We start from the raw sequence: 121,896 nt of genomic DNA on the forward strand, positions 1-121,896 counted from the left end.
AGACTAAGTCTTTAGTATAAAGACTAAGTCTTTAGTATAAAGACTCTCAGTCTTTAGTATAAAGACTCTCAGTCTTTAGTATAAAGACTCTTAGTCTTTAGTATAAAGACTTTCAGTCTTTAGTATAAAGACTTTCAGTCTTTAGTATAAAGACTTTCAGTCTTTAGTATAAAGACTCTCAGTCTTTAGTATAAAGACTCTCAGTCTTTAGTATAAAGACTCTTAGTCTTTAGTATAAAGACTTTCAGTCTTTAGTATAAAGACTCTCAGTCTTTAGTATAAAGACTAAGTCTTTAGTATAAAGACTCTCAGTCTTTAGTATAAAGACTCTCAGTCTTTAGTATAAAGACTCTTAGTCTTTAGTATAAAGACTTTCAGTCTTTAGTATAAAGACTCTCAGTCTTTAGTATAAAGACTCTCAGTCTTTAGTATAAAGACTCTCAGTCTTTAGTATAAAGACTCTCAGTCTTTAGTCTAAAGACTCTCAGTCTTTAGTATAAAGACTCTCAGTCTTTAGTATAAAGACTCTCAGTCTTTAGTATAAAGACTCTCAGTCTTTAGTATAAAGACTCTCAGTCTTTAGTATAAAGACTCTCAGTCTTTAGTATAAAGACTCTCAGTCTTTAGTATAACGACTCTCAGTTTTTAGTATAAAGACTCTCAGTCTTTAGTATAAAGACTTTCAGTCTTTAGTATAAAGACTCTCAATATTTAGTATAAAGACTCTCAGCCTTTAGTATAAAGACTCTTAGTCTTTAGTATAAACACTCTCAGTCTTTAGTATAAAGACTCTCAGTCTTTAGTATAAATACTCTCAGTCTTTAGTATAAAGACTAGGGTATTCGAATTATTCGATTTTTCTCTTGTTCGAATAAAACGAATAATTCGAATATGAGATTTTAACTTGTTCGAATAATTCGATCACACGTTTAAAATTAATCGAATTATTCGAATAATAAAATTTTTTTTAAAAAGTAAAGGAAAACAAAAAATAACGTTAAAGTTTAAAATTCAAGTACTGATAATGTTAAAAAAACATTCAAAAACAATGTCCATTATTAAATTTTCATCAGAAATATTTTGATCAGATTCCCTCCCGAAAAATCTAGAAAACAATTGACTAGCAAACATTTTAGTTTCCGTTTTGTAGCTATGCTTTAAAAAATTTGAGCCAATTGGACATGATCCTGAATTCAAATACAATATAAACGTATTAAGAACTTTTTTGTGTCGTTCATTAATTCGGGTTTTAAATTGAGTAACTAATTCTTTAGTAAATTAATCATTCACTATTTCTAAATTATTTATAACAAATTGTATTATACATAGAGATGCTAATCGGGACTGGTTTTTGAAAATCCAGGGGATCGGGATTTGGTAAAGAATCCCGAAATCCCGACTTGGGGTTTCGGGATTTTCGAAAAATCTAAAATCCCGAAAATTATAAGAAAGAAACGTACATAATTATGTCTTTACAATTGAAAGTAAATTTTTTATTTAGCAATTAATTTTTATTAGGCACTAAAAAGCATTAAATACTTGCATAAGTACATTATATAAGAATAAATAATAATAAAGTATGTACATTAGGCATATAACTAATTTTGGCGAAACTTTTGGCATAACACCACGTGATGGCCAATGTTGTATAAGTAATGAAAATCATTTTTTTAGATCATTTGTAATCAAAAACATCACGCTCCAACACCGATTTCTAAAATAAAACAATTTTTTTTTCTCTGAAAAATTATATAAATAATTTTATATTTTTTTTTGCAAGTGTGAGGAATAATTCCCTTATTTAAAAATTATCTTTTGAAGTATCTCCGCGGTTATTATTAGAATAAAATATATTGTGTTTCAAAATAATTGAAAATATTCCATGAAAAACTTTATTGCGTTTGGTGCGTGAACTTTTTTAACAACCGCGAAAAAATAATACCGTGCTTTTTTATATTTTTTAATGCTCTATTCTATTAATTTCAAAAATTTTATTTGCGGGTATCATAATTTTTCTGAAGGTTTTTGCGTAAATAAAAATAATGGCGTTCTTTTTTTTGAAAATTTTCACTCCTTGTGTTGGCTCAACATTTTCCTGTAGACCAAAAACAGTTGAATATATTGCAAACATGATTTCACCAGTCGATTCTGCATTAAAAATTAATACAATTGATGTTTTCCGAATCCTTAAAAATAGTTCCAAAAACCCACACATCTTATAAAAAAAATTTTAGTTTTTTGAAAATTTTCAAAAAAAAATGGACGCTTTAATTTTATTTACACAAAAACCTTCAGAAAAATTATGATGCCAGAAAAACAAATGAAATGACCTGGTCACAAATGAACTACTAATGTAAAATTACAATTTCTCCTTTATATTTATGAAAAACGGGATTTGGAAAATCCCGAAAACCCCAGGATTTAGGAAATCCCAAAAACCCCGGGATTTTCAGGAACGGGATTTCCCGTTTAGCATCTCTAATTATACATCAAGCTCTATCAACGTTGCCGAATCTTTCCTTAATAAAGTGGTCTTGGGGAATTACATAATAAAGGGAATCTGTCCTAAGTTTGATATCATTGTCAGTGAACGTGGCAAATTTGATGTCAGGCAGAGCGTGATTGACGCATTTAGAAATACGCAAAAAGTTTATTACCATGTTAGACAAAGATGTTCAACGATCGTCAAAATCATGTATAAGACGAACTCCATGCTTTTCTTGCAACAAAACGTTAGTTTGCAATATATGTGTTTATCATTCGATTTATGAAATATTTTGCAACACTTACGTACGCGGTTAATAACATCACTTATATACATATATTTTAAGATCATGGCCTTCATCTATGTCAATGTAATCATTATAAATGTCAGAAGAATCTAATATTTCGCCAGCTAAATAACAAAAATTTTATTCCGTACCTTTTATTTTCATTGCTTCAAGTCCTAAGTTAAAAATGTTTAAAGATTTGTTTTTAGAATTGTAACTTCTTGCAGTAATATTTATATATTTATAGAAGGAGCTATCAGAACTCTCATCTACAGTGATCGAAAGTCCCTTTGTCTTTAGTTACTTGTCGAATTTCAGAAACAATATAATTTTTGTGAGTCATTATTACTCATTTAAATTTGAAATTATGAAAAATGTTAAGCAATTTAATAAAATTAAGTATATGTGAACATTTATTCGTTTTATTCGATTATTCTACATAAAATTGTTCGAATTATTCGTTATTCGAAAATAGCCATTTTTAAATTGTTCGAATAATTATTCGTAAGAAATTATTCGATTAATCGAACGATCATTAGTCGAATGAATACCCTAATAAAGACTCTCAGCCTTTAGTATAAAGACTCTTAGTCTTTAGTATAAACACTCTCAGTCTTTAGTATAAACACTCTCAGTCTTTAGTATAAATACTCTCAGTCTTTAGTATAAAGACTTTCAGTCTTTAGTATAAAGACTCTCAGTTTTTAGTATAAAGACTCTCAGTCTTTAGTATAAAGACTTTCAGTCTTTAGTATAAAGACTCTCAATATTTAGTATAAAGACTCTCAGCCTTTAGTATAAAGACTCTTAGTCTTTAGTATAAACACTCTCAGTCTTTAGTATAAAGACTCTCAGTCTTTAGTATAAAGACTCTCAGTCTTTAGTATAAAGACTCTCAGTCTTTAGTATAAAGACTCTCAGTCTTTAGTATAAAGACTCTCAGTCTTTAGTATAAAGACTTTCAGTCTTTAGTATAAAGACTCTCAATATTTAGTATAAAGACTCTCAGCCTTTAGTATAAAGACTCTTAGTCTTTAGTATAAAGACTTTCAGTCTTTAGTATAAAGACTCTCAATATTTAGTATAAAGACTCTCAGCCTTTAGTATAAAGACTCTTAGTCTTTAGTATAAACACTCTCAGTCTTTAGTATAAAGACTCTCAGTCTTTAGTATAAAGACTCTCAGTCTTTAGTATAAAGACTCTCAGTCTTTAGTATAAAGACTCTCAGTCTTTAGTATAAAGACTCTCAGTCTTTAGTATAAAGACTCTCAGTCTTTAGTATAAAGACTCTCAGTCTTTAGTATAAAGACTCTCAGTCTTTAGTATAAAGACTCTCAGTCTTTAGTATAAAGACTCTCAATCTTTAGTATAAAGACTCTCAGACTTTAGTATAAAGACTCTCTGCCTTCAGTATAAACAGGAAACGTATTTTCTATAATAAAATGGATTGATCAACCAATATTAATAAGTTTAATCATTCAAGTTAAAACAAAACGTTGTAGATTTGTATGTTCTTACTTCTTATTTCATTTACTCAAAAATTATCATTAAAAATTTACATTTTAACTTGAGAATGAGATCCCGGAAACATCGTTCAATACAAAAAGTAATTACAAACTGTTAAATGACACCCATTACAATATAAAAATTAACAGGTAATAGACAGTTATAAAGTGTCGGATTTCAATTGTATAATTAAAATGAAACAAAAGAAGAAGAAGAAGTTGTCTGTCTATAAACTTACATGTGTATTACAGCAAATGACCTTCAAAATATTTTTGAAAATTATAAAGAAACGTATTTTTTGTTTTTGAAGCTGTCATCACTATAATTTTGTAAATAATTTACAAAATAATAATGATGATCGAACAAAAATCTAGCAAACATCTTTAAAATCAGATTTGATTTAAGTTAAGATTTTGAAATATTTAATGGTGATAGTGGTGGTGGTGGTGGTGGTACGAACTAACTATTAGAGGCAAAATGTACATACGTACCACCACCATTCACTTGTATCTAGTAGAACAACTACAAATATATTTATGGTTGGGGTTATAACTTATAAGTATTATTAATAACATTCCAAAATCATACCAAAAATATTATTACAAATAACATGCCACCACCATCCTCACCACTCACTAACTCAGTCGTCTAATACTGAACCGAACATCATTACAATAATTTCAATACTTTGCTGCTTTTGCCGCCATGCCAGCCATTCCATTTAATCTCAACGAAAAACCCAACAAAAAAAAACCAATAATGCAATCAATACTTTTTAAAGATGATGATCTTCTTTTTGTTGTTCGTAAGACAACAAAAAAAAAAAAAACTTTGTTAAATTATTTTCATAAAAAATAGTTAATAAGAAATAGTCACACTTAAATTTTACTTTTGTAGTTTTTTTCCCTCCATAAACTAATGACAATTGGTTGTTTTTAAATTCCATTTGATTTTCTTAGGGATTTTTTTTTGGTTTTTCTTAATGAATTGAAACAATTTTTGTGACTTTTTTTTCTTTCGTACAATTTAATGATTATTTTAGGCTTCCGTTTATTGTAATACAAAAGCCGATTTTGGTTTTAATTTTGGGTTTTTTTTTGTCGAAGCGTTCAATAGTTGTTTTTGGTTTTAAACGTTAACTTTATTTAGATGTGGTACAGTTGAGAGGAACTAATGAGCAGAGTAGAAAATATGGGACTTCCAACTTAGTCATAGTTAGACTTTAATCATGGTTCTATTTACAGTTCAAGTTTGGCTTCAATCAAAGTCAATCGTGGTAATTTATACAGTCCAAGTTTGGCTTCAATCAAAGTCAATCGTAGTACTTTATACAGTCCAAGTTTGGCTTCAATTAAAGTCAATCGTAGTCATTTATACAGTCCAAGTTTGGCTTGAATCGTAGTCCTTTATATAGTCCAAATTTGGCTTCAATCAAAGTCAATCGTAGTCCATTACACAGTCCAAGTTTGGCTTGAATCGTAATCCTTTATATTGTCCAAATTTGGCTTCAATCAAAGTCAATCGTAGTCATTTATACAGTCCAAGTTTGGCTTGAATCGTAGTCCTTTATATAGTCCAAGTTTGGCTTCAATCAAAGTCAATCGTAGTCATTTATACAGTCCAAGTTTGGATTCAATCAAAGTCAATCGTGGTACTTTATACAGTCCAAATTTGGCTTCAATCAAAGTCATTTATACAGTCCAAGTTTGGATTCAATCAAAGTCAATCGTGGTACTTTATACAGTCCAAATTTGGCTTCAATCAAAGTCATTTATACAGTCCAAGTTTGGCTTCAATCGTAGTCCTTTATACAGGCCAAGTTTGGCTTCAATCAAAGTTAATCATAGTCCTTTATACAGTCCAAGTTTGGCTTCAATCAAAGTCAATAGTTGTCATTTATACAGTCCAAGTTTGGCTTGAATCGTAGTCATTTATACAGTCCAAGTTTGGCTTCAATCGTAGTCCTTTATACAGTTCAAGTTTGGCTTCAATCAAAGTCATTTATGCAGTCCAAGTTTGGCTTCAATCAAAGTCAATCGTGGTACTTTATACAGTCCAAGTTTGGCTTCAATCAAAGTCAATCGTGGTACTTTATACAGTCCAAGTTTGGCTTCAATCAAAGTCAATAGTTGTCATTTATACAGTCCAAGATTGGCTTGAATCGTAGTCATTTATACAGTCCAAGTTTGGCTTCAATCGTAGTCCTTTATACAGTCCAAGTTTGGCTTCAATCAAAGTCATTTATGCAGTCCAAGTTTGGCTTCAATCAAAGTCAATCGTAGTCCTTTATACAGTCCAAGTTTGGCTTCAATCAAAGTCAATAGTTGTCCTTTATACAGCCCAAGTTTGGCTTCAATCAAAGTTAATCGTAGTCATTTATACAGTCCATGTTTGGCTTGAGTCGTAGTCCTTTATATAGTCCAAGTTTGGCTTCAATTAAAGTCAATCGTAGTAATTTATACTGTCCAAATTTGGCTTCAATCAAAGTCAATCGTAGTCCTTTATACAGTCCATGTTTGGTTTCAATCATAGTCAATCGTAGTCCTTTATACAGTCCAAATTTGGCGTCAATCGTACTTCTTTTTACACTCCAAGTTCGCCTTTAGTCATTTATAAAGTCCAAGTTTGGCTTCAATCGTAGTCCTTTTTACAGTCCAAGTTTGGTTCAATCAAAGTCCCTTTTACAGTCCAAGTTTGGCTTCAATCAAAGTCAATCGTAGTCCTTTATACAGTCCAAATTTGGCTCCAATCAAAGTCAATCGTTCTTCTTTTTACAGTCCGAGTTTGGATTTACTCAAAGTCAATCGTAGTCCTTTATGCAGTCCAAGTTTGGCTTCAATCAAAGTCAATCCTTTATACAGTCCAAATTTGGTGTCAATCAAAGTCAATCGAACTTCTTTTTACAGTCCAAGTTTGCCTTTAGTCATTTATACAGTCCAAGTTTGGCTTCAATCGTAGTCCTTTACACGTTTGGCTTCAATCCTTTACACGTTTGGCTTCAATCAAAGTCAATCGTAGTCATTTATACTGTCCATATTTGGCGTCAATCAAAGTCAATCGTACTTCTTTTTACAGTCCATGTTTGCCTTTAGTCATTTATACAGTCCACGTTTGGCTTCAATCAAAGTCAATCGGAGTCATTTATACAGTCCAAGTTTGGCTTCAATCGTAGTCCTTTATACAGTCCAAGTTTGGCTTTAATCGAAGTCAATCGTTGTCCTATATACAGTCCAAATTTGGCTTCAATCAAAGTAAATCGTAGTCCTTTATACAGTCAAAATTTGGCAATCGAAGTCAATCGTGAACCTTTATACAGTCCAAGTTTGGCTTCAATAGAAGTCAATCGTAGTCCTTTCTACAGTCCAAGTTTAGCTTCAATCGTAGTCCTTTATACAGTCCAAGTTTGGCTTCAATCAAAGTTAATCGTAGTCCTTTTTACAGTCCAAGTTTAACTTCAATCATAGTTATTTTTACAGTCCAAGTTTGTCTTCAATCGCAGTTCTTTTGACAATCCAAGTTTGGCTTCAATTGCAATTTCTTTACAGTCCAAGTTTAACTTCAATCTTAATTCTTTTAACAGTACATTATTGGCTTCAATCGTAGGTTTATTTACAGTATAAATAATATTCTTTACAGTACACTTTTGGTGACATTTGTAGTTTTTTTTACAGTCAAAGGTTTGCTTCTCTTTTTAGAGTCCAAGTTTCACAGAAAATATCAACGTTTCTAAAAATGTAAAACTGACGCTTATAAAAGAAAATCCTTGTACTGTTTCACCTTAATGTCAGCTGTTTAATGTCATTTCAATTTAACCAAATAACATTAAAATTTATAGGTCGACATCAAAAACTCATTGACAACTGTCAAATTAATTTTATTTGTGGAAATGTCAACAAATTACTTTGACAAATATGTATAAACTTAACGATTTAAATTGACATTGAATTATTAAAAAAGTTCATGAATAATCCCCATCTGTCCTACAATACGAAAGCATTCGCAGAGCGGTTTTGGGAGTATAATTGTGTTAAACATAACATGTCCCATTTCCCTACTTTTATGCCCTTCCCTGTATGATTGGTATTTTCCCAATATTATTTGTACTACATGTAGTACGTGTACCACCTATAGGAACGAATATTTTACAATTGTAACCAATTTTCTGTAAATATTTTCAAAGAATGATGCAACTTGTTATTTTTTTTTTGTGGTGGATCTGGAGGGTATGTAAACAAAATTAAATAGAAACAATAATCAATGGATTTTTTATGATAATTTATATGGTTAAAATACACATATGTGTATTTTCCATATACAATATGGGAAAAGTATAGAAAAACTTAATAGAGGAAAAGTAGAGATTTAACAGTAACTGAAAGTTTAGAAAACAAAAATTCATAAAATAAATCAAACTTGGACTGTAAAAATAACTGAAATTAAAGACAAACTTGGAGTGTAAAAAGAGCTAAGCTTAAAGAGAAACTTGGACTGCAAGAAGAACCACTACTACACATTGATGCTAAACTTTACATATAACTAAAATTGGAAAACCACATTGAACATTGTAAAATTGACTTTAAAGAGAGCTAAACTTAGAGTGTAACAAGAACTAAGTTTGAAGAGATACTTGTACTAAGATTAAGAGCAGACTTGGTATGGATTACCATTGAAAACAAAATTGGACTGTAAAAAGAACTGAGATTGATGAGAAACTAGGACTTCAAGAAAAGCAGGATTGAAGAGAAAATCGGGCTGTGAAATAAACTACAACAAAGATCAATCTTAGACTGTAATCTAAGAATGAAGAGAACCATAATCTTCAAATAGAACTTGAGACGGACATGGACTATAAAAATGACACCAATTAAAATCAAACTAAAATTTAAGACAAACTTGGACTGTAAAAATAGCTAAGATTGAAGAAAAACATGGACAAACATATATACATATATTGGTGACAGCCAGTAGACATTCTCATAAGAAAACTGAAGGACATAAAGGGCAATTACTTGTTTAAAGACCCGATAGGAGGAACGCGTCGTCCTGGGAGCGGCAACTGGCAATATGGTCCGACTATTATGCCGGCATACTGTCAATTCCGCAACCCACAACTGTCTGGCAATGTCACTGTACTTTACATCAAATAAGATCCAACCGAGATCGCCAAAGCACTGAAGAATGGCTAGACACCAGGCGTAGAAAACATCAATCCTGAACTGCTTAAGGCATATCCGACTCTTAGCGCTGAAATAATCAGACCTATTATCAAAGACTCCCCACTCTCTTCCTGCTGAACTGAGTAAAGTAGTGATAATTAAACTACCCAAGAATGGAGGCTTAACAGAATGCAAAAACCGGCGGGGTATAACTCTTTTAACCATGATTAATAAAGTTTTAGCGAATATAATCCATGCTAGACTGTCATCATCAATTTCAGCTGATCTTTGAAATGAGCAAGCTGGTTTCAGACCACATCGATCTTGCACCGATCATATAAAAAGCCTACAGATCATAGTGGAGCAGGAATGGCAATATCCACTATATCTGATATTTATCGACTTCGCCAAAGCATTTGATACTATCCCTAATCAGGCAATTTGGAATGCACTTCCATGCAAGGCAATTTCTCCTGAGCTCTGCATGACAACTCATCAAGCCGAGTACAGCATGGTCGCATGTTAAGCAATACGATTGGTGTAAACACTGGAGTACGGGGGATGTATCCTGTCTTCGCTGTAGCAATCAACCAGCACTAGAAGCGGCATTACATGGGGTATGAATTTTCGACCGGAAGATCTTGCCCGCTCGCGCATAAATTTACCGACATATCAGCTAAATTGGATCAGATCCAGCAGCTGGCCTTTGATGTTGTTCTTCATATTAACTTCGGCAAAACTACAGAGAGAAAACTGATTCGTTATAGCAACCGAATTTGTTGCCAATCGAATGATTGTATCTTAGTGACAGAATTTTACAGTTGCGTCTACAAAAGTTTGGTTGCTTCAAACGAAATTATTCTTTATCAACTGACTTTCTGTTGATAGAACCGAAAAATTCTATGTGTACAACCGAATCATGCGATTGGCAACAAATTCGGTTGCTTCTACGAATCTGTTTTTTCTGAGTAATGTTCTACGTATCAATACAACTAATCTCTCCAAGTTCAAAGGATGTGCTCGAGAATGTGCAATCGTTTTTCTACTTAGGAAGTATCTTAGGAAATATCCACCACAGACGGCTCTCGTGAAGATATTGCATATCGCATAGAAAAAGCAAATCCCTGCAATATTGCGAATATCCCATAGAAATTGCGAAGAGGAAATGCAGCTGGGTTGGTCATATTTTGAGAAGATCACATGATTATATGGATGTGTCAGAGGCTAAAAGGCCTAACTGCACAAAATAAAAATTTGAGTAAATTAGTGATGCTTGAAAAATTGATTTCCAAAATTTATGAAAATAATAAAACGTTAATTAATATTAAATAATAGAAGAACAAAATAATTTTCAAAGAGTTCACAACTAATTAGATAGTAATATAACAAAATTAAGAAATTTTCGAATAGTGGAGTTAGGCCTTTTAGCTCTTGACACATAAATGCATATGTATATCAAAGATGGAAAATGACTGAAACCCTTAAGGCAGCAGAAGAAGATGTAGACCCGCTAACACTTGGAGAAGCTAACTAGAATCCGAAATTAGCGAAACAGGAATAACTAGGTCTGAGATAAGACTAATGGCACAAGACAGATCGCAACTTGGAACCATAGGAATCAGTATATATCATATGTCAGAAGCTAAAAGGCCTAACTCCACAAAATAAAAATTAGAGTAAATTAGTGATGTTTGAATAATGATAAAACGGAATAAATGGTTGTAGTCACTCTTCATAAATTAAATAATAGAAGAACAAAATAATTTTCAAAGAGTTCACAACTAATTAGATAGTAATATAACAAAATTGAGAAATTTTCGAAAAGTGGAGTTAGGCCTTTTAGCTTTTGACACATACATATATCAAAGATGGCAAATGACTGGAACCCTTAAGGAAGCAGAAGAAGATGTAGACCCGCTAACACTTGGAGAAGCTAACTAGAATCCGAAATTAGCGAAACAGGAATAACTAGGTCTGAGATAAGACTAATGGCATAGGAGAGATCCCAACTTGGAGCAATAGGAATCAATATACATATATAAACAACTAGTTGACCGCCCCGGCTTCGCCCGGTAGCATTTACTAATGTTAGTTCTTCAAGTTTCTCCAACCCACATACACCTGCCTGTTCTTATTTATTTGCAAATAAAATATCTAAATTTGTACTGCATACTTTTGGGAGCTTTTTTATTACAGCTGATTGGACTCAAAAAAACAAATTTCCGAGTTTTACCCGGAATTTTTTTCTTTGCAAACCATCTTTCGAATCGAATTAAAAAAAATCAGCCAAATCGCTCCAGCCGTTCTCACGTGATGCCATTACATATATGGACCATTTCATTTTTATATATATAGATTACTGGCATGATTTTGTGGGATACTAACTGAATTGCTAGACAGTCTAGTCTTCGTTTTACATTTACTCTACAAACACTTTTCAATTACACCACGCATTTGAATGTACCTACATAACGTGCGTAATGTAATGAATTTCCATTATATTGTTGGTACAAAATTTCTCATGTACTTTGTGTTGTAATATTTTGTAATTGAAACCTATTGGTAATTAATTACAGTGTAAAGGCATTTACTGATGATTTTCGGATATGGAGAAGGGATTGTGACATCGTGTAAAAAAAGGAGAAAACAAACAAAACATTAACAAAATTGGAAATAATTAAAACTTGAATTAACTAAAAAAGAGAAACTAAACAGAAAAAGATCTACAAAAATTTGTGTTTCTAAAATACTTTTTTTTTGTCTCGGAAAATACATATTAACACATCGATCTATAAACGAAGAGAGTCAAGGACTGGATTTGAACTGTGAATCACTTTTTTTTAATTTTTAAACATATTTTTTTAAATCATTTATTCACCTTTACTTTTAGCTTACTTATGAAAGTACGAATATCATTTATTACCTTCAAACTCTTCAATAATATATTTATTTATAGTTTTTCCAAGTTTCAAAATATATTTGTTTCAATATTAGCATAATTTAAAATTGTATAAACACTTGAATTTTAAAGAATTGCAATTTAGTTATTTTTTTGCTGGATAAACAAAAACCAAGTATTTTGTTTTTATTATGATTTTTAGCAAATGACTTTGAATGTTTTAAACGTGTATAATGTAAAGCAGAAAAAAATCCAACAAAAAAAAACTGTCACGATTAAAAAAGTTTTAAAGAAACCCACCAATGATACTATAACATTTAAAAATCAAAAGAAGTCGAGAAAAAAAAGTAGTTTTTTTTAAAGATAGAGAATCTTAAAAATAAGCAAACTGAAACTGATCTTAATTTAAAACAAATGGTTAAATGTTTACATGAAAAACTGATACGAGTAAAACTTTTAAATTACAGGTTAATGATGATTTTAAGGTTTTTTTTTTAGTTTAATGCTCTGCTTTTAGTTTAAACCACAAAAAAAATAGTAATTTATTAAATCAAATCAAATAATAATAATAGTAATAACTATTATTATAAATTAAAGACATTTCAAAAGCTAAACATTAAGCAAAAACCAAAAAATTTTAAACACAACTTATGATGTGAAGATGAGTTGCTGAATTTTAAGATAAAGTAAAGATTTTTCTTAAACAAAAAAAATTGAAAATAAACTTAATGAAATATGGGTTGTAAGTGCTCGCTCATGCCAATGAGTTAGAGGTGTATTCGTTTAAATGCATGTTTAATTAATTTGCTTATTTATTAATCTATTTTACTTAAGTCATGTTGTGTATTATTTATTATTTGTAACTAATTTAGAATTTTTTTATTAGTTTTAGACACGTAAGCAGTGTAGAGAACTTATGTATTTATAATCATGCTTGATATTTTATAAAATAATCAAATCTTTTCGAGCAAAAAATACATAATAATTAAAATATATAACCAAACAAATAACTAAGGATTAAGAAAGACATGTTGAAACATGTTTTATCTCAATTTTTTGGAACAAAATGAATAATTTTGTTATAATTAATTTCTCATTCTAAAAAAAAAACAAGTAAGAGTGCTATATTCGGCTGTGCCGAATCTTATATACCCTTCACCAAATTATACTTCAAAATTTTAAATATTTTTAGGTAAACAAAATTTAGTTTTTTTTCCAGTTTTTTAATTTTTTGGAAAAAAAATTTTTCGATTGTTATTTTAATTTTTTTTTTTTTAAATTTAAAATTTTTTTTTTTAAATTTTAAAAATTTTTTTTTTTAAATTTAAAATTTTTTTTTTAAATTTTAAAATTTTTTTTTTTGTTTTTTAAATTTTTTTTTTAAAAAAAAAAAAATTCGGGTTAAAATTTTTTTCCCGATTTTGACCCATTGTGGGTCCAACTTACTATGGTCTTATATACGTCGTTGCAAATGTCTTTGAAATATCTATTATTAGATATCCATATTGTCTATATTAATGTCTTAGTAATCCAGATATAGGTAAAAAAATAGGTAAAAAATCGAGGTTGTCTTGGTTTTTTACTCATATCTCAGCCATTTGTGGACCGATTTTGCTGATTTTAAATAGCAAAATTCTCGAAAGCATGTCTGACAGAATTATTGAAGATTTGGATCCCGAAGATATCTGGGGTCTTCAGAAAACTGATTTCAACAGACAGACAGACAGACGGACAGACAGACAGACAGACAGACAGACAGACAGACAGACAGACAGACAGACAGACAGACAGACAGACAGACAGACAGACAGACAGACAGACAGACAGACAGACAGACAGACAGACAGACAGACAGACAGACAGACAGACAGACAGACAGACAGACAGACAGACAGACAGACAGACAGACAGACAGACAGACAGACAGACAGACAGACAGACAGACAGACAGACAGACAGACAGACAGACAGACAGACAGACAGACAGACAGACAGACAGACAGACAGACAGACAGACGGACATGGCTTAATCGACTCCGCTATCTATAAGGATCCAGAATATATATACTTTATAGGGTCGGAAATGAAAAATGTAGAAATTACAAACGGAATGACAAACTTATATATACCCTTCTCACGAAGCTGAAGGGTATAACAAGTAAGAGAGCTATATTCAGTTGTGCCGAATCGTATATACCAAATTACCAAATTATATTTAAAAATATAATTTTTTTTAATAATAATGGTGGCGAAGACACGATACCCAGCCCTTTAATTGTAATAAAGCATATGGAATTGAAAGTAGCAACAAGTAGTTTTGAAGTCGTGTACAAATCAAATATAATCAAAAATAAATTTTCGAAGTTAAATATCAATTAGAATAAGATTTTTAACTCGTTGAATATTGGTGTCTATAATCTATTAAATTATTAAAAAAAAAATTTTTTCCAAATTGTTTTTTAATTTTTTTTTTAAAAAAGTTTTTTCAAATTTTTTTAAAAGAATTTATGAAAAAAAAATTTTTTGGTGAAAAAAAAAATCGGATTAAAAAATATTTTTCCCGATTTTGACCCATTGTAGGTCCAACTTACTATGGTCTTATTACGTCATTGCTAAGGTCTTTGAAATATCTATCATTAGATATATTGTCTATATTAATAACTTAATAATCCAGATATAGATCAAAAATAGGTCAAAAATCTAGGTTGTCCTGGGTTTTTCCTTATATCTCAGCCATTTGTGGACCGATAGCAACCGAGCCGGTAGAATTCCAGATATATTGATGTATAATCATGTATGTAAGTTATTTGGGGGCTACGGAAAGTTGATTTCAACATACAGACGGACAGAAGGACATGGCTATATCGACTTCGCTATCTATAACGATCCAGAATATATATACTTTGTTTTTTTTCCAAATTATTCTTTAATTTTTTTTTTAAAAGTTTTTTCAAATTTTTGGAAAAGAATTTATGACAAAAAAATTTTTTTTGGTGAAAAAATATTAGGGTTAAAAAATATTTTTCCCAACTTTGACCCATTGTAGGTCCAACTTATACATCGTTGCAATGGACTTCGAAATATCTATCATTATATATCCATATATAACCTCGATTTTTGGCGTATTTTTTTTATTTTATCATTCCGTTTGTAATTTCCACAATATAATTTTCCAATATAATATATATATTCTGGATCCTTATAGATAGCGAAGTCGATTAAGCCATGTCCGACTGTCTGTTGAAATCAATTTGCTGAAGACCCCAGATAGCTTTGGGATCCCAATATTCAATAATTCTGTCAGACATGCTTTCTAGAAATTTCCTATTTAAAATCAGCAAAATCGGTCCACGAGCTGAGATATGAGGAAAAAACCAGGACAACCTCGATGTTTGACCACTTTTTGACCTATATCTGGATTAATAAGTCATTAATATAGACAATATGGATATCTAATGATAGATATTTCAAAGACATTTACAACGAAGTATATAAGACCATAGTAAGTTGGACCTACAATGGGTCAAAATCGGAAAAAATATTTTTTAACCCGAATTTTTTTTTCACCAAAAAAAAAAATTTAAAAAACAAAAATTTTTTTTTAAAATTTAAAAAAAAAAATTGAGAAAACAAAATTTTTTTTTAAATTTAAAAAAAAAATTAAATTTAAAAATACAATTCGTTAAAAAAATTTTACAAAAAATAAAAAAAAAAATGTTACCGAATAATATTTATTTTGAAGTATAATTTGGTGAAGGGTATATAAGATTCGGCACAGTCGAATATAGCTCTCTTACATGTTTTTTAACCATTTAAATTAAAATCACTTTTTTATTTTCAGTGATTTATTTGTATCACAAAAATATAAATCACAATTTGGGTTTTTTGGTATATGGACGAGTTATATTCGATCTCTGGTTTTTATATCTTTTCTCCCCTAAAAGACTCGAATTTCAAAAAAGTATCAAACACCAGTCTTCTAATTTTTCAAGCAGAGAAAGATGCATTTTAAATATTAGTTCAGAAGTTCAAAAATCCTTTTTAGTTTTATAGTTTTATATGAACAAAATATTCTTGATCAATCACATTTGAAATGTCTGATTTATTTCCCAAAATATTTTGATTATGTCCCACTTTATAGTGCAAAAAATAACCCTTTAAATTGTTAACAGTTTTGGTTTAATTTTGAAATTTTATTTTTAATTAATTTTATTTTAAAATGCATTTTAAATTTTACAAAATACGGTGTTTATTTATGCAATTTGTTCAACTTTAATTAACTACCGAAAACCTAAATTTGTTTGTTTTATTTATGTGTGAAACTTTCATGCATTATTTTTTTAATGATTATAATTGTAGTTTGGTATTTTTACACATAATTTAAAAATAAAAAAACAAATAGCTACAAAAAACAGATTATTTTATTTTTATAATTAGTTTTAATTATTGACAACCATACCGAAAAGTAAAAAACACACGCATTCAATATTTTTTAACAAAGTTTTAAACATAGAGAAATACACATAGAGAGGAAACTGGAAAAAAGTAACTCAAAATAGGCACTAGTGTTTGGTTTTCACATAGTTTGTTTTCCCTTACAATTGTTTTTCCTTTGACAATTGAGTTAGGTTTTTGATAGGAGAGTTTCCGCTCTATGTGTATTTATCTATGATTTCAATATTTATTTATGAAGCTCATTTTGTGAAAATTATTAATAATATTATTGAAACCCCTAAAAATAACTTTGACATTAAAGTGATTAATTGAAAATATAACATAAATTAATAAGCAAACATCACATTTTTTGGCAAATCATGTGTGTTAAAGGTTTTCAATTTTGTATACCAGGTTAATTTAAAAAAAATGTTTAATAAAATTTAAATTTGTTAAACATGGTTAATCAGCCTTGAAATATTTATTTATTGCAGAGTAAACAGCAAAATATTTGTTTGCAGTTATTAAGAATTTGAAGAGAGTGAGTAAATGATGAAAAGCGTGGGTCCTAGTTAAATGTCAGCTGGAGTTTTGTAAAGATTGACAAGGCTTGTGACACTCAAAGAAATTTAAGATTAGAAAAATGTATAAATTATTGAATAAAATAACAAAATTAAGTATAATCTAGATCGTTATAGATAGTAGAGTCGATATAGCCATATCTGGATTACTAAGTCATTAATATAGACAATATGAATATCTAATGATAGATATTTCAGAGACCTTTGCAACGACGTATATAAGACCATAGTAAGTTGGACCTACAATGGGTCAAAATCGGAAAAAATATTTTTTAACCCGAATTTTTTTTCACTAAAAAAATTAAAAAACCAAACATTTTTTTTAAATTTAAAAAAAATAAAAAAATTTTAAAATTGAAACAAAAAGTTTTAAAATTTAAAAAAAAAAATTTTAAATTTGAAAAAAAAAAATTAAAAAAAACAATTCGAAAAAAATTAAAAAAAAAAATAAATTTTGTGTACTTAAAAATATTTAAAATTTGTATTTTGAATTATAATTTGGTGAAGAGTATATAATAAGCTCTATTACTTATTTTATTATAAAATTATGGTTCGAAACTAAATTTTAGCAAATTCGAAATTATTTTTATAATTTTTAAAACAATATTTTATGTTCAATAGTCATTTTGTGATATCGCTAAATATTAAAAAAAAAAATTAAAAAAAACAATCTATATATATAAAAGAGTAACGTTACTGACTGACTGACTGACTGAATGACTGACTGACTGATTCATCATCGCACAGCCCAAACGGCTGAAGCTAGAACCACGAAATTTTAACTGTGGGTTCCTCCCTCCCTAAAACGATCCGATAAGAAGGGATTTTTGGAAATTCGAACGTTTAGGGGGTAAAAAAGGGTAAAAACGGGTAAATTCGGTAACCTTATATCTTCAAAACTAATAAAGATACAAAAAAACTTAAAATAGCTGTTATTCCATTTAAAAAATAAGCTGACAGGTGTTTCGTACTTTTTGGAAATTCGAAACTTTTAGGGGAGAAAACGGGTAAAAACTGTATTTTGGTACTTTTTTTGCACCCTATGTATCTTTTAAACCAATAAACATAGAAACAAATTTTAAATTGTATTCATTAATTAACAAAAAATATAAGTTTGGTACTTTTTGGAAATTCGAACCCTTAAGGGATAAAAATTGTGTTTATTTTTGGAACTTTTTCATAAAATATGTTTTTCTATAATTTGACATAGACATTCCAATATTTTATTATGAGCTCCCACCACGATACAGAAATTTATTTGAATTAAATTTTACCAAAGCAATGGGGATAAAAAAGGTACCAAAAAGGGGATAAAATCGGGAAAATACATTTTATTTGAAATTATTAAGCCAATTTTTATAATTTTTTAACATTGGTTCCTGGATTCGTACAAAAATTAACTAACAGGGTGTTATTTGGAACTCGAGTGCCAAGGTGTATATTGGGCCAAATCCGGGTAAAAAGTTTGGTACTTTTTTTAAAGCATATTTTTTCTTGGGCACATTAACACAATTTTTAATATTTTGAGACATGTCTGTAGCATAAACAATTTTGGCAAAATGGAATATTTTTAAAGTTCGAACTTGATTGTTTCAAGGAAGAAAAGGGAAATTGGTACTTTTCTCCTAATGGTACTTTTTTTAATATTTTAAATTATTTCACTTATCGACATTAAAGTTAGCTGATATGTATCTGAGTGAAGTTTGTGTTAGGAATAGGGTACAATATTTAGGTACCAAAATGTGAGAACTCAACTATAGGTACTTTTTTATTCATCTAATGGTACTTTTTTGAATTTTCTATAACAATGAACTTAGAAACATGATATTTAGCATATATGGTCCTAAGTGAGTGAGAATTCTAGGGGGAGACTTTTTGGTACTTTTTCTTTATTCGACTTTTTGTAATTTCTTCACCAATTAACCTAAAACCATGAAATTAAGCTTATATGGGAGTTAGTGGGAAACCACAACCACAACTTTTTGAATTTTCTGCAATGAAATTAGGCGTCTATGGTCCCAAGTGAGTGAAAATTCAAGGCCATACTTCTTGGAACTTTTTCATTGTTCTCATAGGTACTTTTTTGAATTTACTATAATAACGGACCAAAAAACCGAAGAATTTCAAAACCGCGGTTTCATTTTTTTCGGTTTTGTGATAATTTTTAAATATTAATTGTTATAGAAACAAAATTAGTTGATAATATAGGAAAGGCTACTTTAGTGGTAACTTTCTTTTGCATTTTCTATAATAATGGACCCAGAAATATGAAATTAGACATTTACAATCAGATTCACAAAGGGAGACTTAATAGTACTATTTCACTCTTCTAATTGGGGTGGCGAAGCGCACCGGGTCAGCTAGTTTTATTATAAAATTATGGTTCGAAACTAAATTGTATGACTACGACTTTTCGCAGATTCGAAATTATTTTTATAATTTTTTAAACAATATTTTATGTTCAATAGTCATTTTGTGATATCAACATAGATTTAATTGAAATCCCCTTAGCACTTAGCACATAGTAAGTTGGACCTACAATGTGTCAAAATCGGAAACAAAAATTATTTAACCCGAATTTTTTTTTTCACCAAAAGTTTTTTTTTCGCTAAATATTAAAAAAAAAAAATTTTAAAAACAATTCGATATAATTTTATTTCCAAAAAATTTAAAAAATCACTTTGGAATAAAAAAATATATTGTTTTTATCTTAAAGAACACTTTGGTGAAGGCTATATTAGATCTATCTCTTTTACGGCCATTTTCACAATGTACGATTATTTCATTTTAACCGGAAAATTAACTAACTGTCGGTTTGTTTAACGGGGACCATTTAACCAACGGTTGCCGATTTGCGTTTCACCATCATTTGATTACTTAACCAAAGCATTCAGTAGAAAGTATGGCAATAATGCATACATTTGTTTACGAAAAATAGTGTAATGAAAGATTGAAATATAAAAAAATGTCTAAAAGACGGCATAAAAAATAATAGTTTGTGTTTTCTTAGTGGTATAATAAAAAAAACGTATAAAACTCAAAAATATGAAGGTACCTAACTATAAAATTTACAGAACAAACTGAACAACAATTACTGAAAACCAACAAGCAAAAGTGCACATTTGTTGTTTGGTTTGTAAGTGCAATATCCGGGTGGTATATGGATCACCTCGTGCAAAATTTGCTTTTCTTCGCTTTACACTTTTAAAAATTATAAATATTACAAAAATATAAATGTTTTTCCATGTTCTTTTATTATATTTCTTACAATTAAGATGCTAACCGGCGAAATTTGTTCGGTTATATTTAACAGCAACTTTGTTGTTAAATAGTGTCAATTAAGAATTAATCGTACATTGTGAAATTCAAATTAGCCTAACTTGCGGTTAAAGTTCACGTTAACTTTTAATCGTACATTGTGAGAATGGCTGTTATTTGTTTAAAATAAAATTGTATTTTTGATTCCACAATTTTTCTTATTTTAATAAACCATATTTTCCAAGTGTAGCTACCTTTATGTCTAAAATTACTCTTCAAAAGCCTACTACACTTTATTGTTTTAACACTTGAAAAATCATAGATTTTTCTAAACTCAAGTAGCTATTCACATGTTAAAGAACTTAACAATTATTGTTAATACTAAAAACTAACTGTGCAACTTTGTTGCTAAAACAAAGGTACTTGCTGTTAAGACATCATCATCATTTTGAATAAAAAAAGTTTAAATTAAATTTTAAGATTTAAACAAATAACAACAAAACACCGGAAATAAATATTAAATATGAAGTGTATAAAGTACTATAAAAATCCTCTTTAAAAGCTACTAAACATTTCAAATTAAAATCAAAAATTAAATTAATAAAAAGTAATTTAAATACCAAAATTAATTATATTTATAATAACGAAAAACTTAATAAGCGTTACTGATACCTAAACAAACATCATTTAGTAGAAACTAATAATTTTTCTTAACAAAACCATTTAATTACTTTGTTTGCTACCCTCCAAACTGACACCTCTATGTATAAGGTTTTGAAAAAATTTTAATTTTTCAAATTTTTTTGCTAATTCAATTAATTTTTCAGTGTTATCATCACTCATTATTAATATTCGCCCGTAATGTAAATTGTTGCGCTGTTTTAACCACAATTTGTTCAGGGTCATTTAAGATGTCTTATAAAGTTGTGATTTTTGTTACAATTTTAATGGTACCATGATGACTATGATGATCATGATCATACTAACCATTATATCTAAGCGCCTTTTAAAATAAATGATACGAAAGTGTGGTAAATTGAATTAAATTAAATTGTTGATATTTAAAAAATATAATTTGTAGTAATTGTTAATAAAATATATTTATTTTAATATAAAATCAAGTAAGAGAGCTATATTCGGCTATGCCGAATCTTATATATCCTTCACCAAATTATACTTCAAAATTCAAATTTTGAATATTTTTAGGTAAACAAAATTTATGTTTTTTTTCCAGTTGTTTTTTCATTTTTTTGAAAAATTTTTTTTCGATTGTTATTTAAAATTTTTTTTTTTTAAATTTAAAATTTTTTTTTGATTTTGCAATTTTTTTTTTTGTGAAAAAAAAAAATTCGGGTTAAAATTTTTTTTTTCCGATTTTGACCCATTGTAGGTCCATCTTACTATGGTCTTATATACGTCGTTGCAAATGTCTTTGAAATATCTATCATTAGATATCCATATTGTCTATATTAATGTCTTAGTAATCCAGATATAGGTTAAAAATAGGTCAAAAATCGAGGTTGTCTTGGTTTTTTCCTCATATCTCAGCAATTTGTGGACCGATTTTGCTGATTTTAAATAGCAAAATTCTCGAAAGCATGTCTGACAGAATTATTGAAGATTTGGATCCCGAAGGTATCTGGGGTCTTCAGAAAATTGATTTCAACAGACAGACAGACGGACATGGCTTTAATCGACTCCGCTATCTATAAGGATCCAGAATATATATACTTTATAGGGTCGGAAATGAAAAATGTAGAAATTACAAACGGAATGTCAAACTTATATATACCCTTCTCACGAAGGTGAAGGGTATAAAAACTCAATCGAAAAAATTACTCGAAAGCGTCACTCATACGATTTTCAACTTTACGTAGCCCCCAAATAACTTACATACATGATTCATACATCATTATATCGGGAGATGTTCCTGCTCGGTTGCTATTTAAAATCGAATGTTTGCGAGCAACAGGATCCATCCACAAGCAGGGACATTGGTTACCATACGAATTGAAGCCTAGAGTCCCTTGAATGACGATTTTGCATGTCCGAAATGATGTTTGAAGGCTATAAATGAAAATCATTTTTGCGCGAAATCATTACTTGTGATGGATCCATTACGATAACCCGAAGCGAAAGAGATCGTAGGAGAAACCCGGCCGATCAGGTGAATCCGCACCAAAGCCAAATATCCGTGGCGCTAAAGTATTGCTATGTATTTGGTGGCACCAAAATTAACCTATCTGTTATGAGCTTCTGAAATCTGGCCAGACCATCAGAGCGAACCTATACCGATTGCAACTGATTCGTTTGAAGCGATCTTTTGCCGAAAAACTTCCAGAATATGAGGCCAGACTTGAAACCGTAACATTGTATCCCATCATGAAAACACTCGGCCACATATTGCAATACCTTTTAAAAACTATTTATAATGAAGTGGTTGGGAAGGTTCACCTCCCCCTATAGACCAGACCTTGCCCAGTCCAACTATTATTTGTTTCGATCGATGCACAATGCTCTCTCTGCAATACGCTTCACCTTAGAACAGAGTATCCGAAATTGACTTGATTCGCTAGGGCTAGATTCACTATCAGCCCAATTATGAATAACAAATTCGGCGGGAGTTTGTTCCCCGGGAGTTTTTTTCCCAATGAATTTGAATAGGAAAAATGAGAAAAGAGAAAAAACTCCCGGGGATTTTTTGTTCATAATTGGGCTGAATATTTATTTTTAAAAGAATTAAAAACTTTTAGGGCAGATTTTCTAATCTGCTCAATTTAAAAAAAATTTTATTTTGTTATTTTTTTTATGTTTAAAAATTTTCTTAGCAAATTTACAAAATATCATCATTTTTAAATGTTAAAATGTTTCGTGTTTTTTTTTCTCAACTTTTCAGTTCTTCTTTAATAACTCATCTAAAAGTTAACTTTAATTACTTAATTTCATCGCAAAACTACAAAATGACTTTTTCAAAAATATTTTCCGATTTGAGGCTTTTTTTTTTGGTGAAGAATTCCTAACATATAAATCATACAATACAAAAAGAAAACAACCAAAACAACAGCACGAAATAAAATATGTATGTTACAACAACTTAAAATGTAATCTTTAAGATAAAAATGTTTGTTAAGTTGGATGGTTGGTTGATTGGTGGGTAATCTCTTTAGACATCAAACAAACTTGTCAATTGCAGAACGCATCTAACATTTGGGCTACAATCTTCGCAAGTAGAGATGAGTTTACAGACAACGCAGCCAGCCAGCTTTCAATATAAATAAAATAAAAATGATTTTTAAAGAAAACGAAACGAAAATATCTTATTTTTTTTTTGAAAACATAGTTAAAATGCCTTTAAATGCTGTAATAGTAAGTGAAGGTTAAAAAGCACGCAAAAATGTATTCATTAATAAAAGATACATACAGTCAGGCTTTTTAGCAAACTTGTGCTATAAAAAATTGTTCTATAATTTTAGTTTATTTCGCAGATGCTTTGAGGTTGGTATTTTATGGAATATTTTTATGTCTAACATGAGTGAATAGTTGGTAATATGGATGAATTACAATTGATGTTTTGTGTTAATTTTTTGCTTAATAAATTTTAAACGTTTAGACTTTAAGCCTTAAACTGTATAAATCTATTTTCAGTTTCATTTCATTAAATGTCTCAAGTATGTGGTTGAACGTTTATATTTAATATTTATGACATTTTTAGTGCTTTTTGGTTTATAAAAATAATTTTTTTTATAATTAGTCAAAAAACGGATGATATTAAAGCAAGAAATCAAGCCAAAGACGAGCAGCAAATTTAAAGATTGCAATTAGAGATTGTCTGTTGAAGTACGATCAGCAAGAAAAAAAAAACGATCACCTTGCTCTTCATCTAAATTAGTTTTTGTATGTAAATAATGAACATTTATGCTGTTCAAACATACAAAGATTGTTCTTGATGTAATCGTTAAAATTGAATGCAAGGTTACAACAAATTATGGATTTCAAATACAAAAAAAAAAAATCATTTAAAATTTATGTATTGAGTTGTTTCAGTTTTTGTTTCAGACATTCTAGAGTAAGTTTTTTTTACTTGAAATTCTTTGTTTTACGAGTTATTCAAAAATTAATTTTAATAATTTAAGAAACCAAGTAACAGAGTTCTATATTCAGTTCTTAAATATTACAGCTTATACTGCGATTTTAGGGAACATAAGATCAATTTGTGATTACTACTTTTTATTATAAAAAACTCAATATCCTTAAATCGTTAATAACTATGTAAATACTGTGATTTTAGAGAAAATAAGCTAAATCTCATATTTTATACCAAAAATCGATTTTTAATATAAACAGGTAAGAGTGCTATATTCGGCTGTGCCGAATCTTATATACCCTTCACCAAATTATACTTTAAAATAAATTTTTTTAAATATTTTTAGGTAAACAAAATTTAATTTTTTTTTTAATTGTTTTTCAAAAATTTTTTTTTTTTTAAATTGTTTTTTAATTTTTTTTAAAAAAAAGTTTTTTCCAATTTTAAAAATTTTTTTTTTTTTTTGGAAAAAAATTTTTTGATGAAAAAAAAATTCGGGTTAAAAAATATTTTTTTCCGATTTTGACCCATTGTAGATCCAACTTACTATAGCCTTATCTAAATCGTTGCAATGGACTTTGAAATATCTATCATTAGATAACCACATTGTCTATATTAATGACTTAGTAATCCAGATATAGATCAAAAATAGGTCAAAAATCAGGGTTGTCCCGGTTTTTTGCTCATATCTCCGTTATTTATGGACGGATTTTGCTGATTTTAAATAGCAAACTTGTCGAAAGCATGTCTGACAGAATTATTGAAGATTTGGATCCCGAAGATATCTGGGGTCTTCAGAAAATTGATTTCAACAGACAGACAGACGAACATGGCTTAACCGACTCCGCTATCTATAAGGATCCAGAATATATATACTTTATAGGGTCGGAAATGAAAACTGTAGAAATTACAAACGGAATGACAAACTTATATATACCCTTCTCACGAAGGTGAAGGGTATAAAAACAATCGTTAATATATCCTTAAATATTGCGAATTTAGGAGAAATAAGCTCAATCACTCATATTTCATACCAAAAATCGATTTAGTGAAAATAAGATCAATCTGCGATCACTAATCGTTAATAACTTTGTAAATACTGCGCTTTTAGAGAAAATAGCTCAATCACTCCAGTTGTTTTTTTAATTTTTTGGAATTTTTTTTTTAAATTTTTTGGTGAAAAAAAAAATTCGGGTTTCCGATTTTATCCATTGTAGGTCCAACTATGGTCTTATATACGTTGTTGCAAAAGTCTTTGAAATATCTATCATTAGATATCCATATTGTCTTTGTCTATATTAATGACTTAGTAATCCAGATATTGGTCAAAAATCGAGGTTGTCCTGGTTTTTCCTTATATCTCAGTCCTGGTTTTTTCCTCATATTTGTGGTCCAATTTTCTCGATTTTAAATAGCAACCGAGCCTGAAGAATTCCGAAGATATTGATGTATGAATCGTAAGTTGGGGGTTTCGGAAAGTTGATTTCAACCGACAGACAGACGGACATGGCTTTTTTTATTATTATATTGTGGAAATTACAAACGGAATGACAAACTTATATATTCCAAATATCCTAAATCGTTCATAACTTTGTAAATACTGTGATTTTATGGAAAATGAACTCAATTTGTGATCGCTCATATTTTATATCAAAAATCGAATTTTTAGTATAAAAACCTAAAATATCTTAAATCGTTAATAACTTTTTTAATACTAACATTTTAGAGTAAATAAGCTCAATTTCTAAAATCGTTAATAACTCTGTAAATACTGCGACTTTATGAAAAATAAGCACAATCCATGATCAATCCGAGTCATATAACCGAATATCAGATCGATCATTTTGTGATAAGCAGGATGAGGAGAGGGTCACTGCAGAATGTGATCAACAGAATTAGTGGGTAGTGATCCCCACCTGATGATAGCTGAAGTCCGACTAAAGTTAAAAGCTGTAGAACGTAAACCAGACCTCTGCAGAGGAAGATTTGACCTTCAAAAATTAAATAACCATGAGGTCTCTGTTCAGTTTTCTAACGCTTTGAGGATCAGAGTAGATCTTCTATCAACTTTTCTCCTCTCTATAGATTCGCCCGTTAGCTATTTACTGATGTTAGTTCTTCGAGTTTCTCCAACCCTGTTCTTATTTATTTGCAAATAAAATATCTAAATTTGTACTGCATACTTTAGGGGGCTTTTTTTATTACAGTTGACTGGACTCAAAAAAATAAGTTCCGAGTTCTACCCGGAATTTTTTATTTTTTTCTTTACAAACCATTTGCTGAAAATTTCGAATCGAATAAAAAAAAATCAGATGTAAATCATTGAATGAAACAGATGAAAGTGATAGGATATGCTAAAAAAACAATAAGCCATAGATTTCCAAAAATACATGGCAAAACAATAGAATCCAGGAAGTAAGCTAAAACCAAAGTAAATAATGCTAAAACATCATAATATAAACAAAATGAACAATGTAAATACCAAGAGGAAACCCGGCAAGTTAAACGTAGTAGAGAAAGTAAGCGGAAGTGGGCTGATAATTTAGCCAGAGATGCCCAAATAGCCAGTGAAATGGGTCGATCCAAAGACCCATAACGTATCATGATGAGATTTCCGACTATAGCCAACACACTACACAACCTCTGAGGAATGATCAGGGTGAATTGATATATGCCAAAGATCAAACAGCTAGAGTTGTAGAAGAATTATAACTCTCAACTGTTTGTCGATCAATCCTACAAAATCTACAAAAATATGTTATTGCGACCCATAAATAATGTAAACATCGTAACACCGTCATCTAGAGAAATAACGGTTGTAATTAAGCGTCTGAAAATCGGTAAATCTGCAGGACCTGATGGAATACCTCCTGAGATTCTGAAAGCAGACATCAGCCTAACTACAACGTTACTAAAACCCTTAATTTCGAGTTTCTGTTTAAATGAGAAAATTCCTGACGATTTAAGAGAATCAAATTTCCAAAAAAAAGGGAAGAGTGCTGTAGGGGAATAACTTTTTTTAAACAAGCCAAACAAAATCATAGCTCATATGCTACATATTTCAACCATCATTGAACCGCATCTAAGACGAGAACAAGCGGGTCTTTAGGCCAAGGAAGTCAAGTATTGATCACATCAATTACTTGAGGGTAATTGTTGAAAATGGAGCTCACTACTTTACTTAGTGTTTAGTGTTGCAATGTATCAAACGTGCTTTTGATATATTACAACACAATAAGATCTGGGAAACTCTAAAAGCAAAGGAGTTCCCTAGAAGATAATTAAGCTAATTAAGGAGCTTTACAACAGCGCACAGTGGTATGAGAATAAAAAAAGAGGGAAATAAATCTGTAACTTCTAAACCCTTACGCCGATTTGAATGAAATTTCACATGCGCAAAGAGGAAGTGTAGTCGAGTTTAAGTTTTGAATGTGGACCTCATGAACACACCAGGAGCAGGACCAGGGGTTCCCAAAGTATGACACCTCGGGTATGTTCAATTTTTAAAATGATCCTATTTCTTCGTTTGTGTTCCGATTTAAAAAAAAATTACACATACAGAATCTCCTCGTCGTAGCTATCAATTATCTCTTATAGCTTAGGAGATATTCGCATTTGAAAATTAAATTTTCAACATTTTTACCCACCCTACAACAGTTTTTTGGTGAACGCGATTCCAAGTATTCTCCGATTTTATCCATTTTTCTTTTATAGGATTAACAATAGATGTATATATCAAATGAAGAAAGAAGTGTTTAAAAATGATGACTGAGTCCAAAGTTACATGCATTTGAATATAAAAAAATTAAAAAAATCGATTTTTCGCAATTTTTTTTGGGAAAAAAGTACTTTTATTCTTTTTAAGTTATCTAAAAAAATTTCTAAGACAATGTATAATGAGTTTACACTTTTTGAAAAGCTAACTTTACGATAAATATTTTAAATGAAAAAAACAATTTTACTTTTTGATACCGAGGGGACCAGATCCATTCAAAAAATGCCAATTTTTTATGTAAAATTCAAATTTAGGGCAAAAATTCTCAAATCGCATACTCGATATCAAAATATGGTAACCGATTTTAGATGGCCCAATAAGTTTTTTATTATTTTGTAAAGGGTTCCGATAACCCCGCCCCTATTATGGATATTATAGCCAAAAAACGAAAAATCCCATTTTTGAGAATTTTCAAGATTTTTTTGGGAATTGCGGGATATTTGATTACAAATTTCAAAATTTGTTTTTATTTTTCCATTTTAAATAGAAAAATCTACATAACTGTGAAATTTCATTAAAAAATATTCATAAATAAAAATTGTATTTCAATTTGCAAAATTCAATAAAAAGCATTTTTTGTCATATTTTTCAAAAAAGTATTCCATGAATTTTTTAATAGTCAAAAGTTGTATACATTTTTGAAAAGTAGACAAAATCCTCTATCCATTGATATATAACATGTCTACCTTATGTTTTTTACGTGTCAAATAAATTAGGGAAAACTAAACAACTCGCTGAGAATTTACCTAACATAGAAATTCATAAAAAAGCATGTTGCCTACATAATAACATTTTTATGAATGTAAATAACAGTGCTAGGTAAATTCTCAGCGAGTTGTTAAGTTTTCCCTAATTTATTTGACACGTAAAAAACATAAGGTAGACATGTTATACATCAATCAAATTTTTTATTCTCATAACCTGTGCAGCGCCTATTGTTCTATACTTCATGAGGACTCATCGAACATAATCATTAAAGTTAACGTCGGAGTTCGTCAATGCTGTGTTGTGGGGCCTCCACGATTGGTTAGATGATATCGACTATGCAGATGACGTCTGTCTTCTATTCCACCGACTATCTAGCATACAATTCAAGATCCAAGCATTGGCAGCTAAAGTTGGCTTACAAATTAATATCAACAAAACCAAATCAATGCGCATAAATTCATCATGCTACACGAACTTTCAGGTTTCGGGGCAACCCATTGCTGATGTTGAAAGAATTTGCTTTCTGGGGAGTATAGTTTCAAAAAATGGGGACATCAAAAAAGATATTCAGATAATACTTTGTAAGGCAAGACAAGCTTATGGTACGCTCAACATATTCTGGAGATCGCAAAATATCTCAACTCACAGCAAAGTCAAGGTTTTTACAGCATGATTGGTAATGCAGTAGTCGGTAATGCAGTGACTAAAAATATATTACAAAACGTCAAGATTCAGCCAATTTTCTGTATGTTGTTGATTTTAAATCCATTAATTTGACTAGTGGAACAGAAAAGTTAGACAGACGTGCGAGTATTATATATAACAGTGTCTTCTTTTCAATAATGTATACAATTTTTAAGAATTAAAAAACTTTAATGCTCTCCCTTTCTAATAATAACAATATTTTCCCATTAACATTAAACCCAACTTAATAATTTCAAATATTGTATATAACAAAATTTATAACGGTAGCCTATTTATTTGTTTTGTTAACATTAAAATTCGATTAAATAATAAAATTCGTTGAAAATCATAAAATTCCTTTATTCACAATTTACTATGATATATTTCAAACTATTAAAAAGGTTTTTAATGTTAGTTTCTTTTATTTTTAATAACTACCCGCAAATAACCACAATATTTATATATTTTTATGAAAGCAATCATCATATCATCTATACTATAATAGTAATGATAATAAAACATTATTTTTCATTTAAAAATTAAATGAATTTATAGAAAATATTTTTATATTTATGCTGCGTTTGTTACCTTCATATTGATCGTTTAATAGAAGGCAAATCGTAATATTAGCTTTTTTTTAAAAAAAATAATGAGTTTGAAGTTTCTTTGAAAACAAAAACTATGTCAATGAAATAACAGAAAAAAATATGGGCTGGTAATAAATTTGAAAATAATGAAAAGAATTGAACTGGGTTAAATTTAGTGATCATTTTGATGGATAGATTTATATTCAAGATAAATGTTAATGAAAATAATTTAATTCTAGGTCCAATAAGCATTTTTTGCTGGAATTCAAGTTGAAGACAAGTGTAATTCCAGCCTTGAATCCAGTGTCCAGCAATTGAAATTATATTAAACATTATTCCGAAGGGATTAGGTGAAATCATGGATCTATATTGCCCCTTTTTCAAAACCAAAAAAAAAAAACTTAGCAACAGACAGTATTTGTGGAAAATTTCAGCCATCTAGCTTCTTTCGTTTGGGCTCTATCGTGTTTTCAACAGACAGACACACGGACGGACATTGCTAAATCGTCATAGAATCTTATAAGGACTCAGGCTATATATGTTTTTTGGTTCTACAACCAATATTTTGATATCGCAATGATAAAATTAACATCTTTTTTGATGGTGGTTAAAAAAATCACTCTAAAAACAAACTCAAATTTCAAATAAACAAAAGATTTAAAACTCAAACATTATTGCGATTGCAAAAACAAACAATGAAACCAAAAAAACATCATTAAAATTTATAATATCTAACAAATTTGTTATGCAGGTATTAATATATTTTACATTACAAAAATTCAAAACAAAATTTTGATTAAAACCCAACAATTTCATTAGTCGTTAATATAAAAAATACTTTCATTAAACCATAAACAAAAGACTTTAAATAAAAACCTTTTTATAAACAAAACAAAAATGTTAAGTATTGAATTTAAATTTTCTATTGTTTTAAACAAAAATAAAGACAAATACAATAAAATTGCAATAGAAGTTTAAACAAATTCTCATAATATTCAAAAAACAAAAACCAAAAAAAAAAATCTAAAACAGGGGCCACCTGTTAGCAGACAATATGCGTGCAGCAAGTTGCAATAACAGTTGCCAAGATTTGTTTCTAATTAAACGCATAACAAATGTTGTTTTTGCTGCCAAAAGCTGGTGCGGCATTGTTGCTAAGTATATAAAATTATGTTGCACAAGAAGGCAAAAAAACAAAAATTCAATTAAATTTTGTAGACATACTCCAAATGACATTCTTTACGTTGTTGTTTTTGTTGTTTATATTTTGAGTTATTTGTTGTATGCTCAAGAAGAAGCTTTTCAAAATATTTTTTTTGAAAATCAAAAAAAAATCTAACGACTTGTTGTAGTAGTCAGAATGTCTATTGGAAATGATTGTTAAAAATTTAATTTTTTATTTTATTTTGCTTTTATTAACCTCCGGCTTATGAAGCTTATAAACATTTTATACGCCTTAAGGCTTTAAATACTTGTTGTACTCACTCACTTGTAAACTGAAAAAGTAATTGTAAGATTTTGTTGTGATTCTTTTTTTTTTCTAATTCTAAAAATGCATTTATGGCTACTGTTGTAAGTTAACTTTTAAAAAAACATAAATTACTTGAAAAAATAACAAACCCAATTGGAAATTTGTGACTGACATATTTGCACGTGACTAATTAAAAACAGGTTTTAGAGAAATAGATACGAAATTAGAATATATTTCGGTTAAAATATTGTTACGTTTTTACCATTTAAAAATGGTGGTTTACCTATTTCCGGATTCTTTTAAAACAAATAAAAGGAATATACTGACTCATTGACAATTCGCGCCATCTTCCAGAAGTCTCATGAATAATCTAAAGGAAAAACTTGAATGTTCTATTTCCACTATGATCACCTAGAGCTTTTAAAGCTGTTCCATAGTCAGTTAACTCTTAACTATGATTTTTGAGGTATGACCTTCTTGTCGCAATCGAGCGATATGTTATTCTAAACAGAATATAATAACAGATAAGGGGGATAGGAAAAGAACATGAAAATTGTACAAGAAACAAGTAAGAGAGCTATATTCGGCTCTGCCGAATCTTATATACCCTTCACCAAATAAATTATACTTCAAAATACAAATTTTAAATATTTTTAGGTAAACAAAATTTATTTTTTTTTTCCAAAGTTGTTTTTTTTTTGTAAATTTTTTTCAATTTGTTATTTTAAAATCGACTTAGAATCACTTTCTGAGTCGATTAAACGATGTCCGTCGTTTTAATTTTTGTGCTATTATTATAAATACTAGACATCATGTTATACTTTTCTTGAGTTTCATCAAAATCGGACTAAAAATATATAACATTTCGCTATTTTTCCATGAGAAATTCCAAATATTGAAAAATTTGACCTTTGACCTTCTCGATTTAAGGGTTGACGTTTTCCGATTTTAGTAAAACTTTCAGACTATATTTAAAATTACATGGACTATAATATTCTGAATAGCTTTTACTTAAAAATTGTAACAGTAAGCAAATTCGGCTCATTCGCCAAAATATGGCCAAAAACTTAGTTTTTCTCGAAAATCGCAAAATTTAAATCGAAGGTACAGAACAACTATAGGAGGTATTGACATAATTTTTTCACATTTTTATTCCCTATTATGTTGACAATAAATCCCCAAGTGATGATCAAAAAATTCTGAAATTTGTTTAACAAAATTTTTAAAAATTTGAAAATGGAGATTCGAAACGGCCGTTAAATAAAATATTTTTTTTGGTTATACCTGCGAATAGGTTAACGGTATCCAACGAAGACAAAAACTCATATACAAGTAAATATGTATATATTTTAAGTAAAAATAAGCTCTTATTTTAATATTTCTCAAAATATGTTTATTTTGTTCCTACGTTTCTTGTTCTAGTGGCCTGAGACACGTTAATGGCCTGGCGATTTTTCAATAACTTTAACATTTTTTAACCAATTTTTGTGTTTTATATCTTATTAGAACGACAATTACGTACACATATCGATTCTTTTAAATTAAATTGCAAAAGTAATTATTTAATAGCAAAATTTTTACAAAAACTGAAAAAATTAAATTTTTTCCACTTGTAAATGCACCACAAAACTAAATCGCAAGTCGGCACGGGTTGCAATCATGATAGAAAGACAAAATTTCATATTTAACTATAGTTGTATATATATAAAAAAAATTAGAGGGTATGCGTTCCGAAATTCCAAAAAAAAAAATTTTTGGGACACTCTAATGTCCATGTAAACTTTGTGCGCGAGTTCAGGTCGCAATTTTGAAGATATTTCTATGAAATTTGGTACATATTATTTGTTCGGCCTAAGGACGAAGCCTATTGAAACTGGCTGAAAACGGTAAATTATTTCACCAAGTCCCCATACAAATATCCTCCCGAAATTGGACTTTATCGGTCATAAATGTTTAATTTATATATGTATCTCCACAAATTCCGCTCTAAATAAGTTTTATATACACAAAATTCATGTCACCAAATTTTGTTACGATCGGTCTATAATTAGTCATAGCTCCCATACAGACCCGCTTCCGAAAATTACTTTAACGTGCTTAAATCACTTAAAAATGTTGGTATATACACAAAATTCAACATAAATAACTTTCATAAGACATAAATCACACGACCTAATTTTATGGTGATCGGTCCATAATTGGTCATAGCTCCCATATAAGGCCCACTTCCAAAAATCATTTAAAAATATAAATTATTGAAATTTAAAAAGAAAAATATTTTTACTCATTTACTTGGTGTAGGGTATAATATGGTCGGGCTTGACCGACCATACTTTCTTACTTGTTTTTTTTTTAAATTTAAAATTTGTATTTGGAAATTTAAAAAAAAATTGTATTTTACTTTTATTTTTTGTGAAAAAATAAATCGGGTTAAAAAATATTTTTTCCGATTTTGGCCCAGGTCCAACTTACTATGGTCTATCATTAGATATCCATATTGTCTATATTAATGACTTAGTAATCCAGATATAGGATAAAAATCGAGGTTGTCCTGGTTTTTTCCTCATATCTCAGCCATTTGTGGACCGATTTTGCTGATTTTAAATAGGAAACTTCTCGAAAGCATGTCTGACAGAATTATAGAATATTTGGATCCCGAAGATATCTGGGGTCTTCAGAAAATTGATTTCAACAGACATACGGACATTGCTTAATCGACTCCGCTATCATAAATACATGATTAATACATCAATATATCCGCTAAAGACCCGGTTCGGTTGCTATTTAAAATCGAAAAAAATCGGCCACACAAATGGCTGAGATACACTAATACCCCGGTTTGCGTCGCAAATTGGGCCTGCAGAAACGAGACGAAAAACTAAGCACGATTTTCCATACATTTGTATTGATTTTCATTTAATTGGTTTCTAGATTCATAATTTTTTGCTGAAAAAATAGATTTTTCAATACAAACATTTTCATATTAAAAAAACTGAAACAAAACGACTTAAACTGAAACAAAAACGAAGCAAATCGAAGCACTAACGACGCAACTTCGAAGCCATGCAACGCGAACTGGAACAAAATCGACACAACTTCGAAATCACAGAAATTTTAAAAGACGCAACTCGAAACGGACGGACAACGAAGCGACGCAAACCGGGGTATTAGTGTATAAGGAACAGGACAACATCGATTTTTGACCTATTTTTGATCTACATATATCTGGAATACAAAGTCATTAATATAGACAATATGGATATCTAATGATAGATATTTAAAAGTCCTTTGCAATGACGTATATAACGCCATAGTAAGTCGGACCTATAATGGGTCAAAATCGGGAAAAATATTTTTGAAGCCGAATTTTTTTTCAATAAACAATTAAAAAATATTTTTTTTTAAAAAATTGAAAAAAAAAATAATTTTGAAAAAAATTAAAAATTAAATTTTGAAAAAAAAAATGTTGCACTAAAAAAATTATAAATTTAAATTAAAAGAAAATGTTGAAAACTATTTTTTTTTTTAAATTTTGTTTAAGTAAAAATATTTTAAATAATATAAGACCAAATTCCCTATTGGGATGCCAAATCAAAACGACATATATGAATGAACATAAGTATGTATGGATGAATTGGGTTTTATACTTATGTTCATCTGACTGACTTCTAGCATCCATCTTCATACATTTAAGAAGAGCATATTTTCTGTTGTTATGTTTCTGCTGTGTTCATATAAATAAATGTAAAACATTGTGCAATATTTTGCTTGAAAAAAATCTATATTTCTAAAATAAAAATAAAAAAACAAAAACGAAAAACCTAACAAAAATATTATAAAGATGACTACTGCAAACTCTTCTTTGTTCGAGTGTTTGTGTGTAAATGTGCAATAGTAAAATGTATGCAGTATTATTTCTATAACAAAAGTAATACCCAGCAGAAAATGTTATTTAAATAAAAAATATTGAATTATTTTACATTGATTTCGGAGCAACTATAAACTGTAAAGAAAGCTATATTAATGGGTAAAGCTTTTTGAAAGCTTAAAATCTCTGTTTGTCGAACAAAAACCAAGGGCTGAACTAACTCATTCGTGTACGAATAATTATTTTCATTATGAAAGAAAATAATTTCGATAAAGAAATTATAATAAAATTTATCTTGATATCGATTATCAAAATCACATATAAGAAAATTGCGATAAATTTGACTTGATCAAAAACTCGATAATTCGTCCCCAAGACTTTTTAAGCATAATAGTAAATCTAAGATTCATGCCAGCAATGAATTTGTTATAAACCCCTGAATTTTGCTTCAAATTCCTCACCTAATAACTCAGATTTGCAGCTAATTTGCCTTACTTTACTGCTTCTTCAATGCTATTCTAGAAGCTCTTCCAACCTTTAAAAGAATTTGGATGATTTGCTTTCAAATCATCTACATTTTTCACTGGTATTATAATAGCATCTTTGTTTTTATGCTCAATCATATAACAAACACATATTTGTGGTGAATTGCAAGTTGCTTTACAAATTCATGTTTAACTTGAGATACTAAACATACAAGTGTGTAGATATAAGATGTTACTCCATTACATGTCATGGCTTGAATCATATTAAAATAAAAACTTAAAAAAAAAACAAAAAAAAAACATTCGTGTTTCATATTTGTTGATGTGATGAGGCAGAACAGAAAAGATTTTGGTTTCTTTCCTGAAAAACTATATTAGATTGTAGACAAATATGCAGCATTCTGTGTGCAGCAACTAAGACAGACAGACAGACGTTGCATGTAGGAATTAATTTTGTTATTATCAGTGAGCGTTAAAGTAAACAATTTGTGAGGGCAATAGTGTAGCAAAGGCAGCATAACTTAATTAAAACGTATTTTGTGTACAACATAAATTATCCAAGAGGTTGGAAAACAAAAGCCCAACTTAATAGAATGGAAGCATAATTTATTACATAGTTATTAAAGATGTAACATCACAAAAAACATGTGTAACATAATTCTGTCTCTTACAAAAGGCTCCAAAATATATTAAACAAAAATCAAGCGTGAGATATTTTTTATCATTATCAGTCTCTATATCTCAAAAACTATATAGTCTTTATTCTATACTTGTTTAGACTCAATCCTTATCTTATATAACCTTCACCAAATTATACTTTAAAAAAAATTTTAAATATTTTAGAAATACAAAATTAAAAAAAAAATATTTATTATATTTGGAATTTTATTTTTTAAATTTTTTATAAAATTTTTTTTTTATTTTTTATACAATTTTTTTTTTAAATTTTGTTTTCAAAATTTTTTTTGGTGAAAAAAAAATTCGGATTTGAAAATATTTTTCCCGATTTTGATCCATTGTAGGTCAGACTTTGGCTTAATTATCCGCCATAGCAAAGGTCTTTGAAATATCTATTATTGGATATCCATATTGTCTATATTACTGACTTAGTAATCCAGATATAGATAAAAACAATTAAGAAATTATGGTCGGTCAAGCCCTCCCTACCTATTATATGGTAATTTCAATAATTTATTTTCGTGAATGATTTTAGGAAGTTGACCTATGACTAATTATGAACCGATCGCCATGAAATTCGGTCCTGTGATTTATGTCTATATGGAAGTTATTTCTGTTGAATTTGATGTGGATATACCAAAGGTTTATGCTCGTTAAAATGATTTTCGGAAGCGGGCCTTATATGGGAGCTATGACTAATTATGGACCTATCATCATAAAATTTCGTGACATGACTTTCGTATTTCTAAAACTTATGTGCAGCGAAATTTGTGTAGATATCTATTTAAATTAAACAATTATGACCGATAAAGTCCAATTTCGGTAGGAAAATTTTATGGGGGCTAGAAGAAATAATGGACCGATTTCAGCCAGTTTCAATTGGCTTGGGCTGAAACAAATGTATGTACCAAATTTGATCGAAATATCTTTAAAATTGCGAGCTCTACTTTGCGCACAAAGTTTACATGGACAGCCAGTCAGACGGACGGACTGACATCTTTTAGTCGTCTCAGAAAGCTATTCTGGGTCGATCGGTATACAATGTATGAAATTTAACAAAAATATAACACAAAGCCTAGTATTTACAAAAGCAGCAGAAAAATTAAAATTAACCCTATATAGCACTTGGTGTTAAAATGACCCCAAACTTCTAAAACCATAAAAAATTATGATTTTAAAAGTTTGGTGTCATTTTAACCCCAAGTGCCATTAAGCGTTAATTTCCATTCTTGTGCTGTTATTATAAACCCTAGAGTTTATGTTATATTTTTGTTAAATTTCATCAAAATCGGCCCAAAAATATACAACATTTCGATCATTTCGAAATCTTTCCAAGAGAAATTCCAAATATTGAAAAATTTTACCTTTGACCTTCACGATTTAATGGTTAACGTCTTCCGATTTTAGTAGAAGTTTCAGAGTATATTTTTAATTATCTGGACTATAATATTCTGAATAGGTTTTACTTAAAATTCATAAGAGTAAGGAAATAGATCTCATTGGCCTAAAAATTGCCAAATAATTGGTTTTTCTCGAAAATTTCAAAATTTAAATCGCAGGTACGGAAAAACTATAAGAGATATTTTCATAATTTTTTCACATTTTTATTCCCTATTATACTCTTAATAAATCCCAATGAGATGATCAAAAAATTCTGAAATTTGTTTAACAAAATTTTTAAAAATTTGAAAATGGAGTTTTGAAACTGCCGTTAAAAAAATTAAATTTTTTTGTTCATACCTAAGAATAGGTTAACGGTATCCTACGAAGACAAAAACTCATATACAAGTAAATATGTAAAATATTTTAAGTAAAAATAAGCTCTTATTTTAATATTTCTCAAAATATGTTAATTTTGTTCCTACATTTCATGTTCTAGTGGCCTGAGACACGTTAATGGCCTGGCGAATTTTTAATAACTTTAACATTTTTTGACCGATTTCTGTTTTTTATGTCTCATTAGAACGACAATTACGTACACATTTCGATTATTTTAAATTAAATTACAAAAGTAATTTTTTAATGGCAAAATTTTTACAAAAACTGAAAAAAATGCATTTTTTTCCCCTTGTAAATGCATCTCAAAACTTCAGAGGGCTTGCGGCACGTCTTAACCCCAACCGATTTACCTAAAATTTTTTCAGGATGATTTTTTTGCTAATGTTCACCAAACTGGAGGGTGAGAATGGCCAAAATCCAACTTTAAGGTGGGTGTTAGACTAATATTTTTGGGCGTTGCAAACATCTGCACAAACGCATTATACTTTACCTACTATGGTGGTGTAGGGTATAAATGGGTCAAAAATCGAGGTTGTCCTGGTTATATCCTAATATCTCAGCCCACAGATTGTCTTGATTTTAAATAGCAACCGAGCCGGGAGAATTCCCAATATAAAAATGTTTGAATCATGTATATAATTTATTTGAGGGCTACGGAAAGTTGATTTTAACATACAGACGGACATGGCTATATCGACTTCGCTATCGAGAAATCGGCCTATAAATGGCTGAGATATAAGGAAAAACCCGGGACAACTTCGATTTTTGGCCTATTTTTTATCTATATCTGGATTACTAAGTCATTAATACAGACAATATGGATATCTAATGATAGATATTTCAAAGTCCATTACAGCGATGTATATAAGGTTATAGTAAGTTGGACCTACAATGGGTCAAAATCGGGAAAACTATTTTTTAACCAGAATTTTTTTTGTCATAAATTTTTTCAAAAAATAAAAATTTGGAACTTTTTTTAAAAAAATGAAAAAAATTAAAAAAAAATTAAATTTTTTTAATAAAAATATTTAAAAAAAATTTATTTTAAAGTATAATTTGGTGAAGAGTATATAAGATTCGGCACAGCTGAATATAGTTTTCTTACTTATTATACCCTTCACCTTCGTGAGAAGGCTATACATATATAAGTTTGTCATTCCATTTGTAATTTCTACATTTTTCATTTCCGACCCTATAAAGTATATATATTATGGATCCTTATAGATAGCGGAGTCGATTAAGCCATGTCCGTCTGTCTGTCTATCTGTCTGTCTGTTGAAATCAATTTTCTGACGACCCCAGATATCTTCGGGATCCAAATCTTCAATAATTCTGTCAGACATGCTTTCGAGAAGTTTGCTATTTAAAATCAGCAAAATCGATCTATAAATAACGAAGATATGAGCAAAAAACCGGGACAACCTCGATTTTTTACCTATTTTTGATCTATATCTGGATTACTAAGTCATTAATATAGACAATATGGATATCTAATGATAGATATTTCAAAGTCCATTGCAACGATGTAGATAAGGCTATAGTAAGTTGGACCTACAATGGGTAAAAATCGGGAAAACTATTTTTTAACCCGAATTTTTTTTCATCAAAAATTTTTTTGTCATAAATTTTTTTTCCAAAAAAAAAATTGGGAACTTTTTAAAAAAATAAATGAAAACCAATTTGAAAAAAAAAAATTAAAATTTGTTTAATAAAAATATTTAAAAAAATGTATTTTAAAGTATAATTTGGTGAAGAGTATATAAGATTCGGCGCAGCCGAATATAGTTCTCTTACTTATTTTTTATCTAAGTATATCTGGATTACTAAGCCATTAATATAGATAATATGTATATCAAAGATCATTGCAACGATGTATATATGGATATATGTATGTAGTAAGTTGGACCTACAATGGGATCGGGAAAAATATTTTTTATCCCGAATTTTTTTTCACCAAAAAAGTTTTTTGTCATATTTTTTTACTAAAAATTTTTTTTTAAAAAAATTTGAAAAAAAAAATATTTTGAAAAAAAAATTTTAATTTTATTTACCTAAAAATATTTAAAATTTGTGTTTTAATGTATAAGATTTGGCACAGACGAATATAGATCTCTTACTGGTTTTCCCCCAAAATCGTTAATTTTTGTGTGAAATCATAAATTTCCATTTTTCCCTAGTATAATTAATAAAACGCCATTGAATTACCCTAATTCGAACAACTTATTTTAATGAATCGTTAAATAGAAATACATATTTTGTTAATTTATCTTAATATTACAACAAAAACCTTTTTGGTGCATAATTTATTAATTCTGTGTTGATTTTATACAATTACCAGTGGCATAAATTATATTCTTTATATTTAAGTTAACAAATGATTCTAATGAATAAATTTAAAGCAAACTGATGCTATAATTTATTTGTTTAAACAATATAATCATAGTACTCGTCGTAGTAGTTCTTATGAATGCTAATAGCATTCATATGCATTAAGCAATTCAAATCTTAAATTTCAAAATTAATAACTCTGATGAATATAATGCAAATGATGATTTGTTAAATTTATTTAATCTGATTAAAATTGTGTTAATTTAAAATGATTAAAGCAATACATTATTAATATAAATAATGAAATCGACAGTCAGTTTTAAGGAAAAAATTTAAATATTTTGTAAATAAAATTTAGATGTATGTAGATTGTAGATAAGTTATATTTATTAGCTGAGAGCAATTGTAATGGCTTCTGTTTGGATAAGTACTTAAACATTAAATTTATTTATGATTTTATGAAATGAAATTAAGTTAATTATACATTGAACATTAAATAACTAAAAATCATTTAAAATTTATTGTATAATTTAGTGGAAATAGCTATAAATCTCAGACCCTGACCTCATTATGCAATGTGGCAATGATTATCCTTAAAAATCCAAATAAGTTTTCCTTTTGTATCATACTTTTTTTTTTAGCTTGTAACTGAAACTGTGCCAATTTTCCATCCTCGTTATAATAATGGTGAATGTTGTTTCAATAGTTTTTTACGTCATCTTGACAACCAACCATTTAATTCAAATTGATAACTAACTACGGTAATTCGTCATTGGATGTTGTTGCTTAAATAATTTGAAAGTATTTTGTTTTATTTATACAGATGAATTACATAAATATAAATATTTTATTTATGACATTTGTTATATGACATAAAGAGGTAAGTCATAATAATCGTCACTAGTCATGCGGAAACATAAAATGTTTAAAGAAATCATAAGGAGTTGATGGTTTTTCTGACAGAAATTAAAAAGTCCTGTAGGAGTTTTAAAAGGCACACAACTTTAGGGAGAATCTATTCCAAAACGAACAGGAAGGATTTGTCATCTGCAATTTCAATGAGATTTACCACATATACTCAAACTGTTCTTCACATCAATATATTTGTCGCAGACCCAAAATAAGATTATAAGACAATCTAACTATGTCCGTCCGTCTGTCACTGTCTGTCTCTGTATGTCTCTGGCTGTCTCTGTCTGTCTCTGTCTGTCTGTTTGTTGAGCCCAAATGGAAGGAGCTAGCTGGATGAAACAAATACTCTCTGTTGAGAAGGTTTACTTGGTATTGAAAATGGACAATATCGGTCCATGACTCCACCTAACTCTCATACAAATGTCCCGACGTAATACTGTTTTAGCAGTCATAAATCAATCCTGATAAAATTTTGAACAAAAAAGCTTTGTGTTTAAATCATAGAGAATAGACATAAGCGGAAACTCTCCTGTCAAAGACCTAACTCAGTTTTCAATAACCTAAGTGGTGATAATGTATTAACAGAAAAAACCATAGAGAAATATACATAGGGCGAAAACTCTCCTGTCAAATACCTAACTCATTTATCAATTGTTATTGAAAATGGGCAATATCGGTCCATGACGGAATACTGTTTTAGCAGTATTCCGTCTGAACAAAAAAGCTTTGTGTTTAAATCATAGAGAATAGACATAGAGCAGAAACTCTCCTGTCAAAGGCCTAACTCAGTTGTCAGAAACCTAAGTGGTGATAATGTATTAGTAGAAAAAACCATAGAGAAATAAACATAGAGCGAAAACTCTCCTGTCAAAGACCTAATTCAGTTGTCAATAACCTAAGTGGTGAGAATGTTTTAGTAGAAAAAACTATGTGTAAACCAAAAAAGCCTAGTGTGATTATTTTGAGTAAAATTTTAGTTTGAGTTTTTTTCTAGTTTCCGCTCTTATTGTTTCTCTATGGTTTTGAATACCACAATTTCCTAAAAACCTAAATCTTTATCTATTGGCATACAAACATTTTAGAGCATTTGCTTAGAGTGAATCACAGTGATCTGCACTAATTAAGGAATTCGTAGGAAAATAGCTGCAGGTTTACACAAAATTAAACAAAAAAAGGTGTTACACTGCTGACAAGATAGTGAATAAAGCCACTGTTAAGTCAAATGGAAAAGAAAACAGCAAAGTAGTCAAGAGATTAATTAATCAAACTTATTTGTATGATCATTTTTAATTGAAAAAAAAAAAACTGAAAGAAATTAATCACAAAATTGTGTTCAACATATTTCTGATGGTCATTTATCACTGCTGTTTGTGTTTAAGGTTCCGTAGAAAACAATTTCAAAAACATTGGTGTCTTAAATCGCACATGAATTCACATAGTTTTGATTTCATTAGCAAATTGATTGTTTTATTCTGATGTTTTTTGCAAATTAAGAAATTCAAATAAATTTGTTGGGAATTCTCTTCTATTTGGATGATGTTAAGATAAAAATATGTTCATTAAGAAGGTCAAAGGTTGAATTTTAAAAGACGGACTTACGGATGGACAAAATTTACCCTTTGTGGATTTTGTTAATGACCCAGAAAATAACATTATTTGTTCGCTATTTATTAGATTATAAGACTAAATCATTTTCCTTACTAATTCAGAAACATTGGATTGGAAAGCAATTTTAAAAATTGTATATGAAAAACACTCAAAACACTAAGATATAGATTAATGCTCGTAGATAGGAAACTCTCCTGTCAAAGACCTAACTCAGTTGTCAAAAACCTAAGTGGTGAGAATGTATTCGTAAAAAAAGTATGTGAAAACCAAAACAACACTCGTATGTGTAGCTTTTTTGATTAATTATTATTCTAGTTTCCGCTCTATGTATATTTTCTCTATGCCTTAAGATATTATGTATGAAATTAACACCAAATTAAAGCAGTTTCAGTTTTTCTGATAGAAATTAAATTTAATTCGAACATTTTTTAGTTATCATCACGTTTTTAGTTATAACTGAGAAACCAGCTGTACTATCATAATAATAAAGATTTCAAGGGCATATGGGGGAGATGATAAAGCAGAGCATATATTCATCTGGAATTGTTTGAAACTCTCACCCAGAGAAAAAGTATAGTTGTACATGTTTACTGTAACCATATTAACATTTTTAAAAGTTTTTTTAACTGTAATTATTTATATGATTGTGGTAACCATAATATGGTTAATTTACGATGTACATGATTGTGTCAATCATATATATGGTTGCAGTAAATAAGTATATGTTTGTGACAAACATTTTTATAATGAATCATTATATCATAATATGTTGTTCTCAGATTATAATAACCATAATGTAAACATTCATAGATTTAATGAATTTAATGAATAACAGCTTCTTGTTAAAATAATGAGTTAAACTGACAATGTTGGATTATAAGTAGTAAAGCGTAATTACATTATTGTATAATTTTAACTAATTACTTTGTAAAGTAAATTTTTCCGGAGATAGCGAGGATTTAACAAATATTGTATTCAAACTTGTTATTAATATGAGTTAAAAATTCCGCTGAAATAATGAGTTCAAGAATATTTCATAAACATAGACATAAAAGGAGAGTAGTTTTCTCATCATCAATCATACTGCAGATAAAAATATGTTTGTCTTTATTTTTCTTCTTAAATTTGTACAATAACGAACATTTTTTTCTTAATTAAAATTGTGTTTTGTAAAAAATTTTAAATGAAAACAAATTCGAAAGTATTTCAGAAATTTACATAAAAAGTTTATCAAAGAGTTGTTAATGAAAACTACTTTTTAACACCTTGTAACTGACAAACATTTGCTGCTTAATTTCTATGTTGATTTTCAGTATTATCTAATATTGGAAAACAAATAGACTGTTGTGAGGTGTCATATATGTTAAAAAATGTACTTAAAAAATCTGAAAATATTACAGGTTTGTTTTTATTAAATTCAAAATAAAATCTTCTCAAAGATTTGATTTGAATACAAAACAAAAACAGGCAGTTAACACTGGTTTACCTTTAAGTATTGGCGTGATGCAGAAACAAAATCAGAAAACAATTTTAATATTTTTGTATGAAAATCACTCAGTTTTCAAAAGGTTTTGAGTGATTTTCATACAATAAATTTGAAAATTGTTTTCCAGTCGGGTTTCTGAATTACAAAATTTTCGAAACGAATTTTGGGACTGATTCTGAAACACGTCCGAAAAACTATTTAAAATTTTTTTATGAAAAACATTCAAAAATTATTTAAAATCTTAGTGATTTTCATACAAAAATTTTAACATTGTTTTCCGGTTGTGTTTCTAAAACTTTCAAAACTTTTTAGAAAACTGAGTGATTTTCATACAAAAATATTAAAATTTTTTTTGCTGATTGTGTTTTAATTTTCTAGAAACAGACAGTTAATATTTTTAGTTTTGAAAAGTGTGTTTTTTCTAAAAACTCTTTAAACTATTATTTTATGTAAATTTTGTCAGCCTTTTTCACAAATTATTTAAATTTCAAAAAATCAATTTCTTTGTTTAACAAAAACACTCTTAAATTTTATTAAAGCACATTAAGGAAAACAAAAGATTTAAGACACGAATTTTACATTTATAAGAAAACAGAAAACACAAACTGAAACTTTAACCATATTTAGCCAGAAAAAAACAGCAAATTCCTTAAAATCCTTATTAATTTTATTCCCTTTGTATTAAACAACAAAAAAAAAACTAAAATAAACCGCTTCATTTTAGCCGTTTAAAATTTTACAAATGAATGAAGATGCTTGCCTCAATAGAGTGTTTTAGAAGCTACGAAAAAACACAAACAATACTAGCAAACGTAATTTATCTTAAACAGTCAAAGAAAAAAAAAAACTAAACTCACAAAACTTGAACAGGGCTGGAAAATTAAATTTTTAGTAGGTATCAAAACAGTACTTTTTTCAACCTCAGAGTATTTTAGTTATAACTGTTATACAGACAGTTTTTAATAGCAAAAACTGTTATACAAAAAATTATAAATAGAAAAAACTGTTATAAAGAACATTTTCTATGTAGGAAACTATTAAACCTGCTATTATTCATACATGAAACTAATATACAGAGAATTTTCTGTAAAAACAAAGTGTTATACAAGCAAATTTTCCATACAAGAAACTGTTATAAAGAAAATTTGCTCTAGAAAATTGTTATACATGCAGTTTTCCACAGAAGAAACTATTATACAGATAATTTCCTATTGAAAAAACTGTTATACACAAAATGCTATTTTTCATAGAAGAAACTGTTATACAGACAATTTTCTGTAAAAAAAACTAACTGTTATACAAAAAATTTTACAACAAAAAACTGTTAAAAAGACAATTTTCTATAGAAAAATTTTTATACGTGGAGTTTTCTACAGCAGAAACTGTTATACAGATAATTTCCTATAGAAAAAACTGTAATATGTATATAAAATAGTTGTTGACGAAACAAAATTATAAATAGAAAAAACTGTTATATATGAAGGAAACTATTAAATATTGTTTTTCATAAATGAAACTGTTATACAGAAAATTTTCTTTAATAAAAACTGTTACACAAGCAATTTTTCATACAATAAACTGTTATAAAGACAATTTTCTATAGAAGAATTCTTATACATGCAGTTTTCCATAAATGAAACTGTTATACAGATAATTTCCTATAGAAAAAAACTGTAATATACAAAATGTTTATAAGAAAAACTGTTATAAACAAAATTATAAATAGAAAAATCTGTTATATATGGAGGTAACTATTAAACATGCTATTTTTCATACAAGAAACTGTTATACAGACAATTTTCTGTAAAAAAACAAACTGTTATACAAGAAATTTTTGAACAAGAAACAGTTATAAAAACAATTCTCTATAAAAAAATTGTTATACATGTAATTTTTCATACAAGAAACTGTTATACACACAATTTTCCGTGAAAATAAACTGTCATACAAGCAATTTTTCATACAAGAAACTGTTATACAAAATATTTTACGATAAATTTTTAACCCGAAACTGTTATACAGATAACTTCCTATAGAAAAAACTGTAATATACTAAATGTTTGTTGAAAAAACTGTTATACACAACATTATACTATTAAAATTGTTATTTTTCATGCAAGAAACTGTTATACAGAAAATTGTCTGTAAAAATACTGTTATACAAGCAATTTTTCATACAATAAACTGTTATAAAGACAATTTTATATAGAAGAATTGTTATACATGCAGTTTTCCATAAAAGAAACTGTTATACAGATAATTTCCTATAGAAAAAAACAGTAATATACAAAATGTTTATAAGAAAAACTGTTATACACAAAATTATAAATAGAAAAATCTGTTATATATGAAGGAAACTATTAAACATTCTATTTTTCATACAAGAAACTTTTATACAGACAATTTTCTGTAAAAAACAAACTGTTATACAAAAAAATTTTCAACAAGAAACTGTTATAAAGACATTTTTCTATTAAAAAAATGTTCTACATGTAATTTTTCATACAAGAAACTGTTATACACACAATTTTCCGTGAAAATAAACTGTCATACAAGCAATTTCTCATACAAGAAACTGTTATACAAAATATTTTACGATAAATTTTTTACCGAAACTGTTATACAGATAACTTCCTATAGAAAAAACTGTAATATACACAATGTTTGTTGAAAAAACTGTTTTTCACAAAATTAGAAATAAATAAAACTGTTATACTCGAAATTGTCTATAGAAAAACTGATATACACGCAATTCTTTACCGAAAAAAACTGTCATACAGACATTTTCTATACAAAGGTCGTTTTTAAATCCAGGATTTAAGCCGAAAGCCTTAGCTGCTGGAGCTTTTTTTTAATTATAACTTTAATTGTAATTAAAATAGAAAAAATAAAAAAAATTAAAAAATAAAAATAAATCCAGGATTATCACACATTTGAAACACGGCGAACTTAAACAAAAGCGAAACAAAATAGGATTTAGACGACATGAACGGGCATGATTATGTCACACTAGAAATTATTCCTAGTTTATTAGTTGAAAGCCTGAAATGAGTATCGGCAATACTAAGGTATTTTTGAATATGAATATCAAAAAAAAACTACAATTCTATCAACTTCTCCATTCCTGCTATACAATAATACTTCAAGAGCAATTTGAAATTGAAAATCTGTATTTGTTTTTACGTCATCGTTTGAACATCTCCGGTAATTGCAAGAGAAGATGCCAACCAAACATCTACTACGCCAACTAAAAGTGTGAATGGATGATGGCAAAAAAAAAACAATGTTAAAGACAAAAATGTTTGTGAACCAATTCCGCTCATCAAGCGAGAAGCAGTTGTTTTTTTTTAATTTAGAGAAGAGTTTAAAATGAAATCAACTCAAGTGGCGATGATTAATTTCATTAAACAAAAAATTTATTTAGAAACTGAAGAACTCTTGGTTTTGTTTTTCGAAAGGTACAAAAAGCAAAAATAAATTTTTATAAAAAAAGAAAAACAGACAAGAGTTGATTATAATATTATGCACACTGGGGGTATTGTAATTGTTTGTTGTATGTATAATGTTTAACAACAATAGTTACAAGTATGAAACCAAGACAATGGCTCAAAAAGATTTTAATAAAGGAAGAAAATAAATTCTAATGTAAGAAATAACAGCTTTGGTTTAAAACTATTAAGGGCCTGATTTAGAAATATAACTGGAAAATTATTTTAAAATTTTTGTAGGAAAAATACTCAAAATTTGATCGGCAAACTGAGTAATTTTCAAAAAAAAATTTTAAAATGTTTCAAATCGGACTCTAAATTCTAATTGAAAAAAGAAATGCAGCTTTTGTTTCAGTTCATTTTGTTTTAAATATATTAAGGGACTGATTCAGAAACACGATTGGAAAAGAATGAAAAACACTCAAAAATTATTTTACAAACTGAGTAATTTTCAATTTCAGAATCTGGCTCAAAATTCTAAAAATAAGTGCAGCTTTTGTTTCAGTTAGTTTTATTGAGAAACACGATTTTCAAATTTTTGTATGAAAAACACTTCAAATTATTTGAAAACTTATACAAAATTTTTAAAATTGCAGTATTTCAGAATCTGGCGCTAAATTCTAATTGAAGAAATAAATGCAGCTTTTGTTTCTGTTAGTTTTTTTTTTAAATATATTAAGGGTCGGATTTAAAATTTTTTTTTTGAAAATCACTCAGTTTGAAAATAATTTTTGAGTGTTTTTCATACAAAAATTTTAAAATTTTATTACGATCGCGTTTCTGATTCAGGCCCTAAACAAACATTTTTTTTAATTTTTGCTTGAAAATCTCTCAGTTTTCCAAATTTTTTTTGAGTGTTTTTCTAAATTAGGCCCTTAAATTTACGGTTTATACTCAATTAAAACTACATTATTTTCAAAATTATTACATCATTGTTTTTAATTTAATAAATGCATTTTTATAAGGTTGTCAAAGTAAATCTTACTCTGGTAGAGTCAATTTAACACAAAATATGTGTGAAATGTCCATGAATTTTTAATTTGTATAATACTTGTACAATATTTTAGGTGACAATTTTAATATATTTTTTAACACTCCCCTTTTAATACCTACCGCCACCAGCATTTGTTTTACCATATAAATTGTTATTTTATGGAGCTTTATTACAAACAGTTTTAAATGCGACAACTTTAGCTGGTACTATTGCATGCATTTCTAACATTCCAGTTTATTTAATGAAAATTATTAATGTAAAAATACCAAAATTTCAAACATTAATAATTTACATATTTTGAAAAAATAAAACAATACAACTTTAATTAGAAAAAGTAAATTTGTAACATTGTTTGAAGTTTTACAAAACGATTCTGATTCTGTAAAATTAATGAAACCATCGGATAGAGAATCAAATAATCAACAATCAAATCAAAGAAAAATTTAGTAATTTTAGTAATTTAATAAAAAATATTTCTTATATTTTTTAGATTTTTTATTCTGTTGATGGTACAAAGGATTGGCCTATAAATTCCCTTTGCAAAATATTTAGAAACATTCAAAATCCACAACAAATAGAAAATTTACAGAATCTTGCCGTATTGTAATATATTTTTTTGCACTGCATAACCGACGACTGCATTACCAAACGTCTGAGAACATTACAAGATGAATCTAATTACTACGAGTTATGTATTTTGAAGCCATTAATGAGACTTGTGGAAAATATAAGATATACACATTATATTTATAAATGTAGGAAATTGTGTTTTCTTTTCAAAAATGTATAAAATTTTTAAGAATTAAAAAATTTATAGAATACTTTTTTTTTCAAAAATATGGAAATAAAAAATCTTAGCTTATTTTTTTAAAATGGAATAAAAGTTTTGTTTATAGAAATTTTTGATCAAAATTCAAAAATTAACAATTAAGAGAGCTATATTCGGCTGTGCCCTTATATACCCTTCACCAAATTATACTTTAAAATAAAAATTTTAAATATTTTTAGGTAAACAAAATTTAAATTTTTTCTCCAGTTAATTTTTTTTTTAATTTAAAAAATTTTTTTTTTTAGTTAATAAATTTTTTTTTTAATATTTAGTGAAATTTTGACCCATTGTAGGTCCAACTTACTATGGTCTTATATACGTCATTGCTCAGGTCTTTGAAATATCTATCATTAGATATCCATATTGTCTATATTAATGATTTAGTAATCCAGATATGGGTCAAAAATAGGTCAAAAATAGAGGTTGTCCTGGTTTTGTCCTTATATCTCAGCCATTTGTGGACCGATTTTCAATAGCATCGATTTTAAATAGCAACCGAGCCGGAAGAATGTAAGTTATTTGGGGGCTTCAGAAAGTTGTTTTCAACACACAGACGGACATGGCTATATCGACTTCGCTATCTATAACGATCAAGAATATATATACTTTGTGGGGTCGCAAATGAAAAATGTAGAAATTACAAACGGAATGACAAACTTATATATACCCTTGCCACTCATGGTGAAGGGTATAAAAAGAAATTTGTGAATTATTTTTGACAATCCCACAATTCCCAAAAATGATATTTTTTAAATTTTGGAATCTGTTGACGGTTTGCAAAATATTTAAAAATTATTTGAAAGCAGCTATGCGATTGGAGAAAATTTGACATAAAGTTGGAATTTACATAAAAAATAGGTCTCATTCAGAAGGCTCTGGAAATCTTTCAAATTGGATCGAGAACAAACATTTGGCAGACAACCCAATTTGGGGACTTGAGGCTCCTCCCCACATTAGTGTTTAAAGTCCAAATTCAAAACATAAACTCAGCAACACCTCCTCTATAGTCGTGGGCTTTTTTCATTTCCCCCACTGTGACCCAAAAGCTCGGTTTTTGGTTCTAACACAACCACGATATGAGATTCATTAACCATCCTCTGGTGAAGTTTTTTGTTTATTTATTTTCTCCATTTGCAAAGATTCATATTTTATGTCTATCTTTCCTTTCGAACAAGTCCAAACATAATCACTTTTGTCAAGTTTCTTAGAAGTCTCAATAAAATTGTATCATATTTAAAAAAAAAATAGAAAATACATATAGAAAAAAATAAAAAATATTTTTGATTTTTTTTTGCAAAATCAAAAACTTTGTGGACTTTTTTTTAAAAACAAATTTTATATGGAAATTCGGAGCAAAGGCTCTAAGTCCATATTTTAAAATTTTACAAGAGAGACCAAAAACATTCAAAAATTTTTTTGCGTAAATATTTTTGAATTCTGTAAACGCAATTTTTTGGTATTTTTATTTGTTTTCGATGTGCGTAAAAGCAAAATGATAACATAAGTATTGCCGAGATAAAAGGTTTTTTTTGGACTTATAGTTTTTCTATTGCTTAGTTTGTATTTTTTCAATGGACTTAGGTCTTTTTCTTAGAACTTGTCTTTCATTTCTTATTTACTAGTTTTTATATCTGGATTACTAAGTCATTAATATAGACAATATTGGTATTGATTATGATAGAAATTTCAAAGTCCATTGCAACTATAGTAAGTTGGACCTATAATGGGTCAAAATCAGGAAAAATTTTAACCCGAATTTTTTTTTTATCAAAAAATTTTTTTTGCCATAAATTCTTTTTTTTTAATTTTTAAAAATTTAAAAAAAAATTTAAAAATTTTCAAAAAAAAAATTTAGAAAAAACTTTTTTAAGAAGGATGTATAAGATTCGGCACAGCCAAATATAGCTCTCCTACTTGTTTTTCACTAATAATTAAAAAAAAAAAATTTGGTAAAATTTTTTTTTTAAATTTTAAAAAACAATTTTGATATTTTTTTTTTTAATTTTGTATACCTAAAAATATTTCAAATTTGTATTTTAAAGTACAACTTGGTGAAGGATATATAAGAATTGAATTCAAATATAACGATTTTAAGGGCTGATTTAAAAGTAGCATAATGCTTTCAAATAACAGTGCTATAATAGCAAACTGTAACATATCTGTGGGCATTATTAAATAAAAGCTTTCAGTTGACCATTGATCGCAAGTTGGCAACGCTGTATTCGAATTCGAATATTCAGTTAAGGAACATTGTAGAAATATAGCTTTCTAGATGGTAATGCAGTGTTATAAATGGTGGGAGAGGTTGCAGTCGTTAGTGAGTTTATCAGAGACGCTTTTCGAATAAACATCAACTGAGTGCCTTAAAATTCGTGTACATTATAAATTGTGTCTGTATTTCTGAGAATTTCCAAACGTGTATAAAAAACACATTGAGTGACTATTTAATTCTGTTGTTGTTGTACATTTGAATAAATAAAGAGTTGTTACCATTTTCAAACTACTAAACGGCTTTTATTTGCAATCAAAAGTATCCGGTTTATTTAAAGGAAATAAACCAAACGTTTTGAAAAGGTTAAAACGTAACAATACATAGCTATAATACGTTTGTGTAGATGTTTGTAACGCCCAAAAATATTAGTCTAACACCCATCTTAAATTATACCGATAGACTCAGAATCACTTTATGAGTCGATTAATTTTGAAGACATTTCGATAAAATGTGGTATATACACTTTTTTAGGCCCAAGGACGAAGCCTATTGAAACTAGCTGAAATAGGTCCATTATTTCCCCTAGCTCCCATACAAATGTCCTCCCGAAATACTTTATACTATGGAAATCATGTCACCTAATTTCATGCCGATCGGTCTATAATTAGTCATAGCTCCAATATACGGCCCGCTTCCAAAAATCACTTTAACGAGCATAAATCTCTTAAAAATGTTGGTATACACATAAAATTCAACGCAAATAACTTTGATGGCGATCGGTCCGTAATTAGTCATAGCTCCCAAATAAGACCCTCTTCCTAAAATTACTTTTTTAAATTTTAAAAGAAAAAAATGGTTAGGCATGACCGACCAATTTTTCTTACTTGTTTTAATACATGTCATTGAACAATTTGACAGAAATGGTTAAACTGTACTTTTTATAGGGACTTAGAGCTTTTTCTTGTGATAAATTGGACTAAGCGATTTTGCTCATCACTTCAAAACACCACCAAAAACGAGATAACTCCATTTTTTTTCTTTGTAGTCAATGTATTTTTACTTATTGTACATTTTATACTTTTTTGCTAAATTATCTTTTAAAATTCCATATTTTCAGCGATTTGACTGATTTTCAATTATCAGATTATCTGAGCAACATGGAGTCCATAGATAATCTATGGACGTTGGAAAGCTGATTTATACCGACATATAAACGATAAATCGACTTCTTAATCTTAATTAATCCAGTATTAAAATAATTTATTTGGAACGCAAAGGAATAATCAGGAAATTACAAACGGAATCACAAATTTAGTATTTGGAAATTTAGAAGTTGTATCTTCAAAAATTCAAAATTTTGGAGAAATGTAGAAACTAAGGGCACAAACTATCTAAATTGATTTAAGTTATAATAATGGAAATTACGAGTATCTTTTTATTTTAATTTTCCCTAACAGCCCCATTGTGCCCTGACAGTAGTTGTGGAATTTAATGTTTATACACATGTTTTATGCTACAGTGATGTTTAAATTACTCCCTCAGTGCTCATTTCGTTTAAAGTTTCTGTTTTGGTTTCTATTTTTTCTTCTTTTTCATTAAAAACTTTAAGCTGTTTTGTTGTTGTTAAACAGATTGGGTTTCTTAATGAAAGTAAAATTTTTTTTCAAACCAAAAAAATAAAAAAAAGATACAACTAATGCTCATTTAAGATGAAAAAAAAATACAAATATTGAGATTTTTTTGTTGGAATTGTTTGAATGGAGTAAAAATATGTAGTAATTTTGCTCATAATGTGAAATAAAGTAAATGGTAATAATGCATTTGTTTTATAGGGTTTTTGCTTTTGTTTTGTTTGGTTTGTTGGTAGATGCTTTAGTTTTGAATATAGATTCTTGTAGTGGTTTTGAGTTGAAATAAAAACGTTAAATGATTTTGTTTGAAATTGTTTGGTTCAAGGGAAGAGAAGGTAGGTTGGTTATAGTAGCAGTGCAGTTTAGTTTTTAATAATAACAATAATGATTCTCTCATTTTTTTCTATTTCTAACTCTATTTTGAATTTGGCGCGCTTATTTTTTGTATCTTCTCGATGTTAGTGGTTGTTGTTTTTGCTGTATCTGCGTGGTGTTTTTGTTTTATTTTTATCTTAGAGCATTTATTTGATTTTGCTCTTGTGATGTTTAGTTTTTTTTTTGTTAATGTTTTGGGGGTATTTTGATGTGTTTTTTAATGTTTGACGTTCAAATATAAATACTGGCCTACAATATTGTTACAGTATCAAATCCCATTCAACCATCTTCACAAGAAGAACAAACTAGTATTTGTATTTAGTTAACAGTGTGATCCTTCAAATTAAACATTGAATATACAACAATGAAGGTATTAAAAATAAAGGACATTATTTATAAATATTAAATAAAATGGAAAACAAAAGTGTTATGAACAAAAGTGCTAAAGTTATTTATAAAAAAAAACAAATTTTTATATTTAAAAAAGGATTTGTGGTTTGTGATCATCCAATTCAAGATTTATTGAAAACTGGTGTTTGAAAAAACTTTATATTCATTGAAATCGAATGTCTTTTGATTTATTACAAAATTTTAAGTGTCAAATTTGAATAAATATAACTGTGACTTAAATCAGTTGAATTCAAAAATTATATTACTAAAGTGAAAAATCAGATGTCTTCGTTTTCAATTTTTTTTTCAAACATTTAAAATAGTTTTCTATAAAATTGTATCAAAATTGTTGTATTTAAAAATTTGTTCTAAGAAAATTTAACTGAATATTAACTATTTATGCAAAAGATATATTGAAATTTCATGTTTGGTATCCTAAATATTTCAAAATCATTATGTTTCCGTGAAATTTATTTCAAAATCATAAAATTTTTCCTGGAAATTGTGCAAAGTTTTAAAATCAACAGACAATTCTCCAACATTGAGTTTATTTCTACACTTTTTAATATTATTTTGAATCAAAATAATTCAAAACTTATTACAATTTCACCAAAATCTAAGTTTTAGACAAAATCTTTCAAAATTAATATTAAATTATTTAGATTGAAGCTTTTTGGCTATAGCTTTTAAATAAGAGAAGGCAAAACCAGCCACATTTCTTAATAATGTATTCAAATCTTTTAAAATTCGCATTCAAAATCATTCAAATCTCTAAAAAATCTAATATAGTTTGAAAGTCGTAATAATACTCTTAAAAGCTCTTTAAAATCATAATTTTTGTATTCATTTTCAGCATGAAGTGATAAGAAAGTTCACTTCAAGCTGGAAGTTAAAAGCTCTTCAGACAATATCTTTCAAAATAAGTATTAAATTTCTTAGATTAAAGCTCTGTAGCTTAAGCTTTTAATAAGAGAAGAAATTTTCTTAAAAATTCAATAGTTCTATTAAAAATTAATTAAAAGCTCTCAAAATCCAAGACTGTCCCTTTCAAGTCAAAACTAACACCTCAAAAGCTCTCCTAATTAAAATTATTAGTTCTTTTTAAAAGCTTTTAAATGAATGAAAGCAAAATGTCATCATAAACAAGAATTTTTCTTAAAAATTCAAAAATTGTATTAAAAATTAATTAAAATCTCTTAAAATCCAATACAGTTCCTTTCAAAGCAATATTAACACCTCAAAAGCTCTTGAAAATTATAATTACTTCTTCAGTTTTACGTTTAAATTGAAAAGAAAGTTAAGGTCGTTCAAAAATCTTAAGATTTTCTCAAAAATCATTGAACGTAATAAAATCTAAAGAAAATCTTTAAAAAGCTTTGTGAAATCGACAAAGACTTTGAATTGTCAAGATGGCAGCTTAAGTAATAAAGCAGATATTCAGTTTTCCCTTTAAAATCTAACTAAATATAGTAAATTTTGAAGCTTGATTCCTTAAATAAAAGCAATTTTCAGCTTTTACAAGCTTTAAAGCTTTCAAAAAGCTCCTTAAAAATGTTGTTTTAGCAGATATTCAGTTTTCCCTTTAAAATCAAATTAAATATAGTAAATTTTGAAGCCTGATTCCTTAAATAAAAACAATTTTCAAATTTTACAAGCTTTAAAACTTTCAAAAAGCTCATTAAAATTGTGGTTTTAGCAGATATTCAGTTTTCCCTTTAAAATCTAACTAAATGTAGTAAATTTTGAAGCCTGATTCATTAAATAAAAAACAATTTTCAGCTTTTACAAGCTTTAAAGCTTTCAAAAAAAGCTCATTAAAATTGTGGTTGTAGCAGATATTCAGTTTTCCCTTTAAAATCTAACTAAATGTAATAAATTTTCAAGACTGATTCATTAAATAAAAACAATTTTCAGCATTTACAAGCTTTTAAGCTTTCAAAAAAAGCTCATTAAAATTCAGTTTTCCCTTTTAAATCTAACTAAATATAGTAAATTTTGAAGCCTGATTCCTTAAATAAAAGCAATTTTCAGCTTTTACAAGCTTAAAAGCTTTCAAAAAGCTCATTAAAATTGTAGTTTAAGCAGATATTCAGTTTTCCCTTTAAAATCTAACTAAATGTAGTAAATTTTGAAGCCTATTCCTTAAATAAAAACAATTTTCAGCTTTTCAAGCTTTAAAGCTTTCAAAAAGCTCATTAAAATTGTGGTTTTTGTAGATCTTAAATTTTCACTTTAAAAACTAACTTACGGCCATTCTCACAATGTACGATTAAAAGTTAACGTGAACTTTAACCGCAAGTTAGGCTAATTTGAATTTCACAATGTACGATTAATTCTTAATTGACACTATTTAACAACAAAGTTGCTGTTAAATATAACCGAACAAATTTCGCCGGTTAGCATCTTAATTGTAAGAAATATAATAAAAGAACATGGAAAAACATTTATATTTTTGTAATATTTATAATTTTTAAAAGTGTAAAGCGAAGAAAAGTAAATTTTGCACGGGGTGATCCATATACCACCCGGATATTGCACTTACAAACCAAACAACAAATGTGCACTTTTCCTTGTTGGTTTTCAGTAATTGTTGTTCAGTTTGTTCTGTAAATTTTACAGTTAGGTACCTTAATATTTTTGAGTTTTATACGTTTTTTTATTATACCAATAAGAAAACACAAATTATTATTTTTTATGCCGTCTTTTAGACAATTTTTTATATTTCAATCTTTCATTACACTATTTTTCGTAAACAAATTTATGCATTATTGCCATACTTTCTACTGAATGCGTTGGTTAAGTAATCAAATGATGGTGAAACGTAAATCGGTAACCGTTGGTTAAATGGTCCCCGTTAAACAAACCGACAGTTAGTTAATTTTCCGGTTAAAATGAAATAATCGTACATTGTGAAAATGGCCGTTAATGTAATAAATTTTCAAGCCTGATTCATTAAATAAAAACAATTTTTAGTTGCTAAAAGCTTTAAAGCTTTCAAAAAGCTCAAACAAGTTGAGAACGCTTCCAAAGTTTGTTGCTGCACTTGTAGAAAAATGTTTATTTTTAAGGCAATCATTTCAAAATGATTAAATTCATTCCAAATCAAAATTCATTGTTAATAATCTAATAAAAAACTTATTAAAATTTTTAAAAAAACTTACCATTTCATAGGATTTTTTCATTTCCTGCAAATAAAGTGAATACAAAAAGATTTATTAAAATTTTGTATAAAATAATTTCTCATTAGGTTTGTGAAAGACTGATTGTTTCCTCTCTTTTAATTTACCAATGAAAATTTACATATTACAATAAATTAGTAAAACAAAGTTGAAATTCCAACCAAAACTTCAAAGTCAAGTTCATAAAAATTCCTGCAGTAAAAAAATGCAGATTTTTGATTTGAGAAATCAAAGAAGAAAACAGCATAAACCTGTAATTAAAAACAAACTTGTCAACTTATAAATATGTTTGAACATTTTTAATTTTCAAATTTATGCAGCTGTGTTTTAAAGTTTTTTATTGATTTACATTAGCGTTAAATGATGTTTATTGTCTTAATAATAAATTAATTAAAGTTAAAACAAAACTATAAACATTTTGCTAGTCTTTATTTAGAAACAAAAAACATTTGGACAAAATATTTAAATTGAAATAAAAATTAGAGGCGGCAAATATCTATTGATAAAGGGTGTGATTAAAACAAAGTGATTAAGTAAAAAAATTAGATTGATTGCTAATAAAAATAAGTAAAACTTTTAGTGAAAATGATTTATAGCTGAAATTAAACTAAATGGAGTGACCCAAATCCCTTAATTCTGAAATTTAAACAAACAAAACTATTCCAATATATCAAAATAAATGACATTTAGTTTAATATTTTTTTTGAATTTCCACCACCCAGTTAGCTAACCTTTTAGACCTTCCCTTTAACTAATTAACTTGCAATATAATTACTCTACAACTATTGTAATAATAACTAAATATTTGAAAAAATCGAAACCGTTCAACATTCATTTCTGTTGCGCTTTTGTCATTTTTCAAACTTCAAAATCCATAACGAAAAAAAAAAATCAAAGATTTTTCTGCAAACTTATGAAAAATTGTGTCATTAAATATCTATGGTGTGCTAACAGATTGTGACAACTTTATCATAATCATAATTTATAAAAAGAAACGTAGAAAAATCTTTTTTCATTCAATATTTTTTTTTTAGTTTTTGCTTGTAACAACATTTTACTACATGAATAATTTAGTTATCTACAATAGCATAATAGAAAAAAAATATATGCAAAAAAGCTAAAAAAACAAGAGCCACACACAATCTTTTTTTTACCTTAAGCAAATGTCTGCCACATACGAGTGTATGTATGTAGCATGCCACATTTAACATCATAGTTTTGTAAACATCTTTTCAATTTTGTAGATTTTTTAAGTCTGTTTTGTGATAGAGATCTTGCATATTTTATAAAGTAAAATAAATTTTATTAGAGTAAGTTGATGTATTCTTCAGTCTGTCTGTCCGTCCGTCTGCCTGTCTGGCTGTGTGTGATAATTTTAAACATTGAAATGTTAATGTCATTCTTTTTTTCCAATCTCATTTTGTGAGTAGTTAGATTATGAAATAAATTCATTACAATCCACTAAGTCTTTTTGCTATTTAGACTTGCATAAATTGTAAACAGATATCAATTAAAATAAAGATCAGATTGGTTTGAGATAAAAAAATTTAGATTTGGGAAAGGAAAATTTCAAAATGAAGCAATAGCAACCTGACAATAAAAGGGAGTAAAATAAATAAAACTAAAACAAAACTTCAAACATAATTTAAATATTAAAAGCTTCAAGCTGAATAAAGCTTTTTCACAGAAAATACAAATAAGCATTGAACAAGATTTTCCATTAATAATGCTTTTCTGCAATAAAACCTAGGCAATATTGTGAGAGCTTATTTATGCCTTAAGAAAGCTTTTTAAGAAATATTATCATCCTTAAAATTAAAATGCTTTTAATGACCATTTCAAAAGCTTTATTTATAAAGTTTGATTGCGAAAAATTCTTAGAAAGTATTTTTGTAGTATTAGCTTTGTTTACGAAAAAAGCTTAATGAAATTGTTTTATTTGCAAAGCTTTTAAATGGAAAAGTCCTACTTAATAAAATTTAAATGAAAATTTTTTATTAATAAAAAAAGCTTGTAAAGTTTTGGTAATAAAAAAATTATAAAGCTTCAAAAAGTTTTTTAAAATATTTTTAATGAACAAGCTTTATATACATTATTTAAGCTTTTTTCTTAACTTTTTAATTATGAAGCATTATTCATTAGTCTATTAATATTTTAATGAAAAGGTGATAGGTAACCTTATCCTTTTTACTTTTAAAGCTTTTTAAAGATTTTTTTTGTAGAGATTTTATAAGCTTTATTTAGTAAACCTCGATTTTAAATAAAAAGCTTTTTAATAAAATAATAAAAATATTTTAAAGAAAAAGCTTTTTCATTATAAAGCTTTTTTATTATAAAGCTTTTTAAGGACAAAGCTTTTACTTTTAAAGCTTTTTAAAGACTTATTTTGTAGAGATTTTATAAGCTTTATTTAGTGAACTTCGTTTTTAAATAAAAAGCTTTTTAATAAAATAATTAAATATTTTATGACAAAGCTTTTTCAGTATAAAGCTTTTTACGGACAAAGCTTATTCATTATAAAACTTTTTAATGAAATTGGATTGCTTATAAAGTTTTTTAATAATAAAGCTTTTTAATGACAAAGCTTTTTCATTATAAAGCTTTTTAATTAAATTGAATTACTAATAAAGCTTTTTAATGCGAAAATTATTTCATAACAAAGCCTTTTAATGCAAAGCTTTTTAATGACAAAGCTTTTTCATTAGAAAGCTTTTTAATGAAAATTACATTACTTATAAAGCTTTTTAATGATAAAGCCTTTTCATTTGATAGTATCTAATAAAAAAAAAAACATTATCTATCATTATTAATGAGCAATATCAAACCTTTCAAATTATAAAGCTTAATGAAAATTACATTACTTATAAAGCTTTTTAATGATAAAGCCTTTTCATTTGATAGTATCTAATAAAAAAAAAAACATTATCTATCATTATTAATGAGCAATATCAAAACTTTTAAATTATAAAGCTTTATTCATTCATCTATTAAGCTTTTTAACAAAAAATCTTTATCTAGTTTAAAGTAAAGTTTTCCGATTCAAACTTTTTCAAAAAAAAAATATTTCTTCTTTTTTGTTGAAAGCTTTTATTAGACAAATTTAAATTGAAGCTTCCTAAACATATTCTCTAGTTTTTTTGTTATAGTTTCAAAGTTCTAATGATTAAAACTAGCATTCTACCAAAGCTTTAAGCCACATTTTTGTTTCTTTTACTTTAAACAAAGCTTTAATGCTTTTTAACAACAAATATTTATCTATACTTTAAAGAAAGGTTTTCTGTTTCAAGAAAAAATATTTCTTCTTTTTTGCTGAAAGCTTTTATTAGAAAAATTAAAATTGAAGCTTCCAAAATGTATGCTGGATTCTTTTGTTATAGTTACAAAGTTCTAATGATTAAAACTGGCATTCTACCAAAGCTTTAAGTCACGTTTTTGACACTTTTACTTTAAACAAAGCTGTAACATAAGATTTCTTAGCAGAACTTTTTACTAATTACAATTTTGTTTATAAGAAATTAACAACTCAATAGTTTCAAAACTAAATTTGAAAAAAAGCTTTCTATTTAATAAACTTTTTTTGATTGCCTCAAAACAAAATATACTTAATTTCCCTTTCTCCGTTTTCTTTCTTACAGTGCTTTACCACAATCGCTGTCTTGGCTTGCCTTTCCTTTGTCTCCGCCGAACCTCCAGTACCCCAAAACAACTATTTGCCTCCCAACCAGCAACAGCAGCCCAATAGCAACTACCTGCCACCCTCCAACTCGTATCAGGCTCCCAACAGCAACTATTTGCCCCCCAATCGTGGTGGTGCTGCTGGCGGCGCCCAAGCTCCCTCCAACAGTTATGGTGCTCCCGCTGTAACCGGTGCCATTTTCCCCAAACAAGGCGGTGGCGGTGCTGGCGGTTATGGTGGCAATCAACAATCCAATGGTTATGGTGCTGCTGAGGAAAATTACGGTCCTGCCAAATACGAATTCAAATATGATGTCCAAGACTACGAGTCCGGCAATGATTTCGGTCATATGGAATCTCGTGATGGTGATTTGGCTATTGGCCGTTACTACGTGCTCTTGCCCGATGGCCGCAAACAAATTGTCGATTATGAAGCTGATCAGAATGGTTATCGTCCCACCATCCGTTATGAACAAGTGAATGGCGGTCAAGGTGCTGGCGCTGGCGGTCGTGGTGGCTACAACAATGGCGGTGGTTATGATAGCAACGCACAACAACAACAAGGCAAATTTGGTGGTTATCAATAAGGCTAACAAAGATTTTTAAATTTAGGCTTAAACAAAACAAGAGATTTTATTCTATCACATTTAGTCGTTATGAATTTTGTAATAATTTAGTTTTAAACTCACTCATCAGAAGTTAGAAGGAACAAAGAAAAGCTTAAAAACGACATGAAATGTCTGCAAACATAAAAAAGCTTTTCTTTAAATAATCTTTTCTTTTCATTTATATATACTTCTACCTCTAACCGGGTCTTTTAAAACATCTCTCCCTTTTAATACAAAAAAGCCTTAGCCTTAAGCATACCAACCAACCAACCATCGATCCATCACCATCAACTTGCCATAAAGCTTTTCTTGTTTACTTTTAAGAATTTCTCCGCATCCCCTTCCAAAATGTTTTGGAAAACAAGAAAAGTTTTTTTGTTGTGTTTTTTTGTAGATTGTTTATAATACTTTATTTTTGTTTGTTTAAATGTAATTAATTTTTATGAATATTGTGCTATCATCACCGTTAAGTGCTTTCATTGTTCTCTATATTGTATATTTCAAAACTCTATTATGCTTACGAATACATTTACAGCATATAAATCACACTCATACATACATACATATTTACATTTATATATATATTTACATAGATACCATTACCATTTTAATAATCATTTAAATCTATATTGATGTAGACAAATGTAATATATAATACTCATATTATAATGTAATACTTTTTTTTTAATACAAGTGAAACATCATAGAAATCATTATAAAAAAAATCATGTAAAAAAAGAATTTATATTATTAATAAAATAAAATGCATTTTTGTATAAAACAAAGTAAATTTGAAAGTGGTTTTCTTTTAGTTAAAGAGTATCTTAACAAAAATATTTTTAAAGTTAAAAAGAGCTTTTTTAATGTTTAAAAAAAGCTTTTTTCAAAAAGCTCATCTAAATGTTTTAAAAGTTTTTATAAAAAGAGCATGTTTTTAACAAGATAAAAAAAGGATTTTTAAATCTTTTTTATAAAAACAAGCATTTTTAAAAAACAGCTTTTAAAAAAAATTATTTAAAGTTTGTATAAAAAATATTTTTTTTTAAAAAAAAACATGCTTTTTATAAAAAAAAATATTTTTTAAATTTTTATAAAAAAAGATTTTTTTGGAATTTTTATAAAAAAAGCTTTTTTAAAACATTTATTAAAATAACATTGTAAACGTTTTTTAAAATATTAATAAAGCATTTACAAAAATAAAATTTTTATAGAAAATATTTTTAAAGCTTTAAAATATTTTAAAGCTTTTTAAATGTTTTATAAATATCTCATCATTTTGCTTTTGTATAAAGATTATTAAAGCTTTAATAAAAAATAGCTTTAAAAAAGTTTTTATTAAAACATAATTTTAAAGCTTTATATAAAAGAAAGATTTTTAAAGCTTTATAAAAACTTCTCTACAGCTTTAGTATAAAATATCTGTATTTATTCCTGCTCAAATTCGATGTCTTTTGATCGGGATAAAATTTGCACCAAGTCTAGTCCTATTGGATAGTAATTCAGACACAATTTTTTAACAAGTTCAGTCAAGTGTTACATTTGGCCAAACAGGTGTTTTTTCTCATCCATGTAGCTTATTTCCAATTATTCTTAGCAACCATCGAAAAAAAATTAAAAAAAAAATGGAATTTTTTTTCCAAAATTAAAATTTGTTTTTCCAAAATTAAATTTTTCTCCAAAATTAAAATTTTTTTGACTTTTTTTTCAAAATTTTTCAACAAGATCGGTCAAGATTGAAGGGGGTCAAAATTTATCTTTTTGGCCAAACAGGAGTTTTTTCTCACCCATGTTATTCTTAGCAAAATTTTTTTTTTTTAAAGTTAATTTGAAATTTTTTGGCTTTTTTTCAAAAAGGTACTTTTTTCTCAAAAGTACCATTTTTCGAAGAAAAAAATTTAAAAAAAATGGAATTTTTTTTCCGAAAATTAAATTTTTTTTCCAAAATTAAAAATTGTTTAACATTTTCTCCAAATTTTTTTTTAAATTTTTCAACAAGATCGGTCAAGATTAAAGGGGTCAAAATTTAACTTTTTAGCCAAACAGGAGTTTTTTCTCATCCATGTTATTCTTAGCAAAAATTTTTTTTTAAAAAAATTTAATTTTGAAATTTTTTTCCAAAATTAAAAACTTGTTTGGATTTTTTTCAAAATGATCCCTTTTTTCTCAAAAGAAAGCTTAGATATTTTCCTTGAAAACTTAGATCTTTTCCTTTAAGACCTTTTTGGCATCCTTCGAAAAAAAAATTTAAAAAAAAAATGGAATATTTTTTTCCAAAGTTAAAATTTGTTTTCCAAAATTAATATTTTTTTTTTCCAAAATTTAAATTTTTTTCCAAAATTAAAATTTTTTTTGACTTTTTTCAAAATTTTTTTTATAAAAATTTTTCAACAAGATCGTCCAAGATTATAGGGGGTCAAAATTGAACTTTTTGCAAAATTAAAAACTTTTTTGAAATTTTTTTTCAAAATTTTTTTTTTTTTTTCAAAATGGTTCCTTTTTTCTCAAAAGAAAGCTTAGATCTTTTCCTTGAAATGCTTTTTGGTAGCTTAGTGGAATGCGAGTTGGATATCTATAAAAATAAATGTTTTGTAACTCAAAACATAACATTTTTGCAAAATTAAAAACTTTGACATTTTTTTTTAAAAAAATTTTTTGACCAAAAGACCTTTTTGGTCGATTAGTGGGATATCTATCAAAACAAATGTTTTGTATTTTTAGTAGACATACAATTTTTCGCCTTTTTTTCAAAATGGACCTTTTTTTCTGCTCAAAAGAAAGCTTAGGTCTATACCTTTAAGAGCTTTTTGGTCTCTTAGTCAGAATAAATATTTTAACTCACAGATTGTATGTCTTGAGCAAAACATTTATTTTGATATATATCCCACTGCATACAAACACTGATCAGAACTATTTTGATTCTGCCCCACTGTGCAGGGCAAAAAGTGATTACCAGATTATATACGAAGGGCATGTCAAGAAGTACGTGACTATTTTAATTTTCCGCCTCTTAACTGAAAGGTAGCAGACTGCCTCGTGACTTGCACCATCAATTTCAATGGTAAAAAGTGGTTTACTGAATTTCGTTGTGGCCGTACCAGCTCAGAAGATGCCGAACGTTCTGGACGTGTCTACACCCGAAACAATTGAAGAAATTCACTATATGGTGTTGACCGGTCGAAGATTGAAAGTGCGAGAGATTGTGAAAGCCATAGGCATCGCACATGACTCAATGGTTTCAATTTTGAATGACCACGTGGATATGAGAAAGCTTTACGCAATATGGGTATCCCGTTTGCTCGCGATCGACAACAAACAAAATCTTGTGTCAACTTTGCAGGAGTATTTTGCATTGTTTAACCGCAATATGGACGAGTTTTTGCTCCGTTTCGTAACCGTGGACGAAACGTGGATCCACCACAACACACCAGAGACCAAACAGCAGTTAAAACAGTGGTTTTCTCGGGTTGAAACGGAGCCAAAGAAGCCCATAAATGCATACGGAATAATCCACATTGACTACTTTCAAAAGGTTAAAACAATCAATGGCGAATGTTATGCCAACATATTCGGTCTATTTAATGAGGATTGGTAAAAAACGATCGCCAGGACAATGTGCAGTTTCCATGAATTAGGCCACGAATTACTCCCTCATCCGCCCTATTCTCCGGATTTAGCTGCGAGTGACTATTTCTTGTTTCCAAACCTGAGAGAGATTTGACTTCAACTATGAATTCATCTCAGAAACAAATACCTCTGTTGATGACCTCGACAAGTCCAATTTTTTGGAAGGGATAAACAAATTGTAGAAATGTTGGACAAAGTGTATAGAGCTCAAAGGAGACTATATTGAAAAACAAGTAAGAGAGCTATATTCTGCTGTGCCGAATTTCAGCCAAAATATACTTCACCAAAATATACTTTAAAATAAAAATTTTAAATATTTTTAGGTAGACAAAATTTAATTTTTTTTCCAGTTGTTTTTTCGAAATTGTTCTTTAAATTTTTTTTTTAAATTTAATAATTTTTTTTTAATTTAACAAATTTTTTTTTTAGCTTTTTAATATTTAGTGAAAAAATTTTGGTAAAAAATATTTTTTCCGATTTTGACCAATTGTAGGTCCAACTTACTATGGTCTTATATACGTCGTTGCACAGGTCTTTAAAATATCTATCATTAGATATCCATATTGTCTATATTAATGATTTAGTAATCCAGATATGGGTCAAAAATAGGTCAAAAATCGAGGTTGTCCTGGTTTTTTCCTTATATCTCAGCCATTTGTGGACCGATTTTCTCGATTTTAAATAGCAACCGAGCCGGAAGAATTTCGGAGATATTGATGTATCATTCGTGTATGTAAGTTATTTATGGGCTTCAGAAAGTTGATTTCAACACACAGACGGACATGGCTATATCGACTCCGCTATCTATAACGATTCAGAATATATATACTTTGTGGGGTCGCAAATGAAAAATGTAGAAATTACAAACGGAATGACAAACTTATATATACCCTTGCCAGGGTATATATATCAATGATGATGATCAATAAGGCTGTCGTACTTGAAACGAATTCCGAGAATTTCAACATTGTAATTCCTATATTTCGAAATTTATACAGTCAAATCTAAAGCTAGACCCCTTTCACACTAGGCAATTTAGTTGCGCAAGTATCTTGTGTTTGTAGATGCCTGAGGAAATGTCGGGTTAAGGAGAAGAAAATCATGCATGCTGTTTTGTTGTTGGGCAAGAGACTTGCGCAACTAAATTGCCTAGTGTGAAAGGGGTCCTACTAAGTTGAAGTTGCATTTGGTTTATAATTTTGTACATCAGTTGCCGGCAAGAAGTCCAGGAAGTTTATAAAAATTATGAAATAATAAATTCCATTATCATTATCAATAGCTGATCAAATTACATCAGAGAAAGAAAGTGTTTAAAATGTTATTTTAAGTCATATTCCATGCCGACCACTGATTTACAGACAAACTTTCATTGTAGTACAGAATTAAGGTAACAATTTCCTTTTCTGAATGGCCCCAGCCCTCCTGTCAAAGACCTAACTCAGTTGTCAAAAACCTAAGTGGTGAGAATGTATTAGAAAAAATTCTATTTGGAAAAAAGTAACAAAATTATTCAAAAGAATCACACATACGAGTGTTGTTTTTGTTTTCACATAGTTTTTTTTACTAATACATTCTTACCACTTAGGTGTTTGACAACTGAGTTAGGTCTTTGACAGGAGAGTTTAAGATCTATATGTATTTCTCTATGGCCTCAGCTTTGTTTGAAATTTTGACTATTTGAAATATTTGAGCAACACATTCAATTAACTTAAAACTTGGGAGAAACTTTATTAATAATAATCGAATATTTCCTAACACCTTTGCTTGCATTTTGACAAGTATCTATTACACAAAATTTAATGAATTCACTCAAATACCAAATGTATTGACATTAAAACCTAAAACCCTCCAAAAACAAAACGATTTGAAAGTGGATATCTAAATAAATAAAAAACAATTTCAACAAAAAAAAAGTAGGAATAACAACAAATATAAGAAGCTAACAAAAGAAATTGTAACAAATTTGAAAATACTTCGATGCGTTAACAAATAATAAAATTATCTACACTTGTTATTGGTGTCAAGAGTCATCATTAAAAAAGTTTTTTAAAAATAATAATGAAAATGAATGTTTTTCTTAAAGTTTAATGGTTTTGATACAATAAGACGAGACATGGGTAAGTAACGAGACAGAGATGGTGACGACAATGGTGATCATTGATGATGATCATGATAATAGTATTATGGTATGTAATCATGATGATGATGATGCTGATGTTGCTAAAATATTTTAAAGTACATATGTACGTTCAAAATCAATCTACCATAAATATGATTGCACAATATTGAACACGAGTTAATTATCTATAACTTAAAACTTAATGATTTCTTTTTTTTTTTTTTGTTCAACTATTATTTTACACTTTCGATTTTGTTTGGAGTTTGGTTTTTGCTGTCATATTATTTTAATTTTTTTTATTTATTTATTTAAGCCAAGAAAATCCATTTAGTTTAAAGAAACCGTAATACAGTTTCTTAAGTTACCAACAAAATTATGATTTTGTAAGGTAATAAGAAAACAATATAACAATAAAGTATAAAATTAAATTAAATTAACATAAAATTCGTGAAATCTATAGTTTAATAAAAAAAAGTTTTCATTTAAATAAGTTGAACAAATTGTTTATATTTTTATGTTTTTACTACAATATATTAATGGTTTTATTGCTACAATTGGTAACTAAATAAAGTCTAGTCATTAAAATAACATTGACCCATCAAAACTCAAAAAAACTTGGTCGTTTGCACACCTTAACATGGTTTTAAATTTCAAATTTTCAAAACAATTTCAATTTTTTTTGTGTTCAAATTTGCTATTGTATTTTTTTTTTGGCAAGTGTTTACAAAATATTCAGTTAAATGTAAACATTTGAAACAGAAAAATAACTGTTAACGAAAATCATTGAAATTATGATGTAATAAATAAGATTTCGGTTAAACTGACAGGGTGCTGTACGAAAGAGATGTGAGAAATGTCAAAAATATGAGAAAATGCCAACTGTTACTTTGACAAAGGCAGACTGCAAGGACTCAATCTACAACTTCTACTAACAGTTAAACAAGAATTAACAAAAACTAACTCAGTTCTTTAGAAATTTACACACTTTTTTTTACTATAATTATAATTTAGCTTTACTTTTCACTTTGGACTAAAATTAGCTGTACTTTGTATATCAACCAGTGGTCGGCACTCATTCGCACCAGTGGCCGAACATGATTGTTTTTTTACCTGTAAACAGCACGAATGTTAACGAAGTTTATAAAAATTATAAAAAACAATTAAGAGAGCTATATTCGGCTGTGCCCAATCTTCACCAAATTATAATTCAAAATAAAAATTTTAAATATTGTTACGAAATTGTACTTGAATTCAAATATAACGATTTCAACGGCTGATTTAAAGTTACATAATGCTTTCAAATATCAGTGCCCAAACTTTAACATATCTGTGGGCATTATTAACATTGAATAAAAGCTTTCAGTTGACCATTGATCGTAAGTTGGCAACGCTGTTTGCTGCGACCGTATATTCAAATTCGAATATTCAGTTAAAGAACATTGTAGAAAGTACACCACAGATGGCGTATGTATTAGATAGCTCTAGACAGTTAAAGAGAAATCTAGAGTGCAGATGGCAGTGTTATAAATAGTGGCAGAGGTTGCAGTAGTTAGTGAGTTTATCAGAGACGCTTTTCGAATAAACATCAACTGAGTGTGCTGTGTTTTTCAAGTGAATTCGTGTACATTATAAAGTGTGTTTGTATTTCTGCGAATTTATAAACGTGTATAAAAAAAACATTGAGTGGCTATTTAATTCAGTTGTTGTACATTTTAAATAAATAAAGAGTTGTTACAATTTTCAAACTACTAAACGGCTTTTATTTGCAATCAAAAATATCCGGTTTATTTAAAAGAAATTAACCAACGTTTTGAAAAGGTTAAAACGTAACAATATTTTTAGGTAAACAAAATTTATTTTTTCCCAAAGTTGTTTTTTTTTGTTTTTTTTTGAAAAAAATTTTTTTTTTTGTTTTTTAAACATATTTTTTTTAAATTTAAATTTTTTTTTGTTTTTCAATTATTATTAATATTTAACGAAAAAAAATTTTGGTGAAAACAAAAAAATTCGGGTTAAAAAATATTTTTTCCGATTTTCACTAATTGTAGGTCCCACTTACTAGAACCTTATATACATCGTTGCAAAGGTCTTTAAAATATCTATCATTAGATATCCATATTGTCTATATTAATGACTTAGTAATCCAGACATAGGTCAAAAATAGGTCACCGAGGTTGTTCTGGTTTTTTCTTATATCTCAGCCATTTGTGGACCGATTTTCTCGATTTTAAATAGCAACCGAGCCGGAAGAATTCCCGATATATTGATGTATGAATCATGTATGTAAGTTATTTTGGGGCTTCGGAAAGTTGATTTCAACATACAGACGGACATGGCTTAATCGACTCCGCTATCTATAAGGATCCAGAATATATATACTTTATAGGGTCGGAAAATTATATTGTGGAAATTACAAACAGAATGACAAACTTATATATCGATGCTTTAATATAAAAAGGCCTTAACTCGTGTTTTTTTAAGTCGAGATTTTGTTTGGCTAATTACGATATATGATCGGACCATTTATCGAAATAAACGAAAATCTGGACTAACAAAAAAAAACAGGAGTTAGGGCCTTTTTATATTAAGGCATCGATATACCCTTCTCACGATGGTGAAGGGTATAAAAACAAAACTAACAATCAATAGATATGATTACAACAGAGAAAAAAAGTGCATAAAAGGTTAATATAATCCATATTAAATGTTCTCTTTATGTCAACCACTGATATAAATCCATGTACAAGGGCGAGTCAATAAGTCCGTGACTTTTTGAATGAAACTCAGGTTTTTGGATAAAAAATCATTTTATTTTTCAACATAGTCTCCTTTAAACTCTATACACTTTTCCCAACGTTTTACCAATTTTTGTATCTCTTCCACAAAAATAAGATTTGTTGAGGTCATCAAAATAGGTATTTGTTTGTGAGATGATTTCATTGTTGGAGTCAAATCTTTTTCCGCGGAGCCATTTTTTCAGGTTTGGAAACAATAAATAGTCACTCGGTGCTAAATCCGGAGAATTGGTCAGATGAGGCAGCAATTCGTAGCCTAATTCATAGATTTTTTCCATGGAAACTCCACATCATTGTCCTGGTGAAAAACAAGTAAGAGAACTATATTCGGCTGTACCGAATCTTATATACCCTTCACCAGACTAAACTTAATTTTTTTTTTCAAAATTTAAAAAAAATGTTTTTTTTTCAAAATTTAAAAAAAAATGTTTTTTTTTTAAATTTTGTTTTCCAAATTTTTTTTTAATTTCTTAAAAATTTTATTTTTTTTTTGTTAAAAAAAAATTCGGTTTAAAAAATATTTTTCCCGATTTTGACCTGACCAATGGACTTGGAAATATCTATCATCAGATATCCATATTGTCTATATTAATGACTTAGTAATCCAGATATTGATCAAAAATAGGCTAAAAATCAATGTTGTCCCTGGTTTTTTCCTTATATCTCAGCCATTTGTGGGCCGATTTTCTTGATTTGCAATAGCAACCGATCCGGAAGACATATTGATGTACCAATCGTGTTTGTAAGTTATTTGAGGGCTACGGAAAGTTGATTTCAACATTCAGATGGACTGAATAACATGGCTATATCGACTTCGCTATCTATAACGATCCAGAATATATATACTTTGTAGGGTCGCAAATAAAAAATTTAGAAATTACAAAATTGCCACTCATGGTGAATAATAACTTTTTTCTTGACCAAATGCTGTTGTTTTTTCCAATAAGTTGGCATAATATTCGCCATTGACTTTATTGGCTGACAAACCCTGGCCTTCTTTGGCCCGATTCTTCCCGAGAATCCCACTGTTTTGACTGCTGCTTGGTGTCTGGTGTGTTGTGGTGGATCCACATTACACAGTTACGAAACGGAGCAAAAACTCGCCCATATTGCTCCTCCTGCGATGTTGTCATACGATTGCGTTTGTGGTCGATTTTGCGGGAAGCTTTCTCATATCCAAGTGATTATTCAAATGTGAGCCATGTGAGATGCCTAAGGCTTCTACAATTTCTCGCACTTTCAATTTATATCGTGATTTTTTCTATTGTTTGGAGTGTAGAGACCTCAACTGTATGTTCAAAACGTTCAACATCTCCCGTGCTTGTACGGCCACTACGAATTTCAGTAAAGAACTTTTTTACCATTGAAATCGATGGTGCAGAGTTCCCATAGTATTTATCAAGCTTAGCCTTGGTTTGAGTGATGGTTTTATGCGTTTGTGGTCGATTGTGAGCAAATGGGGCACCCATCTTGCGTGAAGCTTTCTCATATCCAAGTGATCATTCAAAATTTAAACCACTGAGGCATGTGAGATGCCTATGGCTTTCACAATTTCACGCACTTTCAATCTCCGATCGGCCAACTCATATCGTGAATTTTTTAATTGTAGAGACCTCAACTGGGCGTCCAGAACGTTCGGCTTCTTCCGTGCTTGTATGGCCACAACGAAATTCAGGAAACCACTTTTTTACCATTGAAATTGATGGAGCAGAGTTCCCATAGTATTTATCAAGCTTAGCCTTGGTTTGAAATTCACCTTTTTCCATTATCTCCTCAAGTCACGCGGTCTGCTAACAAACTAAATGACGCAGCTTATTAAAATTTTGACAGGAATCAATTGACAAATGCCAGTTGACAGGAGCATTTGAAAAAAGTCACAGATTTATTGATCCGACCTCGTAATTATCTGTAGCTTACAGCTGCAATTGACAGCAAGAGCACTCTTAATTGTTTTTCATAAAATCCACTAAAATTTGAATTAACTTTGATTATTTAAACACCCTTTTATCAAAAACCCCTTTAAAAAAATATGTACATTCTTGCAAATTCATGATCTTTTTTACGGTTTAAATTGTTTCGTTTTCTATTGTTTTTTTTCATTTTTTCTCCCCCCCAAAATATTAAATTTTGGTTTCAGATTTTCGTATTTTTTTATAAATATTAAACATAAGAGTTATGAAAAAAATTGGATTAAAAAAAAAAGATTTATAGAAAATAAAGAAACGTGTTTCACGTTTAGTTGAACATAAAAATTCAAGGGCTTCTTTGCACATGATCTTTACTTTTTTTTCGAGTTGTTGATCATGTTCAGTTTTTGTGGAGATACTTGGTATATCTTTTATTTTAATAAGATGTTCATTAGTTGTGAATTACAATTGTAATTATTGTTATCATAATTATATGTTGGCACCTTAAGTAATTGATACTAAATGGTTTTTAGTTTTTGCTGATCCTCTTTAATGGTTTAGTGGACGCCACAATATGGAGTTATTTAATGATAAATGATCATATTACTACTTCATGTAATATGAATGATTATGCAATAATAATGATTTTATTTTCTTTAATTAGAAAGAATTTATATAAAAAGAGAGAACTGGCAAAAAGCTGAATTGATATTGGTGTAAACAGAAATGTATTCTCATGGTTTTTTCTCTGTGAGAGACAAAATTAACTGATCAAGTGTAGGGATCGACTAGAAAGTATTCAGCCCTAATTAAACAAGTATCTTGTATTCGAAAATATGAACTAGCAATAGTTACCGTTAAACCATCCTTTTAGCTTGACTACCGTTACAGCTTAAATAGCTTAACTGAAATAACTGAAAATACTGTTAACGCTAAACGCTACAGTTTCTGGAATAAATGAACATTTTTTAATTAAACTTTTGTTATACCCTTCACCCTTCGTGAGAAGGGTATATATAAGTTTGTCATTCCGTTTGTAATTTCTACATTTTTCATTTCCGACCCTATAAAGTATATATATTCTGGATCCTTATAGATAGGGGAGTCGATTAAGCAATGTCCGTCTGTCTCTGTCTGTCTGTCTGTCTGTTGAAATCAATTTTCTGAAGACCCCATATATCTTCGGGATCCAAATCTTCAATAATTCTGTCAGACATGCTTTCGAGAAGTTTGCTATTTAAAATCAGCAAAATTGGTCCATAAATAACGGAGATATGAGCAAAAAACCGGGACAACCTCGATTTTTGACCTATTTTTGATCTATATCTGGATTACTAAGTCATTAATAGACAATATGGATATCTAATGATAGATATTTCAAAGTCCATGGCAACGATGTAGATAAGGCTATAGTAAGTTGGACCTACAATGGGTCAAAATCGGGAAAAAATATTTTTAACCCGAATTTTTTTTCATAAAAAATTTTTTTTTGTCATACATTTTTAAAAAAAAAAAAAAATTTAAAAACTAAAAAAAAAATTTGGAAAAAACTTTTTTTTAAAAAAAAATTTTGAAAAACTATTTTAAAAAAAAAATTAAATTTTGTTTACCTAAAAATATTTAAACAAATTTATTTTAAAGTATATTTGGTGAAGGGTATATAAGATTCGGCACAGCCGAATATAGCTCTCTTACTTGTTTTTAACTAAAATCGTTAGAAAAAGTGGGAAAAACTCAAAATAACAATCGTGCATCGAATTTGTTTTAAAAACGAAAACTTTACTCAGATTCAGCTAAGAAAACAGGAGGGGGTGGGGGGTTATCAATATTCAAACAAGCTTGCACCTCGTTTTCGACTATAAAACCAAGACTGCCTAAATCAACTCCTTTCAGTCTGGCTACCGTTACAGCAAAAATAACGTAACTGAAAAAAACTGCAAATACCTTTAATGTTAAAATTATTTAATTAAAATCTGTAGCGAAACTCTAAATAACTCTTAAAATAAGATTCCCCCAAATTTTAAACAATATATGGTATTTGTTTGACATCATTCCTTAATAATATATTTCATACACATATTTTTAAACTATTTATTACTCAGTGTCAAATATAATATTAAATATACTTAACAAAATCATTGTCAAGTAATCATTAACTAATTACGTTATTTTTTTACTCCATTAAAACATTTAAATTAAACATATTTGTTATAATAAATTAAAAAAAACGTGATGCTGCTCCAAGTAGTAAAGATGAGTCAGTGATTTTATAATATACAATAAATAAATTAAATCACTTGAAAACATTTGTTTTAATTATCAATTCAACTTCAAGCATAAGCCGTTACATTAAATTGATTTAGACAAAAACAAGAATTTGTTTTTAAATTTAATCAATTATAAAAAATTTGCACAACTTTTTTTTAAAAAAAAAAAAAAAATATTGCAAGGCCATGATTTTTATACTTATTTTATTTAATAAAACAAAACTGAACTAAAAACATTTTGTAAAAATTTACATAATTGTTAAGCTGATAAATTTTAAAATATTTGAATTAAATTAATAGGCCTACATTTACTTGTTTAGCATTTAACTGCATACATATGTATGTACGTACATATTTGTTATTTGAAAAACTCAACAAATTATTTATTTGATTTTAAAAATAACTGAAAATTAAACCAGTTTAGTTGCAAACCTCCTCCCATCATAGATGATAGTGTATAAATTTTTATTATTATTAATTTAGTTTTAAAATTGAAACACAAATTTTGTTATCAAAATAGCAATTTTAAAACTATTTATATCATCATTCATTAAGAAAACGTTTTAAAATAGTGTTTTAAAATAGTTATGTGGGAAATAATAGCATATGGAGTATAGGGGGTAGTTTTTAGATCCGATGATATTAAAAAAAACTATTCCCGGTCAATAACTTGAAAATAGCTTATATGCTAATATGATTTTGCTCTTTGGAATTCGAAAATTTTTTTTCCAAAAAATTAAAAAAATAAATTTTAAAAAATTAAATTAAATTTTAAAATTTATTTTGAAGTATAATTTGATGAAGGATATATAAGATTCGGCAAAACAAAATTTTAAAAAATCAATTTTTAACCCAATTTTTTTTTGACCAAAAGTTTTTTTTTCGGTGAATTCTGAAAAAGAAAACAAAAAAAAAATTTTTAAATTTAAAAAAACAATTCGAAAAATTTTTTTTTACAAAAAATTAAAAACAAAATTTTGTTTATCTAAAATGTTTAAAATTTTTATTTTGAAGTATAATTTGGTGAAGGTTATATAATAATATTTTATTTGTATTTCGAAAGCAGTTTCTATTGAATCGAATTACAGAGTAAATCCCCTAGTATATATACATAAATACACATAGATCAGAAACTCTCTAGTCAAAGACCTAACTCAGTTGTCAAAAATCTAAGTGGTGCGAATGTATGTATTAGTAAAACAAGTAAAAGAGCTATATTCGGCTGTACCGAATCTTATATACCCTTCACTAAATTATACTTCAAAATACAAATTTTAAATATTTTTAGGTAAACAAAATTAATTTTTTTTATTTTTTGGAAAAAAAAATTTTCGAATTGTTTTTTTAAATTTGAAAATTTTTTTTTTGTTGTTTTTTCATTTTCTGGAAAAAAATTTTCGAATTGATATTTCCAAAAATTTTTTACTTAAAATTTTTTTTTTAAAATTTTTTTTTTTAATTTTTTTTTTAAAATTTTTTTGTGTATTAATTTTTTTTTGGTGAAAAAAAATTCGGTTTAAAAAATATTGTTACGAAATTGTACTTGAATTCAATTATAACGATTTTAAGGGCTGATTTAAAAGTAGCATAATGCTTTCAAATAACAGTGCTTTAATAGCAAACTGTAACATATCTGTGGGCATTATTAAGTGAAGGCTTTCAGTTGACCATTGATCGTAAGTTGGCAACGCTGTTTTAATTCGAATATTCAGTTAAGGAACATTGTAGAAATAGAGCTTTCTAGATGGTAATGCAGTGTTATAAATAGTGGCAGAGGTTGCAGTCGTTAGTGAGTTTATCAGATACGCTTTTCGAATAAACATCAACTGAGTGCCTTAAAGTGTGTTGTGTTTTTCAAATAAATTCTTGTGTCTGTATTTCTGAGAATTTATAAACGTGTATAAAAACATTGAGTGGCTATTTAATTCTGTGGCTGTTGTACATTTTGAATAAATAAAGAGTTGTTACAATTTTTAAACTACTAAACGGCTTTTATTTGCAATCAAAAGTATCCGGTTTATTTAAAGGAAATAAACCAACGTTTTTAAAAGGTCAAAACGTAACAATATTTTTTTTCTCCGATTTTGACCCATTGTAGGTCCAACCTACAATAGGTCAAAAATCAAGGTTGTCCTGGTTTTTTCCTCATATCTCAGTCATTTTTGGACCGATTTTGCTGATTTTAAATAGGAAACTTCTCGAAAGCATGTCCGACAGAATTATTGAAGATTTGGATACCGAAGATATCTGGGGTCTTCACAAAATTGATTTCAACAGACAGACAGATAGACGGACATGGCTTAATCGACTCCGCTATCTATAAGGATCCATATCGACTTTTAAGGTTGCATTGCATACAGACGTTTGGGAATTCACCCATTTTTTTTATTAAATTTTTTCTAGTTTCCGCTCTATGTATATTTCTCAGTGTATATTTCCCCAGTGATGAAAAGCATTGATGCCTATATTTTGAATAGTGCCTGGTCCCGGAATTTGGATCTTTAAATCGCGCCATTGGCTGAACATGACTGGAACTTCTGCATTTATTGCAAACTTATCTAATACTCATTGAATTCTAAAATGTCTACATCATCTCCTATGCTATCCTCTTCTCTCTTTTTTTACTTGTTTCTTTAGCTCTTTTCAGGCATCACAAAGAGACCGCATAACTTGGCTGCCATAAAATAGGACACTAGAGAATAAATGGTAAATCTATCGACTGAAATATTTACAAATTTAAGTAAAATCACATTAAGGCTCAGCTGGAAGTAATTTTTTTTAATAATATTTGTGGTATATTTGCAAGAGCAATTGCAAGCGTGAAATCGTGAAAACACTCATCTGTTTCAATGTTGCTTATTTACAAGACCTGTTTGCAAGGGTTTATGGTCTATCAAGTGTAGTAGGAATGTAGCAAAAGACAGTTTGCAATATTTTGTTGTTGTGGTCTTGAAAACTATAGCATTTTTACCAGACTTGCTGGGATTTAAACAATGTGATTTCATAATTTTTTTTTAAATTCACACATTTCTTGCATTTATACTTGGTTTCATTTAACATTGAACTTGACAATACGCTCTACTTTTTAAGCCTTATTTTGTGTGTTAAAGAGAATATCTAAAAAGGTTTATGTCACTCACATTAATGTTGTCATATAAGTATTTTTAAAAAAACCAACAAAATGATGTGACTGACTCAAAAATGCAGTCAATGTTATGATGCAGAAAAATAGTAAATACAGTTCATTAAACATTATATTACGTGTAGAAAATATTTAATTAAACAAAAACTTTAAAGAATATGTAGATATCTTTTTTGGCAGCCACAACTTTAAATACAAAAAAATACTTGTAATTTTGATGCACACGTGTTACGTGTTTTACATAATAATAAAATCCAAAATAAAGTGCGTAAACATTATGAATTTTCTATATAAAAACCCAGAAAATATAGAATATTTATAACAGTCTATACGATTTCAATAAGCTAGACAATTAAGGAGTTATTTAAACAAAATAATAAAATGTTAAAGGTAAGAATTAAATAAAAATAATACATAACAATATAAACATTAATTATATATCATTTATTTTAATTACTTCCTTAGCTCCTTTTGGTGGTAACTTTGGCTTTAGGCTCGTGTCTAGCAGAGGCTCCTTATTATGATGAGGCCCCCTATGCAGCTTCAGGGTTTCGTCCTAGCATTCCCTTTGATTTGCCTGGAGAATATTATCCTTCATATGATATCGATAGTGAGCAGCAGTTGCCAAATCAAGGCATCTCCTTTGAAATAACCAAACAACGTGTAGACTTTGCTGGACAGGAAATTCAACGGGTTTCAGAGCCTCAAAACCAATACTTGCCGTCTGAACAGCTAATATTTATCAATAACCAGTTGGGCTTAGGTAACCAAATGCCCAAAAACACCGCTCACAGACACAATCATAATCATGGAAGACGAAATGGCAATCGCAGACCTAGTCAAAGACCTGAGAGACCCACACAAGCACCTCCAACTGAGCAAACACCCCCATCTGGACAAACACCTCAAGCGCCTCAAACACCACAATTCCCAGGTTTTCCCAGTTTTCCCGCTTTTCCACCTATAAATATACCTTCTACGCCAAAACCCAATACCGATGAAAAATTCGAAAGTCAGCAAAGGCCTTCCCTCGAATATGGCCCTCCCAATTACAATTTAGATCCCAGAAATTCTAGACAACAGCAGCCCGCCTCACAATATGGAGCTCCCCTCAACAACAATGATAATAACAATAACAATGTTGGACAACCTGCCCTAGAATATGGTGCCCCTGCTAATTCACAAAGCAATAACGAAGAGGAATTGGAAAAACAATATGCCTTGGATGTTTTAAATGCAGCCGTACAGAATTACAATCGTTTGCAGGAGAATAACAATGATCAAATAGCTCAAGGGCAATATTTTGTGGTAAACCCGGATCATTCGATACAAAAAGTTAAATTTACCACCAAAAAAAGTGAGGATGAGACAAAACAAAATGATTTTACAGCTGAATTGAAATACACCAAGGTGGGTGAGATCAATGATCCTTTATACAAATATACAGCCGAGGGCCAGTTGGTGCGTATTGTTAAAAAGTAAAGGAAAATCATAAACTCATAGATATTCTCAACAGAATTATGTAAATTGAATAAATAATACAACCCTGTGTTCATAATTAGTTTATAAAAACCGATACATATAATATGCCCACCATTTTGTTAAAATAAAACACTATAAATCGAATTAATATGGAATTTATACAGAATAATGAACAAAAAAAATACCAAAATCTATAAGAATCGATATTTTTAATTAAGCCCTAAATCAAGTATTATTTCAAATATAATAATAATAATGAATGGAATACAACTCTGTATATTTTATACTGCTCTTATAAAACAGCTGTTTAATAAAAATCCAAACAATAAATACACGTAATAAAACAATAAATAATTCACAATGTATTCTGTCTTCTTTTAAAGAATTGAAAAATTCATAAGATTTTTTTGCAAAAATAAGGGAAACAATTAAATTTTTTTTAAAAAAAATTTTTAATTTTTAAAATTTTTGTTGTTGAATTTTTTTTAATGAAATTTTAAAGTTATATAGAAATTTTATATAAAAATTTTTTTGTTATTAAAAATCCCACAATTCCCAAAAAAAACAATTTTCAAAAATCCCAAAAATGGAGTTTTTTATATTGTTGGCTCTACAAGGAATAATTATTTATATTTCATAATATTGCTATTTCAATCAAATTTGTATATAATTCTATGTAAAATAAAACTATATGTATTTAAACAATTTTAATTTAACATAGCAACTATTTTGTAAAAATATTTCCCTAATAATAATCTAATTACCATAAAAAACTATTAAATTAACCAAAACAATTTATTATTTTCATTTAAATAACATTTTAAAGAACCCCCTACCAAAAGCTAACGGCTAACATGCAACCCTGCTAAATAAACTACTAATCGTTCTCTGCCTCTCCCTCTCTCTGTTTGCCATCTCTAATTTTTACAATACATATCGTTAGTTTATCATCTCTATTTTATTCATAGTAATTTTATTTTCTGCTGCTTTCGTGCGTGTAAAAAAATGTTCAGATATATTTTTTATAAGAAAAGCCCATAAATTGTGTAAAAAAATTAATGAAAACTTGTATAAAAATGTTAGCTATATTATAATTTACTAAGGTATTAATAAATATATTAAAAATTTTACTAAATTAAAGGAAAATTGTTGATGGAAAAAATCCAGCAAAAAAAATTGGTATTAAAAGAAGCAGGAAAAAAACAGTGTTCTGGCATGTGTGTACAATGTGTGTGGTGGTATAAGTGTATCTGTGTTGTGTTTTTTTATGTTTGTTTGGTTGGTTGATGGTGTTGTTGTTGTTTTTGTAGCACTGAAGAGCGGCAAACAACAAAGAAAATAACGATTGTAAATAAACAAACAGAAGAAGAAAAAAAAAACTCGCACTACAATATGTATAAACTAGCAGACCCGGTGCGCTTCGCCACCCCAATTAGAAGAAAGAAATAGTACTATCAAGCCTCACTTTGTGAATCTAATTGTAAATGTCTAATTTCATATTTCTGGGTCCATTATTATAGAAAATGCAAAATGTGTTCCTAATTTTAAATTTTTATGTTTATTATTATAAAATATTCAAAAAGTACCATTGCAATAAGGAAATAGTACCATTGATTATCACTTTTAAATTCGCATTCACTAAACCATAACCCGTCAAGTTTGAATTTTAGATTTGTATATCATTTCCTATATTATCAACTAATTTTGTTTCTATAATACTTAAGATTTAATAAATTATCACAAAACCGAAACCGATCGGTTTTTAATTTTTTAAAACCGAAACCGCGGTTTTGAAATTCTTCGATTTTTTGGAAACTCTAGGTCCATTATTATAGGAAATTCAAAAAAGTACCATTAGAATATATAAAATGTACCAAAAATCCCCCGGTCCATATAAGCTTAATTTCATGTTTTTAGGTTCATTGATGAAGAAATTACAAAAAGTACCATTCGAATAAAGAAAAAGTACCAAAAAGTCTCCCCTAGAATTCTAACTCACTTAGGACTTAATTTCATGTTTTAAGTCCATTTCTATAGAAAATTAAAAAAAAGTACCATTAGAATAAACAAAAGGTACCATGAGGTATCCGCTTGAATTTTCAATCACTTAGGACCATATACGCTCAATTTCATATTTCTAGGTCCATTATGTTATAGAAAATTCAAAAAGTAACATTAGAATATAGAAAAAGTACCAAAAAGCACCCACTTGTAGTTGCTCACCCACTCAGGTCCGTATAACCTTTATTTAATGTTTCTAGGTTCATTGGTGAAGAAATTACAAAAAGTACCATTTGAATAAAGAATAAGTACCAAAAAGTCTCCCCCTAGACTTCTCACTCACTTAGGACCATATATGTTTAATTTCGTGTTTCTAAGTCCATTGTTATAGAAAATTCAAAAAAGTACCATTAGAATATAGAAAAAGTACCAAAAAGGAGCCACTTGCGGATTCCAACTCACTCTGGTCCATATAACCTTTATTTCATATTTCAAGGTTCATTGGTGAAGAAATTACAAAAATTACCAATCGAATAAAGAAAAAGTACCACAAAGTCGCCCCATAGAATTCTCACTTACTTAGGACCATATACGCTTAATTTCATATTTCTAGGTCCATTATATTATAGAAAATTCAAAAAGTACCATTAGAATATAGAAAAAGTACCAAAAAACACCCACTTGTAGTTTCCCACTCACTCGGTTCCATATAAGCTTTATTTCATGTTTCTAGGTTCATTGGTGAAGAAATTACAAAAAGTACCAATCGAATAAAGAAAAAGTACCACAAAGTCGCCCCATAGAATTCTCACTTACTTAGGACCATATATGCTTAATTTCATGTTTCTAAGTTCATTGTTATAGAAAATTCAAAAAAGTACTATTAGAATAAACAAAAAGTACCAAAAAGTCTCCCCCTAGAATTCTCACTCACTTAGGACCATATATGCTTAACTTCATATTTCTATGTCCATTATTACAGAAAATTCAAAAAGTACCATTCGAATATAGAAAAAGTACCAAAAAGCAGTCACTTGTAGATTCCCACTCACTCCGGTCTTAATTTCATGTTTTTAGGTTCATTGGTGAAGAAATTACAAAAAGTACCATTCGAATAAAGAAAAAGTACCAAAAAGTCTCCCCCTAGAATTCTCACTCACTTAGGACCATATATGCTTAATTTCATGTCTCTAAGTCCATTGTTAAAGAAAATTCAAAAAAGTACCATTAGAATATAGAAAAAGGACCAAAAAGCCCACACTTGTGGTTTCCCACTCACTCGGTTCCATATAAGCTTTATTTCATGTTTCTAGGTTCATTGGTGAAGAAATTACAAAAAGTACCATTCGAATAAAGAAAAAGTACCAAAAAGTCTCCCCCTAGAATTATCACTTACGTAGGGCCATATATACTTAATTTCATGTTTCTAAGTCCATAGTTATAGAAAATTCAAAAAGTACCATTAGAATAAAGAAAAAGTACCAAAAAGTCTCCCCCTAGAATTCTCACTCACTTATGACCATATATGCTTAATTTCATGTTTCTAAGTCCATAGTTATAGAAAATTCAAAAAAGTACCATTATAATATAGAAAAAGTACCAAAAAACCCACACTTGTGGTTTCCCACTCACTCGGTTCCATATAAGCTTTATTTCATGTTTCTAGGTTCATTGGTGAAGAAATTACAAAAAGTACCATTCCAATAAAGAAAAAGTACCAAAAAGTCTCCCCCTAGAATTCTCTCTCACTTAGGACCATATATGTTTAATTTCATGTTTCTAAGTCCATTATTATAGAAATTTCAAAAAAGTACCATTAGATGAACAAAAAAGTACCTATAGTACAGTTCACACATTTTGGTACCTAAATATTATACCCTATTCATAACACTAACTTCACTCAAATACATATCAGCTAACTTTAATGTCGATAACTGAAATAATTTAAAATTTTAAAAAAGTACCATTAGGAGAAAAGTACCAATTTCCCTTTTCTTACTTGAACAGTTTGAAATTTAAAAATATTCCATTTTGCCAAAATTGTTTATGCTACAGGCATGTATACAAATATTAAAATCTGTGTTAATGTGCCCAAGAATAAATATGTTTTAAAAAAGTACCAAACTGTTTACCCGGATTTGGCCCAATATACACCTTGGTACTCGAGTTCCAAATAACACCCTGTTAGTTAATTTTTGTATGAATCCAGGAACCAACGTTAAAAAAAATTATCAAAATTGGCTTAATAATTTCAAATATAATGTATTTTTCCGATTTTATCCCCTTTTTGGTACCTTTTTTATCCCCATTGAGGTGGTACAATTTTATTCAAATAAATTTCTGTAACGTGGTGGGAGCTCATAATAAAATATTCGTATGTCTATGTCAAATTATAGAAAAACATATTTTATGAAAAAGTACCAAAAATTAACACAATTTTTATCCCTTAAAGGTTCGAATTTCCAAAAAGTACCAAACTTATATTTTTTATTTTTTGTTAATTAAAGAATACGATTTAAAATTTGTTTCTATGTTTATTGGTTTAAAAGATACATAGGGTGCAAAAAAAGTACCAAAATACAGTTTTTACCCGTTTTCTCCCCTAAAAGTTTCGAATTTCCAAAAAGTACGAAACACCTGTCAGCTTATTTTTTAAATGGAGTAACATGCTATTTTAAGTTTTTTTGTATCTTTATTAGTTTTGAAGATATAAGGTTACCGAATTTACCCGTTTTTACCCTTTTTTACCCCCTAAACGTTCGAATTTCCAAAAATCCCTTCTTATCGGATCGTTTTGGGGAGGGAGGAACCCACAGTTAAAATTTCGTGATTCTAGCTTCAGCCGTTTGGGCTGTGCGATGATGAATCAGTCAGTCAGTCAGTCAGTCAGTCAGTCAGTAACGTTACTCTTTTATATATATAGATAAGGCAAAACAACTACAATTTTTTGAAAGAAACAAAAATAAAGAAAAAATATAAAAAACAGATAATTTTTACTTTGATGTGCATTTTACTTTTTTGTTTGTTGTTGTTGTTGGTTTTTGCTGGCTGCAAAATAAACACCCACAGAAGGAATTTTTAGACTGGGTTGGGATAAATCGAAAGAAAATTATTTATTTTTTTTTAAATTTATTGGTTTTGGATTTTAATAAAGAATGTAGGAAGTAAATGAAGTATCTGGTTCAAAAATTATTATAAAGCAATCAGTTTTCAAATTATTTACATAGGTTCCTTTGGCAAGAAATCTATTAAAAACCTACATATTTTTGTATGAAAAATACACAAACTAGAATAAATTCAACTTATACCTATTTGAGACCATCAGCGCAAAAGTGGTGTAACCCACAATTTTTTTGGTTACTATTCTGGTGCTACATACAGTCCTTACATTACAAAGTAGGGTAAGCTAGCTTTTGATATTCAAAACCAAGTGGAGCTGAAAAAATCATTTTTACACAGAGCATAATACATATAACAAAGTAATGTTGCTAAAGTGGTGTAAGTTAAATATACCACTAAATAAAAAGTTTGGCTTACACCACTTTTGCACTGATAGCCTCATATAATGAACTTTCTATCTCTGTTGTAATCTGATCAGCTATTGATTGTGATTTTTGTCTCTTTTATGATAATTTGTATGAACTTCGTTGACTTTCATGTTGTTTATAGGTAAATAATCCATTAATTTTTGTCCCTTATGTCTATGTTAACCGTTCACTGGTGTAAAATATGCTCTAAAAACATTTTTATTGTAAAATTTCAAATGTTTTATAATTTACACTAAATTTTCTTTCTATTAATATAACTTTTCAAGCCCACGTGTAATACCTATAAATGATTACAGATTTCACGATGAGAAATTGCATAATATTCTTTCAATTTGTTTAGATTTTTGTAAAATATTCATAGAAAATTGTTAAATGTTGAATACAAATTACAAATCTTTTAATTATATCTATTTTTAACGTGCAAAAAACGTCTACAGCTGCCGGCTGGCACTCCCTGATTAAGTAGTATTCTTCAAAAAAGCAACAGACAGTTTGACACATGCGAAATTTTGAAATATATTTGCAAAGAAATTTAATTAGCAATTGCATTTAGTATAGAAATTTATAAAACAAACAACTGTGTAAATGTTTTATTTAATATCAAACATTTGCTTAGTAAAACAGCAATAACTTTAACATAATTTTATTTAGTTCTAATCTATTTCAATTTTAATTACAGAATTTTCCTTGCAAATAACTATAAATGTGAAAACCATAATATGCTGATAACGTCCTTTAGCTGCCAATCATGTGTGTGGTTGGCATTCCTAGCCCTCAACACTTGTATGGCTTATCAAAACACTAATGCGAATAATAATATACTACAGCAACAAACTAATGTTCCTTTAACACAAACTACTAATACACTCTATCCACAAAGACCATCACCAGAACATGATGAATCTATTAGGGTGGTGGCTGGAGAGCCCAAAGTGTCAGCCCTTAATATACCAGCCGTAAATATTGTTAAACAGAAAGTGCCTTTACAATATAATAATGCCACCATAGAATTGCTGCCAGCTAGCATAATAACCCAAGTGGCTAACAGTGCTGGCCCGGGGGCCGTGGTAAACACGCAGTTTTTACAGACGCCCGCAAATGCTTTCTTTAGCAATTACAATAGTCAACAGAATGTCAGACAATTGCTGAGGAATATCGATGAACGTTTAAAAAATATGAGAAATGTGGAAATGAGAGTGGCCAAAATACAGGTAATAAACAAAATTAATATTTATGAACAAATATTTTAACCCATATTCTTTCTTTAAAGGAAATTTTCGATTCTATGCATTTTTCCTCTTCCGCTTCATTGGCATTTAGTAGAAATCATTCCTTAACCACTGAGAAATCTGCAGATATTTCTTTGGATGTAAAAATGCAGCAGGATTTACTATATTTTAGCAAACGTTTGGCTTTGAAATTGGAAAAGGCTTTACATATAGTCCAGGATCTAAGAGATTATTTTCAAACCAATATTACACAAATAATGCAATTCACCGCCGAATATGAAGAAGATCTAGATGAGGAGGACGAAGAGGAGGGTGAGGTGGAACCAGAGTTTGATATGGAATTGAATGATATCGAAAAACCTTTAAGTCCCCACATAAAACCTTTATATCTAAACACTTTCATACAGTCCTGCTATGAAACAGACTCTTCTAGCTTTGCCACGGCCACCGAGAGTTACAATAAACAACAAATACAAATACTTAATTATGATAAGACTGATTATCCCCGACCCATACGCAACTTTATAGACACCTCTTTGCTCAATGAGAATAACGAATTAACTTTGGAGGCCAATGCCTATATAAAAGAGAAAATCAAAACCTTAAAACTATCCTTGCTGAAAAATGAACTCAAAACACCCTGGAATATGGAGAAATTTCAAAACAATAATCCCAAATATTTGGGCAATCATATAAAACATATATATTTTTTATCACGCAGTGATGATGCCAGCGATTCCTATATGAAATTCTACAATGATTTGCATTTTCGTTATCTCTACACCTCGGCCATACAAAGTAAATATGTGTTTTTGCTGTTGGATGTGGGTTCGGCCATGAGTGGAGAGCTGTTGGAATTGGCCAAAACATACATATCAAATATTTTACAATTACTGTCGCCCAATGACTTGATTTCGTTGGTGTGTGTTTCCGATGAAATAGAAAATATGCTGTTATTGGATGCCTCCTCTTATGATGCGGCCAATGGTCTGTATCCCACAACACGTGAACGCAAAGAGGAAATTTTGAATTATATAAATAGTTTGACATTGAGCAGGGCTTTGACCAATCACTCGTTGGGATTCGAATACTCATTTCGTATGATATCAAGATTGCAAAATGCCAGTTTGTTAAATTCACAGAATCCCATAGAATTTGTGTACATAACACGAGGATTATTGATAAATTTCTCCGATTCTAGGCATGTTTTGAATGTAATGGCCAAGGGTCAAAGGTCATTGCAAAAACCAATTATTATAAATGCTTGTGGTGTGGTATTGGGTAAGTGTGTTAGATACCTTTAAATAACGAAATATGAAGTCTAAAAAAACCTTTCTTTCAGATGAAAAACGCATTATGTATGAAAAACAATTTCTAACTGAAATATCCTCACAAAACTATACCAAATATGATATAGACATCAAGGATTGGTATAAACCCGAACACATTTTGACGGGCAAACTGTTTATGCTGACAAAAACCCAACAGGATGTGATAATACAAGCAGCCACAGCAATATTTGCCAAAGATTTCCAAGAGCCTCATATACAAAAGACCTGGCAGGTGCATACACCCATAGTGGAAGCCAATAGTAGAGGTAAATTTTTCCCTACACATTAAAATTAAGCTCATATTTAACTCTTATTTCCTTAATAGATTCTATAGTATCCATTACCCATGCTGTATTGCCATTTGGTGTGGTTGGTGTCGATTTATATTTGTCCGATTTGATAGAGGACATCATTAGTTATCAACAGCAGCAACAGCAATTTTCTATGAACAGTAAAAATGAGTATTCCTATGCTTTTCTTATCGAAGCCGATGGCAATACTCTAGCCCACCCAGCCTTTCCTAGGCCATTTACACAAAATCAAACCCCCTTTCCGGTAGACATACAATATTTGGAAAACTCCACCGAATTTTCAGCCATCAGACAGAAAATTTTAAACGAGGAAAATGGTAATGTTTCAACCTCTATATTTTTTACTAAAAATGGTAAACGCGAAAAATATCTGCGATCCTATCAATGGCATAATATATTGGGTATTTACATATTGTGCATGGTCAATACTAGGAAATATGAAGACACTACCAACTCTACAAACTCCAATAAAGAAACAAAACATGTTACAGCCGCCTTGCCAGCACCTTTGCCCTTGACTCTAAAACATTTTTCTTCAAAAAACAATATTCCCCTTTACCATCACCAAGCAGAAGACTATGAGGAGTATTATACCAGCATAGATTTAATGTATCATCGTTTGGACTTATTGCCAGCTAGAGATTCAACTAATCTTTGTCGTTATTTTCGGCAAATAGCCACCCTGGATGCGGCCACTTTGTTTTTAAGCTCTCTAGCCTTTGAGTCGCCGTTTACATTCCTACACAATAATCGCATGAGTTCGGCCCAATCACAATTGCATACGGTGGAAAGTATAATGGCTTATTTAAAAGACACCACCGGTTTGCTGGCAAATCCTGGCCTTAGACCTCAAATCAGGCAAGAAGTGAATGCTTTGTACAATGCCATGCAACATTTGAAAAAGCGACACCAGGATGCTAGAGGTTCTTTAAAGAACTACATAATACGCCGCTATATTGCCTCGGTCAATGGCGTATTGCAGGTTTTCCCCGGCTGTTTGCTTAACAACAACTATGATCCCTCACAAAGACCCTGGTATCGTAAGGCCATACAGCATCCCGGTAAAATAATAACCACAGAACCTTATTTGGATGCCGCTGGTTCTGGTTATATTATAACCATTGCCCATACCATATTTGAGGGAAAATCAAATGCTTTACATTCCATAGAACGTGACCAGCCAGTGGCCATAGTGGCTTTAGATTTGCCCTATGCCTATTTCTACAAAATTATTTTAGATTCCACTCCCCTGTGTCAAATGCACAATATCAAGTGTCTGCTCTTTGAAAATGAGGGTTATCTGATAGCACATCCTTCCATGATGGAGCCAAAGTCCAGCATAAAAAATCAAAGAAGGCCTCATGAACATTTGACTCATAAAGAGTCATATTTGGCCAATGATATTTTGAATCATAAGAACCTGGTGCGTAAATTGGCCTGTGCCAACTATCAAAATCGTACACTGCAACGTTATTATGTGTTTAATACCTCGCTAAATGAGATTTTAACCAATGTGGTGCATGGCGAAAGAACCAAATACGCCATAGCTTTACTTAAAGGCAGCAATATATTCGCTGCTGTGCTCAACTCCACCTGTGATGGTGGTGCATTTTGTCCCTGCAGTACCATAGATCGTCAGTGTTTGAATTGTAAGCGCATGGATCAGTCTGATTGTGAGTGCCCCTGTGAATGTCCCATGCCTTTGATGCAAACATTGGAGGAGGAAGATGACAATTCGAGCAAAGAACATTTGTCGTATTTGAATATAACATATCAATATGATTACTGTGAACCTCCTTATGAGCCTTACATGGCTGAGCCACAGATTTTGTTGCAGCAGGAAAATGTTTTGTTGGCCTCCTGTGTGAATATAAATTGTGATGTGTATGGTACGCAGAGAGAATGTTTGGCTGTAATGGGTTGTGAGTGGTGTCAACAGGATGTGGATGGTAATGGATTTGCGGCTGCATTTTGTAGTGCCCAGTCAGCCTGTTTTAATGGTGAGTTTTGATGAGTACAATTACGTTTTAGAAGACTTTGGATTATAAATAAAAAAATAACATAAAATTTCTATAGAAAATTTATCGATAACATAAAATTTCTATAGAAAATTTATCGATAATATAAAATTTCTATAGAAAATTTATCGATAATATAAAATTTCTATAGAAAATTTATCGATAATATAAAATTTCTATAGAAAATTTATCGATAACATAAAATTTCTATAGAAAATTTATCGATAACATAAAATTTCTATAGAAAATTTATCGATAACATAAAATTTCCAAAGAAAATTTATCGATAACATAAAATTTCCAAAGAAAATTTATCGATAACATAAAATTTCCAAAGAAAATTTATCGATAACATAAAATTTCCAAAGAAAATTTATCGATAACATAAAATTTCCATAGAAAATTTATCGATAACATAAAATTTCCAAAGAAAATTTATCGATAACATAAAATTTCCAAAGAAAATTTATCGATAACATAAAATTTTCAAAGAAAATTTATCGATAACATAAAATTTCTACAGAAAATGTATCGATAACTTAAAATTTTTCGATAACATAAAATTTCTATAGAAAATGTATCGATAGCTTAAAACTTCTCTGGAAAATTTTTCGATAACATAAAATTTCTATAGAAGATTAACAAATTAACAACAAAATAATTCTATCAACATATTTTTCTAGGTGTCTTAGCTGGCCTTTCGCCTTATGGCGATTTAGATGATGCAGACCTACTAGCAGCACATGGATATAACCCCTCGCAAAAGCCCAGCACTTATTCCGCTTTTGGTCCTGTTGGCGGTGCCATTATAGTCTTAGCTATAGTCATAGGATTTGCCATCTACTGTTATCGTCAAAGCGTCGATACGTCTTCGCAGGAGCAATTTTATATGGACTCAATGCAAGAAGAAAATTATGGTCTTCCTTTGTCACGTTTTAATTTCGATGACTGTCAGGCTCATGATGATCCTCCCGGTGGACCGAATGCTGGTGGATACGATCATGCTGCAGCTCAACGAAATCTTATGAATGCGGCCGATATATCACCCTACCACATGAGTACGGGCAGCAGCTATAGACGTCCTCCAAATGGAGAATCCGATCATGGTTATTCCACCATGACACCACATGAAGATTCTTCCGATCATCAGTGTTTTACATTGGCCGAGCCCTTATTATTAAATGATAAAAGACACAGTAAATCAGATACGATGTCCATATCAACATCCATATCGTCGCCAACCAATAGGCAACAACAACAATCACATTACAATAGTTTTCCCTCGAAGGATTCGCGTTATAACTTAACATCTCCCAAAAAATATCAATCGCCCAGTAGGGTTTATGAACAAACAACAATTCCTTTGCATCATCATCATCACAACGATGATGCTACAAATGTTGCAGGCGCCACTCATCTAATACTAGCACCTGTTACAGTACACAGACACATGGAAACTTCCGAATCATAGCCATAATTTGAAATAAATTAAAGAGATTAAGAATTTTTTATACATACATACATATTATATACGAGTTGTTTTCTAAAGATTTAAGTTAAACCGACAAAAAAACAAAACAACAAACTAAAAAGTAATTCCACCTTCATTTGATTGCCAATATTAGTTTTTAAGTTCAGTTAAGTTTAAGAAGAAATGTGTTTTCCATCAATTATTTGCAATAGTTAAACTATTGAAGTGAAGAAAAATATTTATGAAAGAAATATTGTTTAATAGAGAAAAGAACATTGCATTTAAATGCATAATTATATTAAGTTCAATTTGAATTATTTCATGTGAGTATTATTATATTTTTTTATATACTATATTTTGCAGCAAAATTACTTTAATTTTATTTTCATCTTTCGTTGAAAAAAGAATACAAAAAATCTTTAAGTACTTATTTCCAAGTATTAATGTTTTATAAAGGAAAAATCAAAAGAATAAACAAAATTACACTTTTGTATACTACTACGATTATAATTAAGTCTAATAAATAAAGATTAACTACAACAACAAAAACCACAACAAAATTGAATATTTATAAAAAAATACAACAATTTGTTTGATTTTCATTTACATTTAAAGAATTATCTGTGATTGATTAGGGGTTGCACATCTTAATAGAAATATATTTTAGTAGCTCGTTTAGGAAAGTTTTTGGAAACATTTCTCAGTCCACGCATGCCGTCATCGATATTTACGAGCAAACTGGTGGGATCAAAAATTTATCCACTTTTAAAAGAAACGAATGAGGATGGAGAGAAGGACGTGACTGACAAGGACATTGACAGAAGCAGAAGCAGATTAAGAGAGACATTTCTGCTTTCAGAGATGAGGGTGAATTTGAGCGGCAAACTTACGGCACCTTAGAGTGTGGAATTACGTTGACTGACGTTCATGCCTGGATTATGTAGCATGAAGTACAGATGTGGTATCACTAAATTTCCTATAGAAATTTAATGTTATTTTCCAAAGATATTTTATCGATAAATTTTCTACTAAAAGTTAATGTTATTATGTTATCGATAAATTGTCTATTGAAATTTTATGTTATCGATAAATTTTTTTATAGAAATTTTATGTTTTTCTATCAAAATTTTAAATTAATTATCAATAAGTTTTCTATCGATTTTTTTATCTCTAAATTTTTCAAAAAAATATTTGTTTACGACAAATTTTCTATAGAAAATCTCTGTTCGATAAATTTTCTAAAGATATTTTATGTAATCGATAAATTTTCTATAGAATTTTCTAAGTTATCGATATATTTTATATCAACATTTGAAATTATAGATAAGTTTTCTATTGCAATTTTATGTAATCGATAAATTTTATATCAAAACTTGAAATTATCGATAAATTTTCCTTGGAAATTTATGGATCAATTTTCTCTGGAACTTTTTTATCGATAAATTTTCTCTAGAATTTTGATGTTATCGATAACTTTCATATTGAATTTACATTTTATCGATACATTTTCTTCATAACTTATATGTTATCGATCAATTTTCTTTCGACTTTTTATGTAATCGATAAATATTTTAAAGATATTTAATGTTATCGATAAATTTTGTGATGAAACTTAATGTTATCGATAAATTTTCTATAGAAATTTTGTGTTATCGATAAATTTTCTATAGAAATTTTGTGTTATCGATAAATTTTCTATAGACATTTTGTGTTATCGATAAAATTTCTATCAAAATTTTATATTATCGATAAATTTTTTCTGGAAATTTTTGGTTATCGATAAATTTTCTTTCGAAATTTTATGTTATCGATAAATTTTTGGTTATTGAAAAATTTTCTTTAGAAATTGAATGTTATTGATAAATTTTCTTAACTTATATATTATATATTATCGATAAATTTTCTTTAAAAATTTTGTAAACGATTCATTTTCCTTTGGAAATTTTGGAAATCGATAAATTTTTTCTATACATTTTTGGTTATCGATGAATTTTTTTTCTAGAAATTTTATGTTATCGATAAATTTTCTTTGAACTTTTTATGTAATCGATAAATTTAGTATAGGAATTTTATGTTATCGATACATTTTCTTTTGAAATTGTATGTTATCGATAAATTTTCTTTAGAAATTTTGTTATCGCTAAATTTTCTTTTAAAATTGTTATCGATTATGTTTTTTTTTGCAAATTATGTAGTTTTTAAAACAAATGTTCTGCAAGTTTAAACATTTTTCTAGAAATGGTGTTTTTATTACAAAATCTCTTTAATGCAACAGAAAATCTCTTCCCTCAAACAATTTCTTCAAACCAATTGGCCTTCATTCGTCAGTCTTGACGATGTTAATGAATATTTATTTTTAAAATTACATAAAACTCACGCATAAACTTTTCTGCACTGCACTCTGAGATTGCATGCATACAAAAGAAAACTGTATGCAATTGTTTTCTCTTTTAATAATTAGAAATTTAGTATTGAAATAAATTTTGTTGGCGAAATTCTCAGTCGAATTTTAGTTGAAATATTTTCAAATCATTTCAGTTGTTGGGTGTTTAACGAAAGCGTAACATACGCTGAGAAATAATATTAAAACGAAATTTATTCTAAATTAAGATAAATTTCGTTAGATATTCAGAAAAAAAATTACATTTTAATTGTAACATTTGCTATAAAAGTGAGTTTAAAAAATATGTAAAAATTAATTATTTAAAACAAAAATAGTAGTTTCAAATAATCAAGGGCTATAAAAGTAAAAATATAACGTTATGTTTAATATTTAATAATTATTTTGTTATGTAATATACATTGAATCAGCATAAGGAGAAAAATGCAACGCCATTATTGTCAATAAAAATTGTCAAAATATCAACTATTTGATCACAAGATCACGACACGATTAACAAAACAAAAAATTCCTTAGATATTAGAGGAAAAATCGTAAACCAAGGAAATTTCATAATCGTAATCATTAAATTATTTCAAAAAAGTAACTGTTTGGTTTCCAATTTAAAGTAAACAAAATTATTGTTTGAATCTTATAATTGCATTAGAAATCTTTTGATCTATCGGGTGTCGTAATTGATTATCTTTGAAAGCAACATAGTATTTGTAAAGTGTTAATGACCTTCAGTGAAAAATTGCATTGAGATAAAAGTTACATCATTTTTGGCAGATTACAATTCAACATAACCTCAATAAATTTACATTTGCTTACTGCTTGTGCCTAATAGGCCTAAAATGATCGTGATCATTGACGTAATTGTCTAATAGACTCTTGAACTTGAACTACCAAACGTGTTTGATTAATTTCTTTGAACAAAATTCGATTATCGATAATAAAATTGGATTTGCTTATAGTTATCGATATATTTAGGATGGTTAGAATTGTTTTGGGTGGTTGAGATTCTAGGTTCTATTTGGGGCTTTTCCTTTGTATCTAAATTATTATGATTTATGTTCATTTGTTTTTTTTTACAGCTAGCCCAACAAGATGTTGTTCACTTCTTTAATAGAGGCTGCTCAGAACTCACCGTTCAAAAAACCCTTTACCACAGCCAGCTGTGAACCAGCTTTGGAAAATGGTCAATTGACAAAGCACCATGATATCCAAGCTGCTGCAGCTGCTTCAGGAGGTATATTTTTTCATTCAAATTCTGTTATATCATGCGCAATTACATATTTTTAATGCCTTGTCTTAGATTCCTGTGAATTTGGTTCAACTATGTATTTCGCTTTATGTGGTTTGGGTGGCATCATTTCTTGTGGTAGTACCCATACCATGGTCGTGCCATTGGATTTAGTGAAGTGTCGTCTCCAAGTCGATCCTGCCAAATACAAGAGTGTTTTCACTGGCTTCCGTATTACCTTGAAAGAAGATGGTGTTACGGGTCTGTCGAGGGGTTGGGCACCCACCTTCTTCGGCTATTCCATGCAAGGTTTATGTAAATTCGGTCTTTATGAAGTATTCAAAGTTATATATTCGGATGCTATTGGTGAAGAGAATTCCTATCTATACAGAACCGGTTTATACTTGGCAGCCTCAGCTTCGGCTGAATTCTTTGCTGATATCGCTTTGGCTCCTATGGAGGCAGCTAAGGTAAAGATTCAAACTACACCCGGTTTCGCTAATACCTTGAGAGAAGCTTTGCCCAAGATGTCGGCACAAGAAGGTCTTGGCGCCTTCTATAAGGGTTTGGTGCCCTTGTGGATGCGTCAAATTCCCTATACCATGATGAAGTTTGCTTGCTTTGAAAGAACTTTGGAATTGTTATACCAGTAAGATTTATTTCTGTTATTATCATTTCATAAGCGTTTTTACCACAAGAGTTTTGTAATTTTTTAAGGTATGTTGTACCTAAGCCTCGCCAAGAATGCACTAAAGGTGAACAGTTGATGACTACCTTTGCTGCTGGTTATATTGCTGGTGTTTTCTGTGCTATTGTTTCACATCCAGCCGATACTGTTGTATCTAAATTGAATCAAGCTAAGGGTGCTTCAGCCTTTGATGTCGCCAAACAACTGGGTTGGGCTGGTAAGTTGGATTGATTTTTAATTAAAATGTAATGCTTATTTTTAAATTTGTGTTTGCTTTAAGGCTTGTGGGGCGGTCTAGTGCCCAGAATTGTTATGATTGGTACCTTGACTGCCGCCCAATGGTTCATCTATGATGCTGTCAAAGTATACTTGCGCATGCCCAGACCACCACCACCAGAAATGCCCGAATCATTGAAAAAGAAGTTGGGCCTTACCGGCGATGCCAAGTAATTTGTGTGTAACATTTCTAGCGCATCAAAATTAGAGTAATTTCATAGTTGTATTTTAAAAATGAATTGGAAATATTGTATGAATGTTTACGACGAATCAACTACAAACGAATCAAAGCAAAGGCAATCAGTCCAATTATGAATAAAAAATCCGCGGTAGGTTTTTCCCTTTCCCCATTTTCAACATTGAATTTGTATAGAAAAAATGGGAAAAGAGCAAAAAAAAAATGTCCGAGGATTTTTTATACATAATTGGGCTAAATAATAAAGATAAACAAAAATTTATAAATTAAAATTTTTAAAAAAAAATACTTTTATTTCTTTATTATGGGAAAATATTTAGCTAACAATTTTATCATTTTATAAAACGAAACGTTTTCAAACTACAGAAATTAGTATGAAGAATGATTTTTCATACAAATTTATATCAACGTTTGTCTTTGCTTTTCAAAATAGTAATTAAAATGTACAAAATCAGTGTCATTGTAATAAAAATATAGACAAAATTGTAATTTACTACAAAACATTATACATAACGAAGTTTTATCTTTAAAATAACCGCTATTTCATACTACTTATAACAACCCTGGTTTTATGAGAAAATGCAACACTGCTGAAAATATAACAACACTGTAATTGCTGCCTCTCTCTCAGTCTCTCTTTTTGAAGAACGAAACAACAAAAGAGAAATCATAACAAAACAAAAACTTTTTTTAGCCATTGATTAAAGAAAACACGTGCCGGAAAGTTGTAATTTCAGAATTCAAGTAATTTATTAAAAATAAAAAAACAAAAATGGTACAAAATAAACAAAAAAGTCCAAAAATGAAACCACCAAGTGTAAAAGTTAAAAAGAATGCAGCTAAAACAGTTGACAAGTGGGAAAAAGTGAAAATAAAAGGCAGTGTCATAACCGAAGATGGTGTGGGTTTGGAAGGACTCATTGGTTTAGAAGTTTTGGAGGACTATGCATCCAATTTGATAGGAACATCCAAGGTAATTACAACTTAATTTAATTAATTTTCAAATCTTTACTAAAAATCCTAATATTTCTAGCCCAAATTAACACGCAAACAAAAACGATTGGATCGTAAGAAGGGTACAAAAAAAGGCAAGGCAGCGGAGGGCTCAGATGAAAGTGATAGCGAGGAAGATAGCTCAGATGAGAGTGGTGACGAAGGTAATGGTAAGGCAGCAAAGAAAAAGGCTAAGAAGGAGGATTACTTAAGCAAAAAATTGGAAAGAAGACGTGAAAAGCGAGAGGAACGCAAATTAAAACGTAAAGAAGATAAAAAAAATCCAGCCGCTAAAACAGAAACACAAAATACTGATAAGAAATCAAAAAAATCAAAAGATAAAACTAGCAAAAAGGGAAAACAAAACGAAGATCGTTTTAAGTTGTTGAGACCACCACCTACAGAGGATGATGAAGTATCAAAATCTGATGATAGTGATGAAGAGGAAGACAAAGTGCCCGAACTAGTAGATAGCAAAGCCATAAGCGTAGATGATTTAGAGGTAATTTTAATGAAATTAATGTTTACATTTCAGTTAAATAATCAATTTTAAAACTAATTCTAGGGCTGGAATGGTTTAGGTGTTCCCCAGTGTATACTTGAGGCATTGGCTGAAAAGGGTTTTAAGTCACCCACCGAAATACAATCTCGCACCTTGGCCGCTGCTATTTTGGGTAAAAAGGATATTTTAGGAGCTGCTGAGACGGGCAGTGGAAAAACTTTAGCCTTTGGCATACCCATGTTGACCGGTATTATGGAATTGAAAAGAAAAAATGTCAGAACTGGCATAAGAAAACCTTTAGGTAAAAGTAAAAATAAGGAAACTGCCAAAGAGGAAATAATTGAAGAAGAAATAGAAGACCCAGAAGCCATGGACCTAGACAACTGCTCCGAATTTAATGATTCAGATGAGGAAGAAGCTCCAGTTCAAGGCGGTGCTCTTTTTGCATTGGTTTTAACACCCACCAGAGAATTGGCTGTGCAAGTAAAAGACCACATAGTAGCGGCAGCTAAATATACGGGCATTAAAGTGGCGGCCATATTTGGAGGCTTGTCGTTGGCTAAACAGGAACGTGTATTAAATTCACATCCTGAAATTGTAGTGGCCACTCCTGGACGTTTGTGGGAGTTGTATCAACAAGGCAATAAACATTTGAGTAAAATAGAAGATATTAGTTTCTTGGCCATTGATGAAACAGATCGTATGGTGGAAAAGGGCCATTTTGAAGAGTTGAGAACTTTATTGAGAGTGATCAATGAAAATGAGCAGAAAAAACAATCACGTCAGAACTTTATATTCTCGGCTACCTTGACCTTGGTACATGATTTGCCCGATCACATGCAAAGTAAGTAAATAGCTATTCCATTTTTATATTACAAAAATAATGAAATATTTTATATTTTTCCAAAGAACGTAATTATGGCAAACGGCCCAAATTTGTTAAACAAACCTCGGAAATGAAAATTCAAAGTTTTATAGAAGAATTGGGCATATCCCAGCCCAAGATAGTGGATATAACCAGTTCCCAACGTAAGTAGAAATGTTTTTTATTGGAATGTGAAAAACTTATAAATATTGATCAAATTTTTAGAAACTGCCCAGACTCTTACGGAATGCCGTTTAATTTGTCCTTTGGAGCACAAGGATTTCTATTTATATTACTTTGTACAACGTCATCCAGGCAGGACCATTGTCTTCTGCAATTCCATAGACTGTGTTAAGAGATTATCTACACTTTTTGGTTTATTGGATTGTAATCCCTTGCCCTTGCATGCTAATATGATACAAAAACAACGTCTTAAGAATTTAGAAAGATTTAGAGATAATGTTTGTGGTCTACTAATAGCTACTGATGTAGCGGCTAGAGGTTTGGATATACCCAATGTAGAGCACGTTATTCACTATCAGGTATGATTGAAAATAATAAACATAAAAAATCTATTTTATACATTCAAATCATCATTAAAGGTGCCCCGTACTAGTGAAAATTATGTGCACAGATCTGGTCGTACAGCAAGAGCTAATAAAAATGGTATAACTGTAATGTTTATGGAACCAGGCGAGGTTAAAACTTACATCAAATTATACAAAACTTTAGAGCGAAGTAAGATATAACAAAATTTAAACATAACTTTTTATTAATTAGAAAATTTTCTTTATTTTAATATAGCTGAAGACTTACCATTGTTTCCGGTATCGGAGCGTTATTTGAATGCAGTAAAGGAACGTGTAAATTTAGCACGTGAAGTTGATAAACAAGAATTAAAATTAAAACGTACCCAAACGGAATTAGGCTGGATGAAAAAACATGCCGAAGAAATGGATATGGTGATCGAGGGTTTCAATGATGAATCGTATGTTTATATATTTTTTCTTGTTAATTCTTTTTAATACATATTTATGTTGTAACGTTGCAGGGGTAGTGATCAGGACGAAGATCCTTATATAATAGAAAAACGTCGCAATCGCGTACAATTGGACGGTGTTAGATCTGAATTAAAAACCTTATTGTCACGTCCGATATTCCCCCGAGGCTTTAGTTTCAAGTAAGTTGAATAGTTTTTGTTTTATGTATAATTGTTGTAAATAACTGCATTTTTATAGATATCCCGGTGTTAATGGACAATTACAAATGACACAAATGTCAGGAGATAATAATGATGAAGCCCCAAGTGCCGTGCAAGTCATGAAAGATGCCATTGAAGATTTAAAACAAGCCAAGAAAATGCGCAACAAGAAAAAGAAAAGTACATAGAGAATAATTAATGTATACAAATAAAATAGAAATTATAAATAAATTTTATATACAAATATGTATAATAATAAAACAAATACCTTTAATGTTTAGCTACATAGTAACGCACACCATTCTCCATTAAAGATCTGGCCTGTTTGGCCATTAAAGATGATACCGATAACAAGGGAGTAGTAAAGCATCTAAAAAGTTGTGATTAATATCTTTTAAATTGATTTAAATTAGGAATATTTCATAAAACTTACTCTATATAGGGCTCAATTTCATCTAAAGTCCATTTTGATTTGTTTTTAAACAATAAACGCATGCGATCATGTATATTTAAAGGTAAATTATCTTCTGATAATGATCTTATACAGGGTGTGCCACCTTCTTTATCAAATATACCCAAGCCTCTTAAGTATTTTTCCTGGAGATCAATTTTTTAAAGTTAACAATTTTAGTAATGTAAATTTGTTAATATTAAAACCAACTCACCTCACATTTCATGCCTTCGGGCAGAGCTTCTTGCCATGTACTTAAAAATTCATCAACTCGAAACTTTAATCCCGGCTGTAGAATATTTTGTGCCACTATACGTGCCACCAGCTCCTCAGAATAAGCAAAACGATTCTCTTTTCCCTCTGTGGTTGTAGTATACAAATCAAATAAACCTTCCACAATTTGCTTAGGTGCAATGCCATCTAAAGCATTTATGGTTTCTTCTCTTTCCACCTCATCTAGAGGCCAGGAATTCTCCACAATAATGCCCACCATTAAATTAACAATTCTATATTCATATTCACACTCCAAGACACGCATCCAACCCTCATATTCCATGGCTCGATATAATTTTAAGCCTTCGATAAATTCTTTGCGACTGCACTGCACCGTATCCAGCAATTGTTCAAACGAAAATAAAAGTTTACGATCGATGCATTCTTCATTTTCGGGACCCGAGTAACGAGTCAACTGCAAAAGATCTCCCATTTTACGAAATCTAGGTTTAATCTCACGACATTCAAAATATTCATGGAATATTTTCAATATTTTTCTTTGTTCCAAAATGCGCTCTATCTCCAAATCATCATCAGTACTATCATTTAAACTTTTCTCCAGTGATGTATTGTTGGCATTGCGAGGACTTTTTAAAGGGGAAGTACTAGTGGCAGCACCAAATTTCAAATTGGGCACTAATAACAGGCTATTGGAGATTTCGGCTGATTTGACATCATAAGTTTTTTCATCAGTACATAAAACTACCTTTTCATTATGACCGCCTTTAAAATGCAACACCTGGCCATCGCGTATCTGGCCCAACATATGATCATCCAATTCCAAAAGCTTTAGATTATCACTAACAATATCGGATGAAGGGAAGTATAAGGCCTAAAAATACTGTGGATAAGAAAATGTACAAATGCAAGTCTATTGGAATATTCACCTGTGTGACTTGAGTAAGATTTCGTTCATCCAATTTGGCATGTTTGATGATGCCCTTAACATCATCCAAAGTGCGCACATATCTTGAAATGAATTCATTATTTTTTGGAATTTTACATTATAATTTACTTTTCACACTCACAAATACGGCTGATCATCAATTTCCATGCAAGAATCTTCCATATTTAAACAATTTTTTACACAAATTAAATAAAACACTACAAAATAAATTTACACTAAATAACCCGCCAAAACAACAAAAAAAACTAAGAAAACAGTTGGTTTTAGGAAGTGTTTGGTATCAACTTATAACCTGTTGCAATTTTCTTTGTTTTCTAAGATCTGGCCATATTGGCTTTATTTAAACTCAGATAATTTTTAATTTTCTCTCTCACTTTCAAGGAATGAAATCCTTTGACATTGTTGTTGTACACACACACTTGAAGTAGAAGAAACAAATAGAGAAAAAATAGAAGAAAATTACCAATAAGTTTTAGCAAGTAGATGTTTTTTTTTACACCAGAAATGTTCAATTTATAAGAAATAGCAATAAATTATTGTAAAATTTTGTTTAAACTTAAGGTTTTTGTATTGTGATTAGTAACGTAAACATGGAGTTCAATGAAATTTCTATGTGCATGGATGTTAAGCTGGACATCTATGATAAACGCCCTGATTCATTAAAATTCAAAACGTGGACAAAATGTCAAGTGAAAATTGAAGCTATTAAATGTTTACCCTGCTTTTTGCGTATAAACTTTCAGTCCTTGGCACAGGATGACAAGGATGAGTCGTCGCAATTGAGTGTATCGATTAATGTTCCCGGAGTGACCATAAGTTTGGCCACCTCACGTACTAAGCAACATTCATATGGTTTATTTTGGACACACAATCGTCGTGATTGTTTCATATACTTTGCTTTGGATACGGAAATGAGTTGTCGCAAACATATGAAATGGATTAAGAAATCAATAAAGAACTTGGAACTCTATCGGCAGGTATTTTTGGAGCAACGGAGAAACAGTCGTGGTTCTGGTTTGTTGGGTGAGGTGGGCAAGTTGGAAGATAAACAGCGGGAGTTGAGGTGAGTAACTGTTATACTTATGAAATTCTGGTATAAAGAATTGGGTGTATTATTTTTATTATAGGTAAAGTTTGCTATTTTCAATATATTAGATCAAATTTAGTAATAATTTTGATATTTCTTAAGTAGTAGACACTTCTAAACTTTGTGTGTATAACACTTAATATTAATGTTTGTATCTAATTTGAAAAGTTTGTTTAAAAACTTTTATTTGTATTTTAGTTTTATTTCAATTCATTATTGCCACTGCGTCTTTTCAATAACTTTTTGGGATAGAAAAGGATCAAACCATATAAAATTTCACAAATCGAAAAAAAAAATTTAAAAAAAAAAAATTTTTTTTCACCAAATTTTCACAAAAAAAAATTTTTGTTACCAATTTTTTTAACAAAATTTTTTTACCAATTTTAATCACAAAAAAAAATTTTTTTTTCATCAGAAAAAAAAAAAATTTCACCAAACTTTTTTTTTATCAATCTTTATCCCAAAGTATAGTCGGGTGAAGGGTAAATAAGATTCGGCACATCCAAATATTGCTGTCTTACTTGTTTTTTTAATATGTTGTTTATTTAAAATAAAGTAAGTATTTATGTATAAAATATTCTTTGTTCCCCTCTCTAACTAGTGCTGTCAAGGATGCGCTCTCTGCTTTGGGTCCCCTACCACAAATACCAGATGGCAACAGCAACATAAATTGGTCGAGGCGTGTTTCTCGTGCCTCCGACATTTATGAAGAAATATTTGAAGGCAACTTTCCTCCCCGTTTGTCGCGTCGCTTATCACGCACCTCAATTGCTTCGGGCATTTATGAGGAAATGAAACCCTGTTCACCCAACATACACTCAATTGTAGAGGAACATTTCAATTGCCCACCGCCATTGCCACCACTACCGCCACATCGTAAACGACTCAATACCTATGAGTCGGATCCTTTTTCGCTTTTAGGCGACATACCACGCTCAAATACTAATCCTGAAGCTGATTTGGCCAAGAAAAAGAAATATAAAAATGTCTTGGACAATATATTCGGTGCGGGACGTTCGAAGAGGGCGGAAAGTGTAAGTGAAACACCCACTTGTACCATGGAGGATATAATAAATGGCGGTGATAGTGTTGAACAATTCCATCCTATTTATGCTAATGAGATCTTAAAACCTCTACCTGCTTGTACAAAGCCCAACAAACGTAATAGTTTCTCCAGTCCAGACTTGTCGAAAATCAATTTCTTGGATACTTTTGATGAGGACAAAGTGGCTGCTTTCTTGCATTTAAATAGCTCCAGTGATTTAGAGTTACATGATGACTTTGAATGTGAAGTGGGTGCTTTACACAACTATAGCTCTTTAAGTTTAGATGACTCGGTTATACCTGTGTCCTCTTCGTTATTAGTAATGGCCAGAATTCATGCTTTGAAATCCAAGTCGGGCTCCATGGAAAGTTTAAATGTTTCCGGCCAATTGCCACAAAACTTTAATTTTTCTGCCTGCAATACTTCCTCGATTAATCTAGTAGGAGCCAGTGGTGCGGTACCTTCAATACAACAATTAAGGCGTAATAAAATAGTTATGGAAGATGAACTTACGGGCTACTGTGTTATGGCTCCTATAATAAGCAAAAAACTAGAGAGTCAAGAGACTACCACAACAACCACTTCTTCTACCACATCTTCCACTACATCAGGCTATTCTACTGGTTCATATTCATCCACCAGCTCTTCGACTTCTTCGAATACTCAAGTTACCGAGAACAGAGACTTACAATCGGACATATTTCAGAAACCTCAATTAATGAAAAGAAATATTATTACAAAAGCCGCAAACGAAAGCGATTATGATGAGGTTCCACTACGCAAGACCCCTTTGCCGGTGTCTGAAGCGGACCTCAGTAACATCTATGAAAATATGCAGACTGCTGGCTCGCCCTTAAATGGCAGCAGTGTGATTTTAAGAAATCATGAAAATACCCCACCTTTAGCCAGGGATTTTACGGGTAATTTATATGAAAATTTGTTAACCATTAAGGCTGCCCAAGAATTGGAACAACCTTTATCGGGTCATATATGTACAAGCACTCCAACCGACTCACCGGCCGACAAACAATCGCCCGGTGGCTTAGAGGAGCAGGAAAATTTCTATCAAACACCACGCAAATCCATTATAAGTGTTGATGATAAAATTCCTTCGTATTATCCGAATAGTTGTGATACGGTCAAAATGAGAAGACGTTCGAATAGTCCTTCCAAACAAACGACTCCTACCACTCATAAGTATGGAGATAAAGAGGTAAGTTCAAAGGATTTATCAAGTTTTTTGTTGAAGATTTTTCAAAGACCTTTTCAACGACGTAAATAACGCCATAGTAATTCGGACCGAGAATGGGTCAAAATCGGGAAAAATATTTTTTAACCCGTTTTTTTTACAAACATTTTTTTTTAGAAAATTTTTTTTACTTTTTTTGGCCAAAATTTATTTACAAATTTTTTTCATAAAAAATTTTTTTTAACAAAGATAGTTTTCAACGAATATATTTTTATTTCACACATACTAAGTGAATCTGAACATTTTTATATTTTATTCCTTTTAGAAATCTTCCACCACCACAATGGGTATTAAACATTTGGTCAACATCAAAATGAAACGCGAACGCAAGGAAAACTTATACATATCTTCACCACAAAAGATCCTAGAACAACGCAAGAAATCATCCACAAATTCTTGCCCTCCAGCCCTAGGCTCCACAAAATCGAAAAAGTCAGCTAATGCACAGAAAATCTCCGAAAATGTTTATACAGTGAATTTAACCAGCAAAAAATCATTACAACTTAACAATAACAACTCCAACAATAACAATAATATTAGCGAGAAAACGCCATATAATGAAATAACCGAAACCGCCCAGCTTAAAGAAAAACTACATACTGAACTTTTACAATTAGCTTTATTACAGAATATAGATTTTAAATTCGATGATACGTCCACAACAAATACATCATCCAATGTAGCGGCCACATCCACTGCCAACTATTTGAAAACTCCACCACAAAGTGGTATCGCTAAATTGGAACAGGCCGAATTGGAATATGAGCATTGCTATCAAGCCACTAAGGATGCCACCAGATTGTTGCATAAATATGCCACCCTGGCGCCCAAGCAATCGATGCGCATTAAGCAACAACTGCAACATCATTTACAGCTAAATCAAAGCTCAAATAAAAAAATCCTAATGACACAATCCACTAAATTGGAATCGCCAATGTCGAGCAGTGACTTAGCGGCCGCTAATGTGGCTATGGGCTCTAAAAAGTTTGCTTCATTGCCTAGATTTAAGAAAATTGACTTTTCACCCTTAAAGCTTAAAATCAATAATGTTTTACAAAGAAATCAAACACCCGACTTTTGAGTAACCCAACAATATTGGGAAAAAGAGTCTTAAATTACGTTTAATGTTATTTTGAAAACAAACAAAAGGTTGTTAAATGTTTGTGATTTTATGTTTTTAGGTTGCTAGTTAAAATTTAATTTAGTTTTTGTTTCATGTTAATATGGCTTTAATTTAAATTTAATTTGTTTTTACAAAAACTGTCCTGAAATATTAAACAAATGTTTTTAGCATTGCTAACTGATCTCTAAACTCGAATATGCTTTGCAATTTATTAATTTTTTAGCTGTTTCATACATATTTAAGCTATTTGTAAAAAATACTCGTTTAAAAAGCAAAATTTAATTGCAAAAAATGTCTAGTTTAAAGTTATATAAAATTATTAAGTATCGAAAAACATGTATAATTTAATAATTTGATTTGGTTCAAAGCTTATAATATGTTTGATTTTTCTTTATTTATATATACAATTACTTTTAATATTTTAATTATTTTTATTTTTAATGCTGTAAATTATTTACTTTAATTTTTTGTAATTTATATTTATTTCAATTTCGTTTTTATTTAAAATAAACTTTTGTTAAAAAATTTTAAATTTTTTTGTTAATTTTTTTGAAAACTAATTAAGTTTTAGGTCAATTATTTTAATAAACACATATTGATATAACAATTACAATATGAAACATATCTAAACAGCTTAAAAACATGCTTTTTGAAATTAGCTTATAATTAAAATAGAAATGTTTAAAAAAATCTAGTAAATATATTATATAAAAGGAACTGACTTGAGTTCATTCCTAATTAAAACCCTAATAGAAATTATATTTGAAAATTTACTGCTACAAAGCCTAAAGTTTAAGTTCAAATTATTCAAAAAACCATTGATTTGTTGGTTGTACAAAATACTCCTGAATTCAATATTATACATATACCTAAATATAACTAAATTAACGTGTTCGGAAACTTAAGCTCAATTAATATGAAATTTTAGTTAAATTCTTTTAAATTTTAAAATTAAATCGTTGTTGACTATTTAAACAAAACGCTTGTTAAACTATTTGAATATTTTTGTTGCTAAATTCTAAATTTTTATATAAAAAAATAATTGCTTTTTAATACTCTAAACAAAACATATCAAAAACTCTTAATTTAAAAAAAGCAACGACTTTAAATTATCATTAAACTAATACTCAATTAAAGCAAATGGAAACAGTATTATATAAAAAGAATAATTTAATAATCCATAAGACTTATAAGAAATTTATGCTCGAATACAATAATGATTACCACCAAATAAAAAAAACAACTAACCATATTTATGCTTTTATCAAAATAAGAAACTAACAGCATAAATTGTAGTTTATATATATAAAATAAAGACTATTTTGAAGCTTTTAAATTATAGAATATACTATTATACGCGATTTTTGCTTAATTGTTGTATTAATAATAATGAAAATATAAACATTTTATACATATACATAAATATATCATAAACTTTGTATTGAAAATTAAGTGAAAATAAAGAAATGCTTTTGATTTTTTGGTAATTTATACTTTGTTTTACTTATGCAGCATAATAATGCTATGGATAGGTTTTTCCAAAGAAATATCCAGCAACTGCAACCCAATAAAATTTCAGCTACGCTCTGGAAGATTGTTCATAAGTAAAGAACGTTCGACAACAGTGTAACTTTTACAACAACTGGATCCAATAATGGAATTGTATATTTATTAAGAACAAAAAGAGATTACTGTTGAATAATTATTTGAATTACTAGGCAATTGCAGACATCATCCCAAATTTAGACTTGGAAAAATCTAAAACAGATACAAATTTATATTAAAAATCCACATTTACATTTTAATAAAAGTATTTTTTTCAAAGATCTTACTTTATTTGAAAATATAAAGGCCCTTGAAAGATATTAGCTTCCATTAGTAACCTTTGATAAATTTAAAAACTTTTTACGAATATGGGGGAAAATCTTTAGCTAAAACTTAACTTACAATCATTAGGAATATATCAAATTAGTTAGAGCGATGTAGATGTTTCCTTAATTTTAGCTAGACTTGTCAGGAATTTGATTAGTCTAGTTTAACTACTTAAGAAAACATCTTCTTTCCGCATGTAAAAATTCCTGTTCAACTCTGGTATCTTTGGGTACAATATAAAACAACAAAGAGCCACCAGTAACAAAAAAGCTAAAATTAAAAAAAAAAAATATTTTAATAAAAAATCAAAATTACATATAGAAAATTTATATTCTTACCCTTTTTCCTTTACAATTTGCTTAATGGTTTTATGTAAATCAACTTTATGAACACAGCCCACTTTACGGTTCTCATAATAAACATTGACTGTATCAGGACGATAGCTATTAGTGTTGTCCTGAGGTAAGGGTTCAGCAAATAAGGAATCAACCACATCAGACATTCTACAGAAATTATATTTAAAAAATAAATTAGTAACTTAACTATTCCCGATGTTCCGCAAATCGCACAATTTTGTCAATATTCGTTTTTGATAAAATTATTGTATTTACCTGGCTTCCTCGGATAAGTTTTGTTGAAAATCACTGTATAAATACTCGGGATAAGAAAATGCAGCCGGCCATATTAAGGTCTTATTGTCCTCATCTAGATGCACGGGATAATCTTCCAAAGGAAGAAATTTAGGTTTTAACAGTTCTTCATTGACAATTTCTTTGCCCGGCTGTTGATCGTCATATTTTACTTTACGCTCTTCCAAAGCATTACACAAACGATGATAATATTGAGCTTTTTTCTTCTTCTCTATCGCCTCCTTGCGTTCGTTACGCTCCTTTTCCAATTTTCTCAATTTGTTGTTCTTCAACAATTCTTGGGCATTCTTATCGTCAGCATCATTTTCCAAAATCTCATCACAGATCTGAGAGCACAAATCAAAGCGTTCGAGTTCAAAAGCACATTGAGCCGCCCGCCAGCGGGATTTGCTATAGTCGGGTTTGTATTCTAAAGCTTTTTGGGCATCTTCTAGGGAAGATCTAGAATAAGAATTGTTTATTTTATGCTTGTATTGTTTTTTTGTTAAACTCACCTATAATTCTTTAAAAAGAAATGGGCCGCAGAACGATTATTGTACAATACCGCTAGCACTTCAGGCTTTTCACATTTCGTTTTGAAACCCTCGTTGAAACTGTAAATGGCCATGCGGTATTTTTTATGTTTCATATAGAAATTACCATCCTCTTTATAATTCAAAGCTAAATCTTCTGCAGTATTCTCTTCCGGATCATATTTGAGCTTTTGCAAACCCTCAAACATGGGGTGGACCTCATCGCCCGGCTGTGGAGCTTTTTTCATAAAGAAGGGATGTTTATCCATTTCCTGTTTAACATTTTATAATGAATTTTTACTTTTAGTTGATAAATTTTATAGATTTTACCTCCCGCCAACGATCCTCGGGCCAGCCTTCCTCATAGCGTTTCTTTTCCAAACCATCTATATAAGCATCCAAATCGGCATCTAATTTTGCTGCTAATTCTAAACGTTCTTCTTCCGTCCATTCTTTTTTAGCTATTTCTTCTTCACTAAACATTGTTAATGATATTTTTTTTACAAAAACTTGATTTTTTTGATAATTTTAAGAAAATTCTAGTAAAATTGTGCACTTGTTGTTAAATGTTTACTTTTTGTTATTGTTTTTAACATGATGAAGAAATGTCAAAACAAAAACATGTGCTTGAGAGAGATTTATTAAGAAAGAGAGGGAGTGAAAATGAGCTGTGTTTATTGTTAACAGTAGAAAATTAAACAGGGTTGTATGGAAAGAATGTTTATTATTAAAAAAGTAACGGTTTTAGATTGAACTCAAATTTTGCTAATTAAAATGTGGATATTATTTTATGTTAAGTGTTAATTATTGTTGAATTTATACAATCATTCTTGAGCAAATTTGAATAATCTTTAGTTTTGTTATTTTATTTAGTTATTATTTAGCGTTTACTAATCAAAATGTACTTGAATTTTAATTTAAATTATTTATTTTATTTCGTAGATATATCAAGGCAAATAGAATTAATGAAAACATTATTTAATTTGAATTTCTTTGTTAACTCAAGCGTTTAGCACACAATTTGATTTGAAAAATACTATTAAAATATTTCTTATTGTTTTTAAATAAAACAATTTCAAAGTCTATTATTGCCAAAGTTTACTTAGTGCTTGCAAATACGTTGTCTCTCAAATTAGGTTTAATTTTTTGCTTTCTTACAAAGGGAACAATTACTTAAAGCACGTTTAGAGTAATAAGTACTAAAAATATTCAATAACCTATTGAAAACAATATTAAATATCAACATAAAACTCACACTTATTTGCACACAACTAAGTCTGTGATGTAAAATGTTTTTGTTTGCTGATTTTGATTTCTTTAACAAATAAGACCGTTGTAATTTGCACAATTTTAGATATAGGTATATACATATATCTGTTAAAGCTAAAGTCAGGTGGTTTTCAACAGTGGTCAATAAAAAATAAAGATGCTGTAATTTTTCAAACACGTTTTCAATAACAAATTTGTATTTTTTTATTTTATAAAATATTTTGTTGTTTAAACCTTTTTAATTATTATATTTGTTTTACTTAATTTTATTTGCTAGGAAGTTTATTTACTAACAAAAAAATATTGAAAAAAATCAAAACATTAACTAAATGCATCACAATATAACAAGCTGTTACTAAATGTAAATAAACGTTTAAAATTCATAGAAAAAAAATATTCAAGTGGATGATGCATTTTTGCATAGTTTAACTTTGTTAAAATCAGCTTGCAGCAGTAGTAATTTACGCGTTGTAAAAGTAACAGTTATTTCAAATCGTATGGAAACTGAAATAAGTTCAATCAAAAATGTAATAAATAATAAAATTAAATGGAATAAAATTAAAATTAAATAATCTATAAATAAATCTTAAAAAAACACATAAACATTTCTTTACTTGACCTTTAGTGTTTTATTTTAAAGTGTATTTATATCAATAATTTATCCTTTTTCATTGTAACATTTATAGATACACATATTTACCCCAGTTTATTGTTATTAGTTTTATAACATTTAATTGTTTCTTTGTGTTTTTAAATAATTAATAACAAATACATGTTTTAAAATTCCCACCAATCTAGAGTTGTCATTTTACACACATGGTATGTTGTTGTATTTATTTCGAGTGTTATTTCTTTATTAAAATTGTTTTTGTGTTTTTTTCCACCCTGTTTTGTTTACTTTTGTGTTGTTATTGTAACGTGTTTTACTCATTGAACAACCCCCCTTTTGAGTGTAAAAACAGTTAAGACTAATTGTCACTTGCATATAAATGAGCAGAGCAGGAAGACTGAGATTTTAAAATGGTTTCAAGAGTACTTTCTTTGAATAAAATAATGAAACTCTTCCAAGGTCTAAAAATAAAAATTATTATCCAAATTTCTCATGAAATAGAAAGAGAAAAAGAATGAAAAGGAACTAGATTTTAATTTTTATTTATTGCATCAGTTTTATAACCCCCTGCTATACTTGACAAATATTGATAACGTTTCTTGTCAAGTCAAAGTTGTCTGAGCAAAAGCTTTAACAATTTTGTCATAACGAAGCAATAATACTAATAAATGGAAACTATACCTGATAATTTTTTATATTGACAACTATTTTGATGTTTATTATTATGATAAAAATGTATCTGGATAGACATGGGATAATAAAATTATGTTCAGCCTTAGAAAACGCATTTCATTCATTCAATTTGTAAAAATTTTATATTTGGTTTCTATTTTGAATCTCTATCAAGTGCTAATTCTATGCAAATTTATATTTTATTTTTAAATTATATAATTTTCAATCCGATTTTTTTCACCAAACTATATTTTGTTTTACCCAAGATTCGGCATAGCCGAATTTAGCTCTCTTACTTGTTTTCGTTCACTTTTATATTACTGTGTAATTAATTAACACTTCTATTTGCTCATATAAAATTTTAAACAAAATATTTAATTACTTGTTAAAGTAATTAAAAAAAAAAAAACTATCAATAAATTTTTTGTGTCGTCTTTGTTTAAAGTAGTGTTTAGAGAAATTAAATGCCTCCACGCCTTTGAGATTTATTTACTTTATTATTGCGAATTATTTCGTAGTTATTTCTAGTTGTATTAACACATATTTACATTCTGGTTTATTTTCAAAATGTATTAAACATTTCATCTAAACAATATCTGGTCTTGTTTAGTCCTCAAATTCAATACTAAAGAATTTCAAGAGCATTTATAAGAAAGATTCAATTAATTGTTAATTAAATTAAATTTTTATAACTTTCACCATGTTGCTATTTAAAATAAAAAAAAATCTGCCCTTAAATGGCTGAGATATTAAAAAACAGGACAACCTCGATTTATGGCCTATTTTGATCTACATCTGGATTATAAAGTCATTAATATAGACAATATGAATATCTAATGATAGATATTTCAAAGACCTTTGCAACGGCGTATATAAGGCCGACCAAAATGGGCCAAAATCGAGAAAATATTTTTTAAACCAATTTTTTTCATAAAACAAACAAATTTTGTCATAAAATTTTTTCACTAAAAATTAAAAAAAAAAATTTTGGCCCATTTACATCACAAAATTTTTTTCACTAAAAATTTAAAATTTTTTTTTTTTTAAATTTAAAAATTTATTAAAAATTTTGAAATGAAAATTTTTTTATAGTAAAAATTGCGCAGAATTTTTCAATTATTGATAAATTCACTGACATTTATTGTTGGGGGATAAGCTAGTTCCTATGCTTACAAAATCGGGAAAATATTTTTTTAACCGATTTTTTTCACAAAAATAATGTTTGTCATAAAATTTGTTTCAATAAAAAATTAAAAAAAATTTTTTTTTTTAAATTTTGAAATAAAAATTTTTTAAAATTTTGTTTATGTAAAAATATTCAAAATTTTAATGTATAATATAGCTCTCTTACTTGATTTTTTTTATTTTGATTAGGTAAATGTCATTGTTTTGACTCTAAATACTTAATATTAATTCAAAATCCAAAATGTATTGAATAACAAAAATGGCTTCAATATTACTAATTTTACTGAAGTTCATTAACATTTCTAAATTTAAATTTTCCATGCCTGGCACCAGATGATATTGATCTCACCAGGGATGGATCGTTAAATTTTTATATCCATCATTCCTTTTGTAAAACATCGAAATATTCATCGCAGACCCACAAGTATATATGTATATTCTGGCTCCTTATGAAATTCTAAGGTGCACAAATTATTTATAACTACTCTGAAATTATAGTGTATAGTTTGGCGAAAATCGGGCAATATTTGTCCCTAGTCCCCATACAAGGACTCCCTCAGAATTATGTACAACAGTTTTTTCTACAGAAAATGTCGTGTATGACAGTTTTTTCTATAGTAAATATTGCATATAACAGTTTTTTCTATAGAAAATATTGCGTATAAGAGTTTTTTCTATAGAAAATATTGTGTATAACTGTTTTTCTATAGAAAATATTGTGTATAACTGTTTTTCTATAGAAAATATTGTGTATAACAGTCTTTTCTATAAAAAAATATTATGTATAACAGTTTTATCTATAGAAAATATTGCGTATAACAGTTTTTCCTATAGAAAATATTGCGTATAACAGTTATATCTATAGAAAATATTGCGTATAACAGTTTTTTCTATAGAAAATATTGCGTATAACAGTTTTTCTATAGAAAATGTCGCGCATAACAGTTTTTTATACAGAAATTATTGTGTACAACAGCTTTTTGTACAGAAAACGACTTGTATGACGGTTTTTCCTATATAAAATATTGTGTATAATAGTTTTTTCTTTAGAAAATATTGTGATTAACAGATTTTTATACAGAAATTATTGTGTACAATTTTTTCAACAGAAAATATTGTGTATAACTGTTTTTTCTATAGAAAATATTGTGTATAACAGTTTTTTCTATAGAAAATATTGTGTATAACAGTTTTTTCTATAGAAAATATTGTGTATAACAGTTTTTTCTATAGAAAATATTGTGTATAACAGTTTTTTCTATAGAAAATATTGTGTATAACAGTTTTTTCTATAGAAAATATTGTGTATAACAGTTTTTTCTATAGAAAATATTGTGTATAACAGTTTTTTCTATAGAAAATATTGTGTATAACAGTTTTTTCTATAGAAAATATTGTGTATAACAGTTTTTTCTATAGAAAATATTGTGTATAACAGTTTTTTCTATAGAAAATATTGTGTATAACAGTTTTTTCTATAGAAAATATTGTGTATAACAGTTTTTTCTATAGAAAATATTGTGTATAACAGTATTTTCTATAGAAAATATTGTGTATAACAGTTTTTTCTATAGAAAATATTGTGTATAACAGTTTTTTCTATAGAAAATATTGTGTATAACAGTTTTTTCTATAGAAAATATTGTGTATAACAGTTTTTTCTATAGAAAATATTGTGTATAACAGTTTTTTCTATAGAAAATATTGTGTATAACAGTTTTTTCTATAGAAAATATTGTGTATAACAGTTTTTTCTATAGAAAATATTGTGTATAACAGTTTTTTCTATAGAAAATATTGTGTATAACAGTTTTTTCTTTAGAAAATATTGTGTATAACAGTTTTTTCTTTAGAAAATATTGTTAATAACTGATTTTTCTTTAGAAAATATTGTTAATAACTGATTTTTCTTTAGAAAATATTGTTAATAACTGTTTTTTCTACAGAAAATTTTGCGAATAACTGTTTTTTCTACAGAAAATGGCGTATATAACAGTTTTTTATACAGAAAATATTGTGTATAACAGTTTCCCTCACTAGAAAATATGGGGTATAACAGTTTTTTCTATTGAAAATTTTCAGCATTTCAGTATATTTTATAGATGATTTTCATCGCATAAGAAAGTTAAATTAAAACAATTAAAATTTTAGCATTTTGAGGCTGAGTGTAATTATATAAATATTATTTTTAAACCAACCAAAAATTTAATTTTCCATTCCTGGTTCTCATTTACACACACACCATTATACATACATAAATAGATAATTTTAATAACGGTAGTAAAAGTTTGACTTTAACCCTCAAAAAGAGACACATAAAAGGACACTTATAAACATTGATAGATATCAATTATTTAAAATTATTAATACTTGATATAATTATTAGTTGTATTTCAAGTTTGTAATTAAAATTTTTTTATATACATATAAACGAAAATGGGGTTTAAAGTAAGAATTTTAAATTATTTTCTTTGCTTGTTTTATTTCTAAAATTATAAAACACTCAGTCTCAGACACTTAAATATGCCTATTTAATGCAGTATTTTCTGAGTACCAAAGTTCCTAAGGGTTAAATTATGTACGTTTATGTTTTTTTGTAATATTTTATACATTTGCCAAAACGTGCATAAATAAAATCAAAAGAGCAAGAAAACAAAAACAATATTGCACTACATACCGGTAAAAATTGTGTGTAAAAGGAATGCGCGCGCAAAACAAAATCAAAACAAACCAAAAATCTCTCCTTAAAAAAGCTGTTTAACATAAATTTATTTAGCAGGGGGTTAAATTAAAATGAAAATAAAAATATTATAAAAGAAATATAATACAAAATCCATTAAAAACTTAAGAAATATTTAATTAAGATCAATTTTAAATAAATTAAAGACATAAAATGAATGCAATTTATTAATAACAATAAAAAAAACTTTGAGTTCTTACTCAATTTTAGCTTTAATTAAAAGTGCTCTCTTTTAAATTTTACTCCCTTTTTAATAAATGTTTAATTGAGTAAGAGTGTGTGTGTTTATATGTGCGTATGAGTGATTTCGCTGTGTATTTTTTTATATAGAACATTTCGACCGAAATAAACCCCCTTGATATTTTATTGTCAGCCAGTTGGAATAGACAAGTTGTAAAAGAAAGCTGTCAAAAATATCTAAACATTTATAATTATAATAAAAACTGAATAAATAACTAAATAAAATTGAAGAAAATAAACAAATATTATTCATATAAAATAAATAAATTTTGTAATAATTATAAACTTTGTTAATCAAACTTTAAATAGCAAATGCCAAATAAAAATCCTTAAATAATCCTTAACGAACTAAATAAAAATCTAGTGTTGTGGCAAAAAATCGATAAAATCTCCACCAAAATCACAAAAAAAAAATATTTTATTTATTTTTGTAACATTTAAATATAATGGCCGCTGCAAATAAATGCATCAATTATATTAATAACTTGGAAAAGGTGGAGAAAATCAACAAAAATTTAGTTACCAAAGAAATAACAAAAGGAGCTGGTGAATCTGACATTAGCAGGACAAGCTTGAATGGCGCCACAAAGGCGTCGTCCATAACTTTAGATGAACGTCTGTCAAAGGATGTTAATGGTGTGTTCCCCAAAAGAAGGTTGGTTCCAGTACCAGTAATATACGATAACAATACAAAACACACCCCCTCATTGTCTGAGCTAAATACATACACACTTTTCTACTTGTTTTTGTATTAAGTCTTAGCAGGAGGGTGGTTTTTATTGTGTTTGCAAAAATTTAAAATTTGACCTATTTATTTTTATTTTCTTTTAAATTCTTTTACAGACAAGATGTTCTTAAATGGTATGGTTGGGGTTATAAGGATTCAGAATTTTATGTAAAAAATAATGTTATACATTTTCGAGGTGATAGGTAAGTGAAAAATAATACAAATTGGTTTAATCTTACTGTCCCGCCTCTTAAATACAGTTATCATGCTCCCTGAAGTGGGGGGGTACCTCTGATATATGAATTTAAAACAGTGCCAAATACAAAATTGTAAACTCGACTGTTCGATTCTTCTATAGACATCGGAAGTTTTATTAAAATCGGACTATCCGTTTAAAAATGCCGAATTCAAAATTGTAAACTCGAATGTTCGACTCTTCTATATACATCGAAGTTTAATTAAAATCGGACTATCCGATTAAAAATGAGAGATTTCGAAATTCACCCACTATGCGAAGTCATTCATAGCTAGAACTGCCAGTTCCCCGATGTCAAAAGATAAGTAAACCAAATATGCACAGTGATCACAACTAAAGATAAAAGTCAAATTCCATACATAACAAATAATTCTCATCGAATGTCAAACTCTATTTATAAAAAATAAACGAATTCCCTGATTTCTTCGTTTTGCGACTTTGTATAAATTATCTTTGAAATTAGTAAGGACCATATAAAATCAGCTATTTCTAAATTGGCCGTGGTTTTATGTAGGTCTTCTGTCTAAGGCAAATTCGGGCAGGAAACAGCAATGGTGAATTCAGGCAAATTGGAGCGAATTCATTTAACCTCACTTTTTAAAATTAATCTGTTTGCGTTTCGTTTCACAACTAGAATGTCTAATTAAAATATGTATCATTTAAACTGTTTCAGATATCCCCTGGAAGGTGCCGCCTTACCTTATTTCACCGATTGGGTGCTCAATACTTTCAATGTAACCGTTTACGATAATATACCCAAACCTTCGCTACCCCTAGAATATCCACGACCCACCGTTAATCTCAAATTTCTGCAAGAACTACATGAAACCGACATCGCCTACAGTCAAGAAGGTATCGATCGTTTTATTCGATGTCATGGTCAAACTTTACACGACATTTACTACTTAAGTCACAATAAATTTCAAAGAATACCCGATGTAGTAACCTGGCCCAATAATCATGCACAGGTGGAGAAACTAGTGGCCCTGGCCCACAAGCACAATGTGGTGGTGTTACCCTATGGTGGCGGTACTTCGGTATCGGGAGCTACCACTTGCCCCCAGCTAGAGAAACGTATGATTTGTATATTGGATACCTCGCAAATGAATCGTATGCTGTGGTTGAATAGAAAAAATCTAACGGTTTGTTTTGAGGCCGGCATAGCCGGCCAGGATTTGGAGAGGATTTTACGCAAAGAAGGCCTAACAGTGGGTCATGAGCCGGATAGCTATGAATTCTCTACGCTGGGAGGTTGGGTGGCCACCCGAGCCTCGGGCATGAAGAAAAATGTCTATGGCAACATAGAAGATTTGGTGGTTAGAGTGAAACTAGTAACACCCTCTGGTGTCTTGGATAGAGAATGCACTGCTCCTCGTATATCCTGTGGGCCCGATTTTAATCATGTCATCATGGGTTCCGAGGGTACTTTGGGTGCTATAACCGAGGTGGTATTGAAAGTAAGACCCTTGCCGCCCGTCAAACGCTACAACTCCTTGGTATTTCCTGATTTTGAAAGTGGTGTGGGTTTTATGCGCGAAGTAGCCGAACGTCGCTGTCAACCGGCTTCGGTGCGTTTAATGGACAACAATCAGTTTATTATGGGTCAAAGCCTGAAACCTGTAAAGGGTTGGCGGGAAGATATGATGGATGCATTTAAAAAGAAATACTTAACAATGATAAAATGTTTGGATTTGACAAAAATTTGTGCCGCCACTTTGCTGTTTGAGGGTGAGGTGGAAGATGTTGAGCGACAAGAGTCACTGATTATAAATATAGCGAAAAAGCATAAAGGTTTTTCGGGTGGTGGTCAAAATGGTGAAAGGGGTTATATTATGACTTTCGTTATAGCTTATATGAGGGTGAGTAAAGAGATTTATGTGGATGTTTAATGGAAATAATTGTTGTAATTTTGTTTTAGGATTTGGCTTTGTTGTATGATATTGTGGCGGAATCTTTTGAGACCTCGGTGCCCTGGGATCGCTGTCATAGTTTGTGTCAAAATGTTAAAAGGCGCATAGAATTGGTAAATTTTTAAAATATTTTTTTGCATTCAAATATTTACTTAATTATACTGTCTTTCATTAACCTCCTATACGTATCTCTCTTCCAGGAATGTCATGCGAAAAGCATTCATCATTTCTCCATCTCCTGTCGCGTCACACAAACCTATGATTCCGGTGCCTGTGTTTACTTTTATTTTGCATTTAACTACAAGGGTTTCTCCAATCCCGTCGAACTTTTCGAGCACATAGAAAACGGGGCCAGAGATGAGATACTGGCTTGTGGTGGTTCACTTTCCCATCATCATGGCGTGGGTAAAATACGTTCTCAATGGTATACAAAGACCATAACACAGACTGGGGCAAATCTATATAAAGCCACCAAACAGCAATTGGATCCTAAAAATATATTTGCCATGGGAAATCTGTTGCCGGTGGAGCAGCAGCCTCAAAAGGAATTGAGTATAGAGCAGAATTTGCTAAAGGCTAAACTTTAAATTTAGAGAAACTAAATTTCGACTAATTCTACCTTTTTTGATTTCACAATTTCAATTTGTAATTTTTAGTTTTTTTTTGCTGATAATTTCATTATATCAGTTATTTTGTTTTGTATTATATTTAGGAGTAAATTAGAACAAAACTTAAAGTATGCCAAGGATTTGCTTTGGTGTGTTAAGTGAACTTTTTTTTATTTATAAGTTTTCTGCATTTTTATGCTTTGTATGGCTTTTTTAGTTTTAAATTAATTGTAAATTTCTTTTGAAATCAGTTTCTAATTCAATTGTTTTTCTTTGTTATTTTCTTTTGTTTGTTTTATAAGCAGGGGTTTTGTTTGTTACACAAAGTTGTATTATTTTAAATTTTTAAATAAAATAAAGAAATTTTTACCACAATATGTGTTTTAATTAGAAATTTGAATCATATAAATTTATAAAGAAATGTAGTTCTTAATAATTTACATAAAAACACAAGAATTTAACATTTTATATACAATTTTATAACATTTGTCCGTTACAAACATTCAAATTGTTTTTCTATTTCCGTTTCGTTCTCATTCCATTGTTTAAGCAACTCTGTTTTAGTTACTCCTCCTCTCAAACATCTCTGTTCTCGTAAACTGACAAATATTTAGTTCGCGGTTTTTCATTGTTGCATTCGGTTGTGCTAAGAAAGTGTTAAATTAATTTCGGCTTAAATATAACTAAAAAGCTTTCGAGAAATATAAAAAGTGTTCAAAAGTTTAATTAAATACCTATAGTTACTAAATATAGTGATAGATTTTTAATATTAATACAATTATGGCACAATTTTTGTTTAAACAAAACATGGAAAAAAATTATATTCCCACAGTCGTCGTTCTTTTGTTTACGTTTGTTTATTTAACATCTCTGTTTTTAATGACATCAGCCAACAACAGTATGGTGAATAACAGTGTTGTAAAACGTTTGATTATAAAATGACCGTTAAATTAAATACAAATAATAAAAATTTAAATAAATACGTAAAAGAGTGTTTCAATAATATTAAATATTATAAAATGTAAATATAAGTGATTAAAATGGAATTAATAACAGTGTGAGTATATAGTTGTAATAGTTTTATGATTTTATAGAATTTTGAAAACAAAAAAAATTTTAGTGAAAAACAAGAGAAATGTGCCGAAGCTTATATATCAAATTCTACTTTAAAATAAAAATTAAAAATATTTTTAGATAATTTTTTTTTTTATATGATTGATACATCAATATATCGGGAATTCTTCCGACTCGGTTTCTATTTAAAATCGAGAAAATCGGCCCACCTCGGTTTTTGGCCAATTTTTTATCTATATCTGGATTACTAAGTCATTAATATAGACAATATGGACATTTAATGATAGATATTTCAAAGTCTATTGTAACGATGTATATAAGGCTATAGTAAGTTAGACCTATAATGGGTCAAAATCGGGAAAAATATTTTTAAACCTCATTTTTTTTCACCAAAAAAATTGTTTGTCATAAATTTTTCCACTAAAAAATTTAAAAAATAATTTAAAAAAATTTTAAAAAAATTAAAATTTAGGTATTTAACATTTTTTTAAATTTAAAAAAAAAAATAAGTTTCTCATTCCATTTGTACTTTCTACCTTTTTCATTTGCGAAGTCTATATAGCCATATCAGTTTGTATTTTGACATGTATTACGATTGATACATCAATATATCGGCAATTCCCTCGGCTCGGTTGCTATTTAAAATCGAGAAAATCGGCCAACACATGGCTGAGATATAGGAAAAAACCACGATATCCTAGATTTCTGGCCTATTTTTGATTTATATCTAGATTACTAAGTCATTAATATAGACAATATGGATATATAATGATAGATATAGTAAGTTGGACCTACAATAGGTCAAAATCGGGAAAAATATTTTTTAACCCGATTTTTTTTTTTCACCAAAAAATGTAAGAGAACATTTTTTCAGTAATAAATTTAGAAAAAAAATTAAAAAATAAAAATTTAAAAAAAAATTTTTTTTTGAAATTTTTGGAAATTTAGTTTACCTAAAAATATTTAAAATTTGTATTTATACAGCCGAATATAGCTCTCTTTCTTACTTGTTAATTGTTTGTAAACGTCGAAAGGAAAGAAATTTATTTCTACCGATTTTTGGTTGGATATTACTATGAAGCTTTTTTCAAAATAATAAAAAAAAATCGGATACTCTGTTCTGAAGTGAAGCGTATACCAGAGAGAGCGTTCTGCATCGATCGAAACAAATATTAGTTAGTGGGTGAGGCAAAATTTCCCAACCACTTAATTCTAAATAGTTTTTAACAGCTATTACAACATGTGAACTAGCGTTGTCATGATATTCTGGGCGTTTTTCGGCCAATGTTCGTTTCAAACGAATCAATTGCGTTAGGTACAGGTTCCTTGTGATGGTCTAGTCAGATTTCAGTAGCTCCTAATAGATACATAGGTCCCTTTTGCTTCCACCAAATACAGATAATTACC

The 121,896-nt window shown here is 29.1% G+C and overlaps 8 protein-coding genes across 12 annotated transcripts; 6 read left to right on the forward strand and 2 right to left on the reverse strand.

The window, feature by feature from the left end:
- Positions 1–27,155: 27,155 nt before the first annotated feature.
- Positions 27,156–62,552, forward strand: Cpr56F (Cuticular protein 56F). Its single transcript, XM_065510925.1, has 2 exons — positions 27,156–27,209; positions 61,793–62,552. Exons 1-2 carry the CDS (start codon positions 27,156–27,158, stop codon positions 62,417–62,419), a joined length of 681 nt encoding a protein of 226 aa, XP_065366997.1. The 3' UTR covers positions 62,420–62,552.
- A 23,459-nt stretch (positions 62,553–86,011) lies between these two features.
- Positions 86,012–91,806, forward strand: LOC135959842 (VWFA and cache domain-containing protein CG16868). Its single transcript, XM_065510937.1, has 5 exons — positions 86,012–86,536; positions 86,596–87,835; positions 87,897–88,151; positions 88,211–90,196; positions 90,898–91,806. The coding sequence occupies exons 1-5, from the start codon at positions 86,045–86,047 to the stop codon at positions 91,683–91,685; spliced, it is 4,761 nt and encodes a 1,586-aa protein (XP_065367009.1). The 5' UTR covers positions 86,012–86,044; the 3' UTR covers positions 91,686–91,806.
- A 2,397-nt stretch (positions 91,807–94,203) lies between these two features.
- On the forward strand, positions 94,204–96,739 carry Mpcp1 (Mitochondrial phosphate carrier protein 1). The gene is made up of 5 exons (XM_065511308.1): positions 94,204–94,356; positions 95,160–95,314; positions 95,381–95,957; positions 96,026–96,213; positions 96,277–96,739. The coding sequence occupies exons 2-5, from the start codon at positions 95,173–95,175 to the stop codon at positions 96,444–96,446; spliced, it is 1,077 nt and encodes a 358-aa protein (XP_065367380.1). The 5' UTR covers positions 94,204–94,356; positions 95,160–95,172; the 3' UTR covers positions 96,447–96,739.
- A 395-nt stretch (positions 96,740–97,134) lies between these two features.
- On the forward strand, positions 97,135–100,294 carry LOC135960096 (ATP-dependent RNA helicase DDX24). Its single transcript, XM_065511305.1, has 9 exons — positions 97,135–97,441; positions 97,502–97,963; positions 98,027–98,807; positions 98,873–98,992; positions 99,054–99,370; positions 99,431–99,566; positions 99,633–99,816; positions 99,880–100,008; positions 100,067–100,294. Exons 1-9 carry the CDS (start codon positions 97,241–97,243, stop codon positions 100,215–100,217), a joined length of 2,481 nt encoding a protein of 826 aa, XP_065367377.1. The 5' UTR covers positions 97,135–97,240; the 3' UTR covers positions 100,218–100,294.
- On the reverse strand, positions 99,883–101,920 carry LOC135960097 (sister chromatid cohesion protein DCC1). 2 transcript variants are annotated; one of them, XM_065511307.1, is made up of 6 exons: positions 101,782–101,920; positions 101,641–101,722; positions 100,695–101,585; positions 100,463–100,626; positions 100,298–100,399; positions 99,883–100,052 (listed from the first exon to the last, which is right to left on the reverse strand). In XM_065511307.1, the coding sequence occupies exons 1-5, from the start codon at positions 101,820–101,822 to the stop codon at positions 100,300–100,302; spliced, it is 1,278 nt and encodes a 425-aa protein (XP_065367379.1). In that variant the 5' UTR covers positions 101,823–101,920; the 3' UTR covers positions 99,883–100,052; positions 100,298–100,299. The 2 variants fall into 2 exon arrangements, with proteins under 2 accessions (XP_065367379.1, XP_065367378.1); XM_065511306.1 differs by lacking the exon at positions 99,883–100,052 and having other exon boundaries at positions 100,215–100,399.
- A 261-nt stretch (positions 101,921–102,181) lies between these two features.
- sced (scrambled) lies at positions 102,182–106,251 on the forward strand. Its single transcript, XM_065512283.1, has 3 exons — positions 102,182–102,723; positions 103,349–105,005; positions 105,307–106,251. Exons 1-3 carry the CDS (start codon positions 102,251–102,253, stop codon positions 106,120–106,122), a joined length of 2,946 nt encoding a protein of 981 aa, XP_065368355.1. The 5' UTR covers positions 102,182–102,250; the 3' UTR covers positions 106,123–106,251.
- Positions 106,252–107,957: 1,706 nt separating this feature from the next.
- On the reverse strand, positions 107,958–109,761 carry Dpit47 (DNA polymerase interacting tpr containing protein of 47kD). Its single transcript, XM_065512018.1, has 5 exons — positions 109,529–109,761; positions 109,181–109,470; positions 108,648–109,127; positions 108,375–108,539; positions 107,958–108,306 (listed from the first exon to the last, which is right to left on the reverse strand). The coding sequence occupies exons 1-5, from the start codon at positions 109,679–109,681 to the stop codon at positions 108,204–108,206; spliced, it is 1,191 nt and encodes a 396-aa protein (XP_065368090.1). The 5' UTR covers positions 109,682–109,761; the 3' UTR covers positions 107,958–108,203.
- Positions 109,762–110,874: 1,113 nt separating this feature from the next.
- ADPS (alkyldihydroxyacetonephosphate synthase) lies at positions 110,875–119,790 on the forward strand. Of its 4 annotated transcripts, none has more exons than XM_065511780.1 (6): positions 110,875–110,994; positions 116,224–116,569; positions 116,758–116,844; positions 117,571–118,756; positions 118,816–118,920; positions 119,008–119,790. In XM_065511780.1, the coding sequence occupies exons 2-6, from the start codon at positions 116,361–116,363 to the stop codon at positions 119,392–119,394; spliced, it is 1,974 nt and encodes a 657-aa protein (XP_065367852.1). In that variant the 5' UTR covers positions 110,875–110,994; positions 116,224–116,360; the 3' UTR covers positions 119,395–119,790. The 4 variants fall into 4 exon arrangements, with proteins under 4 accessions (XP_065367852.1, XP_065367850.1, XP_065367853.1 ...); XM_065511778.1 differs by having other exon boundaries at positions 110,927–110,994; positions 116,005–116,569; XM_065511781.1 differs by having other exon boundaries at positions 110,930–110,994; positions 116,279–116,569.
- Positions 119,791–121,896: the final 2,106 nt, after the last annotated feature.

The sequence above is a fragment of the Calliphora vicina genome, chromosome 5 (genome assembly GCF_958450345.1).
Source record: "Calliphora vicina chromosome 5, idCalVici1.1, whole genome shotgun sequence".
NCBI lineage: Eukaryota > Metazoa > Arthropoda > Insecta > Diptera > Calliphoridae > Calliphora > Calliphora vicina.

Excerpts from the sequence above, each read along its gene's own strand:
- Cpr56F (XM_065510925.1), top strand. The coding sequence starts at position 27,156 with ATGAACAATGTAAATACCAAGAGGAAACCCGGCAAGTTAAACGTAGTA. Across the intron at positions 27,210-61,792 it reads AGTTAAACGTAGTAGAGAAA|TGCTTTACCACAATCGCTGT; the intron begins GTAAGCGGAAGT and ends TCTTTCTTACAG.
- LOC135959842 (XM_065510937.1), top strand. The coding sequence starts at position 86,045 with ATGCTGATAACGTCCTTTAGCTGCCAATCATGTGTGTGGTTGGCATTC. Across the intron at positions 86,537-86,595 it reads TGAGAGTGGCCAAAATACAG|GAAATTTTCGATTCTATGCA; the intron begins GTAATAAACAAA and ends CTTTCTTTAAAG. Across the intron at positions 90,197-90,897 it reads CCAGTCAGCCTGTTTTAATG|GTGTCTTAGCTGGCCTTTCG; the intron begins GTGAGTTTTGAT and ends ATATTTTTCTAG.
- Mpcp1 (XM_065511308.1), top strand. The coding sequence starts at position 95,173 with ATGTTGTTCACTTCTTTAATAGAGGCTGCTCAGAACTCACCGTTCAAA. Across the intron at positions 95,315-95,380 it reads TGCTGCAGCTGCTTCAGGAG|ATTCCTGTGAATTTGGTTCA; the intron begins GTATATTTTTTC and ends GCCTTGTCTTAG. Across the intron at positions 95,958-96,025 it reads ACTTTGGAATTGTTATACCA|GTATGTTGTACCTAAGCCTC; the intron begins GTAAGATTTATT and ends TAATTTTTTAAG.
- LOC135960096 (XM_065511305.1), top strand. The coding sequence starts at position 97,241 with ATGGTACAAAATAAACAAAAAAGTCCAAAAATGAAACCACCAAGTGTA. Across the intron at positions 97,442-97,501 it reads ATTTGATAGGAACATCCAAG|CCCAAATTAACACGCAAACA; the intron begins GTAATTACAACT and ends TAATATTTCTAG. Across the intron at positions 99,567-99,632 it reads ATACAAAACTTTAGAGCGAA|CTGAAGACTTACCATTGTTT; the intron begins GTAAGATATAAC and ends ATTTTAATATAG.
- LOC135960097 (XM_065511307.1), bottom strand. The coding sequence starts at position 101,822 with ATGGAAGATTCTTGCATGGAAATTGATGATCAGCCGTATTT. Across the intron at positions 100,627-100,694 it reads CCGAAGGCATGAAATGTGAG|GAAAAATACTTAAGAGGCTT; the intron begins GTGAGTTGGTTT and ends ATTGATCTCCAG. Across the intron at positions 100,400-100,462 it reads GAAATTGAGCCCTATATAGA|ATGCTTTACTACTCCCTTGT; the intron begins GTAAGTTTTATG and ends ACAACTTTTTAG.
- sced (XM_065512283.1), top strand. The coding sequence starts at position 102,251 with ATGGAGTTCAATGAAATTTCTATGTGCATGGATGTTAAGCTGGACATC. Across the intron at positions 102,724-103,348 it reads GATAAACAGCGGGAGTTGAG|TGCTGTCAAGGATGCGCTCT; the intron begins GTGAGTAACTGT and ends CTCTCTAACTAG. Across the intron at positions 105,006-105,306 it reads ATAAGTATGGAGATAAAGAG|AAATCTTCCACCACCACAAT; the intron begins GTAAGTTCAAAG and ends TATTCCTTTTAG.
- Dpit47 (XM_065512018.1), bottom strand. The coding sequence starts at position 109,681 with ATGTTTAGTGAAGAAGAAATAGCTAAAAAAGAATGGACGGAAGAAGAA. Across the intron at positions 109,128-109,180 it reads TTCTTTTTAAAGAATTATAG|ATCTTCCCTAGAAGATGCCC; the intron begins GTGAGTTTAACA and ends TTCTTATTCTAG. Across the intron at positions 108,540-108,647 it reads AACTTATCCGAGGAAGCCAG|AATGTCTGATGTGGTTGATT; the intron begins GTAAATACAATA and ends TAATTTCTGTAG.
- ADPS (XM_065511780.1), top strand. The coding sequence starts at position 116,361 with ATGGCCGCTGCAAATAAATGCATCAATTATATTAATAACTTGGAAAAG. Across the intron at positions 116,845-117,570 it reads ATACATTTTCGAGGTGATAG|ATATCCCCTGGAAGGTGCCG; the intron begins GTAAGTGAAAAA and ends AAACTGTTTCAG. Across the intron at positions 118,921-119,007 it reads TTAAAAGGCGCATAGAATTG|GAATGTCATGCGAAAAGCAT; the intron begins GTAAATTTTTAA and ends TCTCTCTTCCAG.